At 36.4% G+C, this 104,503-nt stretch overlaps 2 protein-coding genes and 1 long non-coding RNA gene across 4 annotated transcripts; 1 reads left to right on the plus strand and 2 right to left on the minus strand.

Moving 5' to 3' along the window:
• Nucleotides 1-18,498: 18,498 nt before the first annotated feature.
• LOC114358027 (uncharacterized) lies at nucleotides 18,499-31,155 on the minus strand. The gene is made up of 3 exons (XR_003656350.1): nucleotides 31,138-31,155; nucleotides 23,854-23,856; nucleotides 18,499-18,601 (listed from the first exon to the last, which is right to left on the minus strand). It is a non-coding gene; the product is annotated as an uncharacterized LOC114358027 (long non-coding RNA).
• Nucleotides 26,872-84,093, plus strand: Ethr (ecdysis triggering hormone receptor). Of its 2 annotated transcripts, none has more exons than XM_028311887.1 (3): nucleotides 26,872-27,372; nucleotides 43,817-43,997; nucleotides 82,189-84,093. In XM_028311887.1, the coding sequence occupies exons 1-3, from the start codon at nucleotides 26,937-26,939 to the stop codon at nucleotides 83,234-83,236; spliced, it is 1,665 nt and encodes a 554-aa protein (XP_028167688.1). In that variant the 5' UTR covers nucleotides 26,872-26,936; the 3' UTR covers nucleotides 83,237-84,093. The 2 variants fall into 2 exon arrangements, with proteins under 2 accessions (XP_028167688.1, XP_028167686.1); XM_028311885.1 differs by lacking the exon at nucleotides 82,189-84,093 and adding an exon at nucleotides 56,338-57,807.
• A 17,223-nt stretch (nucleotides 84,094-101,316) lies between these two features.
• On the minus strand, nucleotides 101,317-103,660 carry LOC114358025 (androglobin-like; the record flags this gene model as incomplete). Its single annotated transcript, XM_028311884.1, has 4 exons — nucleotides 101,317-101,535; nucleotides 101,613-101,743; nucleotides 101,879-102,011; nucleotides 103,455-103,660. Coding segments are annotated over 4 exons (689 nt in total), but the record flags the coding sequence as incomplete, so codon positions are not given.
• Between the last annotated feature and the right edge of the window lie 843 nt (nucleotides 103,661-104,503).

The following is a 104,503-nucleotide window of genomic DNA, read 5'->3' on the forward strand; positions in this document are numbered from 1 at the left end:
CTCAAACGAAATTAGTAAAACTGCTTAATAAACAAAATAGTAAACAACCGCCATGATGGGCCGGATTGGGCCGATGTTGCCACATGGTACCGATTACCCAGGAATTGGGATTGTAATTCCCTGATTCGCCAACACATTAAGCCTAAATGGCCGACAATTTTGTGAATTTTTATTTAACTAGGTAATCTTAGTTTCAAATATTAATTATTTATTTGTTTAACTTCTGATTTGGTTAGTGAATTGGCTATTTCGAAGAATTTACAAGGAGATTTAAATCAGAAGATAGCAATACTACAGTTCACACTAAAAAGAGAGGTAGGGCCACAGAGAGCGAGATAGATATAAGTAGGTATTTGACTCAAGTTTTTGTTCTAACTCTGCCCTCCATTTTTATCTGTAGCTTCATGGCTGCATGGCTCGTTGAAATATTTAGATGTGTATACTAGGTCGTTTTACGCTACTTTAAAATGTATTGCATTTCTCTTTTGTTACTGGAAATAAATTACTTGATTGTCCAATTGGACTTTGAGTAGATGATTGTAGGAGTTTAGAAATTCAGTTTGAACGAGGTGATTGTAAGTTTGTGTAGCTCCTATCTAACTACATATTCTGATACGTACAGTGAGATAGACTATTCTTAATCCATGAGCCGACTAAGTATTCTATGATGCTAATTAATAGAGCAAGTTTAAACTCTGAATAACTGGCAACTTTCAGCATTGTTCAGCATGCTGTTTGAAGACATAACGTATTTGTAATAACAGTTTATAAATCGGCATATACCTACTTACGCCTAGTTATTGTTTCAGTTAGGTGTCAGATTATTAATTTGGTTATTGGCAGTAGTTAAAGATTTTCAGTTCATCTCCATAACCCGGAAATAGCAAGATATCAACTGATATCCAGTTGTCAACTACTAAACTAGTCGACAACTTATGAAATTCCTTATTACTGCAACTGTCACTTGTTGTGGGTATGTAGTATTCAATGCACTACTCTACACTACTAAAACCACTAACTCAATTGTTCTAACAACTGCCGCGGAGAGTTTAGATGCTGGCCTACATTTCTCTCCCAAATTCTGGTGGAGTTAATTAATGTTCAAGAGTTATGTTAGGGACGTGTAAAAGAGCCATTTAAATGCCTTTCTGAGGATAAATGAATGTTTGCATTCTTATGTTATTTTATCTCAAGTTGCTAAGAGTGCTTAGCTCATTTTTTATGAGATATATCGGTAATTTATAGTGCACAAATTACTACATTCCCGGTTGTTCCAACTAGTCTCAATATCCTCGAACCGGGAGTCCGACACCCGCATCGTCTTTTTATAAGGAATACGACTTCGTGTGGTTTGCATATCTAGTCAGTGTAAAAATAACATTAAAGTAATGACATAGTAATTAATGATGAGACCACATGATCCAGTAAAATTGCTGAGACCACGATTGGTAACGAGGTCTGTTGTAGCCGAAATGCTTACGAGGATGATGTGGAGGCGCAGACGACGTGAGCGTGGCCACGGTAATACTATCTATACAGTATTCCAACTCGGTCATATTTTTGAAATAAATGTCAACAGCCCCGCGGTACGTCACGGTATGACAACATGCGATAGGGCTGCCCACCTACAGTACCCATTCTAATTACATCTGTCTACTTAGAATTTGTATCTAGTTTTGTGATTGTATTTTTTTATTTATTTAGACAAACAAAATACTTTGTGAATGGAATAGGATAAAAATGCGTGTTGTTTTGTGTTAGTAGAGTTAATTGAAAAAACCGGCCAAGTGCGAGTCGGGCTCGCGCACAAAGGGTTCCGTAGCAGCAAATATAATAAACTTATTATGTCAATTTAATCAACCTATCTCAAAAACTATAAGAGATACTTTGATCAAACCAAAAATCGTTGAAAGAGTTAATTAGCATGCATCACCTCTATTTTTTTTAGAATTTTATACCCCGTAGTTATAAAAATAGAGGGGGGGGGACATACTTTTTACGACTTTGAGAGCTGATATCTCAAAAACCGTTCACTTTAAGAAAAATGTTTTTTAGAAAACTTTATATCATTTTAAAAGACCTTTCCATTGATACCCCACACGGGTATGTACATCGAAAAAAAAGCCCCGTGGTTCGTGCGTAATACGAATCTCCATAGAGATTTCGAGATCCCATCGATTGATCACTTTATGAAAGAAGCCTCTCGCCGCTACTTTGATAAAGCGATCAACCACAAGAACCCTCTTATCGTTAGCGCCGCCACGTATACACCCCAGAAAGATGTCGCTGCCCAATACCGACGACCTAGGCATGTCCTAGACGACCCGGACGATCCTATTACCGAATTTCTGAACACAGACATCACTGCCTTAAGCACGCCAACTACTCCACAACACAGTAGCTCGTTACACCGTACTCGCCGGCGAGTACGAGGCCCTGCTTTCCATTTCGGACGGTACAGACATGTACCGGGCCGGTTCTCCCCTATCCGTCCCCCGGACACGGCCTGAGCCGAGGTCCGAGCCTACCGTGGCGCCCTCAGGCCGCGTCCGTAGTCCCCTCGATCGGGCCCACTAGAGTGAGCCCGCCGTAGGCTGGACTTTGGTCCAACACCGCGGTGGGCAACCCTCTAGTTGGGTTCGCCACTGATCGGGCGCCTTATGCGCTCGATACGGCCCGATCGCGAACGTCGGTCTGCGACCGACGCGGACGAGCCTGGGCTTCGCTTCGCGAAGCCCACACTCGGCCTCGTCGGCACGCGCACCGACGATCGCCAAACGGCTAGAGTACCTTCTGTACTCGCCACTCTGCCCGGTGAAGCTGGAAAAGCTCCTCAAGCTACCAGCGCGCGTCCCTTCAAAAAAAAAAAAAAAAAGAAAAAAAGTCAAGTGTCCTGGGGGAAAGAACAGGGGGATAGACTGTCCAGTAGTGGACTGCTGTAGCCAATTGAAGATGATGACTTTATTTAACCGTGTCCCCGGCTTAGAAATACCTCAAGCCTATTTTTTTCTAGCATTGAAAGCAACTCAACTAAACTATTACACTCACAATACTTTTTAGCATTCACTCGTCATCATTATTCATACATTAAAATGAAATTCCTGCTAACTCTTGATCCATTTAGTATGCATGCCGCATTTTCGCTTTACAAAACATCGTTGGGCGTCCTTTTTAGGGTTCCGTACACATAGGGTAAAAACGGGACCCTATTACTAAGACTTCGAAAGAAAGAAAGAAAAATTTCTAGCAATAAATGTACATATATTGCTATGGACAGGGACAAGGACAAAAAAACATAAATAACAAAAAAAAGACAGAGGTAGGTAACACATAAAACATAACAATGGAAGTGAAAGTAGACTGTCACCAGGCTGTATCTTATGAACCGTGATAGCTAGATGGTTGAATTTTCGTAGATGATATTTTACTGTTGCTGCTATAACAACAAATACTAAAAATAAAATAAAATAAAATAATCCCATACTACAAACGAGATTTTTCTGCCGTTTTTGGCTAGATATTCATAACGGCAACAGGTAAACGCTTAAAATATTCGCAGAATTTAAGTCTTTCATAATGCTAACAGCTAGGGACTGGAATTCTGTCTGTCTTTCCCGAACATTTACAGGGTTTTAACATCAAGTACACTTGCGGTCAAATACCTACCTTGTTCTGCATAAAAAAGGGGGATCCTATACAATAAAAGAGTCGTACGGAACCCTTCGTGTGCGAGTCCGACTCGCACTTGACCGGTTTTTTATCTAGGCGCGTACCATCGACCCTTCCATTGTACGAGTACGTTTAAGCAAATTAAGTAATTGCCTGCCCGAAATATAAATGCTATAGGTCAGTTTGTAATTGGATTTTAGATTAAAACAACTGAGACATCGATTGATACGTTTTAAGGTCATAGCAGACTTATCAACCCGGAAAGGGATCAACACCGTATCACCTTTCGCGAGCTGTCATCGTCTTTCGCGCTGTCCACCGCGAGGCGAGGCGTTTACGTTACGGTGCGGATAAGTGTGCGTTGCAGTATAGAGTTTCATACAAATTATACTGACCGCATCGAGTTGATACGGTTACGTACGATCCTTTTCTGGGTTGATAAGTGTGCTACGTCCTTTACGATACGATTAAGCCCAGAATGAAGTGTGATTTTAAAATAGTTGTGCTTTAGGTTCTTGGCGAATGGTGTCAAATAACACCTAATTGAATTACAGGCATGCTTATTATGATGACTTATCTTGCTGGTGAAAGCCTAAAGGTGTGTGAATACACTCTGTGAAAATTTAAACTGTCTAGTGTACCTTTACAGTTCATGAGATAAAGCTGGCTTGACAGACAGACACAGAGATATAATAGGGTTTAACAGACTTTTAAGCATTGATAATTAGGCAATCCTCATATAATCTTGTAATTAACCGCTCTTATAATTAAACACGAGTAAAATTCGTACGAAACCGCACTAAATTACCTAAAACACACTCAGAGTGTTATATTCTCAGCTAATTAAATTTAAGCACCTAGTTTTAGCACCACTAATCTTGAGAGATGATCTGAGATGGCGATAAATGAATCCCGTTTCATGTCAGATGGCAATAAATGAGTCGAGTCTCAAGTATACAGGGTGGAATTTTGTAATGCCACCTGGAGGGAAAGTACTCTTAATACTGTAGATAGAAAATTTTACTCAAAGAAGACATTCCTTTATTTTCGAAAAGAAAGAGAACTGCATTCAAAGATTTTCGAAATTTCACCACCATGCCATACAATTTTCTGTAAATAATTAAAAAAATTAAGATTTTATCAAGTTTATTAGAGAAATTTCATCCTTATACTTAACGCTTACGATCGATGCAATACAAATACAGGGTGTAATTTTTAACAGATTTTAGTTGGTTCGATTCCCGAGTGTGGCAAGCAAATTTTTGGAAATCTTTGAAAGAAATAGAACTTTCTTTACAAAAATAAGGGAATGTTTACTTTAAGTAAAATTTTCTATGTACAGTATTAAGAGTAGGTACTTTCCCTCCAGGTGGCATTACAAAATTCCACCCTGTACCTATAGTATAGCATGTCATTTAGGCGAGGAAGTGCGGATTTTATCAGGTGTCTGACAAATAATGCGCTTTCATGTCAAAACATGTTTTCAACTCTAGTATCAAAGGGATCGAGTGTAGCCTTTTATCTTTTAAATGGGCGGAAATGAGATGTAAGGGCGCTGTTACACTTTCGAAGAAATGATGCAATTAATTTGGAGTTATTTTCTTGATTTTTGCTTTGAACAACAGCAAAAGCAAGTCTTCTATTATGTAACTTGTGCTGCATTATAAGATAGAGCCCACAGAACATCAAACTACGTTATTAAGACAATATACTCAGATTACATATCTAATCTATATTTATATAGCTCGAAGAGCTGATGGCCGCTGGGGCAGGAAAGTTCTGGAGTGGCGAGTGGCGACCACGAGCCGGAAGATGTAGCGTGGTAGGTGGACCGACGATCTGGTGAAGGTCGCGGGAGGTGCCTAGATGCGAGCGGCGCAGGACCGGTCTTTGTGGAAATCCTTGGGGGAGGCCTTTGTCCAGCAGTCTTTCGGCTGAAACGAACGAACGAACGAACGAACGAATCTATATGTATTTAAGCTACCCGGGAAAAGTTTGATTAATTTTCTCCTTTTCCCCTATAGAGTATACTCCCTTCAACAGATATATGTACATTAACATATTCATAATTACCAGTCATAGCATTTTAAGGAAATAAACAAACATACCTTTTTAGCAAGGTTATTCTTTTTTCCACACTCTTAGAACCGATGTCAGACCCTAGAGTTCCTATCATAACATAAAGAAAGGTTAAGAAATTCATTCATTAAGTTTATTTCACTAAAATATATGCAGTGAGTACTCTGCTGATTCTTTTATTTTGATTCCGTGTGATATATTCTGTTTTGAAAAGTTATTTATGTTACTATTGTAGTATCAAAGCGCGTGGTGATAATCTGACGTTTTTATTGGAATAGAATAGTTTATTGTTTGAACTGACGAAATCTTTTTCTTTTATAATATCAGCTTTTGTTCGAGAATTCGTCTGAGAAGACATAGATACTAAATAACCAGATTAATTAAGACGTATTCTGTGCATTGTAAAGTTTCATCCAAACGTGTCCAGCAGTTTTTGCTCGATAAGGTAACAAGCATAAGTTTTTAATTAACGCGTTTGAAAATGTTTAGTTGGAAGATGCATTTTGGTACTTATTATTGAGCTCCCAACAAATATTTAATCATCTCAAACTGAGTTTGCAAAACTGATGCATGTTAACCTACTTCTTCGAGAAAAATATTGCTTACACTTCATCATCATCATTTCAGCCACAGGACGTCCACTGCTGATTATAGGCCTCCCCAATGACTTCCAACCCGCACATTTGGTACCCATTTAGATGATACTTTACCACGTTACCAAAATCAAAATATCTTTTAAAAACTTCAGCTGACATCTTCATTTCAGATTAAAGAGAAAAAGCGAGCTTTTTAGCCAGTTTATTTTTGTTTGGCGTCTATATTTGTCTACGTTTATCTGTCTTTATCATGGGGAAAATAACCCCAAACCAACCAACGGCTATTACTAAAGAGTTCCACCGTTATAATCTAAATCACCGCCTGAACTACGCAATAATCTTTACCGTGCCGTTTCCTAGCCAATAGTAACGTCTATTTGAACGGTTTGGTACGTCTAGACGACACAAATGGCCCTATTCGATGGCTGAGGCCCGATTATCGTTATATTTGGCATGGTGCCGGCTCTAGCCGACGTTAATTTAGCACTTTGTCTTTACCACAGGTTAACGAGATCAGCCAGCACTCTATGACTCAATAAAGGGGATTAGAATCGACACGTGATTAGGCAATAACAAAATATTTCCCAAGTTTAAATATTCAACGCAAATGTTAAAAAATATTTTTCTTTTTTTTCAGGCTGTACACTAGCTCTATTTTCATTATTAACAACTTATCTGAAACTAAACACCACTAGTTTAGTAGAATATAAAATGTGTTGCATAATTACTTCAATGCATCATACCCCTGGAAATCAGTATTTTTGGTACATATTTTTAAATGCCGGGAAAATAAAGAAAAGATGTTGTTGTTACTAATCAATCAGTCTAGTACAGACATTATTGTATAGACTTGATATGATATAACACAAGTAGTCAACAGCACATCAGATTATACAATTTTGTTGCAAAGTACCCTGTTTTAGGTACAACGAGGTACATATTAATATGATGCCACTGTGTTTAGTTTAATGTGCTCTATTTTACCTGTTTCAAGTGACCTGGCGGTTTTCGATTGCTTGTTCAAAGCACATAAAATTAGTATGAATATAAAAGTGAATTATTATTATTAATATGATAACCACGCCACAGATTAGTGTTCAATGCAATTTAGGTCGAATGTTGCAATAATTTATAGGTCTGCTACTATATGGATGTAAATCAAATGGATAGTTAATAGAGTATTTTGGAGGTATAATGGGCAGGTGTTATTTGTAGTGACAGCCATAATAAAGTTGTAGATGATACGTCATATTTATGAGCTTTATTTGTTTTCTTGGAGACATTATTTAGCTTCCAAATTGTGATTTGCTGTTGAATGAAATTCAGCATTGGGTGTTTTTCCATTCAACTTTAGAGACGTAGATTTTTGTTTGATTTATGATTCAAAAATATTGCTTGTTTCGTTACCCATAGTATTAATATTTAGATAATTTAACTACCGATATTGGGTCCTAGAGTTAATCTTCAGATGAAACAGTTGTCTTGTTGATTCATCATCATCATTATCATCATCATTTCAGCCACAGGACGTCCACTGCTGAACACAGGCCTCCCCCAATGACTTCCACATCGCACGGTTGGTAGCGGCCTGCATCCATTCTGCATTCTTCCTGCATTCTTGTTGATTGTCCGATAAGAAATATAATATTTACGAGGGCACGTTAACCTAATATTTCCAGGTCGTTACATTTTTATAGTTATTAAAAATTAACTTTAATATGCAACTCTTAACGTTAGATTGTTACATTTTCCTGTATCGGGATCTAAAGATACAACCGTTAGTACCTAGTTATTCTGTTAAATTACGGTGGCATAGCTAGCACTAGAATTAGATGCAAAACAGCACATATCATGCAACACGTGGCTAATTTTCTAGTTTATTATTAATATGTAGATCAATCAGCGCAGCAGCGCAGGACCGTGCATTGTGGAAAGCCTTGGAGGAGGCCTTTGTCCAGCAGTGGACGTCATTTGGCTGAAACGAACGAACGAACGAACGAACGAGATCAATCTCTTAACAACCTGCTGGTCTACATGAAATGTACTGAAAGTCACATCACTCCACAGTCTATTAATTTGTCACTGCGTTAGCGCAGAAATAATAGTTCAATGTAAGGCTGAAGTAGTTGTACTTTTGAATATATTTTCAACCGACTTCAAAAAAAGGAGGAGGTTCTCAATTCGACCCGTATGTTTTTTTTTTTTTTTTTTTTTTTTTTTTAAGTATCAATCATGGTATACCTACATAAATATTAATTCGTCCTAATAAATAAGTAGGTTATTAGTAATTATTTTTCTACTTTTTAATGTAGGTTTTTTGGAGTCGGTTTTATTTTTTGTCTACAGTGCCTTTTTTTGAAACCTACTTTTTTGAACGAACACAACAAAAACAAGTTAAGTTTATTTATACAGGTGAACTCATTGTGTCTCATATTTGGGAAATCTTCAAGAGTAGAGTCTTATTTGAAAGGGATTTTCAATTGGATCTGGGTAAAAGTATTGAATTTGGTTATTCTTACCGTAAGATAATTACCGGCAACTAGTGGTGACTGAGCTTGTTCCGGCGTTTCTTCTCAGCACTTGCCATAATTTTTGTCTCGAAGCGCTGGTAGGGCCCCAAAAGATAAGGAGACATGTAAAGTGCCCCTTAAGGGCTACCTTTTTTACTGTATTTTGACATTCATTAGTGCCAATAGTGGTCTAAATTGAATAAAATATTTATTTGATTTGAAAAAAAGTCAATACTTTACTATCAAAAAACATAATACTAGGCGTTGACTCTGACGATGTAGGTACAGAATACCTACGGCAAATAAAGCTTAACAGCGTAGTATTTTATGTAGTCGTTATAGGAATGATTTTTCAACTAAAGTGCAAAATTGAATATGCTATGGTCAGTACATTTACCTCTTTAAAACACCCGTTTTTTGTTTCACGTTGACGTTTCCCGTTGTCTGTCAATGTGTCAAAGTGTCATGACATTCGCTACACGCCGACTTCCCTGTTCAAAGCCAATTTTTATGACTGCTAATAACATTTTTGACATGTAGAGTAGACATACACTATTTAGAGTATGTCAGTCATTTCATATAATTTTAGTGTATCATTTCATGTTGATGCCCATCCAAATATATTTTGGAAATCATGCATAACGGTCCTATAATCGATAAAAAAGATTTGCCCATATTATGCCTGTATTTTTTAGCATCAAGATTTAAATACAGCTTAATGTTATTATTTGTAAAATTTAATAAAAATATACAATTTACCTAATTAACTTAATGTAAGCCCTTATTGGATGGTTAACGTTCAATCTTTTTAACTGTTGAAATGGTCTTTCTGTTTTTTTTTCAGTGTTATGAAAATAGCTAGTTATAAATGTACCTATTTTTCGTTTACTATGTGTGATAGAGTTGTATCATGTGCGATTTAAGACCTAATTTTATGTCTTTACTACGAGTAGGTACAGGCCATTTCTAATTACAAGTCTGTAATGATTTTAAATTAAATAAATAATTTTCCTCAACTGTAACTACCTAGAAAATGACCAACATTATGAAGTGTGTATAAATATTTCTCGCAGAATCCGTTTTAGCAAGCTGCCAAAACCTCAATCAAGTATATTACAAGCGTGTAATGTGGTCTGTGCGGATTCGGTTACAAATGCGCGGGAGTTTAAATGGTTTTAATAGATTTATAGCAAATGTAATTTGTACACTTCCTTTCAGTTTTCTGGAGTGAAATTATTTATGCTAGGCATAGAGGTATAGAGAGATGCCAACTAATGCGCTGAGTTCGAAACTCAGTGTCGCATTAGAAATTCACACACACAAAGTAATCAAATATCTGTACCCCCAGTGAAAAGGGATCTAACTCGACTTAGATCAAAATCGACTTTATAACATAATGTGAATCTCTGAAAAATTAGCTATTTTTGTATCTAATCGGTATGTTTCTACGACGTATAGAAAAGAAAATAATTTTGTGCCAAATGATACAAGTAAGGCTTTGTGAACTTTTCTTTCGTGTATATTGATACATGTCTACTTTTAACAAAGTGTACCGGAGGCTTCTTTCACTTTTTTGTTGTGTCAAGAGGTATGACTCGTGTTACTACTTTTTACACGATTGAAGTTGTGCAGATTGAATTTGTGATTAACAATATAAGATGACGTGTAAAATGTTGTAAGTTACTTAGATCAAAAACATTTGAAAATCGCAACTAATAATTTGGTTAATTATTTGGTGTAAAATGATACAACTTAGCCCAAACGTCAGATTAAAGGAAAAAATAATGTCGTAGTTTATAAATCAAAGAACTTTAGTTAATAGTTTTAATAAATCTACTAGTAAAACATATAATTGAATTCATAGTGCCTAACGTTGTCAATAAAAGTACTTAATAAGTGCATTATCGAATTTACAAGAGCTCCAACTACCAGAAATCTTTATAAACTATTTACCCTAAATGACCTGAAATAATGATTCCTCATAGTGTAATTACTTATGTTTGTTTTACAACTTTTTATAAAATTGAAGAAACAAAAAAATATCAACAGAAATGGCGTAAAATGTATCACTTTACACTTGTTAGCGAGTGGTCAATTCAGTGTGGTGTAAAATGATTTATGTCCCATTACACATCACTTTACACGAATGTAAAGTTGTCGTGCATGGTGATATAACTAGGTTTTTATTTAATTACGAAAAAACCACCTGCTATATTTCCCAAACTGGCACACTGCCTAATCATATCTAATATTACCTTTCACCTAAAAAATATTTCACACAGTTATCTCTAATAGCGACGAAGCAGGATTTTTTTTAACTTCAAATGCGATTTCCCAAAAATCACCATTTTCGACTTAGCTCCCTTTTCACTGGGGGTACAGATATGTGCTCATTATCCACTGCGGTATCAGTACTCAACTTTCGAATAATCTTTAGTACTACGCAAGCAATGTAAACTGTTTATATTATGACGTCGCTGCTGTCATCATTGCTTTCACGAGCAATGTGTTCTGTTTTTGGGCATATTGCTGCGACACCGGCCACAGCCCCTTGTCACATCTCCCTTTAGTTTCTGTGATCTGTGATGCTATAGGCCACGTACCTAACTGCTGCTACGGGTTTGATTCTTGTTGGGGAAAATCGTTAGTATGAAGCAAGAGTTTTCCTCGCAGTCTTAGACGTTAATTTTCTACTATAAAATAGTATTTATGGAATGCATGTGTTTTTTCAAGCTCTTTTTGCGTAAAAGAGTAACAAACATCCATCCGTCCTGATCAGCTTCAAAAATGTTAGAGCTCTAAGATAATTACACAAGAAAATAAATACTTAATTTAATCTTTATTCTCGTTAGGATTAGGTTACTCAAAAATAAAGTTACAACTAAAAAAATGTATTAGATTATTTAATACTATGTAGGTCTTTAAATGAATAATGGAAGAGTTATTTTTTATTTATTAGGTTCACAAAACTCGGTACAGTTAATATTAAAATTAACAAAGGGATATGAATTTAAACCGTAACATTAACATGTGGGCATAGTAGGAAAGATATAATGAAATAACGAGGGTTAGAAGGGTTAACTATGTTATCAATTATGTTTACGTTAATTAGAACTAACACACAACACTAAAGTTATTAAATTAAACTGATGAGTATTTAACAAAAAGATGGGTAATTAATTTCAAAGGGGATTAAGACTTACTTTCTCAGTCAGATAGGTTCTCTATCTTTTACTTCTTTGTTAGTTTCGTAAGAATGATCATTATAAAATATTATTTTAACAGTACAATTTTTACATTAACTCCATTATGAACTGTACCAATATTTGTGTCGAGAAATTAAAAGGATATCATTTGATTTCATTGAACTATTAAAATTAAATGGGTCTGTACCTATCAAAACACGCATATTTATTTTTGGACGATAAGAAGATTCCTAGTCTAGTTACTAGCTTCAAAACTCAATATCGTAAGCAAATAGAGAATAATTTACGCACTGATCGATCAACCTAAACTACATTACATCTTACGCTATTTTTATAATGTATCTAATCCAAAAATAGGACCCAAATAATAAATAGGAAACATTCCAGCACGCGGTGTTGATTAAACCCAAATCCTGACGTTTGCCAAAACATCAGTCAAGCTGTCGACGGCGCTAAATGACGTTCACTTCACCCGCGAATTATCCGAAAAATATCCGATAATATCCGAAAAATATCCGATAATTTCTCTTGAAATGCATTACGAAACCAGAACTAGGTTTCGGGCGAGGAAAGAATTATTTGTTTTGTAAATTCGTTCGGTTTTTTATCACTTCCGCTCGGTTATTATGTCTTCATTACGACAGTCTGTCGGTTTGTTTGTGGAAGTCAAATTATATTTCCAACGGAATACAATTTGAATAATTTAAAATACATTACATTAAATGTTACGATTGATATTTAAATCGACTAAAATACATTAGTAAGATTATCATAATCTACAGAACAGTGGCTAATAGAGTTACTCAAATTAACAACTTTAAAAAAAATATATTAGCAATTTATTTTTGCATAAATTACTAATAGTCCAATTAACCCCTCGTTCTAAGCTAAATATTATAATGCTTGTGTTACGAGTGGACTCACCACAATAGTCGAGCGTCAGTGGGGTTCAATTATTCAATTTGAATGAACCTCCAAGTTATAGGTACATATAGAAAAAGATAAACAGATAACCAACTAATGGTTTTGGTAGCTAACCTAAAGTTTGGCAACTGAACATCCAAAAAAATAAGGTTTATTACATAAAAATACTATAACTTTTGATGAACTTTTTCAAACCTGAGTGGATTATGTCATTTGACCTATTTTTGTTAATCAAATGACGCACGTTTTTACCTTTATAGAACTCAAGGTATCTTACCTTTAAAGCCATTTAGAAATAGCTAAGCAAACAAACGGTGCAAAGCACATATCCCTGGCTAGTTAAATGCGTGTGCTAAGTGCGTTTTTGTGTCTGCCACTTGTACATTTCAGGACAGAGATAGTGGACCTACACAAGTCAGTCTTTATGAATTGTCGTCAGTCAGTCGTTACAGCTATTTCTTAAATACTTAGTGAGTAAATTAAAATAAACAGTCTTCTTGATTCACAGCTTTATAACAATCACAGCTCTGAGAGATGCTATTTTGAAGTATATATCATCAAATTATTAAACTATTTATTTACTTACCTTATTTACTTCATTCGTTGTGTAGAACGTACAGTCTGCTCGATGAGCCTCTTGAGACTCACGTCCAGCGGTGGACTTCCATTGACTGTAAAATAAAAGAAAAATGTTTTTGGTATAACCACAGAATAAATTACAAATATTTGTTGCACTATTTTTCAAATCAGATTTGCAGGCTCTTAAAATCTTTTTAATGTTGAAGGATAAACTTAATATTTAGTTTTGTTCCCTTGCCAGTGTCCACAAGTGTACTTCTGCAGTCAGACTCGCAAATGACGTTGTTTGAGCATGCATGTGCATTGTTATTTGCAAGCGTTTGACAGTGTCGTAAAGGCGACTTTGTATGGGCAAGTTTTCTTTGAAGATAACACTTTAAGAGAGTACAGTTAGCACATCAAGTGAAGAATTCTTTTAATAGATTTTGAACTTCATTTCATTCTATTTATCAAAAGTCTAAGGTTCAAATTCGATTGATACATTAGTCATTTTGATATAGATGAGGTAGAATTGTGTAAAGCAATCGTAATCATTTGACAGTTCATAACGTACGATTATTCTGTGAAACGCTTTGTTTAACTGACTTTATCGTACGTTATGAACTGTCAAATGATTACGATTGCTTTACACAATTCCAACTCTGATATTAATGGGGTGTAGGTAGTGTTTGCCTCGCTTATTTTTCTTATCGATTGAATACTACAAAGAAAGAAGTTACTTCTATATTGTTCTAACTTAAAACTTGCACATTAATGATCCTAAATGAGAACCGAGAATCGAAACCGAAACCTCTAAAGCTGAGGAAGGGGCAATGAGCTAATGATGAATTTGAATAGCTCAGAAAGTTTATAACCAAATAAGCAGTCAGAGGAAGAAAAACTAGCGTAATAGTGAATGAAATATAGTTCTAGAATGTTTGAACTAGATAGTAGGATTTCCTACAAAATATGAGTATTTTCAGCGAAAATTCCTGCACTTTTCGCACGCGGCTCGCTACTTTTGCCTACCCTCGTCCCCAGGGTTTGCACTGCATTAATTTTAATTAATGAGAAAAACCACGAGATTTAGGGTTGGCACTCTCCCAAATTGATTCCAATGATGACGTATTGAGGTAAATAATATAGTTACACGCTCACGACTTCGCTCAGAGGGTCTAAACAAATAAAGATAATTTTGATTTTTGATTTGAATTTTGATTTTATTTGCGTCTCTTTCAGCGCTATTTTGTATGCGGTGAAATAAATGCACACAGCTCAAGATACATAAAACTCCATAAAGCACACCACATAAAAAAGTAAAATAATACAGGACATTTTAGGCGGTCTTATCGTTAGGAAGAGACCTCTTCCAGATAACAGAGAAACAGGACAGTTCTTTAACATAAAAGTGAAAGGCAATATTTGAAGGAAAAACGTGGAAATTGTTTTAATCTTCTAAATATATATGTCACCGGAAAATAACAAGACTCGTAAGTTGATCAATTTTCTAGGAAGTTGATCAACTCTCGGAAAATAACAAACGGCAGTTGAAATGTACTATTTAACGCATCGAATTTCAGCTAATTGGTCAACTTACGGTACCTAGCCGTAAGTTAATAATTAACTATATTGCTACAAGTAAAATCATCCACAAATGGGCCAATCGTTGCCCAGTGTACTATTTGACGGTACACTATTATCCGTCACTTAATACACTTTTCTCTGATTGGCCGACAGCATTAATTATAAGCATTTAGCAAGTGTTTATTCATAGAGTTACAAACACTTAGATTATGTTGTTTTAATATTTACATTTTAGAGATAGGGATATTAAAGTTCGTCTATGCTATACAGTTAAATAAATGAAAAATTTTAAAAAATATATATTGGAGCTCAGAGTTTTATTATTTTAAGTTATATTAATAATAAGTAAGTTTGTTTATTTCTACCACTACAGACTCCATTTCATTATCATAAATAAAATGACGGGTTATAATGAGAATTATTACCACACAAAACAACAATTGCTAATTTTACTACTATAAACAAAGAAAATAGATAGATTCTTTTACGTTTAAACTGGTAATGGCGGCGGCCGGGTGGCGGGGAGCGGTATAAAAGCACGTGAGTCTTTTAACCAATCAACGTGCACCTTGCCTTTGTCGGATGATTTAACGGCAAGACGCCGTAAATTAATCAACTTACTAAAATACATACGTTAAATAGTACATTTCAAATGCCGTTTATTATTTTCCGAGAGTTGATCAACTACCTAGAAAATTGATCAACTTACGAGTCTTGTTATTTTCCGGTGACATATATAAAACTCAAAAGTTATTGACTGACTGACTGACATAGTGATATATAGACGCACAGCCCAAACCACTGGACGGATCAGGCTGAAATTTGGCATGCATGTAGATGTTATGACGTAGGCATCCACTAAGAAAGAAAGATTTTACGAAACTCCACCCCTAAGGGGGTAAAACGGGATCCATGCGTACGAAGTCGCGGGCGGCCGCTAGTATAGCTATAAAATCTTAGCTAGTTCCGGGCCCAAAAGGGTCTCACTCACTTACCTATCTTGTAAAGAATGTTTTAATCAAGTAGGTAGTAGGTAGGTGTTATGTCGCTCCCTTTAGGGACTCCAGAATTAATTAAAAGAGCTTGCGAATAGTTCCGAACTCGTTCTGAAATCACTAAAGGGCCATATTATAGATACTTTATTTATAGATACTAGGTACTATAAAGTAATATTGATCTTAAATTATACATTTAAATGTTAATTAAAAACTAATTGTGTTTTAGGGTTTCAATTATGTGTTTTATTTAACCGATTACGGAAAAGAAGAAGTTCCTATCGTACCTCATTGGGGACAGAGAATGACCGGTCGTCGAGGACGGTTTTTGTCCAGTAGTGGACATCATTTGGCTGAAACAACGAACGAATGGTCCTCTGTAGCTCCTAAACTATGTATTCTTCCGTTTTTGTTTAATAAAGTGTCAATCAATTCGTTATTCTTCCCCGGGTAACATCTAGGCTACATTTTTCAAGTGAACGCACACTTACTTATCCAAGACGAACGAGTCGAATGAAAGGAATATACTTAGAATTAGAATTATACTATTCAATTGTAGCGTAGTGACTACATAGAAATAGGTCTACAACTCAATGCTCCCGAATGGAGTGGGCTTCAAAGTCAGTGTAGGCACAAACGAAATCCTCAAAACGGAAGCACATCTTTTATTCATAACCAAGAACAACGTTTGAGACTTTTGTCCCGCGAACAGTGAAAGAATACCTTTAGGGCATTCTAATCACCCAGCAGGGCTGGATGGATCAGGGATACTCAATCTTTGAGATTATCGTAATAAGATCACATAAAACGCTCTGAAATATATCAGCCACCCGCGACTTCGTACGCGTGGATCCCGTTTTACCCCCTTAGGCCTCAGCCTCGAACTTAGCGGGCAGCGGGGCGGCGGCGGCGGCGGCGCGGGAGCGGCAGGATCTAAGGCCTCAGCCTCGAACNCTAGCGCCGCCGCCGCTCCCGCCCCGCTGCCCGCTAAGTTCGAGGCTGAGGCCTTAGGGATGGAGTTTCGTAAAATCCTTTTTTAGTGGCCTACGTCATAACGTCTACCTGCATGCCAAATTTCAGCTCGATCCGTCCAGTGGTTTGGGCTGTGCGTTGATAGATCACTATGTCAGTCAGTCAGTCAGACACCTTTGAGTTATTATATTGGATATAGTTTGGAAGTTACGAGTACATCCAAAAGCTATATCTATCCAAAACCAAATCGTATGCTGAGGTAACCTAGACTGTACTTGCTATTTTTCATTTTTTTGTGCCCACAAGGTGGACAGACGACCTATCAAAGGTAGCAGGATACAGGCCGCTGTCAACTTGCCAATATGGAAATCATGGGGTAAGGCCTGTGTTCAGCAGTGGACGTCCTATGGCTGAAATGATGATGTAATGTTCTGGGCTTAATTCCAAATCAAGGCTTTTTTCATTTCATTTTTCCTATTTACTAAGTGCAGGTTGGTAACCTCTGTATAAGGGTGACCGAAATGAGTCCCTTAGAAAGGTGCTGCAAAGATTGAAGCCTTCTGAATAGCGGAAAGAGTGCTTTTGAACTGAACTAAAGCTGAACGCATAAGATGATATACTTAGCTAAGGGATGGGTAGCTTGGGGTCATTGGACGGGATTCTACGTGCTCACGGATCAGGCTTTAGATGAAGGGCACGCCATAAGCTTAGTATCGTGGTTAAAAAAAACAATGTATTAGTCTGATTAAGACCAAGTTGCACCACCTTATTTTAACCGTAATTATAACCATAACCGGTGTTTTTTGTCTGGAGTTGGACTTTTGACGTTTGTTAAAAAGTTATAGTAAGATGGAGTAACCCAGCCTAAATATGTAAGTATTTATTTACTTACAAGTACAATATACACACAGTTCAGTTCTTATAAACCTGCATTTCAGATTAGAAAATAAAGATGTGTTAGGATTTATGATTCCAGTTTATTTATAAAATATCTCAACAATTAGCTGTTTAAAATACAATTTTTAATAGTTACTTGATTCCTGTAATTTTGAAAGATTCAATAATAGTAATGTTGCAGTCAAAACTACTTTTGACTGCAAAAATCAGTCAAAAGTGGTTTTGACCGATTATGAGTTTTGACTGTAATAGTAACAAATCAATGTAAAATATTATATGGATGCTATAGTGAAACTAAAGCTGGCTAAATGAGTTTTTATGCGATTTCTCCACGTATTGTTTGTTATTGTTATTTTGATGTTTTATTGAATAAAATGCATATATTTAATTCTTTGTGATTTATTTTGTACCACTAAGAATATTCACGTTTATTCCATTTCCAGATAGTTCAAATTCATAGATATAATTTTGATCAAGATTAAAAATCAAACAAACAAAAGGCGATTAGATTTCTATAGAAAATATTCTCGATTCTAAAAAATATCGATTAGGTTTATAAGGAGCGCCTCACTAAATAGAACTGTCATAATCACCATCTTACGCTGAATGGACTATATACTATCCAATTGTAGCGTAGTGACTACATAGAAATAGGACTACAACTCAATGCTCCCGAATGGACTGGGCTTCAAAAGTCAGAGTAGGCACAAACGAAATCCTCAAAACGGAAGCACATCTTTTATTCATAACCAAGAACAACGTTTGAGACTTTTGTCCCGCGAACAGAAAGAATACCTTTAGGGCATTCTAATCACCCAGCAGGGCTTGAGATGGATCAGAGGTACTCAATCTTTTAGATTAACGTAATAAGATCACATGAAACGCTCTGAAATATATTAACAATAGCTGACCCGGCGAACTTCGTACCGCCTTAGCGTAGAGATTTTCTTAATATTTTTTTCCGTAAGAACCATCCTTGGACTTCCACAAACATTAAAAAAAAAGAATTATCGAAATCGGTTCAGCCGTTCACACGTGATGCCGTGACAACGCGAAACGGGTTTCATTTTTATATATATAGACTAGCAGCCACCCGCGACTTCGTACGCGTGGATCCCGTTTTACCCCCTTAGAGATGGAGTTTCGTAAAATCCTTTCTTAGCGGATGCCTACGTCATAACATCTACCTGCATGCCAAATTTCAGCCCGATCCGTCCAGTGGTTTGGGCTGTGCGTTGATAGATCACTATGTCAGTCAGTCAGTCAGACACCTTTGAGTTATTATATTGGATATAGTTTGGAAGTTACGAGTACATCCAAAAGCTATATCTATCCAAAACCAAATCGTATGCTGAGGTAACCTAGACTGTACTTGCTATTTTACATTTTTTTGTGCCCACAAGGTGGACAGACGACCTATCAAAGGTAGCAGGATACAGGCCGCTGTCAACTTGCCAATATGGAAATCATGGGGTAAGGCCTATGTTCAGCAGTGGACGTCCTATGGCTGAAATGATGATGTAATGTTCTGGGTTTAATTCCAAATCAAGGCTTTTTTCATTTCATTTTTCCTATTTACTAAGTGCAGGTTGGTAACCTCTGTATAAGGGTGACCGAAATGAGTCCCTTAGAAAGGTGCTGCAAAGATTGAAGCCTTCTGAATAGCGGAAAGAGTGCTTTTTAACTGAACTAAAGCTGAACGCATAAGATGATATACTTAGCTAGATGCAGGGCACACCGTAAGCTTAGTATCGTCTGATTAAAGCCGAGTTGCACCACATTATTTTAACCGTGACCATAACCATAATCGGTGTTTTTGTCCGGAGTTGGACTTTTGACGTTTGTTAAAGTTAAAGTAAGATGGAGTAACCCAGCCTAAATATGTAAGTAGTTACTTACAAGTACAATACACAGTTCAGTTGTTACAAACCTGCATTTCAGATTAGAAAATAAAGATATGTACCTACCATCCTAGACTTCATCTCACTTAACATCAGCTGCGATTGCGGTCAAATACCTGCCTTGTCTTGCATAAAAAAAAGATGTGTTAGGATTTATGATCCCAATTGTTTTAGTTATATCTCAGCAGTCATGAGTTTAAAATATAATTTGTAATAGTTACTTGATTACTTGACGTGGGCAGGCCTCCCACTAGGCGGACCGACGATTTGGTGAAGGTCGTGGGAGGTGCCTGGATGCGAGCGGCGCAGGACCGGTCTTTTTGGAAATCCTTGGGGGAGGCATTTGTCCAGCAGTGGACGTCTTTCGGCTGAAATGAACGAACGAACTTGCGATTCCTGTAATTTTGAACGATTCAATAATATTTACACATCAACGTAAAATATGGATGTTTTAGTGGAACTAAAGCTGGCTAAATGAGTTCTCAAGAGTTTCCCGCGGGGACTGGTTACAGCAAATTGGATTCTTCCCGGTTATCCTGTTTTGCATTAACACATAATTATGAGGTTAAACCTGGGTACTAGTTAAAAGTAACAGCCAGTACATGCCAAAGCCTACACTCATTGCTAGGTAGCGAGAGAAAATATTAAGTGTTTTTCGTGCATTTCAGCCAAATGTCGTCCATTGCTGGACAAAGACCTCCCTCAAGGATTTCCATAACGACCGGTCCTGGGTTGCCCGCATCCAGGTACTTCCCGCGACCTGCCCACGCGACGTCTTCCGGCCCGTGGAGTGGAGTGGCGCTCCAGAACTTTTTTTGCCCCAGCGGCCATCAGCTCTACGAACTATGTGCCCCGCCCACTATCACATTTTTTTTAAATAAAATATCTTTGAACATTTTACACTGCGCCTCTAGACCCAAACTAAGCAAAGCTTGTACTATGGGTACTAGACAACGGATATAAACATACTTAAACACTTTTTTTTGTAAATACATTCACATTACACATAGAAAACACACCTGCCATAGAAATTAAAATTCATCATTTCAATTTCTGCCCGCCCGGGAATCGAACCCGGGTCCTCTCGGCATAGTAGTCCGTTCTGAACCACTACACCAAACGGCCGACAATTATTTGTTTGCATGTATAGCCTCTTTACTTCTAAACTTACTCAGTTTAATAAGAGTAGCTTTATTGTGTGATGGCTGTTTCGTTCAGGCTACGGCATAGTTCCGCAGGAAGACTGGCCAAAGTTTTTCCAAAGCAGTTTACAGTTTTTAATCTCCGCGGAGTGCGCAGTAATCTGGGTTAACTGAATTTGGTTAAAACTCTTCTTTAAATTAAGTTAGATAGGATTTCATAGTACAGAAAGTTATTTTTTAATTAATAAAGGTCTGTTGAACTGTATGAAACTAAGCTTAAAGTTGAATTAAGCTCGATTTAATGTCAAAGATTTATTTATTTATTTATACTTCAATGCCAAAAATATTAACATTAGAAGAACTTAATGCCATAAGGCATTGTCATCCAGTTTACCTTTGGGTTATGCAGAAAAATTAGTTTGGCGGTATAACAAAAAAAAATTAAATAAAACAAAGCAACGGCAAAATAAAATATGCTACATATACAGATACATAAATAATATATAAAATATATAAAGATTGGGTTTTGATCCTAACGTAAAAAACAGTTAGTACACAAATAGAACTTAATAATAATGCAATCGATCTGGTAGACTCTACTGTATTTCTGGGAATTACCCTGGATTCAAAACTCCAGTGGGGCCCCCATATAGAAACTCTGGCGGGAAAGCTCAGCTCAGCGGCTTTTGCAATAAAAAGGATACGGTCATTAACCGATGTTTCAACAGCTCGCTTAGTCTACTTTAGCTACTTTCATAGCCTAATGTCATATGGAATCATGCTATGGGGCAAAGCTGCAGATTTTGAAACAATATTTATTTTGCAAAAACGTGCGATAAGATACTTGTATAAAATGAAAGCAAGAGCATCCCTTAGAGAATTGTTTAAAGAAATTGGCATTCTCACGGCCGCTTCACAATACATCTTAAACTGTATTCTATTTATTCAAAAAAATATTACTGAATTCAAAAAGAAAAGTGATATTCACCAAATTAACACTAGAAATAAAAATAAATTGGCTATACCCGCTTTTAGACTTAATAAAGTGTTTGCCACTTTTATGGGACAAGGTATCCATTTTTATAACAAAGTCCCTGATAAATATAAAGAGCTACCGTATAATAAATTTAAAGATATAGTTAAAGATCACATGCTTAAAAAAGCCTATTATACAACTCGAGATTTTCTTAATGATAAGTCATCCTGGGAGTAGGATTATGGTCCTCTCATGCTCGCACTAAAAAGAATTAAAATGAAAAGTAATGTATAAACTAATAATAATTTCTCAAATGTTATAGTGTCATGCTTCTCAATCTGGACTGTTACTTAGCTTTATTATTATTTTTTTTTTTAAAGAGATAACTTGGAATTGTCATTCTCACTAAAATGTCTCTGGGGTGGTGGCGTAGTGAGGCGGGTCGTTACATTCCCTCTAATATGGTCGAGTGAAGCGATGGCTGGTTCACTCGTCATGTCTGTGAACAGGCGCTGCTTTCGGGGACTGGTCAATCCAAGTTATTCAAATTTATGTATGCGAGTCATTTCTACTAGTATCTTAATATGTAAGTCTAGAAATTAGCACGTCACTACCTTGTTTAATATACCACGCAATCTTGTATACCCATTCTTATAAGATACACCATACAAGAATGCATGGTAAATTCAGTGAACTGCTCCTGAATCGAATGTACCTACTACTACTATTTCTATTTATTTATATTAACCGGCAGACAGTGGTGACTGAGTTTGTTGCGGCGCTTCTTCTCAGCACTTGCCAAATGTTGGTCTCGAAGCGCTGGTAGGGTAAAAAGATTATGAGACATGTAGAGGCTCCAAGAGCAAAATGACGATTTGTAAGAACTATTTATTAGTCCAAACAAATAAAGAAATTTTGACTTTGACTTTGACTTTGACTTTGATAGTTACTTGAGGTTTGGTATGATAAAAAATGGTGGAAACTGTTCAGAAAAAAACGTGGGTTTCGATTAATTGAAAACTTTGCACAAAAAGGTATTACACGAAGGGAAAGCTTATTTACGTCCCACTGTAGGGCATAGACCTCACTGTGGGCTTGTTCAATATGGATTAAAATTAAATGAAATAATTTATTCAGTACATAGGCCCTTTCCAGGGCACTTATACACGTCCCAAATATAGCTTGCCCTACCACCACTTCGGGACAACATGTGGGCTGGTGCTGAGAAGAAGTGGCGGAAGAAACTCAATCACCTTTGTCAGTCTCATTTTCAATCCAATACAGTAATTTATAATTTATTTTTGATTGAGTTAAAAGGCGATTATCACACTGCACCGCTCTCCGCCGTGGTACGCGGGACGACAGATTTAATCATTGTATGCAAGTACCTCAGTTTGTATAGAAAACACGCGCGGCACAACACACTGACAACGCGTTTGCACGCGGGATTTTTTATATGTAATCACGCGGACCGCGGCGGAGCGCGGTGCAGTGTAATAATCGTCTAAGGTAATCATCATCAGTCGTAATATCAGATGTTATCAAGGCGCCCTAAGGCTTCTGACTAGGCTTAACGAATCGAAATACCAAATGATATTTGCTGAAATCAATTTATTACGTGCTTTCCGATTCTGAAGCACGTAAAAGCTTGTGATAAAATGACCCAAATATCGGAATGGATGTTTTTCTGGACAACACTTATTACATCACCGAGAAGAGAGGCTTTTAAATAGGCTACTAATCGGATCAGTGCGGTATGGGCGCCACGGGGGGCCACGGGGGTCACCCGGACATGTCTCGGACGTGACCCGGTCACGGGCCTAAGGACACGTGGCGAGATGTACTTACTTGATACTTACCCGCTGGGAGTTTGGTAATGTAACGATTTGTCCAAGTAAATAAATACCATTAAATAGCCTATGTGAGAATATCTCGGCGAGAAGCACCTGATGTCGTGTCGTGAGTGCACGAATCAACTGCACTCAGGAGGATTTGATGAGTGCTGCTGACAACGCCACTCGTGTGGCGGAGTTTTGGGCTGACACTGTGTAGGTTTGTTGTCGACACGAAAAGAAGAAGAATAGCCTATGCGCGCGGTATTGCCCGACTGTATTTCGATCTATGTCTAGTTCGTTTCAACAAAAGAACGTCCAATGTTGATTTCTACAACGACCGGTCTGGCTGGCCTCTAAGTAAGCTTTCTAACACATAATGTTTTAAGGGCCTGTGCGTGTCCCGATCAAAAATCTTTCATCTATTAATATTTACAGGAATCATAACAATCATTAGTTTACATTTCGCCTTCAACTGCATGATAAATTATTGTTTTCTTCTACAAATCAAGTATTTAAGGGCAAGCCATATTTAAGACGTGTAATAAGTGATCTGAAAAGGCCATTGCAGATGTTACCGGAAAATAACAAGATCCGCAAAGCGAAGATGTGGGCGTAAAATAATACACTTTATCTCTCGTTTAAAATCCTGAAGTTTATAAATTTCCTAGGAAATTGATAAACATGTTATTTTCCGGACATAGATAGTATAGAATTTATATGTGGACTAGCGGCCGCCCGCGACTTCGTACGCTTGGATCCCGTTTTATCCCTTTAGGGGTGGAGTTTCGTAAAATCCGTTCTTGGTGAGCACATACGTTCTAAAAGGAACCTATATGCAATATTTGAGATTCCTAGCACTTGTAGTTTCTAAGATTTCGTGATGAGTGAGTTAAGCAGTGACCTTTCGCTTTTAGATATAGATTAAACAATCTTCGTACTTTTTATCGCAACTCAATTCAAGTACATCCTATCCCTATAACTGGAGCCACTAAAGGAGCATCCAATCTATCTTGTCACCGGGGTCGAGGTAGATTTGTGTTGTAACATTACCATATTATTAGGCAGCGAAAACCCGACAGCGGGTACGTGATCGCGTAATACCGAAAGGTAGGCGTGTTTTCACCCTCTTTTATCTCTACTAAACGAAGGTAGATACCATAGTAGACACTTGAGGTGTTTTAGCACAGTTCGATAACAAAATGTACAGCAAATAAGAAAATAAAATTGGTCAAGAGCGAGTCGTATTACGCACATAATAATATGCGACTGTCCAAAAGCAAAAGTAGCAAGTGTTTCTGAATAAATTTTACAGGACACTTCTGGTAGCACACACACACTTTATATGATAAGTTATTTTGCTTTACTTCAGGAACCGGTACAAGTACTACTAAACTTTACTGCTGAAACTATTTATTTACTTCTTTAAAAATACAGGTCTTTTTTTGGTTGTTTCTTTTACATAAATATGACATGTAACTACTAGGTGGGCTTGCCAACATTTACGTTGGAACATGCCTTATCAGAGCGATCTGTGACTTGACCCTTAAATATGGCTACCGTGCACTCATAGCACGGGGTTTGCAAACATGAATTTGAAAAGAACCTCATGAAAGTCTTAAGCTGAGTTGCACCATCTTAATTTAATTTTGACAAACGTCAAAAATCTGTCAAACTCCATACAAAAAGCATCAGTTAATGTTATTGTCACGGTTAAAATTAGGGAGCTACTTTGCAATGACTTATGAATTGCAACGTAGCGTCAGTGAGATTTTATGTTAGCTGAATTTTATGTTTTTCAAATCCACTGCTTATTTGTGAAATGAAAATTCCTTTTTTATAAAGAAGGAAGTTAAGCTAAACATGCTGGTGTTACGAGTGAGTATCACAATAGTCCGCGACTCCAAGTTTGCTAGCATATCAGGAACTTATCTGTAAGATACACTATGTTTTACAGGTCTTGTTTCAGACAAAGTTATCTGTGGTCAGGTTTATGTTCACATCTATCTTTAGCCGTAACATATATATAGATGACACTCAGCAATAATGTGGCTTTCTATTGGTGAAAGAATTTTTAAAATTGGTTCAGTAGATCCCGAGATTACCCCTTACAATTTAACAAATATACAAACACACACTTTACCTCTTTAATAATTAGTATAATAGATTACATCTTGGGAAGCAGTTACCTCGTATGTCACATAATTCTGAAAATATAGCCAGTGCTTACTCCTCTGGCATTATTTTATCATTAACCTTTTTAAATGAATGCTAAAGCTAAAAAATAATTGCATTCAAACTCATGTAAAAACGATGGCCAAACCCGTGTCTTTATAATTCAAATAAAAGGTTTAATTATCCGAAAATGATTTCGTGCCGTGTCCGCCCCCGTCTAATTATAAAACTTGGAATGGCTTCAAAGCAATATAATAAGAGAAGTTCGTTTTAATCAACATAAAAACCTTTTTTTTTGCACGAGAATAAATATTTTTGGCGTTAATGTTAGAAAGGCCCCGGTCAATCACATGTGTGGCGAGTGTGGTGTAGTAAATAGCTAATTGAGAAATACCTGCTTGGAAAACGGTGGTTTACTGATGAAAATTACACAAAAATGTTTTTGGTACTTATTTTAGCTGTATAAATTACATACACATTTTTCTGCTAATTGCGGGTTACTTTCTCAAAAAACAACAAAATTAAACACCAACCTATTTATTTATTAACCGACTTTAACAAAAGAAGTAATGGCATCATACCACTAACTTTTGTAAAAATCACACACTTAAAGCCATTTAGCCAGGCTTAAGTTGAAGATTTGTCCTCCAGATGGATTTTGGCTTACAGCCACTCAATAAATTATGTAACACAGTCTCGAGCAGACATTGTACGTAATTTATGTGGCCATTCATAACATTAAAAAACCTAGACGGAACTAAACTCCTTTGTGTCCAATTCAAAAGCTCTAAGTCCGTGGATCGCGCAAAAACTTTTTGACGACACTAATCCATTCATTTTTTGTTCCAGGTCGCAGTATAAAGAAAATGGTGACGTCATAGCCGTCAACAATGTGAAACTATGAACTGAGTGCCTCTCACATGATTTCTTTAAACAACTTCACACATACGACGAATGTTAGCACACCGTTGCACAGACAGTTCACGTACACAACCGAAAATGGCTATCAGAATAGCGAGATGTTCGTATACGAGTTCGAAAATTCGAGTTTCGAGGAGGCGAACTTTTCGAATTCGAGTTTCGAGTCGAATGGGAACTATTCGGAGTACGCGGAGATTCCGTATTACATAAAGGCTACGTCGATGACTTTTTGTATAGTGATAATGTGTTTGGGCGTGATAGGGAATGTGATGGTGCCAATAGTGATTCTGAAGACGAAGGACATGAGGAATTCAACGAACATTTTCCTAGTGAATCTGAGTATTGCGGACCTGATGGTGCTTTTGGTGTGCACTCCTACAGTGCTGGTGGAAGTGAATTCTAAGCCGGAGACGTGGGTGCTGGGGAAAGAACTATGTGAGTATACTTTAGATCTTTAAATATTATAGTTGTGTAAAGCAGATAGACTTTAAATATGAGGTCCGCATTCGGGAAGGCGCTGGATGCAGGCCGCCGCTACCAACCGTGCGATGTGGAAGTCATTGGGGGAGGCCTATGTTCAGCAGTGGACGTCCTGTGGCTGAAATGATGATAATGATGATGATGATGATTCGGGAACGACGTTCAAACCCAACTTATTGGCCTTATACTGGAGTGAAACTAAAATATACCTCATCATCATCATTTCATCTACAGGACTTCCACTGCTAAACATATTGACAGGGTGGTAGCAGCCTGTGTCTAGTGCCTTTCTACTACCTTTACGAGGTCGTCGGTCCACTTTGTGTGTGTAATAGATACTTAAACTATGCATTGGTTAAGCTTATAATTGTTATTTAATTTTGAGCGTTAAGAGTTGCATCTCAAACTAATTTGAAAATTATAAATAACTTGTATAAATCGAACTGCGGCGGGATTGAGGCGTGGCGTGGGTTCAATTCTTAGGCAGTTCGATTTTTTCAAGTTATTTATAATTTTCAATAAAGCTTATATTGTCAAATGCCCTAATAACTAACCCTTAAAGGTGCCTCAAAAAGTAACTTTAAGTGAAGTTATTTTCCGAACATTATATTATTACTTTAGTACCTCTAAGAGTACGTAAAAGTGACGCTAACGTGTCCCATATCTTAGTATTCCCACATACCCGTTCAGTATTCAGAGAAAATGTTACAAAAGTGCTTCTGAACAGGCACAATAGGCAGAACAACTTTTCACTCAGCCACTCAAAGTGTTGAGGAACAATTTGACGGTAGCTCGCTTTTGGAAGCACGTTGAGCTTTACACTGTTATCTTATGCAGTCGAAATAAGGGCGATTTTGCAAAGGAAATGTATAGGCTAATGTGCTGTAGTCTTCGTAATTAGGTGTTTGAGTGCGCGGTTTTTGTTGTGTTATGGGTAATGAGCTCACGTACGTTTTTGTGAAATTGTCTAAGCTTATGTATTTCGATAATCAAAATAGGTAGAGTTCAAGATTGATGGTTTTGACATTTAATAGCGCAATTGCTTTAAAATTACGCTCACTTTTTTCACACAAAACACACTCATATGAAAAAGAGTAGGTAGGTATACTTCCTTTGTTCATCAAAAATAATGTAGGATTTATTTATTTAAACTTTTTGCACAAAAATAAAGAACAGTGGTTGACTTAATGCCGGGTGGCATTCTCTACCAGTCAACCACGGGTCAAGCAGAGAAGCTAAGGCCACTAATGGTGTAAGAATTTTTCAAATCAGCCCAGTAGTTTCAGAGCATTGAATATAAACAATTAAAAAATAACTACATACTCGTAAGTTTGGCCTTGGTGCCCATGTAGATAATGCTTAAATTAGAAAATTAATACTAAACGAGTAAATAATGTTAGTGGTGGATACGTTTTATATTCCCCAAAATAAAACTCGGTCACAAAAAGTGTGTTTTTGCTCAAATTCAAACGCGGCTGGTGCTTACCGTATTAACTAAATGCGACTTTAATGGATGCTAATGTGCTCTGTTTCGACAGTACGAAAGATTTGTCGACCATTTTATACGTAGCGTTTCTTTTTTCAATGTAGATAAGTACCCTGGTTTTAAGTTGTGACTCATTGCCTAAAATGCTGTCCTTTACTTTTATTTGTCCCGTTTATTGTCTCTAATAGTCCCTGAGTCCGCTTTAAAATTGCCTACGTCATACGACATCGATAAAATACATGGCATCGGAAAAGTTATGTCGAGTGCGAATCAGAAGATTACCTACCGCAGAATTTTTGTCGGCCGATAGTTTAGTCGGTCAGTTACATACTGGACATGTATTATGTATACGCACATTACACCGATTTGGTATGGGCCGATTCTTCACATAAATTAGAATCGGGCCCAACTATGCTATCGGCCGACTAAAAGTCTATAGTCGGCGGGGAGTCTAGAATTGGTCGGACATTTGAAAATAGTTTCGGAGAAATGTAGAACAGAGGCCCTTTAATGGCCAAGGGCTGCTGTTTTGGCCAACTAAACCTAAGGGTCTCGTTCAAGGCAATTTACGAGTAAACAACTTAGCTACACCGCAGTGTAGTCGTCATTTCTTCCATATTAATAATTTGGTTAAAAGTGTGGTAGATACGAACTATGGCATATCAAGCTGGACACTGGCATCTTATCATCATCATCATTTCAGCCACAGGACGTCCACAGCTGAATATAGGCCTCCCCCAATAATTTCCACATCGCCCGTTTGTTAGCGGCCTGCATCCAGCGCCTTCCTGCTACTTTTAATTGGTTCGGTTCACCTTGTGGAAGACCCACGCTGCGTTTTCCGTTGCGTTATACTGGCATCTCATAGAGTAGTAATATTCAGTGATTATGCAACAAACTTTATAATCTGATGTACTGACTGTACCTAATACAGTCAGCGTAAAATAGTTCCTGACACCCAAAGAACCCAAAAAGTTCGCAACACGTCTTTATTACAATGGAATAAGGTTGTGTTTCAACTTTTTTGGCCACTTAGGGTGTCACGAACTTTTTGACGTTGATTGTCCCTACCTATAGTATGAACAATGGCACGTTAAGCTAAACAGTAGCATCTTCACCATCATCATCGTCATCTCAGCTATAGGACGTCCACTGCTGAACATAGGCCTCCCCCAATGCTTTCCATGTTGCCCGGTTGGTAGCGGCCTGCGTCCAGCGCCTTCCTGCTACCTTTATGATGTCGTCGGTCCACCTTGTGCATCAGCATCTTATGTATTTGTAATAAAGGCGACTATGCAACAAAACTGTAGTCTCATGTACTTCTGTACCCAGTTACTATTAATTAGCCCAAAAAACTAATTGCCCGCTGAAACTGAAGCGGCCCACTATCCGCCATTCGCAGCACATGTCGCTTTGTGTTAAACGGTTCCTACAAACAACAAAACATCGACCTTAACACAAAGAAATAAAGTTCAAAACCGCTTATTAGAAACACACGAAGTTAACTTCACACCTGCTTAGGGAATTATCAACCTTGAATAGTAGAAGTAAGGTCCAAAATAAAAGTCGAGGTAAATGTAGAGTTTGACCAAGTTGGCTAGTAGAAACTAAATCTTAGTGCAGTTGGTTAAGATTGGTTTTGGAATGAAGTGTGCAAACGGAGTAAGAAGTGATGCGCCCCAATTAAGTGTAGGTAATAAAGTGTGCGCTTGGATTGACTAGGGTTGGCACTTTTGGATTAAGAAAAGGCAGTCTTTTCATTAATTAAATTACAAACTGTAATTCTTTAAATACTTTAAGAAACGCGAGAAAGTTCAGAAAATAAAAATTATATTTGTAGGCTGAAATTTCCGGAGTACTACGATTTTTGAAAGGCGGTTTGGTGAAAAAAGTGTCTTTTATTTTCGGTAAATAGCAATGGTAACTATCTACTAATCATTAATTAATCAATACTAATTACTATCAATTAAATTGTTTGTCTTTCAATATTTTCATATTTAGAAAATACTAGCTGACCCGGCGAACTTTGTTCCGCCTTAATGGCAATAAATAAGCAGACTTTTTTTTAATTTCGAACGGGATAAAAAGTATCCTATGTCCTTCTCCTGGCTCTAAGCTACCTCCCTGACAATTTTCAGCTAAATCGGTTCAGCCGTTCTTGAGTTATAAGTGGAGTAACTAACACGACTTTCTTTTATACAGGGTGTTAGGTAAATGGGTATATGAGCCGACACTAGCCCATGTTAACATGGGCATATAAATAGTATGGTGAAGTCAGAAAATTGATATCTTCATTTTAATTATTTTAATTTTCATACAAATCTGATTTTATAAAATTTATTTTGGATGAAAATTAAAAAAAAATAAGTGATGATATCAAATTTCTGACTTCACCATACCATTTATATGCCCATGTTATCATGGGGTAGTGTCGGCTCGTATACCCATTTACCTAACGCCCTGTATATATAGATATTAATTAATTAACTTTTTGCTAACTTTCGAATAACGAGCAGTACGTTATGATCTTTAGAAATTGGAAATTAGAAGTACATATATATGAATATTATGTTGTACTCTCCAATAGAGAAAACCACACACAGGGGAGAGCTGCAAGTAGGGTTTCTGCTCGAGCCTTCTCGAACTCGAGAAAACTCGAGAAATTTGGCTTCACTCGAGACGAGAAAAAAAATACCGGAGCTCGAGAATTCTCGAGTTTCGATTTTGAAGCTTTAATAGTCTTGAAAGCCTGTTTTCTTAGACAAAAGTAAGTTTTTAATTATTTAATAGGTTAACGTTGCTTTTAGACTGGTCTAGTCTTCCTTTTTTAACTGATTTGATTTGCAATTAATGATCTCAATCGAAACTAAGTAATAATGTTTACCTACGAGTATGCTATACCTATTTATTATGTATGTTTAACTCTGACTGATTTAAAGACCGAAAAATTTGTTAACTGTCTGTTAGGTTAGGTACTTGTGCCTCCTCGTAAAGTTTATTCAAGTCGTTATTCTAAAGAAATTTAAAAAAATATTAAAAAGTGTTTTTTTGGTTATAAAAATAAACTATTTTTCGTAATTTTGCTATTTGTACTTGTGTGAAGTGAAAACAAGTGATTCAATTGTAGCTCCAGATTTTTTAATGTTATTTATCCTTAAAGTACACGCGACTTTATGACTTTTGTTCCTTTAGTTAATAACTAAGTTATGATTATTAGTTAATATTAATTATGAGAGAAGATTTCATTTTTTGTTTGTTTTCTTACCAAAATAAGTGGTACTAAATTCTAATATTGATTGTTGTGCATTAAAGTAGGTATATTAGATTAAAAAACCTGTGTTCTTGTTAAATTTCAACCGATTTCAACAGTTTTAATTTAAAGACTCGAGACCCGAGAAAACTCGAGACTTTCGCCTCGAGAATTCCCGAAACTCGAGAAAAAAAAATAGGTCGAGAAATCAGAAACCCTAGCTGCAAGTCTATTACACTAGCAATTAAAACGATCACATCTTCGTATTGTTCAGTTTGCTCGCGGGAAATATCCACGTTGTTACATTTATATTGCGGTGGTTATTTTGACTGGTAAACTCTAACTAGTCTTAAAATGAAATAGCTAGTTTCTTCGGGGTTTGTCTCACTTACTAATATGAAAAAGTTTCAATAATTTCTCAAAAAGATTAACTGTTTTCGATTTTCACTAAGTATTATCTGGGAGAATGCCAAGTCAAGCAAAAGAGCAAGCAGCACGGCAGTACTATTATTTTCTTGAAGCGGACCTCATTGTACCGTAACTTCGTTGTGGAAAAAACTAAAAGCTAAAATATTCAGTGACCAAAAGAGCATAAGTTAAGTATTTTTGTTTTATTATTAAGCTTAAGTATTTAACTATTTAAAAAAAAATCCATTTCAAGAACATTGAATGAATCGTTAGATAGGTGCTTGCTTTTACTAAAATTGGGACTTGTAAATTGATTATACCTGCATAATTTACCTGTTACAAAATATTACATTTGTGATTTTCAATTTCCACACCCCTAAACCGAACTTGACAATATTCCTTTGTGGTGCAACAAAAGATAGGATTTTCACAACTTATAACTTGCGCAAACCGCGCCAACCATGGCCACGACTCCCGGAATTAAAAATAAACTTCGCGGGAACCTGGACACTTGTGTTTTACCGCCTTTTTATTGGCGGCAATTATATCTTTAGTACAAATAACGTTGCGTTGCACACTTTATTACTTCTGCAATGAAGATCGTGATTTGCGACTCAGATTTTGTGGATGATAATAATTATAATACTAATTATGAAAACTTTATTAGTCTACGCAGGTCTGCTCAATACAATTATACTTACATAAGAATGGAATGTTTGGGACAGTTTGATGCTCTATACAGGGTGGAAACGATAAGTGATCTCACTCGATTATTTCTAAACTATACAGGTACCTATATTTTAGAAATAATCGAGTTTCTTTTTCTGATCCTGAAAGTGCTTTACGAGCTCTATCCAACGATATCAATAATAGGTTACAGAATTAACTAGATCTATCCGAAAATTCACTATTTCCAGCTTCCATACATTTAGTCCAAATAAGATTTATTACTAGACCAAGAAGCCATCTCAAATAAAAAACTCTTTATTTACGCAACTCATTTAAATACTTATTTTATAAAGCACTTTTACACGTCCCAGTATTAACCCTACCACTACAGGACAATAAATGGGCCAATAATAAGAAGAAGCAGCGCAAGAAACTCAGTCACTATTGCACAAACAAAGGGGATCCTTATTTTTAAAATCAAGGTTACTACGCAAATTATAAATCTTTTTGTTTCCTTATTCCTTTGAACTTGTAGACTCCTTTGTCGATTTTACGTGAAAGACAGGACTTTTGCTTACTTCTCAAGTTTTTTCACAAAAGTTGCGCTCGATTGGGGTTTTTGATCAGGGAGGTAGGTAATTACTACAGAATTATGGAGCTTTTCGGCTACTTTATAGTCCCCGAGGCTAAAACACTGGGCGATTAATTTTGTAAAATTAAATTCTTCGATTTTATTCTAGTTACAATGATGCCACATTTATCACAGACCGTAAAAATATAAGTTGCTATGAAAAGAGAAAGAATTCACTAATGTTGGAAATCACAGATTACCTTCTCGAAAATTGTTTTATTATGATAAAAATTGACTCCAATAAAGATTTTACTGTCACACACAATATCCTTATTTTAATTACGTTACTTTGCAGTAAAATATAGGATTAAATACTCAAATCACTAGATAGATAAATGTTACATAGACAGCTCGGTGCCAATGTTCTGGTTTAAGTATATTTTCAACCGACTTCAAAAAAGGAGGAGGTTCTCAATTCGACCCGTATGTTTTTTTTTTTTTCTATGTTTGTTACGCGATAACTCCGCCAATTATGAACCGATTTGAACAAATCTTTTTTCGGCGTATAGGTAATACCTCAAGGGTGGTCCCATTTCAATTTAATAATAGAAAAAACAACCCCCAAGGGTGGAAAATTGGGGATGAACTTTTTTATACGCAATATCTCCGCCGATTATAAATCAATTTGAACGATTATTTTTTTGTTGAATGGGTATTATCAAAAGGGTGGTTTCATGCGAATTTGAAGAAAATATTTCACCCCCAAGGGTGGAAAATTGGGGATGAACTTTTTTATACGCAATATTTTCAATTTTTAGTTTTTTTTTGTGTTCACGCATTTGAAGTCGGTTTTATTTTTTTAAAAAGTTATTGACTTTCCAGTTTCATTGGCACGGTATATACATACCTCTAGCAAGTCCTAGGGAAGGCATAGGGCTCCAAAGGGTTCGTAATTGACAGCTGGGAGGAGCGACATATATTTATGTCGTGGAGATAAATCACACCGCTCTCGGAGTCAGCCGAATTCCACCAAAATGTTACTGGGTTTCTTGTGGATGGATTTATTTGATTAGTTGAATGGATTATGTAGAAAATAGATCATGGGTAGTCTAGGTATTGAAAGTTCTCCATTAAAACTAAGGACACTATGAAAAAATGTGACTGACTTGAAAAATAAAACAAAAGGTATTACTTACTTAAAGTTGGTATTTGTCTCGTAAGGCGTTTTTTATTTAAGTAGCTGATAAATATCAATTACTTAAAAAAAGGCTGACACTTCACTCTCAATTCGCGATTGTGATCGCTTTGAGACGTTCCCAAGTTTCGTATTTGTCAAACAATCTAAACGGTTAAACGAATCGAAATTCAAGTTGCTGTGGTCGACAACTCATTTTTTTATTAATTTTATTACAATATTTTTCCTGATATCTTATTTTATATAATCATAGTAAATAAATACGACCTCGTTAGACTCATAAACTGTTGAAAGAGATTAAAGCGACCGTTTTCTCCGAATAGTCCATTTTATAGAGCTAAATGCATAAAATATAATTTAAACAAAGCCTCAAAATAATACCTACATAATTCCCGTTTTAGGTATAATAAAGGTGATTAAACAAAAGCACTGTATGTAACCTTACACCGATGTGGGCGGGCGTTTGCTCAAACCAGTGTGTTCTTTAAAACCGCGTGGGCGCCGCCCTCCAGCGAAATGCAACGTTCGGCCACTGTAGTTAATATAATATGCACAAGAACTAACAGCTGTAACAACGTAGGTAATCAAACAGTATGTGGACGCGACACACCCACGGTAGCACTAATTAAAACGTCGAGAAGTTAGTCGTTTTTGTTCGATTCAGCCAAATGACTTCCATTGCTGGAAAAAGGCCTCCCCCAAGGATTTCCATAATAACCGGTCCTGATTTGCTCGCATCCAGGTACCTACTTCACTCGCAGCGGGCTCGTGTCTATGTATGCACTTGATACAGTCATGCTACACGGCTAGATGAGTACCCTGACGTTCGGTTGAAGTTGTCAAAAGTAAGTCGAAAACCTCCTCGAGAAAATGATACAGTTTGAAAGAGATCTCTATCAAACTGTATCATTTTCTCGCACCAAGTCGAGCAAAAAAGCGGCACGGCCGTACTATCCTTTTCTCGAAGCAATTCAGGCCATTTTCGACCGCCTGTAACTTCGTTGTGGATAAAACTAGAAGACTGAATTTTCAGTATCCATGCAGGCATTGTAAAGACATAGTATATTTCAAATTTCATTCAATTTGAACCAGCAGTTTAAGAATTATAACGGATCAAAGTTTCTTAATTTTGTCACTCACTGACTGACTGACTGACTCACCGATCATCAAAATTCTAAGGCACTTCTATTTGGAATATAAGTAGTGTTTGGTGTATGAATCAAGGAAAAACTAAAATATTTGGGGGCACGGTAGTGCAACCGCCAAGTCGAGTAAAATTTTTCAATTTCGGTCCAGTTTTCTAGATACATAACTGCTGTCTACAAAATACAAAAAGAAATGAGATCCCATCAAAAACAATACTTGTCAAAAAAACCAAGTCTCGCAACTCAGTTGTTCTACGGTAAAAAGTTGTGAGATCCATGTAATACCAAGTCCAGGCCAGGAAATCTTTAACGTTTTACATAAATATATTGACTTGGCCATCGCATGAAAACACGTGTAAATTAAATTATTTAGTGCGACGGCCAAGTCAATAATTTATGTAAAACGTTAAAGATTTCCTGGCCTGGACTTGGTATTACATGGATCTCACAACTTTTTACCGTAGAACAACTGAGTTGCGAGACTTGGTTTTTTTGACAAGTATTGTTTTTGATGGGATAGTTCTTACTACTTCAAGTGTGAAGTTGTTAGAAGAGTGCAGTTAAAGGCTGTACAGCGTTTGGAAGTCACATCTTCTTCATAGTGTCCAAAGATTCTCAATTGAATCCAAAATAAATGCACAAGTAGCAAGCAAAGTCTACGTTTCTCATAAAATAATGTACAAAAAAATCATTTTCAAACAATTTTTTTACAATACTCATCGTACCCCTTTTGTTGATCAAAGTTAAAACTAAATGAGAAAGTAGAACTAAAAATGGTTTGTTCCCTTTAAAATTTTCCACGGTTAAATACTACAATACAACCAATAGTCTAAGATCCCGCTATACAACGACCTTCACCGAGATGCTTATTTGATGAAACATATTTTATATTCAATTTAACATGTCAATAATTATATTGCTTAAGGGTTGCCTAACAAATTTCAGTCCAGGATATGATTAATTAACCATTACAAAAAGTTTTATTTTTAAATATTTCATCGGTTTGATTATTAAACAAACTCCATACCAATCGAAAGGATGAAGCCCATAGAATATGCAAACGTTAGGTTGCCTATTCTTTTCCAGTCATAACTCTCGGGTTGCCAGGTATAAACAGGTAAATTGATAGAGCATTTTGCATCGGTCTGATAATTTAATCAAATATAAATGAAAATAAAGATTATTTCATTATGAACACGGTGGTATAGGGTTGCCTGCGAAAAATCAGTCCTGAATGACGGTTGTCGAATTTTGTAAAGTGAAATTAAAACTGAAAGGTGACATTTTTCGAGTAGTTGGCAACATTTGGGAAAGACGAGTTGTATGAGGCGTTTGTGTGTCTTGTCAAGAGGTGTCGCTTGGGTGAAGAAATTTCTCCAGTGTTGCCATGCTTTCGGAGATTTGGTCCAAAAATGTCGAAAGTGGAAATAACGACTTCCGGTCAAAAATTTGGATGACGCCTCCTGCAAAAGGGTCGTACAAATGACATTTGACCATTTTCATCTCGATCACCTGGCAACACTTGCAGCTATGGGGAAAAGTATTTTTTTTCGACATGGGTGTCTTTAAAGTTAAGGACGGACAGAAGGAGATATGGCAGAAAAAATCCAAAAATGGGGTTTGGTCGGTTATACGACCCAGATTATGGGAAAAATCCGAAAATTCAGAAAATCAAGATGGCGACCGAGTGAGCGGTCATTTTGTAAAAAGTTTCAGATTTCTGATTTTTCAAATGCATTTTTTGGGCAGTTGGCAACATTTGGGAAACTCGAGTTGTATAGAGCGATTACGTAGTTTGCTAAGGAGTATCGTTTGGAAAAACAACATTTTCCAGTGTTGCCATACTTTGAAAGATTTGGTCAAAACATGTAAAAAATGGAAATAACGACTTTTGGTCCAAAATTTGGATGACGCCTCCTGCAAATAGGTCAAACTAATGACATTTGACTATTTTTATCTCGATTACCTGGCAACACTGGCAGTTACGGGGCCACAAAATTTTGGGACTTGGGTGGTTTTAAGGAATTGTTTCACGGGATTGGTTTAAGTTAGAAAAAAAGTAAAAATGGGTTTCGGCGCGGAAAATGGTCTAGATTAAGCGAAAAATGCAATAAGTATGGCAACACTGGAAAATGTTGTTTTTCCAAACGATACTCCTTAGCAAACTACGTAATCGCTCTATACAACTCGAGTTTCCCAAATGTTGCCAACTGCCCAAAAAATGCATTTGAAAAATCAGAAATCTGAAACTTTTTACAAAATGGCCGCTCACTCGGTCGCCATCTTGATTTTCTGAATTTTCGGATTTTTCCCATAATTTGGGTCGTATAACCGACCAAACCCCATTTTTGGATTTTTTCTGCCATATCTCCTTCTGTCCGTCCTTAACTTTAAAGACACCCATGTCGAAAAAAAATACTTTTCCCCATAGCTGCAAGTGTTGCCAGGTGATCGAGATGAAAATGGTCAAATGTCATTTGTACGACCCTTTTGCAGGAGGCGTCATCCAAATTTTTGACCGGAAGTCGTTATTTCCACTTTCGACATTTTTGGACCAAATCTCCGAAAGCATGGCAACACTGGAGAAATTTCTTCACCCAAGCGACACCTCTTGACAAGACACACAAACGCCTCATACAACTCGTCTTTCCCAAATGTTGCCAACTACTCGAAAAATGTCACCTTTCAGTTTTAATTTCACTTTACAAAATTCGACAACCGTCATTCAGGACTGATTTTTCGCAGGCAACCCTATACCACCGTGTTCATAATGAAATAATCTTTATTTTCATTTATATTTGATTAAATTATCAGACCGATGCAAAATGCTCTATCAATTTACCTGTTTATACCTGGCAACCCGAGAGTTATGACTGGAAAAGAATAGGCAACCTAACGTTTGCATATTCTATGGGCTTCATACTTTCGATTGGTATGGAGTTTGTTTAATAATCAAACCGATGAAATATTTAAAAATAAAACTTTTTTTAATGATTAATTAATCATATCCTGGACTGAAATTTATTAGGCAACCCTTAAGCAATATAATTATTGACATGTTAAATTGAATATAAAATATGTTTCATCAAATAAGCATCTCGGTGAAGGTCGTTGTATAGCGGGATCTTATACTACAATTATTTATTTAATTAGTGGAACAATTTATCTAATGACGCAAATTACAATTAGTTTTCTAACAATGACTCGACACTTACTATGCGGGCTGGATTTATTGGTTTGTGGAATTTACTTAGAAATAACACAATGTGAAATTAGTTCTAGGTACTGTTCCGGCGTTTTCATCAAATTTATCCTTCTATGAATTCAGTAATTCAGGAACTACATGATTATACATAGTTTAAAAATGTTATTTTAAATTACAAAATTGGGCGCTTTAATTTGAAACAAAAAGAAAGAAGGAGTTTCTTTATTCCAGTTACAACACACATGTGTCCAGATGTTTGTCATGATCTTTGTATGAATTATCTTGGAAAGTTACTTATTTTATACAAATCGCAAATATAGCGCTCATTATAAAAACATAGTATGTATCGCTACAAAAGCCTTGAACAACTTTTCACACAGTTATTAACGGGACTATTCCCACCTTTCGTTCTCACAGCTGCAACTCCTGTGTAGCCAGGATCTCAGCTGACCGCCAATAAAACCCAACCAGTGAAGATCAAGTTTGTCCCGGGGAAAAGTTGTCATTTGATCCGCAACGAAATTAATCAGAAGAACATAGGAGGAGTTCGAAGTTAAGGTTCGACTGCCCTAGATAAAAATAACAAAATGTTTGCCACTGACCTTCCGCATCTTCACAAACATCTTGACATGTGTCTGTGGACTTTGTGACCAGCATAAAGTAACTTTTATATCAGCACATTCACACGGTTTTCAATTTGTCACACAAAGTCTCTAATGCGAGGCGTCTCGCGTGAGAAATACGAACATGTGCATTTTCCTAAGAGAAAAGTAAGTAAGCCTATTGTGTGTAGGCTAAGGAAAAGTACTGCTTTCTGGTACAAAATATACAATATGTACGAGTATATCTAGAATCAGGAACAGCTTTTTAACTTGTTATACGAGTATACTTACGCTCGTGTTCACAAACATTACTATGAGGTCTCACAGTGCGCGTGGACGCACAGGGTGGCAACCAATCACAGAGCTCTGTTCAACGCTGTGCGTTCGATTTGCTGCTTCACTTAAGCAAGCATCGTTTGTCAATACGGGTGTTACTTTATTTACAACAGGTTTTAGATACCTATTCCCAAATAATCCCTAGAAATAATTCGTAAAAGGGAATATTTTAAATGATGTTCCAATAACTGGTTCATTTTCATTTGCTGTTTTAATAAAATAAAAAACAGAAAATACAACGTCAATTGACAATTTATTCATAGCCCGATCATAGACAGATCATTGGTGAATAATTTTAACAATTTATTTTTCAGCACGAAATCTAGAAACATTTCATTTTAAAAGTTGAATTAAAAATCATTATAATGTCAAATACTAATCTACCTAGTTTACAATATTTAGATCTCAGGTTTTTGAATTCAATTGCAAGCTTTCTCACTTTGAACAGATACAATTAATTGTCTAAAACCACTATCCTGGTATTCCGCTTGGCTAATAAAGTAGCATGGCGCTGTGACCCTCTGTCCAGTGGTTACCATAGCAACAGTCCAGTTGTGGTCAGTATTGCAGCATGAATATTTCTTAGGTATATAAATCCTTAGTCCAATTAATGGACACTGATTTAAGATAATATCTATACGAATAATAATAAAGCGGGAGTTTTTTTTGTTTGCTTGAACGCGCTAATTTCAGGAACTACTGGTTCGATTTAAAAAATATTTTGTGTTGGATAGCTCATTTATCGACGACTAGCTTTTGTTTTTGTCTGTCACAGAAAAACTTTATCGCGGCGTCCCTGTTTCAGAAACCGGGATAAAAACTATCCTATGTCCTTTCCCGGGACTCAAACTATATCTATGCCAAACATCCAAATCGGTTCAATGGTTTAGGCGTAAAAGAGAGACAGACAGACAGACAGACAGACAGACAGACAGACAGACAGACAGACAGACAGACCGACAGACAGACAGAGTTACTTTCGCATTTATAATATTAGTATAAATCTATAGTATGAATTTAAAGAAAAATGTTATTAGTTAAAACTATTTTCACGCATTCGAAGTCGCGGGCACAGGAAAAAATAATAAATATGTACTTACCTAATTAGCTTATAATCTTTTTCCTGAAAAACTATTTTACTGCACAAAAAATATTTTCTCGTGCTTAGTTCGTAATGGTTATTTCCTGCTAAAATTGATATTTCGTAGAATATTTTGTGACTGTATAAAATGGAAACATTTAGGCAAAATGATTTCATAGGTCGTGGGGAATATTTCACTGTAGTTCACACAATGCCGGCGGTTTCAAAGATATATGGCGACGTAAATCAGAGAGCCCACCAGCCATCCATTGATGCGCCGTACTAACCATGGCTGTTTACCCGCTAACCACTTCGTATAGTGATGGGACGGATATCCGTATCCGCGGATATCTAAGGGTGCAAAAATACTTAATGGTAGTTGCAGTGGTAGGGCTAAATGTAATTCTTAGCTTATTTATTTTGATTATTTGACGCTTTTACACGTCCCAGTATTATTTTAACTCTACCAATGGGCCAGTGCTGATAAGAAGCAGCGCAAGAAGTTAGAAAAACAGTTTAAAACTTTTATGGGCCTTGCCTGAAATAAATATTATTATGTAATTTCTATTTTTTTTTTTTATTTTTAAAACAGCCGAGATTCTTATGTATATTTCATCCACGGATAAGTCGGATATATACGTAATTATTTTATGTATAATATCCGCGGGGGTTGGTTTTGGTATCCGCACTATCCGTGGATTCATTTTTGATGATCTGATGCATCACTAGTACTAACGTCATGCTAGCATGCTAAACAAATATGGCTTAAAGCTAAGCTGTTGGATAAAGTAGTACTGGACTAAATATGAAGACTTAACCATAGGATATGTTACGGTATTATGTAGATAAGTATTGATATTTTGTCATTGTTTCAGACTGACACTTTGATTTTTAAGGAAATTAAAAATGATCCATTTTTATGGAAGAAAAGAAAAGCGCCCTCTAAGAAAATGGACTATAGATATCGGACTTGTAATATGAACAATGAAAATGGGCATTTATTTGTAAAAACATACAACTTATTTATACATAAAAACATTTAGACCAATAAAATAGATACGCACACAAATGTCTGTTAAACCCGAAATACCTAGTAGTTCGGTCCCCGAAGTAGGCCAGTAATTTGAGTTCAGTTCTCGACTTGAGATTGTACACTTGATCTCCTCTGAAGGCTTCTTGGTATACAATTTCTGTAGGTACTCTGAGTACTTGTATCGTTTGGTTGAAGGATACATTTAATACATTTCACCAAAACAATGCACGTATTGAATTTATGGAGTGAGTGGTGCGTGGGTGGATACCTATTTATGTTCAGGGTATTATAATCTTAGGTTACATAATATTACGTGTATTTGTGTTTTGTATACATAATATACCGACCCTCTTAATAAAATTAGCAAGAAGATAAGTAACAGTTAAAGTAAAAGAAAAGTTGAAAAACACCCTTGTTATAGTGAAAAGCTTGCAAATCAAGTTAGTTGAGCAGAACTATTAATTAATATTTGCCAATAACTGACTTCGCGTCACGGTAACTTATGTTGGTAAAACTGTACGTGTAAGAAATTTTTGAAAAATTCATGAATTGTACCTTGCATAGGTATCTTGTCGTACAATGCGTTTTCTGATACGAATACGATTAATAAAAACGCCATGTACAAATAGTAATATAGTAAATTGTAAGATAAATCAATCAAAATAAGTGTAAGGACACTTAATACGTTCAAAATTACAAAATGGTCGAAATCTCTCATAGAAATGCTCCAATTTTATTGAATTATTCAAGTGAAGTTAACGCTAGATTTTTCCACGGAACCCGATACTAAAAGAACGACAAAATAATAAAGGCGAGGTTGGGACATCGCTGGGAAATTGCAGTTGCGATTGTTTGCTAATGCATTCTGGTAAAAGCCACCTCTTTTGAGTGAATAAATAAAATATAATTAAATTATACTACAGCCTGAGGTAAATCAATTATGGAATTAAGAATAGTTTCATAAGGACTTGCTAATTACTTTTTAGACTTTTGAATACAGCATCCAAAAGACACGAATATTATCTATCATCATCCTTCATCATCATCATCATGTCAGCCATGAATGACGTCTACTGCTGAACATAGGTCTCCCCCAATGACTTCCACAATAACTGGGTTCCACGATATTATCTATACTCTTAAATAAAATCGTAACACATTCCTTCCATTAGCAGTCAGGTCACAACACAGTCTTTTTAAACGTATTGACGCTACAGAGTCTGACATTCACCTGTCTGGAGGAGTCTGAATTAGGTATGGTTAGCACTTTGGGCCACAGACTAATTTTGACAGTTGTAGGTACAAATGCGGCAAAACAACCTTAACTATGGTATGCATACCTTGTTAAAATCTAGATTAATAAGCGTCATTTTAAAAGAGTTCATAAACCTGTTCTAACGCCATCTTCCTCTTCCCAGGTCTAGCAGTCCCTTTCGTGGAGCTGACGGTGACCCACGCCTCGGTCCTCACGATCCTGGCTATCAGCTTCGAGCGGTATTACGCAATCTGCGAGCCCTTGAGAGCTGGATACGTCTGCACCAAGACCAGGGCAGCGCTGATATGTGCTCTGGTCTGGTTCTTCGCTGCACTGTTCACCAGGTAAGAATATCATAGAATGATCTGCAGGTACTGCCCTATCTTCGAGCCCTTGGGCTGGTTACGTCTGTATCAAGACCAGGGCTTGAGAGCTGGTAACGTTTGCACCAAGACTAGGGCAGCCCTGATCTGTGATTTGGTCTGGTTTTTCGCTGCACTGTTCACCAGGTAAGGATATTCTTGGAATGATCTGCAGGTACTATGTCACCTAAGAGCCCTTGAGAGCTGGTTAAGTCTGTACCAAGACCAGGGCAGCTCTGACCTAGGCACTGGTCACTAGGTAAGGATATTCTTGGAAATTTAAGCAGCGGAATTCGAGTCGGCAAGCTTTGGGGAGTACCAAGATGCTTATCTTGGTAATGTACGAGGAAAAAAATTATTGGGCGTTTGATTCTTTTCTGCGTTATTCACCAGGTATGATAGCCTATAAAGTCTGGCAGCTCATAAAGTTTAACACAAAGAGTTTTGGACTCCATTGTGACAACACAATGATGGTGATATTTGGCCTATTTGGTATTGGTGAAGAGATTTGTCAAGGAGTGTGTGGCAGTTTTCTAAGTTTTATAATGTCGTGTTTATTTAATAGAAGAAATAAGTTTTGTTTTATGCGATTCGCAATATGCAACAACGTGAAAAAATGCACTGATTGAAAGATTTAAATTTTCGTAGCAATCATAATTAAACGGTGATGGAGGAATTAAAATTAAATATGTATTAAAATAACATTGAAAATGAATTGAATTAAAATATTATGTCATGTCATGCTAAAGCAATTAACTTTAATAACTGTTTGCTGAGCTTAAACATAAAATAATGGTTCGGTTGAACCCCATAACTGACCAAGGGGGTTGCGATGGCTTTGCTAATCTTCTTCATTTTAGGTCTAGAAGAAAGAAGAAGGAGAAAGAAGACACTGAGCAGAAGATGAATCCGGGATACGAAAATGGCGATTTTTACTTCTTTCAAATAAGACTCGTTAAAATTTGCATTGATATGACTTTATTCAAAATGTGGTATTTCTACGGCGTCATTTACATTCTTATGGGGTTTTTATGTTGATCAATATCATACGTTATGGTAGTAGAATTTCTAATGTGGCCAATTCTATAGATGCAGTGCATAACTACCATGATCCTATTCTAAGGATCTAATTTGAAAGTTTATTGGTGTCTAAAGTACCTATAACCAATTTTGATAAGTAGAAAATTATCACAATAATATAATATTATTATAAGATACGGCTACCGTTTCTAGAGGAAGTATTATTAAACCAACTATTGGTGCACTTTTCATTTTGAGGTATTAACCCTTTTCATGGACTTTAATGGAAGATAATGTAGCGAGTTTTTCGGAAAATTTGGTACTGGGTTTCCACTCACAAAAATGCTTTACTTTTTACAATACAACAGGTGTGTACACTGGTACACTTTTAAAGGACTATTATGGAAGATACGATAGTGAATTTTCCAGAAAAGTTCTACTGTATTTTAACTCACAAAATTGTTTGAGACTACTTTATAGTTTCATGTTTTGCTTACATGTCGACATTCAAACCTCCCTTGGTATTCTACATAGACTTCTTAGTACACTACTAGACACGGACAAAATAAAAATTGTCACAACTCACAACACGAGCGTGCGAAATAACTTTAAATAAAATACATAGGTAAACAAGGATAACATTTTATCGGTTTCCTAAACTTTGCTCGTTCGTGTGTTGTTAACATTTATCAAAACTTAGGCTAAGTTGCATCACCTAACTTTAACGGTAGCTATAACAATAACGGGTGCTTTTTGTATGGAGTTTGATAGATTTTTGACGTTTGTCAAAGTTAAAGTAAGATGGTGCCACTTAACCTTAGTGAACAATATTGAAGCGATAATAGCTCAACCCTGTCAAAAGAAAAGAAAGACAGAAGTACAGAAAAGTTCTCGAGTGAAGACGAAAGACGTAGAGTGGGCAGAACTCCCACTAGGTGAACTGACGATCTGATGAAGGTCGCGGGAAGCACCTGGATGCGGGCACCGCAGGATCGGTCGTTGAGGAAATCCTTGAGGGAGGCCTTTGTCCAGCAGTGAACGTTATTTGGCTAAAACGAACGATTAATAGCCTTTAAAAATTCAGAATAGACTGTCTAGTACTGCATAGAAGTCAGTATTCTAAAACCGTCTCGCAAGTCTGAAATAACTCCCAGATAAAATATAAACTTTCCGATTCGGAACATGGAATGTTGATTCTTGCCCCCGTTCTAAGGGCGCTTCGCCCACGCTCATTGAGTATTCACATTTTATGGATTCACTTGCATGATGCGAGATCATATCTGATGACGTGCTTGGTCAGCGGTTCTCAAACTTGAGACTCGTTTCTGAATATTTACTGCCTATACTGAAATAATTTTACTGATACGTAGAAATGTTTTGCAATGCGAAATTGTTAACCAGCTAAAAGTTTACAGTGTTCCCAGATACATTCAAAACGGTACTGTACATTTTATGACAAATAATTTTATTGCATTCTGTTATTTGGATTCGAGAAAATTAAGATTGATTACGTGTTTGTTACGTTGATATTACAGTGAATTATATAGAAAAGCACATGGATAAAATCAATCACGGTGTCACTATATGAATCAAATTCAGGATAAGTAGTATCCCTTGGTTACTAAATTCTTTTTATCATTAAATGTTGCATCTCAAAATAATGTAAGGTAGTTATTTCTATTAATATGCCCTTTTCACTTATACACTTCTACCTCATGTAATATTAATCCAGGGTTTTAGCTGCAATGAGTACGCCCGTGTCTCATTAAATAATAACAACAAAACTATTTCCCAATTCCATCGATAATTTGAGCATCTTTCTTCAAAACCCGCTTTGTTTTATCGTCGAAAGCATAATGACATCGATACAGAAACAGAAACTTCGAGAAAGATCGGATCGCTTGCCGCATTGTTGCAGCACATTTATCGTGGTCGCATGAAAGTGACGGCTCTTGAAATTATTACACAAGTATTTGATGCTTGCAAAGCTGCCTACACATTTTCTTTTTAATGTCCCTCGATTTTGCTATTTTGAGAAAATCTTAATCTAGCCGCAAACGTTGAAAAGCCGAAGAAACGTAAAAAGTTTGCCCCCTCTCCTTCATGAAGATCGGTCAAATTAAAGAGAGATGCAGGTTATGGTGTGAGAGAGCTGATCTTCCCTGCCCTTTTGTCTCTAAGTCTGAGAGTCCTGCACCTGGACATGAGCTCCCCTGGCTTACTTGAAAGTCTTTAAATTTATGTAGACTTCGGACGCAGGTCGGCCGTAGTAAGGACAATCTGTTCAGGTGGGGATTCTTGGATGGCTCAAACTTGTAGTGCAAGTGTGCGTTTGTTCCCCAGTTGACGAAGGTCTCCATAAATTGTAATGATTATTCAATAATAATTTATTTAATCTTGTTTTTTAAGCAAGTTCTAATCTAAGTAAGTGTGTAGGAACCTTTATCGCTGTGGTTGAATGAAACTGACGTTTCTAGAAATTATTTCACAACGTTCAAGTATTTGATGCTTTCAAAGCGCAGTCGAGTCGCAAGTTCACAGCGAAACTAATGAAGAACACGAAGGGTTTGGTAAACTACATTTCTATGTAGTATTAATATTCATTTTAGTTCTAGTTTTAGGAAAACTGTTTTGGTTGTGTTGTTTATTTTATAAATAGATTAGAACCACTCCTATTCTCTAGGATGTCGTAAAGACAACTAAGGGACAAAAATATGCGAGCTGGTCTCTCTATAATCTGTTGGACCAGCAATGTGGGGAGTGTAAACCAATTCCACCATTTACTACGATAACTTCATGGTTATGTGATAAGACGACCTGTTAGACCCCTAGTTCAATTCTCAGTAGAGGCACAATTATTTTCTTGAAGGTTTGTGTTATTTTTTTGATAACGGTTTGATAAATTCCCAATTCACCTAGCAAGCTACCACCATACCAAAGTCTGTGCTCATAACAATGCATTTTTGTATTTAGGTAATTGGATCTAAAACACTGTGACAAACCACAAGGGCGTAGCCTCATCCCTAATTTACAGATGAAACCCACAACAATATGGCTAGCAATTTATTTGCAAAACAACTGTGTCAGTGAACGTTACGTTCTGCATTTTAGTACCTAAGAGTAGGCGCACACCGTTGATTTTTAGTTGGCCGATAGTTGTGCCCGATTTTAAATTGTATGAAGAATCGGCTAAATCGAATCGGCTAAATCGAATCGGCGTAGTATGCGCACTCCCATACATGCCCATACTGATCAACAGCCCGACTAAACTATCGGCCGACGAAAAATCAACGGTGTGCGCCTACTCTAAAAATGTCAGCTTTTGTAGTAATGTGAAAAAGTATATTTGGTACAAATCTTTTTATCATATTAATAAGGTAAATAACATTGTTTGTTTTCCTGATAAAGTAAAATAAAATAAATAAAATAAGGGGGAAGCCTAATTCCTAATTCACAGATGAAACCCACAACAATACGGCTGGCAATAGCCACTTTTATTTGCAAAACAACTGTGACGGAGAACGCTACGTTCTGCATTTTATCGAGTCCCGTCAGAGCCTGCGTTCTCTCTACGCTGAGTTATGGTTCGTCGTAACTTGGGAAATCTCTAGTTTAAGCAATTGTTGAAATTATATTAACAAATACAAGTAAAATACTGCAAAGCAGCCAAAGATATTTGGCTGCTTTGGACTAAGTAATATTGTGACATGTAGTTTCGTGCTTTAACGAATATCTTAGAGGCCAAATTGATGAAAAATCAAAAGAATAAAGGACCTGATCTCAGAGATTTATTTGTATTTTATGTTATTAAGAACAAATAACAGTTATTGTATAACAAAATTACAATTTATGCAGTGTCAGTACTTAATCCCACCAAAAACATTTTCTGTAAAATGTTGCCAAGACGAGTCGTATGGCTCGCAATGTGAAAAATTCTCTCATCTAGAGTCAAGCTTCTAACTCTACACTTAGTCTAATAATTCTACCTAAATAATATGTGGGTTGCATGGCCGTTTCGCTTTCGTCATAATATTATGTAAGGTTAAAAAATTTACCCGAATAAGTAACGAATTTGCCCAACAAATAAAGATATTATCCCATCAAAAACAATACTTGTCAAAAAACCAAGTCTTGCAACTCAGTTGTTCTACGGTAAAAAGTTGTGAGATCCATGTAATACCAAGTCCAGGCCAGGAAATCGTTAACGTTTTACATAAATTATTGACTTGGCCATCGCACTAAATAATTTAATTAACACGTGTTTTCATGCGATAGAGAGATAATCACTTGAGTACACAAAATTTTACGAATCAAACCGCGGGTAAGACCTAGTTAAATGTAATCCTCTTAAAAAGTACGGACTTTGTAAGAAGATTAACTGGGCCCTGAAATCAAAGCATTCCATTTCACCACAATGAATAATGGCATGGATAATATAGAGTTCTTTGCGTTGTGGAATGAATAATATAAATCATATCGCCGCCTCTTTACTCTCTGGATAGTAAGTGAAGCGATTTGCTTCAGACACCATTTAAGGCACGGATATGAAATATTGCAGCGCAAAAATTGCAAAAGACTAAGTATACATATTATAGCTACGGGACTATTCCCACCTCTCGTTCCCACCACTGCAACTCCTGTGTAGCCAGGATCTACAGCTTGACCGCCATAAAAACCCAACCAACGAAGGTCAAGTTTGTCCCGGGGAAAGTTAAACTGTCATTGGACCCGCAACGAAATTAATCAGAAGAACATAAGAGGAGTTCGAAATTAAGGTTCGACTTCCCTCCATTGCAAAGCGGATGTGAGGTGGGTGACAAACAAAGGTTTAAAACCTTTAAGAAAAGATTATGCACCATAGACAATAAATCTTATGAGCAATTAGCAACTACCTGCCAATAATATTTTTCACAAAATCGTATAGTTAGAGATTTTAAAACTTACCGGTAAGCGCACAAGGTGGACAGATGACCTTATAAAGGCAGGAAGGCTCTGGATGCAGGCCGCTTCCAACCGGTCAATCTGAAAAGATTGGGAGAGATTAATATTCTGCAGTGGACGAAATGATGATAAAATAACATAGATTAAATTGTTTGTCCAGCCAACTCTAAATATCTAGGAACAGCTATTTTTTAAATAAAAAACAACAATTTTGATTAACACTGTAGAGCTGGTATAGACTATTATACGACGCCACTAAAAACAATGGTACCTACCGCATAAAGATGGAACACAACAAAAATAACATAGTTTTTGTGATAAAATGTTCCAAGTGTACAGTGTATTAAACTCAGTCAACTAAATAATAACCGGACGATCCGAAGCTTTTGACCCGAATCACTGAACAAATAAGCCCGAATAAGGTGATAAGATAAAACACATAATTTAATAAACAACGTTGTCACTTTTTCGCGGAAAAAAACTAACCTATCTAAGGTCGTTGTTACATAAAATATTTTAGAAGTATGGCATCATCTAAGTAATAATTTAATTTATTTGTATAATTTCTTAACCCTTAAGTAACACCGTGGGGTAATTTTTTACCCCAGGCGCATAAAAATTGACATATCTTTTTTTCTACCGAATCTAGTGCAATGTCGTTTTGTGTATTCTCAATGCAGAGTGTGCGCTTTAAGCTCGTAGACGCGGGATGTGAAAAAAATCATCTGTTTGGCTTGTACAGGTAGGTGGGGTGGAAAATTACCCCAGGGTGTTAGTTACGCATGCTTTAATTTATCATCACCTAACATCTTATTAATAGGTTTTTACAATATTTAAACAAATTGAGTAAAAATTTATATGACGATTAGGTAGCATGTTGTCTCGAGAATGCAGAAAAATAAATAGAGCTTGATTTACATGATACTTTTCGAACTTTGAAGACATCCCCTCAGAACACAGCGTTCATAAATTCGACACAGAAATAGAGCCCAAAAGTGATAATTATGTAATAATTCAGCGTGTCTGATGTGTTTTGAAAAATATAATTAGGAATAAAATAAATAAAAAAAAATATTTTCATAATTTTATTAAAAAAAAAAGATTTTTTATTTTGCTTTATTATAAAGCCACAAATTTTCGTTTTATTTCATTTTGTGTTTAAAATATGTAGGTATAAAACATTTATTTCAATGTCCGATTAGTGTAAGTTTTTGGTTCCCACAATATCTTTCCAAGATTTTTCTAGAAGATCATTGTGGAGACTATTAGTTGCCACTAAAAAAATCTTTGTTTTTGGTTATGATTGATTTAAGATGTTTCTTTACGCTAGATAGACGTTCGTTTAAAACAATAATATAATTTAGTGAGTCCATTAATACACTGTAAATCACAAATTAAATTGATTTTAAATATTTACTTCAAATTTTTCAATTTCCCTTTGGGGTATTTTTTTTACCCCAGGGTGTTCTAAGTGTAACCAAAAATAAGGATGTTACTTAAGGGTTAATTTCTTAAATCACGAAAAATTGATTCTGTTGCATGCCGATAAAATATGGTATGATTTAGCTGAACAATATTTTATTGAGTGACCTGCATGTACCTACATTATGCAATAAACGATTTGATTTGATTTGATAGGAACTTCTTAAAAGAATAAATCCTACTACTCGTACTTAGTATTAAAGGTAAACTAAACTTTTACCATACTTATGTGAGGATTGATGGATGGACGTAATGGATGTGCGACGTATTACGGAAAAACTTCATAACGGATTGTGATGAAACTTTACAACATGGTTATAAGTAGTACCAGACTAATTTAAGTATACAATAAGTAATTCCATTAGTTTTATGGAGTTACAATGCTCTACTAAATGAGCACCGTAGTACAATGGTAGAGCTAGAGTTGACTTCCAACTACGATGTAGGGTTCGATATAAATGGGACTTGAAATCAAGAGTATGTCTTTAGCATTCTAAATAAAATCATCGAAGTCAAAGTCCAAACATTATTTGAATAGACTATTTAAATAGTACTTACAAATCGTCAAATATTTTGCTCTCAAAGAGCCTCTACCTACATGTTTCATAATCTTTTTACCCTACCAGCGCTTCGAAACCAACATTTGGCAAGTGCTGAGAAGAAGCGCCATCATTAAGGCCATTAACTTCAGGCGTACGGCCCTCTTTAATTTACCAGCTAAGCAAATAAAGGATTCATCCTATCTATGCTCTGATCAGGCAGTTTGGAGATGCCTGATGTTCACATATTGTTCTTTTACGACATTCTTCGAAGTCTGGGGGCGGTTCTATTCTACTCTGTCTGAACGTCACGCTTAAAAACATGTCATTCATCTAAGCCAGTGTTTTTCAACCTTTTTCATTACGCGACCCCCCTAGTATGAAAAAAAATTAGCGACCCCCCGACCGTTCGCTTTTTACTTTTTACGAAGATGTTGTAGGCACCAAATTCTTCAATCTATACAACATTTATGCATTTGCATAATTAGATTTCGGATAAATCTAGCTTTAAACCTTTCTGTTTTTTTTTACTGAGGTAGTTTTTACGACCTCTTGCGACCCCCCTAGTATAGAACCCACAGGTTGAAAAACACTGATCTAAGCAGCACATTAACCAAAATCGAGAAATGTAAAGTGATCACACCAACAATAGGATGTGAGCGTTAATATTCACGAAGCTGTCGGGAACAAAACTTTGAGTTTATTGTCGAAACAATTTCACAGTTCACGCGGATTAATGGCAGCCATTTTGGGCAGAAATTACTGACTATGCAAGTAATGATGCTAATGACGAAGTTAAAACTCATACACAGTGATGTATGAGACATTGTCGTTTAAGTACGCTCCAACAACTTTTCATGTATCTACATAGTTGAAATATTTGCCTAAATCAATAATTACTTAAACTTCGCAAAAATCTTGACTTGCTTATGACTGGCAATACAGGTTAAAAAATTTACATGTCAAAGTCGCCAGTTTACACAACATTTTTAATCTGTTACCATTTTAACCCTATACTTGGCAAGGTCGGTTTTGGTTAATATTTGTGATTTACACTGTAAATATTGGATTTAGGACGAGTAAAAATCATGTAAAAAATACGAAAAAAAATCTTAGGTATGTAGTTTTGGAAATATAGTATGTATCTTTAAGTGCACATTGCCAGCTTTGTAATAAATTAAAATATGGTTTATTTTTTAGTAGACATTAGTTATTTAAATGAAAATTACTACAAAACCTTAAGCTATACCTTATTTGAGAAATAAAAAATAAGTATCTTTTACAAAAAACTGAAAACAAAGTAAAAAAACCACTTCAAAGTCTGTAACTCCTTGCAAGTATAGCTGCATTTGAATGTATGAGAACCACTCCATCAGCTTCGTTGGAGTACCTCCTGAATCGCAGACCCCTCTTACCATCCAGGAGATGCAAATGCAGATAGGACATATGGGAATCCTGCAAGACCATTAAAAAAATACGAGGGGTATTGACGCCAACTGGTTCCGAACTGTGTTCACGTTTTCGATTGAAGATAATTTGATACCCAACTTGCAGTGGAAACGCAAGATAGCGGAAATGGATCTCTGGAACTCCCTGGGAAACTATTCAGCAGTCGAACTGGCTGAAATTCTTCAATCACCAGCTTTATAAGCAGATACATGCAGCAGCCTGGATAGGCTGCTCGCTTTTTGGGGTGATCTGGCTTGTTTGGAGTAGGAAGATAACCACCCAAGAGGATCAGGAGGCTAAAAGCGGTTTCTAATTCATCAGCTGAAGTGTCACCGCTACTGACTTTCGACCTGGTTCCAGATTTTGGAACCGAAACTAGGATATTGCGCGCCTGATTTTGTTGCTGATGCACTAAGTTGTCCAAAAAACAACGATTATTATTACATGAATTAAAACTCACATCACAAATTATAATTTACAGCTTTGAATATTATTAACTAATAACATAATCCCTTTTTTATGCAATAAAATCTATAAAAAACCTATAAAATAAAGTCAACGGGAACCTGGCGGTGTGTCTTTAAAGATACATTCAAAATTGAAAGTAAATCATTACGTATCTGACAATGTGCATTTCGAGATACATTCGGACAATCCGCATCGTACAGAATAATTATACAAGTTTTGGGTTGAAAAAACAGCACTATCATCAAGAAGCATTTATTTACTATCCATATTACTAGAAATAATCACCAATATTCTTNATCCATATTACTAGAAATAATCACCTATATTCTTTAAAAAAACACCGAAAATAATTAAAATTATCAGCCGGTGCGTAGACGCCTGTCAACGGTCTGACATTTTGAATATTACTGTTAAATCTGTGCAGCCTGTAGCGATTCTATACTGTGTAACACAATCTGTAGTATTTGGGCTAACGTTATATTTAAAAAACATTTGAAAAAAGTATTTGGTTTTTCCTCCATATTTTTGTTTTGGTCAACGTATCTTTAAATGCACAATGCCAAGAAAAGGGTTAAATTGCTCCAGAGACACAAATACACGGTATTTTTCTAAACAATTCCCAATTTGAATTCCTCGCTTGTCTGCAAGGAGCTGCATTCCTTCGAGCATTGTGCCCGAGTATATTGGTTCCTGAGCTCAATAATAGATGGCGTTGAATGCAATAGCTTACAGTATTGTTTGTTTTCACTCAGGGAATGATATGCCAATTTTGCAGGAACAACAGTAAGGATTCTTTATTGAGAAAAGGGTAGGGTATTTTTAGATTTGCGTGGGTTAAATGTAGGTTAAACGTTCATGGTTGTGTTTATTGAAGTAACAATCAAGTTGAAATCTTTCTGCTATTTTCATTGTTTATTTTCCAATCCATCTATATTTAGAACATAATTGACCAATGTTGATTTTCGTAGAAAACGGGTGTTCCTAGTTATTTCTTTAAATCTAGCACTGGGTACTGAATGCTACGAGTATGTTAGTACCGTTTAGTACAGCACTAGATATGCATGTAGTCTTAGTTTCAATTCTGAATAATAGATGGCGCTAAAGCCTGTTTTTATAGCGCTGTCAAGCTGTTATCTTTTTACGAATGTTTAGCGTGTGTTGCGTAAACATTTTATAATGTGGGTTTACGATTTTAGGAAATATAACTGAGTGGGTTCAAATCATTAACTTCTTTTGTTGTTGTCTTTTTTTTTTTTCTTCTTCTTAAGATGTAGGAAAGCCAAGAAGGTTACTTTTATACTGACTTGTATTAAATACTCATATTTATCTATTTATGTATTCGTTATCTATCATGTATGAAGTAGAGAACCTCTAAATTTTAATATGAAAAAAATGTCGCCTACAAAAACTCCACTGCTGGCCATGTCGTCATGAAAACCACAAATAAAATTAAAAATAAATTATTTAAAAAAGCGAACGAATAAGTCAAATGACAATCGAAAAAAGCACAGATTACCAAGGTTTGTACCGTCTTAATTTTTAAGTGTCCACAGCTGAATTATGTACTCTTTTATTTGTATGTTTGTTTGTCTTCATTTCACTGTTTTTGTAACGTATAGTCACTGTTGCCTGCTTTTGTATTGCACTGTTGCATGTCATGCATGAACTGACTTCTTCAATCTTTCGATTCACTTTTATTTAGAAACTCACACCGATTCACATTTTTATTCTAGTATACTTTAAAATAGCAATAATATAAATTAAATGAGAATATACTAACACTATAACCAGATAAATTACCAAATAAATTATAAAACTTTTATATAACACTTTTTTTATTATATTTTTATCGTTGTTCGCCCCCTTAAATATACCCAGAAATATTATTATAAAATACTTTGACAATTTAAATGCAAAATCTTAATTTTAAAACTAGATAACACTTTATTATATTTTATCTTAATACGTCCCTTTCTGTACATCTAATAAAATCCAAAAATGAGTCCTTGGGGTAGTACCTACATTTATTAAGAGGTAATTTGGGTTGGGATTTCCCCTAATAGATTGTATCGCCGAGGGCAAAATTACCGTCAATATTCCTTAACATTCTTTTGTTTCTTACTTGTTTTAACTTTCCACGTAGAATTTGTAGTATATTTTCTCTATACGTTTGATTTCAGTTTCTATCTTTGTGTCGTACTCAGAAACACAGCACTTATTATGTTTCTTCCACTCTACAATTTGTGCTCAAAATATGCAGATGTAAAATACTTTTTATTAAAATATAATGTTGATGATTATAAAGAAAATTATATTTCTGAGTACGACTGTTACTTGTTTAGACTTTTCCAATGTATCTTTAACTAGAATCTTCTGCATCTTCTGTAAATAGCGCATACATGTTCCAATTTCTTCCATTGCAGCCCGATCCTGGCCATCGCTGAACACCACATCGTGAAGGAAGACGGAGCCGAGTTCGCGCAGTGCTTCACCCAGGCCGTCACCTTCTGGCAAATCACCTTCTTCGTCGCCATCATCATCATCCTCTACACCCTCCCTCTGATCATCCTCATCATCCTTTACAGCATCATCGCCAAGAACCTCATCAATGCCGCCTCTAAGGTCGTCATGAACAAGACTGTTGATCCTTACAACACCAGAGCTAGAAAACAAGTGATATTGATGCTTGGGACTGTAGTTTTATGCTTTTTCCTATGCCTTATGCCTTACAGAGTGCTCACTCTATGGATTATTGTAGCACCTTCAGATCTGCCGAACGAGTTGAGCCCTGAGAAATGGTACAACATTCTCTATTTCTCTAGAGTTATGCTCTACATAAACTCTGCTATAAATCCCATTCTGTACAACTTGATGTCGTCGAAATTCCGTATTGGCTTCTGCAAAGTATTTATCTGTATCTGCTATAGAAGAAAGAAAGACATCAAAAGCCAGAGAGTGAAAAGAACTGTGACAAATGGATCAACGACTAGCAGCAGCTTATCACGAACGACTAACAGCTTAAAGAAGCTGTTCAGTCATAGAGGCAGTGTGGATAAGAGCGATACAGAATCCGAAGGCAAAGATGGTGAAACAAGTAATGTAGATTCAAGGGGATTTTTCGACAAGATTTTTAGCAAGCGTACATTTGTGAGGCAGCAGTCGGCTCCTGTGTGTTCGACGACAAAACCAATTAAAGTGAACCGTATGAGAAGCGAGGGTAATATGGAAACTACCGTAGATATAGAGCATAAACGGAGTGAAAGATTTATTGGTCAATCCGATATTAAAAATAGGTCTGATGTTGAGCTAGATCTGACCCGGACTCACTCGCTTCGACGGAGTGTGTTAATCAATAGTGCTAAAGCTAAAAGTGTTGATCAGGGGACTAAAAAAGCTGTATCGTACCAAAAAATAAAAGTGGATTGTGTGGTAGGCTTCCAGAAGTCTAAAAGTGTAGACTACGAGTTCCCTGAAAGTTTTGTGTGATGTATTTTATGTAAACAAATAGATTCTGTTTGTTCGCAAAGTTCAATACTAAAGAAATGGTGTTTTGTCAAGACATTCTATTGTGAACGAAAATTACGAGGTTGAATTCAGAGATTATGCGAGAAATATAAAGTAGTTTTGGCCAAGTCATTAGCAGTAACTCCTGAATAAAATTTTCGGTAACCTAACCTACTTTAATAAAATGGTGTCTATTTTTTGGCAAAAATACTCCTTTTTCTTGAATATCATTTTACTCAGAGCAGTTCAACTACCTAATAATATTGTTTCTTGTATATTCAATCCCAGACGACTCTGAAGTATTTATCAAAGTGAATATCTACGATAATTAAATTTCCAATGGAATAGTGTACACAAACTAATAAATTGCGAGTGAACAGAATATTGTACAAGATTAGTACTTAATATAATTTATTACGTTAATATGAAGCCTATTACATTATATAGCAAATAGTATTATTATGTCTTAAATAAATTAATGAGATAGAAATTGAGTTTATTTATTGATTGATTTTATTGCTCCAGTCTTAAAGTATGAAGCGTGAATGTAGAATATTGTTTGACGAGGGAACTTCAAATAGATACTCATCAGATTTGATTTGGAGTTGGTAGCATTATTAACTTAATTAACATACCTATAAGATTGGGGGAATTTGTATGGTAAGTAGAATCCATTATCTTTTTTTTTTACTCGTATAGTGCAAGTTATAAGTTAAGAGTTGATGGTTATGATTCTGTGGTTATTCCTTTAGCGAATGGTTAGGTATTGTCTTCTTATTTGGGATAGGTTTAGGTATCCAAAAAGGTAAGTTAGAAAAGCAATTTTTTTAAAGGGTTTAATATCCTTACATTGTAGCGAAGTTTTCAAGGCACGGTATCATTCTTCTTATATTACCTACATATTTATTTCTGGAATCAATGTTAACTAGTTTAGTTACTTATCTATGACAATTATTACAGTGAAGGTTTTTAGCATTTTTTATAGGATAGGTAGGTATTTCAGGAAAATTTCTATACGTAGTTATCAATTTAATATTAATACATGATATTGATAAACCAAATTCACCTGCGAAATAACTCACTGCCGTGCGTTCTCAATGTTCTAATAATAGTGTGAATATAAATTCTCAATCGCTCGGGACATTCTCCGCTTTAGAATTAGCGCGAATCACTCGCGCTTCGAGCGATTAATTCGCGAGACGTGTAACATTATTTACGGGTATGTGTGGTAGGGTGACTATGAGTTTGGGGTTATAAAGGATTAAAGTTGTCTGAAATTATGATTTTTATAAAAAATACAAAACAAACGAAATGCATAAGGTGGGAAATTTTGTTTGAGTTGCAACTCTTAACGTATTTTTTTTAATGTTTACAAAACAGGTTAGTGATTAAATAACAGAGAGAAAGAGATAATTGATTTGGAATACCATTATAAAATTTAAAACAATATTACAACGTATGGTACGATTTCAAACCTAGTTTTGTCACTGTTTTAAGTAATAAAGTAGTAGGTATTGAGTTTAAAAAAATCTGTTACTCTCTTACACTTACAGCTAAACGTCACACAAAACCTTCTCTCGAGTTTCTTGTAATGACCTTTTATTCTATTTTATTTATGTCCTAAAGAAAGCACAACGGGTGGTGTTCCCACTGTTAATGGGGACGCGTAACAATTTTATTTCTGCCACATCTGCTGTATATGCTCCTTAAGAGCGCATTGCAATATTAAACTTATATTTCAATCATTACACATTTTAGGAATCGTGAAAGCTGAGTGAGTTATTTTAAAGATCACTTAATTTAACTGTTTTGAATAAAGCTGAGTAAAAATGGTCTTAATAAATTCACATGAAGTGATAAAAAATGGACTGGGAAATGGATTATTATTTGTATTAAGAAAAGTCCATTTTGGACCCAAAAACTTAACTTTACTTCTCAAATGGAGTATTAACAACTCAATAAATTCAAAATCTAATTCAAAAGCCTTGACATAATTGATATTGTATCTAAATTAAACAACTAAAGGGTACTTTGTGTAAAACAACAATAACAGACGATGTCAGACCAAAACTAGCAAACTATTCGGTGTTTATTTAAGTAAACCTATTCAAGACAGAAACACCCATTTCTGGCAGCCATTAAGAGTAGCCGAGAGTAGCGTATGAGGAAGAAGGCTGTATATAGGTCATAGTAAACCATTGATTTTCAAAAAGACTTCAATCAAGTATGTTTATCAGACAGGCGCTATTTATTGCCTAAATACACTGAAATGGCGTATAGGACATGAAATCTTTTTTTCCTAGCATTTATAAGCTTTCAATAACGTCCCTTTATAATTTTCACTGCTTTAAGACAAATGTGGTAGAAGCCACTAAAAATCTATTGGATGTTGTAATAAAACCAACAAGGATCTATAGCTATAAATCCATATATTAAGAGAGTCTCATTGATGGTCACTTTAAGTCACCTTGATAAGCCTTAGTTACCTCAAGGGCACGACTTTTAGGTTAGCTAACTCAGTCTCGGTCAGCATTTGAAAACAGATTTTAGACAAACCAATTTGAGTCTTAATAGTTAACAACTAAACACTTTTGAAGTTAGTTTTGATTGATCTCAAGACCCAAAGGTAAGCAGAAATTTGTGCTATAAGGTACGGCTTAGAACTAGGCAAATATACCTCTTATAGAACTACTAGCTAGCAAAGAATACTCAAAGATACTGTAAAGTAGCTTATTTTATTTTGTTCGGGGTTTTGTGATTCTCCGTATTCCTTTCGAAGCACGTAGAGGTGTGGGAGAAGTAAAATATTACCTACATTTCGAGATAATAGTAATATTTTTTGTTTTCGCTGCAATAAATAAAGCTATGAAAGCCAATTTTCCACCAAGATAATTCTTTTTATGGAATTTACCTTTTGAACAAGCAATAACAAAGGAGTTGTGGATAGTGATCCAATATAGGGGACCTGTCAATGAAAAAACTCTCACATAAAATGAAATAATACTTAGGTATAAGACGCTAAAATCCAAAGTACCAAAATGCCACCAGACCACAACAGCGGCGTAACAGCATTTTCACCAAATCATAATTATGAAATAGTGGTATAATAATGCCACGCCACACTACATTGGCGGTTTCAATAAGATGCTTTTTTGTCTTACTAAATTGCTGCAGTCTATTAACTAGGTATGCAGGAAAAACACAAAATATAACTATCTAAAGGATGAAGCACATGATCAACCCGGAAACGGATCGTAAACGTATTAACTCGAGGCGGTCAGTATTTTTCAGTAAGAAACTCCGTACTGTAACGCACACTTATGTAAGTAACGTAAATGCCTTGCCTTGCGGTGAAAGGCGATACGTTGTTGATCCCTTTCCGGATTGATAAGTGTGCTATGATCTTTATATGTAGGTGCTTAATTCGTATTAAAATGAAAGATTTAGATATTTTTTTGCATATTTGACCACAATCGCACTTGATGTTATCTTGATATGATGCAGATCTCTCTACACAAAACCTTTCATAGATATTTAATAAACTTTTTGTTCAGGAAAACCTTGGTAACAAGACATACTATACTATATTAAACCCCAAGCCATAAAAAGCCCAAATCACTAGAGTAGGAGTTCCAATAAAATACTAAGAGGCGAAGGACTTAATCCTAAAAAGCTTACGGAAAAAGGCTTATAGTCCCATAAGCCTGTAACGCGTGGCCAGCCTATTATGACGACGATTTAGTAGGCTGGGACAAAGCGACGAGGAGCATTGTTGCTGGGATACAGCTAAATTAGAACAGACAACGCATTTTAAAACCAATAAAGGTACCTACAGGTTTAGCACGTACTAATTTTTTTTCGTGTCTATTTGTATATGCTTGTATATGCGCGTGCATAGCACCTATTCAGGGATAAAAAGCTACTTAAATTATGTACTTCTTGTAACAAGATTTTTCCAATGACCAAATAATCCTTACTTCAGAGGGCACGTTAAACAAGCATGTCTGACAAATATGGGAGCCATATTTGTCAGCCAGTCAAACAGCTCACACAATGAAAGAAGGAGATCAAGTCACAGAGTGAGAAATGTTATCATAAGCAGACATATCCTTCCAAATCAGCAACATAATATCATTATGAGCCGTCATACCGCGAATTATGGTATCGGGCGCAGAGCGTACAAGCTTTTACAGTCCACAAAATACTGGCTCTTGGAGAGTCTGTTCTCTCATTGCTTATGGCCGGATAACCCATCGGCAGCAGCATTCCCGTGATGTACGACGCATTGTGTGCTAATACAAGCCAAACTGTAAGATACGGCCAAGTTGTGTTCGCGTTAAAGCGGTTCTATTTAAACCTCCATATTGCACACTAACTTTTATTCAAAATACTTAGGCATAAAGACTAAAATATAGTCAACTGAGGCTTGGATTACGGAATATTCATTCATGCTACTATTCTAAAGTTAATATTTTTGGATTTGTCACGGAGTCGGCTCGTCCATAGGGAATAAAAGGGTGTAAATTCGTCACACCTTATTATATTCCCTGTGACAAATTGCCACGTTCTTAATCAGACGTTCAGTATACGAGGAATTTGCATTTACAACCCGATCGAGGCACATGCGAACCTCGCTAGAATGCGACTCTCCCTCGCACTCACCCGCAAACCTCTCGTTTGCCCCGTCCGTACCGGAGTGTCGATGTGACGTCACGACTGCCAGGTGCTCAGTTAACTCAAGTGAGATAAATCTGGTTTTAATTCATTAAATAAGCTTGATTGTCTGTTCTCTCACTGCTTGTGGCCGGATAACCCATCGGCAGCAGCATTCCCGTGATGTACGATGCATTGTGTGCTAATACAAGCCAAACTGTAAGCTGCGGCCAAGTTGTGTTCGCGTTAAAGCGGTTCTATTTAAACCTCCATATTGCACACTAACTTTTGTGCGGCGAAATGGGTTTAAAATTGAGGCGTGTGATATTTAGTAAAATATGTATGTACTATCGGGGACTCTTCCGCCTGACCACTTTGTAGAAATTTTAGCGTAAGCGCATCGCTCCGGTCACGTGCTCACCCCGTCTCTAATTGGTTACGCATTTTACTATATTTTTACTACGACCAATAAGAGACAATCAGGGCTTAGGTTGCAATACGAAATACCATTGTGCACTTTATTGTCATAGGGTTAAGGTTTAAAACGAAATGTTTCTTTTTCTTCAATCTTTCTTAGTTTTAGGCTGAGTTGCACCATCTAACTTTGACCGTAACTATAACGGTAACCGGTGCTTTTTGTATGGAGTTTGACAGAATTTTGACGTTTGTTAAAGTTAAAGTAAGATGGTGCAACTGAGCCTTAGAATTTTAATAATAGAATTTGGTTACAAACAAATAGATATGTATTTTTTTTAAATTGGTGATGCGAGGGGTTTGTTACGTATTTGTTTTAAGAGAAATTAAATAGAAAATGCGATGCGGGAATAGAATAACTGTGTGAGTTGCCGAGGAAGGAGTTTACCCGATATATTGGGATTATGGTGAGACTCATGCACTGACCTGGTAACAGCGACACCGGGCTCCCTTTCCCAGTTCCAGCACTCCTTGTGGCAATCCAATATCAGAGGGCGTCGTTCGGATAGCGGAAAACACTGCACTTCGCACAAAATCACCAAACGATAGAATAAAATAGTTTTTTATAGCGGCGTAGATGCACACGTGAAAAATGGAGTATGGGCAACGGGCAACTGTCTTTTTTCTTTCAAATGTTTGGTAGGCGGCACAACAGTTTACGCCGCGGAGAAATAGATGGCGTTAGACGCCAAGGAACTTTGGCGAATGGTCGGGAAGAGGCACGCATGTATACCAACAGTAGAACATGAGAACTCTTTGTTGCCAACATAAGCGCGCAAACACTGATACTACACGTTCCATTAAAGAATACGCGGAATCAGCTCTGTCCAGATCAAAGAACATCTCAGATTTCTACCTAAAAAGAACAAACACCTGTCCCGTTCTGTCTCATTACAAAAATATTACATCTCTCTCTTTCGTCACAGAGTATCGTTTACGCAGACGTGTCGTAAAACGTAACGAGAGGAATCCGATAGTTTTGTGGATTTTGTTTTGGTTTTACGTTTGTTACCGATACGATGACCGCGTGTCCTACTTAATTCCGAAATTGATATCCTGCTGTGAAGGTTAATAAATTTTATTGTTTTTATCTGGACCAAAGATAGTCGAATAAAGATAAATCTCTGGGTTAAGATGGAGAGACATGGAAAATGGCATGATGTTACAAAGGATTATATTGATTTTAAAAATCATGAACTTATAACTTTTACAGTAATTTAACGTTAAAGATCTTTTGCTTTAAAATAAGACATTGATTGAAAATACATTTCAAGGTTTTCCGCTGTCAGACGATGATCACAAATCTGATTAAATCAAATTATTTTATTGCACCATGTAGTATTTGTTAAGGTTTTAAGATAACTGCACTGTCAAATGTTGACAGATGATTAATCTACCGTTAATTCAGTCACTTTCTGACCTTTGTTCTGTTTTTTATTTTCTTTTTGTGTCAAATAAAGTTTTTCTTATTCTTATTGGGCACTGGCTGAATAATCATGTACTAATCCGGGATCGAAAACACAAGAAAAAAAATCTTTCACAACCTATAAAACTCTTCAAATCAAACAGGTGGTAACCCGATCAGTGTTGCCCGTTTTGAACCGTTGTAAATCGACACCGACCAATTACACTGACGAAGACATCGTGAACATATCTGTCTGTCAAACATATCGGATTCGATATCCAGTACAGTCGAGTTTAGATAACGAGATGATATCTCATTTGAAAATACTGCTTCAGGCGAGAAGAAAACCCATGACTTTTGGTCAGCAATCTTATGGCTCTTTCTTCTTCAGAGACATCGATTGTGAATTTAAGCTAATGCTACCTGTTAAAAGTAACATTCAGTTTCGCTTCACTATCTTTTTTGATTCTTAATAAGTTCCTGCGTTCCTTCATAAGACTGCATCCCACTTAACATCAGGTGCGATTGTGGTCAAATAACTGCCTTTTTATGCATAAAAAAAAAATGTATTCTCCAAGTGATATATCGTATTTTTAACTTGTCTAGGCTTTTATCGAACCAAATTGTAAGAGGTACCTATTTGAGAAAAACATAGAATGAAGCGAAACATGATGCTAAATTAGTAAGAGAGACTCACTCTAGACATCCTCTTAGTCATAGAACAGGAATACCTTCCTGTTACCATCATACTTGCATAATTGACTGTACCTATTGTATTTTGTGTATTAGAATTTTGTTTTTTAGACAAATGATAAATATTTACGAAGTGAACTGTACAAAAAACTGGGTTAACACGCGTCGACGGCTCCGTCACCGAATGTTGTTCAAAAATTAATTCTGACATTGTTTGCGGCCGTATTTTGTTTATACCAGTGCCCGCCAGGAAACGTACGTCCGATTTATTATAAAAAGAAAATATATACATTTAGTGCGATTCTTTACATAAGAAATGTATAAATAACTCACCAACTCATTGTAGGTAACACAAATGTTGTTCATGTCTGTGTTTGAATAAAAAAGTTTAAGTGCTTTGGCAAACATTTGACTACAACATCAAAGAGCTTTAACACGTTGGACGCCACGCGGCTCACCGGTGAGCCTCGAACAATACAATTTCCATTGTGTCTAGCGTCTCGGCGTTCAATGACTTAATAATCCAGATTCAACAAAAACAGACGGAGACTCATCATTCAGTAGACCTGGTGAAAGTAGAGGGAAACACCTGAATACGGGCAAAGCAGAACCGGTGCGGCCGTTGTGAGAATCCTAAAGGAAGACCTTTGTTTAGCAATGAACAATTAACATCTTTTGGTTGATTCGAACAAGATGGAAACCTCTCTAGATAAGTCTTTAGGTAAGTCGTTATTTTAAATGTCAATTATTATTGTCTCTACCAAAACTAGGACACATATTTCCCTATATTCCAGCTAAGCAAATCTTTGCAAATTCCAAATTTACTCTTCTCTCGAATGTAATATTAAGTGCTTCCCTAAAAGCTGCAGCACTCCCGTGTTTATTTATCGGCACCCTCAAAATTCAATAAAACCTCAAACCAGTAAAACCGAAAGCCACGCGATAAATTATATCGACAGCGGCGTCTTATTTCACCACATTTCAAAATTAGCGACCGCCATGCAGCAGTAAAACATGGTCATCTATAAAACAAGATTTATGTTACTACGAAATTTTATGAACGACGGATTCGGAGTGTCTTTGGGCATAAAGTAGAAAGAATCAGAAGAACTGAAATCAATCAAGTGGTTTCTCCAGCGATGAGAGTGAAGATGGATCAATCTCGAAATTATTGGAGGCCTATGTTCAGCAGTGGACGTCCTGTGGCTGAAATTATGATGATGATGATGAGAAGTTAGAAGCGACAAGTATACTAATATTATAGGGTAGAATAGTGTAGCTATTTCTAGTAATGAACTGCTATTATAGGCTGATGATGAGAATGAGTTTATAAATTATCGTAGGGGCTAAGTAGTCATTGCTAGTTGTTCTTCATTAGCGGTCTAGCTGTAGTTGATCGCCGGACAGAGAAACTTAACTTATTAGTAGTTTATTACAGATAGCATTTACAGTGTGCCTACCATGAGTTTACGTTAGGTGTGCTCGCCAGCGACTGCGTAAAAAATGACATTTAAATGTATGACATATTGTGCAGCGCCCCTAGCGGCTACTTTCAAGAAATAAAATCTTCATAGAATTTTTTGACGTATTCGCTAGCGAGCTCACCTAACGTAAACTCATGGTAGGCACACTGAACCTAATTCGATTGTGTTTGAATGTTTTTATGGCAGGTCTGTGTGAGTGCCCATTCAGCAACTTTAACCTTCAATATCAAGAGGTACAAAAGCATTTTGGAGCTAAATCTACATAAAGCTACAGGATCTAGGCTCTCAAACAACCTGCTTTTTAGACAATGTTTTGCCATTATAATTTAGTGAATACCTTATACATTTTAAGAAAAATGTTAACATAAATTCAGTAGGATACCTACATATTTTTTACTAGTAAAAATGTAAAGGTGAGTTGCACCACCTTATTTTAACCGTGACTAGACATACCGGTGTTTTTGTAAGGAGTTTGATAGACTTAAATTTTGACGTTTGTTAAAGCTAAAGTAAGATGGTGCAACCCAGCCTTAGTGTCTTACAATATGACTATTTCAAAGATTTTTCCTAAATATTGCTACAAAACAATGTAAATTAATAAATTTTCAACGTCAAACCTTAACAAGTTCAACACACGCATACATTTTGTCCTAATCACCTGCAGTATAACCATCAAAACTTTTTTTCATCCCCTACCCAATTTAACCCCTTTAAGCCCCTCTATCATAACACCCCGAGGTGTTAATAGCCTGCGGGATAGACGCACACGTTATCCCCTAGCCCCCAGTCTCCCATGGAACGCCGTAACTAACATTTTTGCATACAACCGTTCCAAAACGAAAAGCGCGCGTTGCTAGAAAACTTAACACAGTTTTACAGGCTGAACTTGTGTGCAGGGTTGCCAGTTTAGAAATTTTCCCTTTCATTTTTGGGCTGATTGAGAGAACATAATTACTATTGTTTACTTCTCTCAATGTGCAAAATTCTCATTACATTTACGTATTTGGTAGTAAACGTTACGCCTACGCCGCGGCTCAATCTGCCTACGCGATTTATTATTAGTACTAAACATTACTATAACCTAATTAATACCGTCAAGGCCAAGATTCGTCCCAATTTACGTGATATTCCAAATCTACACATTAACATTACGTATTTCTATGACTATTAGGTAATTAGAGTATATTCTGCTTAGTACTAACTCTATGTCAAATACCTACTTCATCGTCAATTTAATTTCCATTGACCATTAATAATAATGACTTATAAACTTAATTTTTCATTCTGACGAAATGTTTAATGATATTTTAGTTTAACTGTCACAAAATAATCTATGTACCTGAATAGGTTAAGCATAGAGCCCACTAATCAATAATTACCACCCTTTTTATCTATGTTTATGAATAAATAAAGAACAATGGGACATAATGTATGAACTTTGTCTCCAGTACATGCTAATACTTTAATTTTATGACAGCGTTTGATACCGTTTGAGTTAAAAGTGTTGAGCATTAAAAAAATCGAGTTGTCGTAGGGGTTGAGTTGTCACAGGGGTCGAGGTGTCGCAGGAGTCGATTTGTCCTTGGTTAAGCTGTCGTGACACCCTTTTTTTTAAAGATTATTAGCAATATTGCCCAAATTACTAATAGTCCCGTTAGCCCCTCGTGTAAAGCTAAATAAGATTGTGTTACGAGTGGGCTCACCACAATAGTCGAGCGGCGGTTTGAAGTTGGTCAAAAGTGTTCACTCTATTACCTATTGACAAACGCTGAAGCTGAATTTTTGACTCTCATGAATATTTTTTTAGCAACTGGCAACCCTCCCCGTACGCGGTATTCGCGATATTTATAACCCGTAGTTGCTGCAAAGTTTGTACAAAAGAGGAAAGTTGCAGCTGTAAACTATAGTTAGGCAGGGGCAGCAAAAAAGTCACGGGAATTAAAGTGTCGCTATTTATTGAGAGTTGTTGTAAACATGATTATGTTGTTGCGGACACATGTTGCACTACGGGCGGTAGAATCTTTCCAAGACCCAAACATTACTATGAGGTCTCACAGTTCCCGAGGACGCACAGGGTGACACATGAACCAATCACAGAGCGATTCAACGCTGTGCGTTCGATTTGCTGCTTTACTAAGGCAAGTATCGTTTGTGAATACGGGCATAAGTGTTTTAGACTGTAGATCAACTCATACATTTTGGTTCGATGCTCTGCTACGTGTGTCGTTGAAACTTTATTTAGGCTGAGTTGCACCACCTATCTTTGACCGTAACTTTAACGATAACCGATGTTTTTTGTATGGAGTTTGACAGATTTTTGACCTTTGTCAAAATTAAAGTAAGATGGTGCAACCCAGCCTTAGAGTACAGTTAGTATGTAAAATAATTAATTATTTACAAAAAAATTTAGAAATTTTAATTTTTTTTAATCATGGGAATTTAAGTAGGTTTCTTCTATCTTCTGTCGTGTGCTGAAGACTAAAGTAAATGAAACAGCAAGGTTATTTTTTCTAATATTTGCTGACCTTTTTATCAATCGTAAAAAAGTTTATTCGTATCAATCGTAGACATTTCCTATTAAACTAAAAACCACATAAAATCTGAAAAGCGTCGAAGGAAGGAATCAATGAGATACATTCAATACCCAACTGCTATCTAAACCAAAAGGGCACGTTTCAATTATAACATAATAGCATCATTATCATGCATTACAGTTTTCAAATTTAATTTACACACTTGTGTATATTAAGTTATTATACGTTCATTATCCTCGACACCAGGGCGTGAAATTGATGAGATCATATCAATTTGATGACCATAACTTTACTATTTAACAGTGGGGTCATTCAAAATGCGATGGTTAACAGATGACACCTGTCAATAACTTTTTAATATAGCATAGTTTATGGCAATAAGGATTGACGCTTTTATAAACATTATACAAGTAGACCTGTTGTGAACAAATCAAAACGTATTATTAACAACTTTTGTAGTCTAGAGGAGAAAGTATCTGTCTCAGTCACAGGTCTTGAGTTCGATTCCCATTTTCTGCTTGGTTTGGTTGGTAGTAGTATAGGTAGCTCTTGTTCTAAGTCTGTCTGGATAAACCATCAAACCTGTAGCCATTATTGTATTTCAGTTGGAGTTAAGATACCTAGTTCCTCTATCGTTGGATTTCTTTTTTTGATCACTTTCCATTAGATGAGATTCAGGCCAAGAGCTTTCCCGTTGAATTAAAACAATAATCATTTTTTTTGTTTATTATAAAAACATTTATTATTCCATTATAATAAGGACATGTTTAAACATTTCTTGTCATAAGCGAGCGGTTTCTTAATTCGAAATGAAAGAGAATAGGAAGCCATTTATTCAGGCATTTTGTCTCTATCATCCGCTGCTAAGTGAAAGAGATAGGTGTAATGTTAAGTAATGCGGTGTCATAGTTAATTATTGTCAGTTAGTTTTAAGGGGAAGACCGTTTTATGTGGAACTAGCTGACCCGGCGAACTTTGTTCCGCCTTAATGGCAATAAATAACGGGATAAAAAGTATCCTATGTCCTTCTCCTGGCTCTAAACTACCTCCCTGACAATTTTCAGCTAAATCAGTTCAGCCGTTCTTGAGTTATAAGTGGAGTAACTAACACGACTTTCTTTTATATAATAAGATAGATTAAAAATAATTAAATTTAATGTGACAGGTGTTTCCCTTACCTATGATTTCTTTTAATTATCTCTCGTGTAAGCCGTGTGGTGACGGCAGAGTAGAATACATTAATTTGTCACCAACCCCTACTCTTCCCGCGGGTGTCGTAAGAGGCGACTTAGGGACTACACAACAAACAGAGAATGGGCAGCAGCGCTCTCTGAAAAACATCAATCTTTTAAACTGCGATCTCCAACCCGCCTGCCAAGCGTGGAGATTATGGCAAATCCCTCCACCATAGTGGAGGAGGCTCATAGTCCAGCAGTGGACTGTAAAGGGCTGTTGATGATCTCTCGTGTTATACTTACATTAATAAGTTACCGGTCGTAGTGGAAATCCTTTGGGGAGCTTTTTGTCCAGCAGTGGACTTCATTTGAATGAAACGAACGAACGATATTTTCGTGTAATATTATTTTACAAAGTTATTCTTACTATTGTTCGACGAAGTAAACCTAAAGGTCTGAGGCCAGTTATAACTTAGTCACACGCTATGAAAAAATAATAATTGTAAAATATTGTATTTAATTAATTATAAAGTGTGACAAAACTTTCAATATCCTGCCCTTAAATGAAGCTCCTTCACACGACACGGGAGAGATTCACCGCCACCGTTACGCTTTCGTTTTTTCCACAAAATAGTTTTAATTGCGGCCACATGTCGCTGCTATCGCCCAGATCTCGATCTAAGATTGCCTTTACAACGCCCAGTCTTTCTGGTAATTGGCCATAATTGATTGTTTTAAAATCCTCTAAAGAGCAGCCAGTTATTTATCTGTGTTTTAATGAGCTTACATTTGTTATAAAGTCGCTTGCGCATGATGGATAACGTTTTTTGTTGATGGAAACAGTCGTGAACTAGTGCGACCGAGATTAAATTAAAACTCATAAATATTGTTACAGATGGTAAGAAAATAAAATTCTGTTAATTTTTGTTACACCTGAAAATAATTGGCATATTAGAACTTTAACGCTCGTATTCACAAACGAGGCTTGCTTAAGTAAAGCAGCAAATCGAACGCACAGCGTTGAATAGAGCTCTGTGATAGGTTAGCGTGTCACTCTGTGCGTCCACGCGCACTATGAGACCTTTTAGTAATGTTTGTTTGTACGGACGTAAGTATTTAACAATCAAATATCACATCTATAAATATTAACCTCATAGTATCCCTTATCGACCCAATTGTCAGCTTTATAAAGGACTTGTAGACTGACGTAGGCAGCTTAATAATATATTTAAAGCTTTACTAAACAAGCACTAATAAAAGCTTACCGACATTTTATCCAGAACAACCAATTATTTCGATAACAATCTAAAACCTATCACACTGTCACGTGAAATGCTTGTACAATACAAACAACTTAGAATTTGTTACTAGCTTTTTGATTGTAAATATAGTGCAAAATGCAGTTCAATTATATAATAAGCAATTAATAATACGGCAACGTCGACAATATTGATACAATCGCCCGACAATTATTCAAAGCTAGCGTGTTATTAGAACTAATAATATAATGAACCCCACCTAGCAATTTCGTGAAATACCGGCGTTTTGTCTGTGTATTACATTTATTTGTTCCACAATTTCTGCGTACACTTTTAGACACGTGAATATGGTATTAGATGGCTCTAGGTACTGGTGGTTTGCTTATCATTTACAAGAATGGTAGTGAGTTCAAATCATGGTATTAACAAAGTCATCAACTAGTTGCTCTTCAGTGCTGGATCTAAGGAGAGTCAAAGATAACGTTCTTAAAAACATCTTTTATTTGTGATTTATTCAAAATATTAGTATCTTTATTCTTAATCTATACTATCTATACTAAATTATAAATGCGAAAGTAACTCTGTCTGTCTGTCTTGCTTTCACGCCTAAACCACTAGATAGTTTTAGTCCCGGGAAAGGACAAAGGATAGTTTTTATCCCGGTTTTTGAAACAGGGACGCGCGCGATAAAGTTTTTCTTTGACAGACAAAATTCAACGCGGGCAAAGCCGCGGGCGGAAAGCTAGTTAACTATAATTTTACTTTGTAATAATGGACCTGTAGTACTTACCTTTCAAGATCCAGTAAGCTATCGTAATTAAACCATTGGTTCAGGCTCAACAGTGGACTACAATGGCTAAAATGAGATATTAAACCTTTTAACCAGCCAGTCCAAAGTGAAAACTGTAGGCTTTTCACAATTAAATTTATTTTTATGTGTCAACGAATTTATGAGCCGTTGTTTTCGAAGTAAAATGAAATAAATTGAATGCAAGATATATCTTACACAACTTAACAAGCAATTACTTAACAGAACTCCTGATACTACAGTCATACAAAAGCATTGTCAAACGAGAGGTTTCACAGCCACTGCATTAAAATCGACAACTCATTTGTCAAGTGAAAACCAACTTTAATTCCTATCGAGCAGGATCGGAATTTATTTATGAATAAAACAGTTGTCGGTCAGTCAAAATTTACGAGAACTGCTCCGGTCACAGATAATTAAAAAACAAAAGAATCCAAATAAAAAAGGCCCGTTGATTTATTTAGTGTCGACGCAGTGTGTGGGAGCTTTACGCGGAAAGCTCGTGTTTTGGTTTTGTAATTACTCAATTAAGGCAAGGATAATGCGTTTTTTTCGGTTTATGCGCATATTATTAGGGGTTAATGTGATGTTTTTCGTTAATTAATGATGATTACAGGCCAATTGACCAAAACTGTTTGGGGGAGTTGGTGAAAAATACGACGTGAAGATTGAAAAAGGATGACGTTAAAATGTAATTTTATACTTGTTTTATTCTACTCCGATAAGTCTGTAAGTTTAAGATATTTAGCTAAGAGATGCATATTGTAGGCATACTATATCGTAACTATTTTCAGCCTTTAAAAATCTATTCATTATAATAAGGCAATGTCTCAACTGAGTCTGGTTTGAAGTCGAATACTTATAGTACCTACGTTGTTTCTGAAACGATCCTTAAATTAAAACACTCGATCATTACGTTCCGTATACAAATGTCTATATTTATTAACGTTTTAAATTAAATTGGCCGGTCCGTAATAACGTTAAATCCGTAAACAATGCGGTCGGTTAAGTATCGTACTCTCAATTGACCGAAACTCTATCATAAGTGGCCTTTACAATCACAAGTTATAAGCGACAGCGGAAGTGTTATTTGGGAAATCATAAGCGGTTGCGGGAACATTGTCATTGCTCGCTCTGGAATGAGTAGTTGAAAAACACATTAAACACTACATTAGTGCAGTGTAAACGTAGTATCATGCATTTTAGTACAAAAATCATAACCCTCCTTTGGCTTTGCCGTAGTCGGGTAAAAATAACAGTGACTCATTCTCTCTAGACACTGTGCCTAAGTACTAAAATAGATATAGAAAATAGAAACTTAAACTACAATAATTAGGGCTAATTATCATCCCTTAGTATTATTATTTTGTTACTACATCCTACATTTTTTGTATACTTTCAGAATATTCAAAGGTCATGGTCGATTCATTAAAAGAAAGGCCAAACGTGCATTTACTGAAATACGATAATAATTAGACCACATCGACCTTTGTGATTCTACCTGAAAAAGTTAAACATCGCCTGTAACTTAAATCGGTATTGTTCAAATTATTTGCTATCACCGTGACTGCTCACAGGTAATACACCGCAGGATTTAAATGCTGAATTAATTCGATGATGCTCAATAATTATTATCTGTACCAGTTTTTATTTGTACAATTTTTAAACAGATTATTGAAATTAATTGCATTTATTAAACATAATATTTCACTTGAAAAATCAAATGCCATAGTTAAGACTTTTTTTCCACATCCACTTGCCAAGTGGCAAAAACCTATACAATACATCATACACTTTTCTTTCTTTCAAAAGTTGTCCATAATAAAGTTAACAAAATAAATACTTACTAAAGTCTCGCACAAAAGTCATCATTATCATCTCAGCCATAGGACGTCCACTGCTGAACATAGGTATCCCCCAATGCTTTCCATGTTGCCCGGTTGGTAGCGGCCTGCGTCCAGCGCCATCCTGCTACCTTTTGTCGTACAAAAGTACTCCAGGTAAAAACCTAGCTCTATGCAAAGCTCCTTATCACAGCATAAGCGCTAGGAGGTTTCCGGCTACTGGGACCGCAATTAACTAGGACCGCGGTCCCATTCGCCGAATCCGTAAAAATTAAATAATTTTCTTCCAGCGACTGGGACCACTCAATAATCCGGCGATTGGGACCGCGGTCCTAGTTCATTGCGGTCCCAGTCGCCGGAAACCTCAGCGCTGGTCATTAGGCCTCTACGAGAGCATTAGTCTTTAGGGCACGTGACGTGGTGAACAGGTTTTTTCTGGTTTTTACTGAATATGTTTCATGAAACTAGGAATTTCAATGTAATTTATAGCATTTACTTAGAGCAAGTTTCAGTTCAGTTATTAGGTATGACTAGTTTAAATCACAATGTTCCAAAAGAATTGTCGATGTAAAGATGGCTACGCTATAAAACGTTTTAAACTAAATACATGTATTTGAATACATTATTTGGTTATTTTTTAAGTCTGTAAATGATATTTCTTCAATCTTATATTTACAATGAAGATAATTATTCTTTGTAATAAAAAATCAAGTTTTATTTACATAGTATTTTATATTTTATCGGAATTGAAACATTTGAATCAAAATCTAGTTCATCATGACTAGTTTTGTTTACATCCTCCACTTTTCCCCATTCAAACACAAAACCCTCAAAAGCACCTCAGGCAAAAAGAGGTTGAATGCCAACCCCCGAACGTAGCCTAAACGCCGGCCATTAGGCTTCTATGGCCCTATTAGTCTGTGCACGTGACGCGTCACATACCGAACTGGATGTATCTGGATTGGGCCAGTTTCGTGACATGTGATTATTTTTTATAACTTTTTCTGACAGAAAAAATGTTTTTATCTGTCATTTCCTTAGACAGATGGATAGTCGTAATAACAAGTTCTTCATCTAAAGATCTATTATGTCATCCAATGTCAATGTCATCTTACATGACGTCATTCGTGTTTGACTTTGTTAACTTTCAGAATATGGTATGGAAAAATCTAAGCCAGTGATCTAGCTTGGAGTGCCTCACTTTTCTTGGGCTTAACTATTCACGTTTTACTTTATCAATCTATACAGATCAAATTATTATTATTTTAATTACGAATTACAATACCTTTAATCATTTTTTTTTATTTTAACCGCCACATTAAGTGACTGTATAATAACATTTTCATTTCTAAATTTCTAATTCAATTATCCAATATTACCTAGAAATGGGACCTCCATAGCCTACATTTTGTCGCAAAGATGTTAAAGAGGTGAAATAGGGGCGAAGATTCGTTTATAGAAAGTCCTGTCGAAAGTCTTCTAGATTTAATTCTGAGAATGAATAAAAATTATACTTCTAGTCGTTAAATTGCATAGATGATGTCATATCAAGCTAAACACAGTGAAACCTTATGAAAGTTAAAACAGATGTTAAATTGCAACAAAATTGTATAGTCTGACGTGATTTCGTCTATACGATAAGGATTTAAGATGTGCCAGTCAGAAAAACCACCCTGGTTAGTAAAAGCAAGTATGCTATAAAGAATTCAGAGCTAATAAATGTCTAAAACCGAGTTAACTCCAAAAAACGTTACATTCTAACGTAAATTATGAGGTAACGAAGATTAATTCGACACGTGCTAACGAGCTGGTTTAACGAATAAAGCTTAATTTGATTTAATTTTTGTAAGACACTATAAATCTGTAAGTACAAGTGGCGACAAAAGCGTTAATTTGAAAATATTGATTAATATTCTAAATGGATATTCATAACTTTTCCTGACATCATAAACCATAATATAATTTTACATGACTATGTGAGAAAATAATGATTGTCTTAGCAGTATAGTTTAATACTTATGGAAAAATCATCTATTAATAAAAAAAAACAAAATTCAAGAACTAAATTGTATGAAAATATTCAACCCAGCCTGTCAATATCTAAGACAGTTCTGTTTCACATTAATTTTATGGAAAAATCTTTAAAAAAAATTCTATGGTTTCATAGAGCATGGAGTAGAAAATATCTCTATTGCTGTAAGTAGACTAAACAATTAATGCTAAGGGATGCTAATATTAATCTCCAACAAAGTGCAAACTGTCACATAGCTTGACATTTTGACATTCACCTGTCCAGCTGACTGTACACATCCAAATTTACAGCTCTGTTCACATCGCTTCAAAGTCTAGCCAGTTAGAATGAACTTTACGGCCGTCATATAACTAATTGAAACGTTACTCAGTCATTTTTACTGTCGGAGCCTCTTGAGAAGCGGTTTATGGGCGTGAGTGTACATTTGTTACGTTTTTGTTTTGAATTAGAAACTTTTTATTTGTTGATTGTAAACAACTATTGTGGACTATTATGCCTACTCTTTAGTTTTTACTGAATGGTGATTCGATAATGAATTATTTATTTAGAAGTACCTATTTGGCAAACGAAGTATCTCATCATAACTCTCATATGAATTGACTCTAATATACTCATAATAGTTAATTAAGCATCATAAATTACACTTTAAGTGGAAATATTAACGTTTAACATTTAAATAGGTTTGATGGCAAACGTTTTTATTTTGCATAATTTAACTAAAAAATCTAAACATTTTAGCTCAAAAAGTTGACCCGATTTAAAATCCCGGTCCTCGTTTTACCTGTCCACATTTTCCCTAAAAATATTTCGAAAAAGAGGGCAAAAAACATGGAGGTCCCTTGTAAATCCAATTTAGTACTACTACAAACAATACAATTTCGCCTGTACTTTCTTATTAGTCAAACAAACGGAGTTAATTCGGTGCCTAAAGGTGACCCGTGCTGTTATAAACTAATTATGCGAAGGCTAAAGTCGTAATGGAAGTGGGCAAAGCAGGTTCATATCACAAAATGTTTTCGTTCGTTCGTTTCAGCCAAATGACGTCCACTGCTGGACAAAGGCCTCCCCCAAGGTTTTCCACAATGAACGGTCCTGCGCTGCCCGCATCCAGGCTCTTCCCGCGACCTTTACCAGATCGTCGGTCCACCTAGTAGGAGGCCTGCCCACGCTACGTTTTCCAGCCCGTGGTCGCCACTCGAGAACTTTCCTGCCCCAACGGCCATCGTCTCTACGAGCTATGTGCCCCGCCCACTGCCACTTGATTTTAGCAATTCACAACACGCATAAGTTGTAATATTAAGTTAAATTATGACTTAATTTAAAGTTTAGATCACACACATTACACTAGTTTTTATTTCACCTCAATCCATCCAGTATTACCGAAGATAGAGCCTCGAGAAGTTTACGGACTTTTTAAAATTTTCAAAAATTTCCAATATTCGCGCGTGACGTCACAACATGATTTTGCAGCCCCCGCGCGTTAACCCATTTACCACTTTTTGTCTTTTTCCAACTAAAATAAAATTTTACCTAACTGACAACTGTTGTTAGTTGTCATCGTTCAATCACATTTCAAACTAGGCGCTAAAAAAGTAACCATTATTATGCCACCTATTGCCAATTTTGTGCACTATGAAGCCATTTTTACATTTATGCACCTAAATATAAATTTTCTGGAAAAATAACCAAGTTGTGTGTGTGCAAACAATTTAGGCCCTTAAGGTGTCAAGGCGTTCGAGTCCCCGATAGTACCTATCAAAAATAATTAATAGGTATGTGTAAAGAAATGGCTTTATTGATGTAAGTAGGTATGTGGAAATGAAATGGCTACTCTATGTTATAAGAGAGCACCTTATAAGAGCATTATTAAAAGAGATTGTGATTTGGGCGTTCTGAGAGGCTTACGTCCAGCAGTCGACTGCCTTTGGCTGAAATGATGATGATGATGATGATGATGATGTACCGTCACGAGCACTAAAATGTAGTTATCTACTTACATACTTAGTAAATTATTTCGTTGTAATAAAAGTAGGTTTAAATTCCAATGAAACTTGGAATATTTTTGCACGTGACTGCATTATTTTTTGACCACATAAAGAAAATAAATCACGATTTTAATAATTGCTGCGCTTGTAAAATGTAAAGCTGTTAAAAAAATCGCATTATTTCAAAGTTATGAATGAAATCAAAATAACGTATTTCCCGACCATCTTATCTACTTCATTGCGTATTCGTACCCTCCTTTTTCCTACAAAAAGACTTTTAAACAGCCTCGTAAACAAAAGAAACTTGTAAAACTTATAAAAATGCGCATATTTGTGACTTTCCCACTGTGAGGAATAAGATCCGGATAACATAGCCTGCATCTGGTTTTGGAAGATGTATGAGAATTGGATTAAATGTGGTTTAAAAGTTCTTTTTTTAACTGTTTGTTGGGTGTCACGTCCTATGGCTGAAATGATGATGATGATGATGAAGCAATGATTCCAAGCCACAAAATCTATAAAAATCACTTAAGGGATTTAAGCTTTGAGAAATCTTGCTGTTTTCTGAGATGGTAGTGGTGTTGGAATAATGCCAGCACGGAAATACCTCGTAGCTTTACTAAAGTTGTCTCAGGTAGGTTCCACTAACTTCAGAATCAGTGTTTTTAGTAGGTAGATCATTTTACATTCATTATTATTTATAGGATTTTCTCTATGAGTAGTTTCAAGTACTTTTGTAATGAAATATTTTTTCTGTATTTATTTGTATTATCTATGTCAAAATACAAATCAAGCAATCCTCAAGAATACAAGTCACTATAACTTTTTCTCCTAACCGCATAGTTTTGTCGCGAAGAACTTTATTTTCCCCAAACAACAAAAGAATCTGATATCACTATTATCTTATTGGGGGGAATTGTGTAGGGTAGTTTGGATTTGTTTCGTTATTTGATGCTAGAGATACACTTCTATCAACAGAACAGATTCGTTGTTGAATTGACGAAAAAATGTACAACATGATAAATGATCATTTAGGTAAAGTGTTACGGAATGAATGAACATACAACATTATTTGTACACTATTAGATAGATCTCGTATCACCACATAAGGCAATAAAGGTTGAACCGTAATTTAACTCAATCGAAGGCTTTAAATAGGTGTGTTCGTTTCAGCCAAATGATGTCCACTGCTGGACAAAGGCCGGCCCCAAATATTTCCACAGGGACCAGTCCTGGGCTGCCCGTATCCAGGTGATTACCGCGACATTCACCTGGACGTCGATTAAGATTAATATTTTTTTATAAATAGACCAATCTTAGGACAACATTTTTCTCTCATTGTACTGGAAATCTAACTCGTAACCACTTGTGTCTGTGACAGGATAAAAAATAAATAAATATCCTTGGACATTTTACTAACTAAGCAAAGCTTGTACTATGGGTACGAGACAACGGATATAAACATACTTAAATACTTATGATTATGATTAACATGTAATAATAATTAAGATAATAAAGATGATTAAGAGGATTTGAATTAAGAAAACATAACAAATAGAAACCGAAATACCTACTTATATTCCCATTTAAAAATATTAGCAATAGAAGCTGATGGTAACATACATGTTAAGTTTTTTGTGGCTCTTCTTTTAGCCTCACCATAAAGGATTCGTTATGAGCAAAAAGTAGATGAAGATGTCATACCACAAAAGGCACTGGGTAACTGACACTATACAATAGAGCAAAACATACCTGTATACATGTACGGTTTTAAAGGTGACTGACTGACTGACATAGTGATGTAGCCCAAACGCACAGCCCAAACCACTAGACGGATCGGGCTGAAATTTGACATACAGGTAGATGTTATGACGTAGGCTTCCGCTAAGAAAGGATTTTACGAAACTCCACCCCTAAGGGGGTAAAACAGGATCCATGCGTACGAAGTCGCGGGCGGCCGCTAGTTTGAATATATGAGATCAGAGATTGTAGGTTCGATTTTCAGTTGGGGCAAAAAAAAGTAAAATTACTGTTTGTATTTGTTTCTAATTTTCATATTATTTTCATTATCAACATCATCATCATCCGCTCATTTAGTCCCCACCGTAGGAGGGATATGCATTGATGGAGGATACTCAAAATTGTTAAGTATTTCTAAATGGTTACTCCCAAACTCTTCATTTTAAGTGAAATCAAACATCCATATCTGAAACTAGCTCCTTACTCATATAAAGGTACTTATGTTTTCTTGTTCAAATTGTTTGCTCAGCATAATGTATTTACAGAGCATTCTTCAGAGAGTAAATCTTGAAAACAATGAGTGAGTAAAATCCTGATTTGTTCCGTTCATTCTTATAAGACAAGCGGAATTTTAATTCTTACAGCGCGGTAATAAATTCATTGATGCTTTTTTACTTCTGACGTGTGATGCCAGAATATCTAGTGTCAGGCTTTATGAGCCACCCTAAGCACCTGATGCTTGCTTCAATCAGACCGCTTAACGTGCTCTTTGGAACACAATCATTATTTGTTATGTATAAATAAGTAATAAATATGCATCAGGCCTCCCCAACCCGTCTGGACATCGTGAGGAGAATAAGCCCAATATTATTTCCCTTTGGCAAATAAGAGGGTCATGCTTCTGTAGTAGAGACGATTTGATCTGATCTGATAATGATGATGATGATAATTATTGCCAATTTAATAAAATTGGACGTTTCAATCCTCGATTGCTAGTCTATTGTGATGAATCCACTCCTGTTAAATCTACTGCTGTGTAGCCATAAATAAAACAATCATCATCATCATCATCATTTCAGCCATAGGACGTCCACTGCTGAACATAGGCCTCCCCTAATGCTTTCCACGTTGATCGATTGGTAGCGGCCTGCGTCCAGCGCTTCCCTGCTACCTTTACGATGTCGTCGGTCCACTTTGTAGGTGGACGTCCCACGCTGCGTTTTCCGGTACGCGGCCTCCATTCCAGAACCTTGCTGCCCCATCGGCCAAATAAAACAATGAACATTGCTAATATTCGACTCATGCCTTGTTTTTTCCATCTCTCATAAAGATCGGCAGTCACGTCCAAACCTACACGTTTGAAAGCTAATACTGCAATTATAATCGAAAATCCCCCTAAAGTGGGGCTTTGTTCATGGGAGTCGAAAAGAATAGTAAGTGATGGCATGGTATAAGTAATACATGACGTCTACAGTTGTGAACTGTGTTTCTTTATGAAGTTATATTACGGTAATAACAATTAGCCGTTTCTTAACCAAATATAACTGGCTAAGTTATAATTAAAATAATGAAAAACTCCCTTTTGCTGACACAAAACTATTAAGACGGAATTCACAAAACAAACACCCTTTGTATTGTACTTACCTACCTACATAGTTATTTACCGTGTCAAATAGGATTGATTTCGCTTGGCCTCACAAATAGCACACAAATAGACAGGTACCTATTAACAATAGCTTTGAACCTACATTCTGAGAACTGTTTAGATAATATAGAAATAAGATTTGAATTTAAACTACAGAAATATTTGGAAAAATTGCTCGCTTGACTCATTTAAGGACTTAGAATAAGCATTGTTAAACTTTTGGAAAATAAGGCAACGTTGATAAAATAATGGGTTTGTTACGCCGTTTCAGTACATTTGAGTATGTACATTATTGTCCGAAAAAGTGGTTAGGGTTACATTGCAACTTAAAGAAAAAACCTTCAAAAATCCAAATTGCAAAAACAAATGACTACGCGTATGACTATTATCCTCCATTCCCATGCAACGTTGTAACACAATTATATTACAGCCTATAAAATTATACACATGCCCATAACAGGAGGATATGCAGGGGCTTGAAGATACAACGAACATAATTTCCATGAGGCGAGAAAACCAGATTACATTTTTTGTCCCAACAACCGTGAAATTGGATGCTAAATGTGACACGGACTGAACATTGTGTTCTAGGAAATGTGTGGATGTGTAAAAGCCGACGTGTACTTCGAATATTTGTACGATTCTTATAGTCACTAGTAACATAATCTTCTTCTTTTATTTTTATGTTACAGGTTGGAAAAACAGTTAAAATTTCTCCAAAAACTTCCCAATCTTCACTGGTTGGAAAGGTTTACGTTGCTACAAAATTTGTAGAACTTAGCTGTACATGAACAATCAAATTGCAGGTTTGGTCAACTATTGCTGATTATCTACGGAGACATTAGGTAAACTAGTCGAAATGTTTGAGTATTTATTGTTTAGCTCAGTAGTCGGAGCAGTCACCGGGCAAGCGAAATTTCGTAGGTTACTAACTGAAGCAAACGATTATTTTAAGGTTTATAAAATTTGTTTGTGACGCATCTCTTGAAAATGAAAAAAATACTGACAAATTGTCTAACACGAACTTTTCTCTTTGCAGCCCCATCCTTGGCGTGGCCACATTCACCTACGAGCACTACGACGACGGCACCGAAGTCCCGGTCTGCCTCACCCAAGCAGACACCTTCTGGTCTGCTCTCTTCTTCATCCTCACCATCGCTGTCTTCTTCATCGTACCCCTCGGCGTTCTACTAGTCCTCTACAGCGTCATCGCAAAAAACCTCATGGAAAACCCGGCCATCATCGCCCAGAACACAAAAAACACCAGCAACACTGGCAACGTCATCAGATACAGAAAACAAGTCATCCTAATGCTGGGAACAGTCGTACTATCATTCTTCCTATGTCTACTACCGTTCAAAGCGTTAACGCTGTGGATTATCGTATTCCCCCCTGAGACAATAATGTCATTAGGCATAGATGGTTATTATATACTTTTGTATTTTTGTAGGGTTATGCTGTATTTAAACTCGGCTATCAATCCGATCCTGTACAATTTGATGTCATCCAAATTCAGGGAAGGATTCGTGAAGCTGCTTAAGATAAATAAGTTGATGAGGTGCAGTAGGAATTTAAGGGAGAACATGCAAAGGCGAGACACTTTCAATACGACCACATCTACTGGATTTTCGAGTAGCAAAGACCATTCAGATTCTTTCTGGAGACGCTACAGTAATAGAACATCGTCCCAGAAGAATATTATCAATAGGGAAAGCAAAAGAATCAAAGAAATCGACGTTACTGCCAAACCGTTAAAAGTAAGTGAAATCATCAACGTCCAGAACACAAGGCGTAATAGCATGAAGATAATAGCAGCTATGAACGAAGTCAACGACAACATTGAAGTGGAAATACATGATAATCATTTAGATAATAACGATGAAGCAATAACTGAAGAAGTCGATCAGAACAATAAGCAGATACAAATACTGAATTTAGATGTTAAGACCAATAATGTGTATTCTATAACGTTAGATGTAAACGAGAATGGGGAGGGGAGAAACAGGTTTGTATGTGTGCCGGCGCAGGATAGAGAGAACAAAAATATATTTGTATACGACTTTAAGAGCAAAGAGAGTTTTGTGTAGGCGTAGGTTTTTTACGTGGGTGATTGGACCGATCCTGAACGTTTCTGTGAACGATGTTTGGCCTAATTTTGAGATTTTTTGCTGTCTAAGTCTTCATATCAAAAGTATATATCCACAGACAATACTAGGAGCCATTTTGTATAACAATTAGAATCACTCGTTTATTAATTTCAAACAATGTTGTAGAATTCTTTGGGGAAGGCATTGGACAACTGTCTAGCAGTAGTCTTTTGACAGAAATTAGAATTATTATGATCAGGTGATTTGGTATCCACTGGAGGAGTACGACCCTCTCTAATCTACCAGAGGCAAATGGAGGATTTAGCTTTCACTCCCCACGATGGCCAGACGAATTGGAGAGGCATAGGGACTCGTACATGACGACAGGACCGACGACATCGTAAAGGTAGCGGGAAAGCGCTGGACGCAGGCCGCTGCCAACATGGAAAGCATTGGGGGAGGCCTATGTTCAGCAGTGGACATCCTGTGGCTGAGATGATGATGAGGTACTCGTACATAAGCATCTTTGCTCATTGGTCATTTTAGTTAATTTATTTAGTTTTAGAGACAACAAAATCTCAAAATCAGGTCCAATATACTGTGGTGCGATTGGCCAAAGGCAAAAAAGCATTTATATTATGTACCTAATCTTAGAAATAATATGCGTTTGTAAAATTGTGTTTGGATTGGAGTGTATATTTTATATGTTGACGACATATTTTTTAATCATTTTAATGTGGTATAATAAACATTTTAATGAAATGTAAAATAATGTGTACTACAATTTCATAAAATGAAAATAAAATGTACTGTTTAGAATGCCTTGATTTTGTGCGAGAAATAAAATACATGTTTTGAAAGAGATTCGTTGTTTTATTACTTTGTGCCCTATTAAGAGTAAAAATGATATTGTTTTTCGATATATTTACAACGATTTGTATTTCAGAAATGAGAAAAATATTATTTTCCTAAAATTTAATAGGGTTATATTATTACAAGAACTTACGAAAAAGTAATACAAGATTTTTATTATGTTTCTTGATGTTTGATGTTTGATGTTTGTTCGTAGAGAAGGATATGAACATATTTTATGAACTTGTCACCTGGGGCAAAGTCGACATAATGTTGATAAATTAGAAATTAATTAATAGTACCTAAAATTATACTCTCTAGACTAAGAGTCTAGCCTCTAACCTAGATCTGGGTTCGATTCCCAGTTACTCACCTTTGAATCAACTTAAATGCTCGTAAGATATGATCTGTTCGTAGATTGAGTTAGACAACTACAGCGGTATATAAACTCTATCTGATAGTCCAGTACTAAGTTTGTGACTCAAGGCTATTTGTTATACACTCAAGAAAGTTTCAGTACTTTCCAAGATTACTCTATAGGTAAGCTGTATTTAATATGTCTCTACGTTTAAAATATGAACTATCTATTCTAGAGTATAAAGCAAACGATTGGCAGTGATCTAGAACTGAGGTGGAATTGTGTAAAGCAATCGTTATCATTTGACAGTTCATAACGTACGATTATTCTGTCAAACGCTTTGTTTAACTGACTTTATCGTACGTTATGAACTGTCAAATGATTACGATTGCTTTACACAATTCCACCTCTTATTTGCTTGATGATAGTTTCATTTATTGAACTAGGAATACCCCAGGATGATCCAGATACCAGTTCTGGTGATAAGAGAAGCAGTGAAGAATCAACATTTTTGACGGTAAGTCATAATAATTATGTAAGTATAATAAATAATCTGAAAAACCTGAAATATCTAGGTCGTTTAGTGAACTAATAGTTCGATTCACGTCATACTGCTGGATTATTAAACAACTAAACACAATCCTAACATAATTTGAAGTTGTGTCTTTATAATTAGGTATTGACTAATGATGTCAACTAGGTACCAAATTCTAAAAATAAATCTTATTAATTAAGCAATAATTTGTAAAGAGTCTTCTATAAAAAAAACGAATAATTTGAGACGTCTACTTCATTAGTGCAAAACTGCAAATTCATAATTACACAGTAAGCAATAAGCAAGCATCTACGTGATGTGCAGCCCGACTTAACGGTTCAACTTAATAACAAAAGTAATTATGCTCTTGATTGCACCCGGTTAAAATTAAAGTGGGAATGCTAAAAAGAAGATATTTTTGCCACCATGTCTTCTAAGAGTACCTTTTTTGCAATGTCTTCGTTAAATATTTAAATATTTGGGAAGCTCTCCGTTTTACGTGGAAATATCAACCACTTGAAGTTGGATTGTTAGCCACGATCTTTATTTACCAACTACTCTACTTAATAGTACACTCTAATGAGCGTGCTATGCTCGGAGTTTCGAATCGGAAATAAGGCGATCCGCAGGAAAACCAAAATGGCCGACCATATCCCGCAGAATTTCTAAAATCAAGTGGCAGTGGGCGGGGTACATAGCTCGCAGAGCTGGCGCAGAAAAATTCTCGAGTAGCGATCACGAGGTGGAAAACGTAGTGAGCAGGCCCCCCACTAGGTGGACCGACGATCTGATGAAGGTCGCGGGAAGTACCTGGATGTAAGCAGCGCAGGACCAGTCGTTATGAAAATCCTCAGAGGAGGCCTTTGTCCAGCAGTGGACGTCATTGGGCTAAAACGGACATATGAATGAACTCTACTGTTGAACTACACTAGCATTTGGTCAACCTATACGTATTTATTCAATACTTTTTACAAACTAGAATTGCATTATTTAAAGAAAATCTTTGCTAAATGACTGTTCCGATTTAGCTCTGCTATTTTTTACAAGAAAAAATCGCATTAATTTAAATGCATACTCCATTAGTATTAATTTTGATCTCATAATTAAATTCCATCGCGTAAATTTTAAACGCATTTACGGATGACCTAAATATTAATACAGTATTGTAATTAAGATAAATACATTAACTTTTCGTTAATTAATGCTAAGGAGCAAATTTTTTTAACAGATAATATGGGAGTAATTATTAAGAATTTATATAGATACTTATTGCAATAATTATGAAACTTTCATAGTCGCTGACATATCAGACTATTCCAGACGCTTAGCAAGCTAAAGGCAGGGCACATAGCACGCAGAACTTAAGGCCGATGGGGCAGCAAGTTTCTGGAATGGAGGCCTTAAACCGGCAAACGCAGCGTGACGTCCACCCACAAGATGGACAGATGACTTTTTAAAAGTTTCAGGAGGGCACTGGATGTAGACCGATACCAACTAGCCTATCTGGAAATCATTTGGGGGAGCCCTATGTTCATCAGTGGTGTTGCTGAAATATTGAAGATGATTATTATGAAATTTTATGTAGCTACACTTAGGGTAAGTCCAGGATAGATGCCCCACTTTTTGAAACAGCTCTGTAACTCAGTCAGTAAGTTTTTATCAACGATTTGACCTTAGTATCTGTAAACTTTGGTCTTTCGTCTATGATATTACTATAATTATTTTAGTTTAAGTTATACCGATTCTGAGTAAATACCATTTTAAGTGACCTCTAAAAAGTGGGATAGACGCCTAATGTGGGGGATAGAAGACTCACTGTATGATTGCTTCAAAGGATAGATGCCTGATGCAGGGATAGATGACTCGTTAATACAGTTTTTGAATTCTAAGGATCAAATGCATTTTGAAATCAAACAAGCCAAGTATCATTATTTAAGAATGTTTGTTATTAAATGAATTAAAAATGAAATTTCATATTTTTTATTAAAAATAATACTACTCCTTCTAGCGCAATCAGGTAAAAAGGTAATTCGATCAGAAGGGCACCCTATTTATTACTTTCCTAAGGGTAGACGTACTACATTCTTTTTTTTTTCTTACTTGCTACCTGTGACAAAAAGAGCAGGTTAGGATAGATGCCCCTAGGTGCATGAGACATGGCCCTAAGGGCATCTATACCCAAAAAAAATTAGGCAACTATCCTTTTAGCATAGGATAGGTGCCGTTTTTAATAAAAAATATAATAACACTAAAAATCGAATTAAACATATCTATCCCGTATAATTTATAAGATAGTTTATCAAATTATATAAAAATCTGCTTCATTTTACAGCTGCCAAAAAAATTATCCATTAAAAAATACTTACCAATATCATTTCGACGCTTGCTAAGGTCTGGCCGCGGAAGATTTTTGCTCTCACTGGCTAAACGAATGCACTCTTTGATGGTTTGCGAGGCGACAAGTGGTACGGGGAGGTCCTTTTCTATTATACGTACTATAACTTTAGGCTAAGTTGCTTGTAACATAGTGTACTTAAAATCGCGGCACCTATCCCACTGGGGCATGTATCCTGGAATTACCCTACCTTATAAATTGCGTTTCAACTTCTATATTATACGAAAATAGTAAGATTTTTGTAATTCTATAGCAAATGAAGATTTTCTTTTCAACCCAAGAAAGAGCCAATCATAGACCAAACTCAAATTTCCATTTTGAACCATCTAATAATAAAAAGCTTACGAACTGTAACATACAGGATTTTACGAGTTCTGTCCGTTTGTCCCCCATTACATTTGCATGGGATTTGCTTAAACATGTTATTTTGGCTGTTCTTTCGATTTCGGCTGCTTTGATAACTAAATTCAATTGAGACTTAAGTTGCATTAAATTATTGAGATATCGTTGTAAATAATTTTTTGCTTTATAACGGTGCTTCAAAATATCATTTCATATGCATTATCTACTCAATTACCATTTTTAATTACACCGTTAATTTGCAGAAAAAGAGCTGGTCACTATCTACGTTAATTTTGTAATGCAATTTTATAAATTCGCTAACGGGACTATTCCCACCTTTTGTTCCCACCACTGCAACTGCTGTGTAGCCAGGATGTACAGTTTGACGGCAAATAAAACCCAACCAGTGATGGTCAAGTTTAAAGAAAAGTTAAACTGTCATTGGATCCGCAACGAAATTAATCAGAAGAACATAGGAAGAGTTCGAAGTTAAGGTGGTAGGACTTGAGTAAATAAATTAGTTTTTTCAGCTTATGATAGTCTCTACTTTTTTATCTAGTCACTGCCATCAAGCAAGAGAGTGTCATATACTACTCCTGCGAAGACGTGATCTCCATTTGAAGACAATCAATCAAAAATTCTTGCGAGCAATGTCGCGGGTACACTGTTGTTTTAAAACCGTTAGATTATAGATCTAAATATCGTTACTATTTTTGGCAAAATTCTTGCCCAATAAATAAACCACATAATCAAATATCTTTTATCAGATCACGAAATGAAGTAATTCCACAAAACAGTGGAGCTTTCCAGACTATTGTGAGGATGATAAAATCTTAATTGAGCTTTAAAAGCTCATTACAAGGACTTTAAGATGTCGTTAAAATAACGTGAACTATCTTGAGAATCGATCATGCAATAATAACCCACGCAGTTCAAGAATTTGCTACGTTGAGACGGATTTCAGGCCACGACAACTTAGAACATATAATTTTTTTTATTGATATAGTTGGTGCAAAATTGCTAAAATCAAGTGGCAGTGGGCAGGGCACATAGCTCGTAGAGCTGACGGCCGCTGGGGCAGGAAAGTTCTTGAGTGGCGACCACGAGCCGGAAGACGTAGCGTAGGCAGGCCTCCCACTAGGTGGACCGACGATCTGGTGAAGGTCACGGGAGGCGCTTGGATGCGAGCGGCGCAGGACCGGTCTTTGTGGAAATCCTTGGGGGAGGCCTTTGTCCAGCAGTGGACGTCTTTCGGCTGAAACGAACGAGTTGTTGCAATTCACGAAGGCACGACGAAGGTGAGTGAGCTTTACATGTGTGGTGGCTCGCTACTGTTCGTTTTTCAAAAGTTTTGATAAAAATTACACTATCGTTATGTATGTATAGGTATACACACAAGTAAAGCTCACTCGCCTTCGTGAGTTGCAAGAACTATACCTATATTATTAAGGCTTTCTAAATGTTAAAATTATACAAATAATACAGATGGCTTCTAGGTCGGTCTCCCGATCCTAATATCTATCCCAGCCAGGTCGACAAAAAATTGAAAATTTTCCCAATTTGGTTAGGACGACTAAATTAGAGTAATTAATTTGATCTAGTCTCAGGTTTTAAGGATTACACTTGTATCTCATGAAATAAAATAATAAATTAATCTTCATTATTTTCTTCACAAAAAGTCTAAAAGCAAGGAAAAGAAAGGAGCTATATCGTCGATATGCCAGTTCCAAGAGTTTTTTAAAATTCTACTATTTAATCTTCTCTTCTTGGCTCCAATTTACTCAGCCTGCTGATAAATCTGTCAATAGAATTAATCGCGGAACATACATGGGGGTGATTTGGATAGCCCTAGTGATGCTCTACCTGTGGGCTTCTGCTTGACACTACTTTTTGGTACAACCTGTATATTTTTGTAGCTGTCTTAGAGCCAACACCAGACACCCTGTATATACCAGAACTACGAGAATTAGAGCAAATGCGCAAAGAATCAACGCGTCACATAAAAAAGGCATTACTTCAGCCATTGTGAATTGTGAAACATAGTCTCTTTACAGCCGTTTAGCTGTATATCAAGCGATCAGCGACTCGCTCTGCGGTTTACGACCGCGGCAGCTTCCGTTTTAAAGCTTTTAAAATTGTTTTACGGCGATAGCTAGTTTGAAGTCTCATGGTGAGAATGATCTACTAGTGAAGCGTTTTTGTGACGGGTCGTAAACGCTGTTTGATCGAGTGAGTGGATTAGTCTGGGATTTAAACCGCATTAAGAGTTTTAAGTACTTTATGTTTTAAAATCATCATCATCATCATCATTTCAGCCATAGGACGTCCACTGCTGAACATAGGCCTCCCCCAATGTAATGTTTTAAAATAGTTTTAACTATTATTCAATAGACCGTGTGGTTCTGGCAAAGAATACCTATAATTACCTATTAGGAATTGGTAGTGACCAATTCTTCCCGAGGATGTCATAAAGGTGATGTCTACGCACGGACATTACCCGCGGGCAGTGTGACCGGAGGGAGCAGCGAGCGGGCGGCGAGCGTTCGGCGAATGAACGAGCAATGTTCGGTTCGCAGGCGTACATCCACGAAGACAACCCTGACTCACTCTCTTCAACGACTTTGCACTAAACGGTCTCCTTATCATTGTAAATTTATATCGAATAGATTCTAATTTTATACAGTCCACTCGTTATTTTATTTATCAACTTGCACTAGGTACACATAACTATCGAAGTAACAGGTGACTAAAGGGGTAAATATGCAAACATTAGGCCTCCCTAAACCTTCTAGCCAGAGTGGAGAGTGTGGGCCCAATCCTCAATTTGCCTCTGGTAAATTAGAGAGGGTCATGTACTCCTGCAATAGAGATTGTGAAGTCAGTTCTTAGCCCTCACGGCAAAAGTGCTAACACTAACGTCCACGATTGATTGTCCTTAATCCAGTCTAAAATATCATCCCGTCTTTATCCGCCTTTGTTTTAACCGCCAGCGTTTCGATTGTTGACTTTCCAAACTTAGTTGATCGGCAGCCGCTTGACAGTGAGTAATTTATACCGGACTCGCTAACTAGGCCCGAACAAACAAAACAAGTTGGAGCTTAAGGCGTGATGACACGTCCAGGCGATTATAGGAATGAATTTTCATCTAGAAAAAGAAATTTTGACTTTCTAGCATTATCCAGACCACAGATCACAGAAACTAAAGGTAGATGTGACAAGGGGACGGGGCCGGTGTGGCAGGAATATGCCCAAAAACAGAACACATTCCTCGTGAAAGCAATGATAACAGCAGCGACGTCATAATGTAACAGCTTATATTACTTGCGTAGTACTCATAACTTTAAAAAAAAATAAAACCGACTTCAAATGCGTGAACACAAAAAAAACTAAAAATTAAAAATATTGCGTATAAAAAGGTTCATCCCCAATTTTCCACCCTTGAGGGTGAAATATTTTCTTCAAATTCGCATGAAACCACCCTTTTGATAATACCTATTCAACAAAAAAATAATCGTTCAAATTGATTTATAATCGGCGGAGATATTGCGTATAAAAAAGTTCATCCCCAATTTTCCACCCTTGGGGGTTGTTTTTTCTATTATTAAATTTAAATGGGACCACCCTTGAGGTACTACCTATACGCTGAAAAAAGATTTGTTCAAATCGGTTCATAATTGGCGGAGTTATCGCGTAACAAACATAGAAAAAAAAAACATACGGGTCGAATTGAGAACCTCCTCCTTTTTTTTGAAGTCGGTTGAAAATTATTCGAACGTTGAGTAGGTACTGATACCACAGTGGACAATGAGCACATACTTAGATTTTTTTTGTGAGTGAATTTCTAATGCGAAACTGAGTTTCGAACTCAGCGCATTAGTTAGCATCTCTCTATACCTCTATTATCCAGACCAAATCTAAAGAGTACAAAAATAAACCGATACTTATGCATCGAAAAAAGGTACAAACAAGTTGAGTTAGCTGCGCACCTGACAGCCGTGACGTCACATTAACGCTCTAGTACGAGGGCGAACACGAGGAGCTGTGCGGGTGAGTGCGAGGGAGAATCGCATTCCAGCGAGATGCGCAGTTACCTCGGGTTGTAGTTTGTACCCTGCGCTTCCAGTGCCTCGTCTTGCCGTAAGCATTGCAGTGTCTCCAGAATGTTCAAATACAAAGAGATACAAAGAGAACCGCCTCTGTGGTCTAGTGGTAAGACCACCTGCTTCAGACACAGAGGTCCCGGGTTCGATTCCCAGTGGGGGTAGTTTTCTGCTCGGTTTGGTTGGTGGCAGGGCTTGTTCTAAGTCCGCCTGGCTAGCTACCACCATCTCACCTAAGTCTGTCGCCATAACAACAATGTTAACATTATTATTGTGTTCCGGCAGTTAGAGGTAAGATAGCCAGTTCCTCCGTGGTTAATGATTCCGGGTGAAGCTCGCTTCCACCTTCGGCCTGATTGTCACTTACCATCAGATGAGATACAGGCCAAGAGGATAAAAAAAAAGATACAGTATGCAGAAAAGTTCTCGAGTGGCGACCACGGACTGGAAGATCAGGCCTCCTACTAGGTGGACCGACGATCTGGCAAAGGTCGCGGGAGGAGCCTGGATGCGGGCAGCGCATGACCGTTCATTGTGGAAAACCTTGGGGGCCTTTGTCCAGCAGTGGACGTCATTTGACTGAAACGAACTAACGAACAGTATGCAGATATACATATGGAAACTGCTAAGCCACGTATGTGACATAAATGTAGCACAGTTACTGAAGTTAGGACTTGTAGAGTTGGGGCTTGTAGAGTTAGAACTTGACTATACATGAGATCTGATAACTTTATTACAGTGCAAGCCATGTCTTGGCAACGTTTTACATGATTTCTTTATGGGATTTGATATTTTTTAATGAAAAACCCTTGCATCTACGCGGCTACCTACTCTTATGAAATTGTCACGTAATCAAAAATTTAACGACTCATCTATCAGCAGCGTCCGTCAGTGTTCTACGATTTAATATATTTTTGTCATTCATCTGATAGTAAAATGATTTAACTGACGCTTTCTCAATCGTACAAAAAGTAGAAGATGATAGATAATTGCAACATTTTTTGGTAAAAAACTATTTAATTTAGGGTAAACTGTGGAATCTTATGTTGTTGTAAAATCTGTAATTTTTGACTACAAAATAGTGACTGATACTTAAATCACACTGTGAATAAAAACCTAACCCCGGCGGGATTCAAACCTACAACACCGCTACTGATTAAAGAATATACAAAACACCAGGCCAGGTAGCCGTCATTTTACCTAGAGTGGTTCGCCACAAAATCTTATTTACTTTAAAATTCTGGTGACAGCTGAAATTACTAACCCAAACAAATCTAAACACTTCTGTTTTTTTCAACTGTCAAACAATCTTACTAATTAACAACTCAAAACGTAAATTTTTGTTTACGATGCGAAAATACCGCGAAATTCCTGAAAAAGCTATTTTGGTACGTTCTATTATTGTGCTTTTAAAAAAACTCGTAAACTGAAAGCGTTTCATTACCGCATTCCTTTTTGGTTTTGGCGGCGGACCAGCGTCGGATGTCGCATAAAACATTGTTCCATCGTGTAGTGATGTGCTTTGGTTATCGATAGTTAATTTAATAATCGAATTAACGAAACTTTTTACAAAGTAGTAGAGCTTTTTTCACTTCAATTACAGGATTTGATTTGTTCAGCAGTGAACGTCTTGTAGCTGAAATGATGATGATGATGACAAGATTTGCAGATGTAAAGAATAATGTTTGTCAGAATGATATTCAACGAGCATAGTTCCTCTGTAGTTGAAGAACTTCGGCCTGATCATCACTTTACATCAGTGAGAGGCAGGCGAAGTGTTTCTTGATAGAGAAAAAAACCTCTTACAATGCCTTAAATATCTCTTTACTTTAGCTTTTTAGAAAAATATATTAAGGAGGAGAATTTTTAGCAAATCTCTTACTGTAAAATACATTCAAATCCAAAATGTCCTTACTGTTAATAAAAACACTGAAAATACATAGACTGCGTTCCGCCTTATGGGCATAAAATGCTGTTTTTAGAACATTTCTTCGTATGTCGCAAATTTATCGATATCGATAAATTTCCTCTCCCATTCCCTCGGCTAAAGGTCAGCACGATCGCATGGCTGGGCCCATTTTTCTCAATCAGCGCCACTCTTTGCCCAACCGTAATAATAACAAACGAATTTCGCTCTTATTCCGCCTCTTTCATTGTCTGGAGTTGATACAACGGAACAATCGACTGCTCCAATATTTCCTTAATGAAGTTTATCGTGGTTTTTATCGATATTGGTTTGCAAAAGAACAAACGGCACGGCACTAATAATGGCTTGCAATATCTTTCTCGAATTTTCATAAAGTTTTTATTGCATTTTATCAAACGACCAGGAAATGAAACTGTAATATGAGAAGTAGCCAGAACAATGATAATTAATTCAACTGTGAATTTTAAGAATTTAAAGTACGTACGAGGGCCGGCTGATAAGTCCGCGGCCTAAGGTACTTAATGAAATAAAATAAATGTTTTCTATTTTCAACCGACTTCAAAAAAGGAGGAGGTTCTCAATTCTACCCGTATGTTTTTTTTTTCTATGTTTGTTACGCGATAACTCCGCCAATTATGAACCGATTTTAACAAATCTTTTTTCTGCGTATAGGTAATACCTCAAGGGTGGTCCCATTTAAATTTAATAATAGAAAAAACAACCCCCAAGGGTGGAAAATTGGGGATGAACTTTTTTATACGCAATATCTCCGCCAATTATAAATCAATTTGAACGATTATTTTTTTGTTGAATAGGTATTATCAAAAGGGTGGTTTCATGCGAATTTGAAGAAAATATTTCACCCCCAAGGGTGGAAAATTGGGGATGAACTTTTTTATGCCCAATATTTTCAATTTTTATTAGTTGTTTTTTGTGTTCACGCATTTGAAGTCGGTTTTATTTTTAAAAAAAGTTAATTATTTATTTTGTAATATAATCTCCCTCAAAAGAAATACATTTCTTAAATCTCGCATACAATGCCTTTTACCCACCCAAAAAATTTTTTTTTTAATATGACGACCAACCGCAGCTTTAATTTCGTTGTCATCTGCATATCTCCGGCCGACAGGAAAATATCGCTAGGTCATAGGTCTTGGCTATATGGTGGGTGGTCAATCTCTGAGAACCCGGTGTCTTTCAGGGCTTGGCCTCGCAACACGTGCGGCGTGAACGGGCGCGTTGTCTTGCCGAAAGACCAATCCGCGTGTCAGTTTCCCACGTCATTACAATAGCCTCGCGAACATAAAGAAATATTCTTCAGCTATCTGCCACGATTTAATTCTTTGGTCAGCCGGAACGATTTTCTCTCGTCCGTGTTGAAATAGTCGGGCCCATTTTTTAACCATGGTATATGAAGGTCCAGAATCCTGAAGAACCAATGACATCTCTTCAAAAATGTCTTTTGGTCTATTTTCCTTCTTTAGAAATTTTCATTCTTTAGAAAATTATGTCCGCGGCGCGCGGTGTCGAAATTCCGCAAATCTCCAGTGGGCTAATTCAAATGCATTTGTCGAGAGTAGAAATCGTCTGTCAAATAATTTTCTAGTAATCAATTTTGAACTGATTGTCAAGGTAATACAGTTGAAAATTGAATATCAAAGCCAGACTACGCCTAATGTCAGATCAGCCGATGGTAGATGCCAAATTTCCAATATCGCGTACCAGATTCGGCGGACATGGTGATTTCATTTGTTCGATAGAAATTGAACTATCAGTGCAAACTTAATTAGTGATTGCTTTTTATAATACTACTGAGTGTCGCAACTAGTGACATGAGTAACATGCTAATTAGATACTCATCGCTAAGTACCCATAGGTTAGTGTCCGTGACTCTCACTCGGCATGGGGCACACTGAAAACCAGCGTCGTGGCTTCCCTCACCGGGGGCCACGGCATATGCTGAGTGAGGTCCCATTGCGATGGGCATCGCTGTGCGACAGGGTGGCACTGCTTAGTTTATTCATTTATTGTATGTTTTATGTCACCTCTGTCTTATTTGCTTTTTTTTTTTTTCATTTTACCTCTTTTCAACCGACTTCAAAAAAAGGAGGAGGTTCTCAATTCGACCCGTATGTTTTTTTTTTTTTTTTTTTTTTTTTTAAGTATCAATCATGGTATACCTACATAAATATTAATAATTCGTCCTAATAAATAAGTAGGTAATTAGTAATTATTATTCTGCTTTTTAGTGTAGGTTTTTTGGAGTCGGTTTTATTTTTTTTTATAATGTCTTTTGTGATGTCCATAGCAATAAATGTTTCTTTCTTTCTTTCTTTCTTTCTTTACCTTAGGCCGCGAACTTTTCAGCCGCCCCTCGTACCATAGGCATAGGAGCTGGACGCAGCCCGCTACCAACCGGGCAACATGGAAAGCATTGGGGGAGGCCTATGTTCAGCAGTGGACGTCCTGTGGCTGAGATGATGATGATGATGATGATGATGATGATAGACCATAGGCACAGATTACTAATACGATACTGCCATAGGCATCATCTTGTTTTGTGAGTTTAGAACGTATAGTCAACTAGTTACTAAACTGTTTGCGTCATAACTCTCAACTCATTCGTTCCGTTGCAGTTATCCAGTTACCCGCAAACCCAGACCGAATAGTGACTACTGCAACTAGTAACCACTCCAGTCGTAAATAACTCGCTAACGAGCCTGATTTATCGCCTCCTGCTGGACTGGGATATTCGGGACAACGTCCTTAAGGTTAAATTTCACAGAGACGGTCCTGTTGTAACAAGACTATTTTAGGAGTCTGGACGTTTTGGGGTACCTATTAATTGGGTTAAAATAATCATACTAATTTTTACTTAAAACTACTGGACCAATTTCTAAAGTTATTTTACCATTAGAATGCTACATTATCCTTACGTCACATAGGCTATAGTAGACTGAAATTACACGGGCAAAACTGCGAAAAGCTAGTGAAAGATATTTTTAATTTTTTTTTTCTTTTTTTTTTGTGTGTGACACATCTTACATATGCTCTCAGTTCTACTACATCTATGTAGTAGTTGATAACTACTATTTTACAACAAATGTGTATCTACACATAATACACTGATGGCCTGTTACTAATATACAACGTTTCGATCTAATTAGGCGCTCGAATTTGCAAATACTATATCGCCACTATTTTTACAGAGAGAACCCTAGAGACGCTCTTTCACGTTGAGAACTTTTTGTTCTTAAATAGCAAAGAGTTTGCTGAACGACTGTCACATCATGAGATTCCACAAAATTAGAAGGATTCTTGGCTGAAGCGCATAACATCATTGTAAACTGTTTTATTTTTCCAGCAACTTGGAATGGGTTTAGTAATTAATTCAGGGCACACAAAGTTGGGTTACTCACTTTACAGATACTGCACAGATAATGCAAGCTCAGTAGTGTTGTTCCCGGACAAACTTGACCTTCACTGGTTGGGTTTTTATTGGTGGTCAACCTGTAGAATCTGGCTACATAGGAGTTGCAGCGGTGGGAACGAGAGGTGGGAATAGTCCCGTTTTTCAGTGTTGTTTCTAATGATACGCTTCGAGTTTCAAGTGTTGCGCATTTTATTGAATATTTTACTTTATTAAGCTTTGTAATAACGAGTACACTTAAATAGTTGAAGCTTAGAGGGCCTTCATAATCTGAGCAATTTTTACTGGATTCATTACACAAGTTTTATAAAACTACTGAATAAGTTATTATTGTGACTTAACCTCCATTCAGAGGTTCCAAGGGACAGATTGTTAAAACTTTTTATGGACATTTGAAATTGCAAGCACTTAATTTGTTAGCAAAATAATGAGATGAAGTTATATAAGATTTATAGCAAATAAGGTGTTTAAAAGACCACAAAAACTAGATAAAAATACAGGCTAAAATGAACTTACTATATCAAAGCAAAAGTAAACAAATAATAAACAAATTCTAGCAATCCAAACGACTACACCGCGGTCTACATCTGAAATAGATCAAAGGAACCCATTAGACTTCTCACGGCTATCGCTTCTCCACATTAGCCTGCAGTGAATAAGTGATACGTAAGTGATACGGCTGAAGAAGCGGCGCCCCGCTGCTAGTGGTATTGGGGAAAGTAGGCCGAAGCTGGGAAAAGCATGAAGTGTATTTCTTGTTCTTAGCTCTAATTAAATTAGTGAGGGAAAACTTTTAGAATTGTAACTAAAAAGTAAAGAAATTGCAATGATTGTAAAGCGAGCTAAAGTCTTTATATTGAATTGCAAGATTTGATTATTTTATATCTGATATGATGCGGGCAGCGCAGGACCGATTGTAATGAAAATCCTTGGGGGAGGCCTCTATCCAGCAGTGGACAAACAACTATTCTCCCTCAGTTCCAGATTCTAATAAGAAAAAGTATAAAGTTGTCTGTTTCAAATACAGTAGAAGTAGTCCAATGGGACAGATTGGAGCGGATACTTTATAGTTATTGTTGATTGGATTCGGACACGTGTTTTTATTTCATTTTCCTTACAATCTTTAATGTGAGTTAGTTTTATTTGTTATTAAAGGCCCAGGCTAGTGAAAGTTACATAAATAGAATAAATAGGTTAATACACACGCGCGAATTTATATCAAAAACATTATAAACAGTATGGCGGCACATGAAAGCTATCGGGAATTCGCATAGACAAACTTTATGGCGATCTGGATATTCTTTATGGGTTTTTTAATACATTATAATAGTTTAGTATGTATTTGGCTTCAAGAGAATTTAATTTTATGTGTGCAGGATGGCATAAGAAACAAATTTTTTAATGTGAATACTAAATCACTTTATATCAGAGAGATTATGGCCTCTATGGCCAAAAGCTTTTTCTTTATGGTTTTAAAACAACATATTTTTTGTACACACTCATGTACGAAAATATGTAAGGTACTAAACCTACTCTTATTTTTCTCTGTCACATTGTATTGAAAATATGGATCTATGCATTCGACGGCATATAAAAATTAATACTGACATCTTTATGTGTTTTTAATTAGGTGTTATTATGCTACAAAAATGTAAGAATTAATCCCATCATTTATGCTGTCAACCGCATATTACACTATCCACCAACAATAAAGGGAAAAACATAAGGAATCTAACCCTGGGTTGCAAAAAAGCTAAGGTTGTGCAAGTATTCAAAAAGATTTCATCACACTAACACTTGCCCTCAATTCCAATATCTCCTAATATTCTCATTTGACTCGCGAATATTCTACACGTAGAATTTTTCTTCCATCTCCGATAGTATGCATCAGTATGCAGTCCACGGAGGCTGAATTGATTCTATGCACTTAGAGGTCAACCAACCCTCTTGCATAACCAACTGCATTCGATAAGTGAACTTGTATTATAAGTGTAACTTATGGATAGAACGAAGATATTTGAAGCTGGATTAACGAGTCAGTCCAGCCAGGCCTGTTCATCTCCGCGAGTTTACATCGAAAACAAAACACGCACGATGGCCCACCTACAGGATACTATTCGACAAGGCCTCACATACGAGCTAACATTGACTCACGCACGCGTATTCTTATGTATGATGGAGGAAAATAGAGAAAATGGTGTACTAAATACTGTGCAGTATTTAACTGCCTAAATAATAATAAAAACACAGAATGTACTTTTTTAAGTTGCCTCCAGACACTGAGGGGTAATTAACCCATTTAGACCGATAATTATTTTTGGAAATAAAAATTGTCTTTCCAGCAAAAACTTACAAAGGGAAGCCTAAAAATCATGAAAAAAATATTAAAAAAAATAATCCATAAATAGGGGGCCGTGGGGAGCCCGTACCATAAAGGGTACAGTAGGTCTATAAGCAAGCAAAACATAGTCGTTGTTCAAAGAAGATTTTTATTTATTTTTGTATGATATAAAATAAAAATGAAATCATATAATCACTAGTATCACACTCGGCATATCTTGCAAGACGTTTTCTGTGATACTATCCACATTTGGTTTTTTTTTCCTACCTTCTCCGAAGTTAGTGAGGATAGCTGAAGAAGACCTGGCTTCTTCTGATTTGTTACGTTTAGTGCTATCCATAATCGCATTTAGCAAAACGACCATGGAAAGGACATTGTCAGAAACCGCCTAAAAACCGCCAAAAAACATTAACCCATCATAATTATTTTCTATTTTTTTTAATACATTAAGCACCCTTTCGTTCTAATGGACACTTAAGCATTGAAAAATTAAAATAATAAGTCTTTTAACGTTTATTCTATAATACTATTACAACTTCCGGACGTTTTGGTGCGTGGCATGGTCTAAAACCTATCAAGTTCCATAATTTTTGCCGATAAAATCTGTACGAGGCATTACCGTACTTTATTGCCCTCTTTATTGCTGGGAGTCCATGTATAGTGATGTTCCTGCGGCCATCATAGACAATAAAATATCGATTTTGAAAATAAAATAAATCGATTAAACTGCTTTGAAGACTAGATTTGCGTTAAAAGCTAAAAAAATATTGACACTATTACAAGAAGCTATCTAAAGTGTCCAACTGGTTGAAGGTCGAAAATAAAATAAAAATAATTAGGACCATAAACTGATATTCATGGTATAGATGACCCACGCTGAACTGTCCCGCCAAACTCAATGACAGGGGGGCGCTACCATCGTTCAACTATATGGTTTCCAACATGGCAAAAATCTGAACCAGCGATCCGGTATTGACGGTGGCGCCCCATTATCAATGTCATCGACAGGACAGTCCAGTATTTTGGAACTATATCATAACTGTAAAAATGTCAGAATCCGATGTTGAATCCAATGCCAGTTGAAGTGTGAGAAACATATATATTTTTTTTTATGTGACAGGAGGCAAATGCAATGGAGGGAGGGAGATCCGCTTTGCAATGGAGGGAAGTCGAACCTTAATTTCGAACTCCTCCTATGTTCTTCTGATTAATTTCGTTGCGGGTCCAATGACAGTTTAACTTTCCCCCGGGACAAACTTGACCTTCATTGGTTGGGTTTTTGTGGCGGTCAAGCTGTAGATCCTGGCTACACAGGAGTTGCAGTGGTGGGAACGAGAGGTGGGAATAGTCCCGAAAAAAAAAAAAAAAAAANCTACGGGCCCAGTCTACCCAACGGTAGTGCTTCCATAATGCTACGTCTGTAATACAAGAAGCAAATAATTTTCAAAATTGTTAGTATTCAAAACACCTCACTGCTAACATCGTTTTGCATGTCGTATTTAATAGCGCAGTTATATGATTAAACTGGAAATGTTTCCTCTCCTACATAACGATTTGTGTCTCTTTATGTTAAGGTGCAATTGTCACTTTCAAGGACTATTCTTAAATTATAGCCCCAAAATGCCCCTGCCCCTGCGATTAATCTAACGCCCACAGAAAGAGACTCTCTTGAAAGTCTCGAAATGTATTTGTGACCACACATTCTTTTCTTCAGGTCTTAATTTTTTTCATCTTCAACGAGAAGCTATTGGCCTAGGTATACATCTCACATTGTCACAATATTTACATGTTATTTACAGTTTAAAAATCTACTTCTTCTTCTTTGTTTTTTGATGGCGATGATACGTCTATCAATAGATTTTCCAGTGTCTTACCGGGCTCTGGCAAAGGTTTCTTCAATGGCAGGTCTCTGGCCATGCTGACGATCAACTCCATCTCATGCGCGGGAGTGATCCCTGGCAGGGCGTAAGGCGCATGGTTCTTCGAGTCGCCGATAGTTACGAAAGTCATTGAGCTTCGCTAAAAAAAAGGTCATTCAATTGATCGTTATTTCTTTTTTTCATTATTTGATCAGTCAGTCAGTTTGGTATCCTTACCACAGCAGCCTCTTTGGTGGTGGGCTTCTTGGTGCTCCTTGACTTGACAGTGCTGGCTAGTGTGTCATCGTCATCATCCCAGCCGAACACTGGCACTTCTGTTGTGAGCAGGTTCCAGAGCTCTTCGATATCTGACAATACAAAAATAATAAGACTGAGAATCAAAATTATGAATAAGAGGGCCAAAAAGATTTTAATAAGTCTAGTCTAGTCTAGTCTAATAGGGCCTAATTAGCATAATTAATAAGTAATCATAGGTTACTTACCACTGACGTTGTATGTCAAGTTCATTGCCCCCGTAAGGGCATGCATCATGTTGAACTCAGGCATCGGCTCGTCTTCCACAGAATCCAGCTCCTCATCAGAATTCATGTCAGGAGCCGCCAACTTTAGCAACGCCTGTTAAATTTTGATTAGCAATCAAAACGTCGCGTGCGATGAATTGCCATCAAACTCGAGGAGGCGCACGAGTTATTTTGAGTGAAGCAGTAAAAAGTTTGAGTATACTTTGAGTAATTTTCCAGTTAAATGATGACTCCTTAGTAGCTCTAAAATTTTGTCGTTCAATTTGGCAACGCAAGTCAATAGTAAATACCTTAAATATTTTTAAAGTTTATTTACAGCTAAGTTTTTTACTTTTCTACATTGGAATCATGTTGTCTGTAAATTGCTAAATACATAACTTATTTAATTTTTGTTCAAAGTCTATTACAACTATTACTTAGCACAAAACCACAACGCTAGTTAACCTATTACGTATTTCGGCATTCTTCGTTAAATTACCTATCTTACCAAACGTCATTCTTCTGAATCATAGTAAAGGAAATTTCATAAACATTTGCAACAATTTGGACTTTATATCTTCAGCATAAGACGCTTCTTGAAATACATTTCTTAACTGTACGGTTGGTAAATAAATTGAAGATTTACCCCATTATTGGTAGCAAGCCAGTCTCTAATTGAGTGTTGCGGCAGAGTAAATACAAATGAGTAGGTCATCTTCATAGAAACGCACCGAGCGCGGTTTGTATGTGAGCGCGCGCCAAAACGTATGCAGCGCGCACGCACACACTGACAAAATTCGGGCAACTCACCGCTATCAACGCTAAATTTTGTCAGTGTATGCGTGCGCGCCGCATACGTATTGGCGCGCGCTCTCATACATACAGCGCTCGGGCGTTTCTATGAAGATGACCTACTCATTTGTATTTACTCTGGTTGCGGTCTGCGGTCCGGAGAATAAGAAAGGAGTGAAAATACCCTTGTAATAATGCTATTACTCGCCGAGCCAAGTTAAGTGGGGAAATATGACGGAAAACGAGGATACTCCGTTAAACAGATGCGGTGTTGTGTAACGAGAATGGAACGTATTAGGTTTTTGTGTATTATAAGGCTACGACTCGTATTAATTTGTTCTTCAAGTCGTTTCTTTTGATGTTTGCGAAATTTAAAAGGGTCTAAAATAACGGCTATGACTTATTTATTTAATAACTAGCTTTCTGCCCGCGGCTTCGCCCGCGTGGAATTTCGTTTGTTAAATTTTCCTGAATTTTCTTTGCTGTAAACCTCACGGAACCCGAGACCTTTCCAACGAATGCAAAACCCTAGAAATCGGTTCGAGATTCTGGAGTTATAGCGTCAGGAAGTAAAACCCGACTTATTTTTATATAGTAGATTTACAGATTTAGTAGTTCCATTGCTTTATTGCATTTAATGGTTCTCGTGTACCAGATTACAATAAAATTCAGCTGTGGTTACGGGTTCGGTTACCAAGATGTATTGTGCTATTGTTGGCAGAATTGTTGCAATTTTTGGAAAACAGAATTAGGATTCTAGACTTACCTTGCAGAGCAGCAAAGGCCACAGATGTACGATCGGTGCTGTGACAGTAGTGATCACTTGCTTGGGCCCCGGCTTGCCTGTAGGCATATTACTAAGGAGAGGAGAGAACGGCAGGAGGGGGGAGTCGGTGGCATCGACTGGGACCTGGTCACTGACCCAGACGCATCTCCAGGCGCCGAGGTAGAAGAGCCGGACGAGGTAGCATCCTGGAAGGAAGAAGAAGATAAATATCTGGGAAGACTCAATCAGTCAGGGCTATTCTCTTGATCCTATTTGGTAGTTCCATGACAAATATAACTTTGTAGTGGTTCTACCAATATTTTTAACCCATTTAGCCCTACCGTACCCTATGTGGTACGGTATCTTTTTGAAAATATTTCGAAGTACCAAACTGTTATTAATTTGTAAAAATGATTGTGACAGTAAGCTTAAAGTTATTATTTTACATAAAAATATTTAAAAATATGTTTTAACAAGTGGTTTCGGAAATATTTATGAAATTCCTCGACAGAAAACAAAAAAAAATTTACAATGTTTTTAAGAAGGTATAATTTCTTATTATTAATTGTAAATTATGTTATTTATCAATTTTATTTTAAAAATAGAGTACATTAAATATCATGACTAGAAAAAAATATTATTTAGATTATTTTTATACGGTTTATTCCAGTCTAAAATAGGTGTACCGTATAAGGTACAGTAGGTCTATGCATGAGCAAATCATGCGAAAAAATATAATTTAATTTTTATTATTTTTATTTGTTGTAGGCTATTGATGCTTCAATTTATTGCCACAAATCATGAAAAATTTGATAATTTCAGCAAACATAAAGAAATTTTGGTATTTTTCTACTGCTGTCTTGTCAGATGACCGCTAATGATGATCAGACTGACGAAGATTTAGGCGATAAAGATAGTGTCAATGTAAATAATAACCCTCAGAGGTTTCTTCGATGGATTTGCTAAAGGACAATGTTCGTTCTCCATACATTGTTCGCCTAAGAACCAACCATTTTGACATATTACTACCCGAAAGCGAAATAATACGA

The sequence above is a fragment of the Ostrinia furnacalis genome, unplaced genomic scaffold (genome assembly GCF_004193835.3).
Source record: "Ostrinia furnacalis isolate ACB-3 unplaced genomic scaffold, ASM419383v2 OfSCF3629, whole genome shotgun sequence".
NCBI classification, from domain to species: domain Eukaryota; kingdom Metazoa; phylum Arthropoda; class Insecta; order Lepidoptera; family Crambidae; genus Ostrinia; species Ostrinia furnacalis.

Excerpts from the sequence above, each read along its gene's own strand:
- Ethr (XM_028311885.1), top strand. The coding sequence starts at position 26,937 with ATGATTTCTTTAAACAACTTCACACATACGACGAATGTTAGCACACCG. Across the intron at positions 27,373-43,816 it reads GGTGCTGGGGAAAGAACTAT|GTCTAGCAGTCCCTTTCGTG; the intron begins GTGAGTATACTT and ends TCCTCTTCCCAG. Across the intron at positions 43,998-56,337 it reads TTCGCTGCACTGTTCACCAG|CCCGATCCTGGCCATCGCTG; the intron begins GTAAGAATATCA and ends CTTCCATTGCAG.